The following is a 118,076-nucleotide window of genomic DNA, read 5'->3' as shown; positions in this document are numbered from 1 at the left end:
GTGACTGGAAAAATAGCTTCGATTTACATTGTGTAAAATATCACCACTAGATGTGCGGTCATCTGAAATCTGTTTTCTTACCCCTCCCATTTCAAGTGCATAATCGTAGCTATGGTGGTTTCTGTTAGTGTAGGATATCAATCTTCTGTTTACCTCAGCTATCAGTATGTGTCAGTGTTTATTTACTCTGGAGGAGACTGTCAAACTTAGTTAAAAGAGTCCAAAACAAGTCGAAGAGTTAATAAGGCTCTGACAAATTCTTGTCCGCTTGCTGAGGATATCCTGAACTTTTCTTATGGTAAGCGCTGCTGTTTTTCCTGCCCTTAGCCTCTGTTAGCTGCTGTTAGTCAGCAAAATTGGTATGGCCCAGATCTGGCCCACACAATGTGCTTACACATGGCCCGCATACCGCAAAGAATGACGGCCCTTTGGTGGCCCAGATCTGGTTTGCCAATGGTGGGCCACACATGGGCCAGCACAAGGCCAGTTGCAGACACACTGGTGGTCCTTTGCTGGCCCATGTGTGGATTATCTCTGGCAAACCTGGTCTGGGCCACCAAAGGGCCGTCATTCTTTGCAGTATGTGGGCCACGTGTAAGTTGTGTGCAGCCACGGGCCAGTTGCAGACACACATGACAAAACTCTGTTTAGACAGTGAATGGACTGATTCTTATATAGTGTTTTTCAACTCTACCAGATTACTCAAAGTGCTCTATACAACATGCCACAGTCACCCAATCACACACTTTCTCTTAACTGAGTGCTTTCTAACTACATTCATACTCACACTCTTGACATGCAGACTGGATAAGCCAGGGATCAAACCACTAACCTTCCAATCAATAGGTGACCTGCTCTACCGCCTGAGCTACGGCCACCCACTGGCAAAGATGAGTAAACCCTCACTAGGTTTTGGATATAGTGTAAACTCACAAACCCGTCAAACCTGCATTTGAAACGTTGGCTACCATAGCAGTATAGTATTGCAACATGGCATTTGGGTCTTCTAACTAAAATAGGAAAATAGGAACATAAATAGTGCATCATTGCCAGACCTGGCCTACATCTGGTTGACATACACTCTGCCATAACACCGGTCAGTCAGAAGTGCCAGCTTGATGCCGGATCCCGCCAGACCTGTTTTCTATGGGCCTGGGCCACATAAACCAAACCACAATCGAGCCAGATGTGGCATGCCATCACATAGACAGTGCCATCTATGCCAGGCCTGGCCCATATCAGGATGACATACGTCTTATCATGCCAGAAGTCAGCCAGCAGTGCTGGCTTGATACCAGATCCGGGCCAGACCTGCTTGCTATGTTGGCATTAGTGAAACTTCATTTATAGTGAACCTAACATTGTTGGGCTCAGACAATTTGCAAATAAACTTGTATAAGATGGGAGAATATGATGAAATTGTTTATCAGAGGGAGCATGAGATATTTTTTTGGACACTCAAGCCTAACATTATAATGTTAGCTTAAATCCCTCTGCTGTTGATCTTAAGCTAGCTCACTGTCAGCTATCAGACAGGAGGTTGCATGTCAAATCTGCTGACAAGAAGTAACTGTTACAATATTGGGACCAAATGAGCATGTTTATGCATGTTTTTGTGTGTCGGTGCCATGATTTCAGTTCAGGACATGAGGGTTAACTTGAGTAGGAAAAGGATGATATTTTCTCCAGATGTGCATCACGTTTTCTTTTTCCTTCGCGTTTTCGCTTCTTTGGTGAAGGGGAACCCTTGTCAGATGATAAAAGACAGGTATGATGCTTCATATCTTGAGTTTGAATTACAGTTTGCCACTAAATCACATAACCAGAGTAGTTGGAATGTATTGATGACTACTGCCATTAGACAGCTATCTCTACAGATGCACATGCAAGCGATCCTTTCAATCATCAACCTGGTAATTAAAACTGTACCTATTATAGAAGGGACAAACAGAAGCTACAAAACATTTAGTATGCTACAAAAAAGCAGCAGCAAACGCAACATATGTTCAGCACTAAGTTGCAATGATGATCCTCCTTCTTTTTTTCAAATTTATTCATGTAGTGGACTTCACTTGTACTAACCCCTTGTACTAAACTTGACAAACATGCACGCAAACAACAGAATGTACCATTCCAAACATGTTGGAACAGACAAAGTTTGTTCTGAGTGAAAACCCTAAGGGCTTTGTCCTTGCCAGAGCATCTCTCAACCCCCATCTTCTATCCCAACATCCTTCATCCTTCTGATGAAACCCTGGGGAAGGTTCAATTTTAGGGACTAAACTCCAGCTTTGCCCCTAAAGACTGTCTCTCTCCCTTTGCTCTGTTTTGCTTGGTTTAGGCCAATTTACTGCTTGCAGTTATACTATTACCACTGTCAAGCCACCATATTCCCACAAGAGCGAGAGAATATTCCCACAGTACAGTCCTGATGTGCAGCTTACACCAACACTGAAACCTAGTAAAACAACACTGAGGAGGACCTCTACGAGCTTTGCCAACAGGCCTTATTGACAAGTTAAGACCATTAACTTTATTCGCTTGTTGACACTGTTTTGCCGCGATGCCCCATCATCAGTCAGTCTTGAGTGCTTTGGATGAATCCCAGTCAGACCTGAATCATGAAGCTGGAGGCAGATCTGGGAAACAGCGACCACAGTTCAGTCCACACACAGACAGTGGCCAAAAAAACTCTGTCTCCTCTCTGTCCAAAGCTGTCAATGTGACTGTGGCACTCCTGTCCGTGATTGATGACCGTGGCTCTGCATATTTCTGAAGCTGACACGTGCTGCCTCTGTTGGCCGGGAGTCCTCTCTGTTCTATTTTGTTTACATTATTCGTCTTATTTCTCTGACCAGCACAGCTGTCGAGTGCATATGGAAGGGGTTTTTTTTTTCCATGCCCTCAGTTGTCCAGGTATGTGTAACGAAATCTTGAGTTCTGTTTTGAAAACCCTGGGAGTTCCAGTCGTTTTCACATTTGAGGTTTTTCTTTAAGCTCCCCCACCCCCGCCTTCCCTCTCACCCACTTGTACTCCCATAGAATTGTCCACCCAAAGCTTCTAACTGCTTAATTTGTAGCACTTCCAAAAAGTAAAACAAACATAGGTTTTAAAAAAAAAACAGTGGGCACCACCCAGCATCTTGACCACTTTATGTAATGAAGTAAAAAGGCCTGTGTGTGTGCCTACATTATTAGCGTTTTTAAAATCGGGCATTTTCAGCTTACCTTTTACGTTGGCATCAGAGAGAAAAAAGTTACTGACTTTCCAATTTCTTCATGTTTTATTCTCAAAACATGAGCTTTCGGTTTGATCCTATGAAAAAATGACCAATCATGTAGGTGGTTGTTTAAAACACATAACTGTTGCACTTGTTTCATGATACAGTCTTGCAGGTTAGTCACTCAAACTTAACTAGTTATTTCATCTTTTGCATAACCCTAAACTGAAGCAGCTGATGCTGAAATCAGACAAAGATCAGGTATAAATGTTAGGTTCTTTAAACAGAAAAAAAGTTAATCGAGTTAACAAAATCAGACCCACATACGAGTGTGTGGATCCAACATGCTTTCAGACCGCACAAAATGTCCCAGATTGCACATTTTCAATGCTTTACAAACAGATGCAAAGTATCTTGCCTATGAGTGAATTTGACAGCAAGAAAGAAACTAACCATGAATTCCTTATACGTCTACATGCATACAGTAACAAGGTCAGTAAAAAGGTTGAAGCAGTAGAGTACAGAAACCAAGTAACCGTCTCCTGATCCTTAAAATGTGATCTGTGCATTGTGGCACAGCAACATTGGTGCGTGCAGCTCCACATGTGTCACCACACAGAATAAATTAACAGCTGTAACTTCTCTTAAACACCTGCAATAACAATCCAGCGTGTAGCAGGTTAGCTAGCTTCTCTGCTCTCCCTCTCTTTCTTTGCATTGTCATTTGATCCAGCCTCTGCCCTACGTAAAATTCTCAGAGCTACAGAAGAGGTTTGGAAAGCAAAGCAGAGAGGCCGGTCTCTTCTGAGTCTGGATACAACCGTAAGTAAAGATGAAAGAATAATGAAAGATTGATGTGGCCAAAATGTGTTTCCCTTGGACGTTAATTTAGAAAGCAGGACATACTCTCCACTGAGTCTGTATCAAGTCTTTTTTTAGACCACAGTTGGAACTGAAATACACACAGAGTTGCCAGTGAGGCTGGGTGGCTAAAATAAATATGCTGATATTACTAAGCAGTCACATTTAAAACAACGAGTCTTCCAAAGGCGTCGCTTTAGTTGTTTCCCATATCGTCACTTGAGGGCAGACCCAACGAAACTTGAACTAATTTATTTAGAGGAGCCTGGAGCTTTTCTTTCACTGATGTCATCAGTCATCTTTGCCGCAAATACAGAAAACAAGTAACTTAATCGCAATTGCAAACACCACTACCTGGGTGAGTCAAATTAGGCTGAATGCCAGCGAGTAGCTGTAAAAGGTTTAACGGTTAAAATTTCAAGATTTCCAGAGTAACGTGATACACGATAAACTTCCACACAGAACAAATAATCTCTTCTGGAAAACAGATCACAAAAAAAAAAAGAAAAAAAGTTGGGAAAGCCTTGAAAACCATATCAGCTCAACACAAATGCAAACAGTTTTAACAAAGGACAACAGGTGTCATTGAAGTGTAACTGTCCACCAGAGACATATTCAGCAAACGAGGCTTGGCAGCTTGTACCTGCTCTCATGCAACATACAGTAACTTGACTCACCTTTTGTTTGCTGCAGTAGTTTATTTAATCTGAGGTTATAGTGCTTTTCATGAAGTGTTGACACGAGTTTGTCATCTGTTACCTCTTTTGGCTCATTCCCTAATCTCACGACTAATCCCAAACCCTGTCAGGGAATCCACCGTGTCGTGTCTGACAATGTATGTGTGTGCTTGTTTCCAAATAAAGCAGAGCGAGCAGCTGGGATCCAAACATCACAACAGAAGCTGACGACATGGTGAAGTGAACAATTAATCTCCAAACGCTGTGAACGCGACTGACAAATGCGGAACACTTTATCTTGGCAGGATCTTCTCGTGCGGTTCAAGGTAATGCTATTTTTAATCATCGGCACACAGAGCGCTTCATTCTTCACCGTATGTTCCAGGATGAGACTGGGTCTTTAATTAACAGATTAGCATTGATATGAGATGTCATTCTGAATACAGACTCACCTGATCTGATCTATGCAAACTCAGCTTCTTCTGCTGAAGTATCCTCCTCTTCTATCCCCTGGCTTTAAAATGCAAATCTCTGATGTCAGCACATTTCCTCGCAGACTGCCTCACAGGTATGACTCTGAATACCCTCTGCCCTCTCCCAAACCTGCTGGAAAACAAAAGACACACACAAAACCCATTTTGCAATCTGTCATCAAGGGCTGGGAAGCAGGAAAAATACGCATGAGACAGAAATTGATTTCATGTGTTTCTCCATCTCCTCTCGCAGTCTGACTGGCACTCACTGTCGCTTCCTATTAATCAGACGCGGTGCAGAAAAAGGTCGACAGCAGAGCAGACATGCTGAGGACCGTAGAACAAAGCTTTTCAGATTAGTATGTTGAAAGATCAAACTGTCAAATGAGATCAGGGTGACATGTTTTGAACGAGGTGAAAGGCAGAGCCCGCTCTTTATACACATATAAGGAAATATGAACTTCTCAGGAAAAGAAGGCAAGCGCCATGAAACATATTTCAGAGACCTTGAGACAATATTGTATGAGCAAAATTACAGTGAGCCACAGCTGGGTGCTGAAGTGAAACAGCGAAGTTCCCTCACGATGGAAACAGGTGACTCGTACTGTGTTTCTGGGTGGTCTCGGCTGACCTGTATTTTCTTAATAAACCAGTAAGTTAGGGTGTAATTATAGGCTGTCGAGCTGCCAGCGTGTCAGACTTGTATGTGTGGGTGAAAGTGCTGACAGTGTCATATCAGCTGTGTGAACTTACATGTGAACCATATACACACAAAAATGGAGAAAATATTTGCATAACTGTAATTTTTTTGTTTTAGTATCATCTTTTTTTCCACCCACGCAGACTCACACAGCTGTCTTTTATTTGCCAGGATCCAGCAGCAAATGGTGATACATTGTGAACTTTAACACACAGATTCTTGACATTCTTTATGGGTGTGAGTTACTCTCCAACTCAAACTGGCGTTTGGCTTCAGGACGCTTTTCTTTCCGGACAGCAGGTCACTGTCGCAGAAGGAGTTCAAGCAATCCTTTCCCACATATACAGGCTATTATTGACCTCTCTACATGCAGGAAGTCCATTTTTCACAGTCTTGCACAGGTTCAGCTCCCTGACTGAACACCACTTGAAACAAGGACTCCAGGTTTGGAGCTGCATCAGCATATTTTGCTGTGTATGACGGGTCTTGCAGTGGCACGCTCAATGTTGCTTAATGTAAAAGGAATGCTAATTAAACGATGCAACAAGCCAACTCAGGGCTGAAACCAAGATGCAAAGATATAAAAATGTATTCATGAGCTACTATATGTTTATATTGCTGAAATGCACTATGCAAGTAGGCTGAAATATTTTTTATGCAGGAAAATATGTAGAAGTATCAATCACAAGATGACCTTCCATAATGCCACTGAGCTCTCAGACCGCATCCATCCTGAAAGAGTATTACATGTTTTTATACACTCACCGGACACTTTATTAGGTACACCTCCCTTTTGTCTTGAGAACTGCTAAAATTCTTTGCATCATAGATTCAAGATGTTGCTGGAAACATTCATCAGAGATTTTGGTCCATATTGACATGACAGAATCACACAGTTGCTGCAGATTTGTTAGTTGCACGTGCAAGACGTGAATCTCCTGTTCCATCCAAAAGGCACTCTATTAGATTGAGATCTGGTGACGATGGAGAGATTTGAGTACAGTGAAGTCATTGTCGTGTTCAAGAAACCAGTTTGAGATGATTTGAGCTTGATGACATGGCACATTATCCTGCTGGAAGCATCCATCAGAAGATGAGTACACTGTGGTAATAAAAGGATGGGCATGGTCAGCATCTGCTCAAGTAAATTGTGGGTTTTATATTGTTCTCAGTTGGTACTGAGGGCACCACCTCAGTGAGTGACACCCAGAGTGGTTTCTGCTGCTGTAGCCCAACTGCTTAAAGGTTTGATGTTTTGTGCATTCAGAGATGATCTTCTGCAAACCTTGGTTGTAACGAGTGGTTATTTCAACTCTTGCTATCCTATCAGCTTGCTCCAGTTTGAACATTCTCCTCTTACCTGTGGCATGAACAAGGTACTTTTGCACAGAGAACTGACACTCACTATTTTCTTTTTTGTGGAACATTCTCTGTAAACCCTAGTGATGGGAAAATCCCACTAGATCTGCAGTTTCTGAAACACTTAGACCAGCCAGTCTGGCACTAACAGCCATGCATGGTCAAACTCGCTTAAATCACCGTTCTTCCCCATTCTGATGCTCAGCTTGCAGGTTGCCTTGACCTGCAGCTCAGTGCATTTAAGCACACACACAGTGCCTAAATGCACTGAACAAAGTGCGTAGAGAACAAACTGTTATCTATTAACGAACAGTTGAACAGGTGTACCTAACAAAGCGGCTGCTGAATGTAAACCGGATAAAGATAAATCATACTGGGAGGTAAAAATTGTACTTCACAGTTAAAAAGGAATGTGGAAAAGGGGTCCTCTTGTCTCATCAGTCAGACCATGGCTATCTTCACACCTTCATTTTTACTAACCACCTGTAAGGTTTTGTGACTGTGTCTTTCACAGTTGTGATACAGACAAACAACTGCCAAAGAACTCAGACTACAGCTGTGGCTACAGCAGGTTACACAAAGACAGAATCAAAGGGTGAAAATAACATGACATACACTTGTTTGAATTGGATTTGATGAATTCTTCTGGTATTCATTTATACTTACATTTGGCATTTTTGGATTTCTGTGTCTATTTCCTTGTTTCAGCATCGTCTTAACGTTACCATAATTAAATTTCTTTCTTTTTTTTTTGTTTGTCTTATTTTTATGAGAAGGTACATTCATAAATACAGTGCTCTAGTAATTTACTCAGGTGTGTTTCTGAGAGTGTCTAAAATTTACTACACTATATCAGATGTTGATCTTCATTTCAGTTAGACAGGTCAGTAGAGGGAGTCTGAGCCTGACCCAAAACTTGAGTGGAGAAAACAGGATTCTATTATAGTCAGAGCGGTTTATTTTACATAGCCTATCAACAGGCCGAGTTCCCATTTAACAAAAGAGCTCGGTTTTACAGTCAGTCATGTGCATATAAACAGATACTATGTCATTCCATTTATAAGAAATGTTCTCAGGCACATGGATAGAGAGTGCATGAGAGTTTGACTCACCATCCAAACCCAGGGCATCAGAAAGCATCCTGTCACCGTGCCCAGCCAGAGCTTCAGCACTTGTCCTTCTCTGGAAGAAATAAAAGTGGAAATACTGGAAGAAGCTCATATGTCTGTCATAAAACTGCAGACTAAATTTCAAACTCAGGTCAGCTCTTTTTTTTTTAATACAATCCTATTTTTCTCCAGTAATATGAACTTACAGGCAACCTCCCATCATCTTCATTAGTCTTTCATCAGCAACCCTACATAAAACGATGAGTGGGTCATTTGTACTTATGTGTTTGTGAATTAGCATTAATTGTCAAAGTCCCAGGGGAATCTAAGCTAACTGAAACAAGATCGACTATTTCAGATTGGAACATGTAACCTGTGCTTCCAGGTTAATTATATCCAGAGAGGAGTAATAGGAAAAATCTACAAATGGTAATGACGACAGAAACTTATCATTTAAAATAAAGAATTTAACTAAGGCAGGATAAGATTTCTGAGAGAAAAGCTTCCCAGGTGCCACCTATGTTAAATACTGTTCCTGTTTCAAAGAGAAGCTTAGTATGGAGATTTTAGGATGGGAAGACAGACAATAGCGGACAAAATATGAGTGAATGAATGGCAGATGGAAAAGCCATACCTGTGGAAAATTCTTGATGTGAGATGCTCTTCCTTCAGGGAGTGCACACAGAGGAGAAGAAGCTAAAAGAAATGATGAAAACATATAAAGTCCTGGCAGCTGGAAAAGGCATTGAGCAAAGCCTGTCTGTAACTGGATCTCTGAAAGTTTGTATCTCGATATACTCCATTTGTCTCTGTGCTCATGTTACATGAGTGTGAGGTGATGAGCTAAAGTCTTCATTATTGCTTTTCTTCTGCAGTCCTGACAAAACTTTATAGGTAAAAACTTCTCCCTCCTCCCACATATTCGGTCATTACCTGTGCGGTCCTCAAATACTGCTCCTATTAAGCTTGTTAATATGCGGCAGTGATCTCTGCCTGGATTGGCTGTCCTTGCTTCCTGTAATTATAAGGGAGGAAACTTGAGGTGAAAGGTCGCAGCTTGCTAAGTTTAGCCCTGTGGACAAATCCAGACATAGGCCAGTATCTAACCACAGTGATTAGGAGTGTTTGTGCATTTATGTGCACCACACACGTAAATATGATGCTATTTGATTTAAAATTCTGATTTGTCTAAAGCCACATATCCATCACTTGTGATTCCTCATCATTGCTACACATTTCCACCCGTGAAGGTTTCAATCAACCAGATGAAGAAATCTATTGGTTAATTACTCTTAGTCAACACTGCAGTCCATACAGAGCTCTGTGGGAACTCCACCTGACATTTTTCACAGACAGGGCAGCCCTCATGCTGCTGCATAACAGGCCTAACAAGTAGAATATACACACACTGTGTTAGTCATCAGTGCCAGAGAGTCCACCACACTGAAACACTTGTAGCAGGAGTCTGCGGTAGACCACAAAGGGCTGCCTTGCCAGCCACCCTCACTTGACATGCCATCATGCCTAAGGACAGGCGTGACTCCTGCCAGGGGCAGAGCCAGGGCAAGAACCGGGTGGTGGGCGGTGGTTTGATCACTCTCAGTGAGTTTAATATTACCAATAAACACTCACTCTGTTGTGCCTCAAAGAGCCTCTCTGTCTTGTAGAGAGTTAGAGGGGCTGCTGTGTTCCAAGACTACACCACAGGCCTGAATGAGGTGTATTGCTCCCACCGGGCTCAGAGATAGTCGTGTAAACATGAGACGATGTCATAGACAGTTTACTTTGTGTCATCCGTTCAGTGGTCAAGTATTTCCATCAACCCTATGCCACTGAACTCTCACAGAGAGAACAGCCCCCCACATACAAGCTCCTGAATAATCAGGCCCCATCATGTCTTAAAGACCTCATGGTACCATATCATCCCAACACAGCACTTCACTCTCAGATTTGCTGGCTTAATTGTGGTTCATGGTATATTTAAAATTAGAATGGGAGGCACAGCCTTCAGGTTTCAGGGCCCTTTTCTCTGGAACCAGCTCTTAGTTTGGATTCAGGAGACAGCCACTCTCATTACTCTACTCTCAAGGCTAGGCTTAAAACTTTCCTTTTTAATAAAGCTTATAGTTAGGGCTGGATCAAGTGCCCCTGAATCATCCTTTAGTTATGCTGCAATAGGTATAGGCTTCTGGGGGATTCCCATGAGTATTTCTTCTTTACTCATTAGGTCTTTATACACCACTCTGCATTTAATCATTAGTGATTATTTATCTCTGACTCTCTTCCACAGCTCGTCATTTGTCCTGTCTTCCTCCCCTCAGCTACAGATGGACGCCCCTCCCTGAGCCTAGTTCTGCCTGAGGTTTCTTCCTGTTGAAAGGGAGTTTTTTCTTCCCACTGTCGCCAAGTGCTTGCTCATAGCTGGTTATCTGATTGAAGGGTCTTTACATTACAATATCAAGCACCTTGAGGCAACTGTCGTTGTGATTTCGTGGCATATAAGTAAAATTGCATTGAACTGTTAATACCTTCAATCTACCTCTAGTCATAGAGGCAGTGTAAATCTACGTATTTTATTCCCCTTGCATTATCTACATCCCAGCTGATCAATAAGTACAACAGTGGCAAATCAAATCAGTCACAGTGATTACATTATTACATAGACTTTGATTATATCATATGATCTTTATCAGCTGATGGAGTTGACCCAATTTGATTTTGATATGTAATCAGTTTAATAAGTCAGATTAAGCACCAATAATATATTATAAGTGAACTACTGGGCTAACCTTATCTGGTGATGAAGATGACCGTCATAATCAATGCAATGAAAACAACTTTGAATATCTTTCGCAAAATTGGCCAAATTGTCGAATTTAACAGGGGAGACCTTGATAACAACTTTACTCAGTGGATTAAAACAGCTGTCTCTTATCATAACGCAACTCCGAGGCCATTGTCCATCTGATCAGGCATCAAAGATGTACCGCCGCGATCAATTTAAGCATCATCAGCACCGTCACAGACTCCACCAATAACGCTGTCCGGCGTCGCGCAGATCGCCCGCAGCTGCTGCCACTAAATAACCCCCCTCGTAGGGAGCCAAATAAGCATTTCGGCTGAATTCATTTGAACAGCAGCACGGAAAACAAATCACGGACCCCTCCGGGTTTCACTGACGAAAGTCTGGACATCCACTGCACGAGTACTTTCCAGTGCAGCTGAAACTGCGCTCCCACAGAGACAACAAAAGTATACTTACCGTCTCTTCTTAAAGCTGCACAATAAAATCCCAGCCGGTCCTGATTTCAGATCTACTCTGGTCTCTTATTTGTGCCCATGCGCCTCTACGTCTGGAGTTTTCCAAGTGTAGGCTACCGATAGTTTTTGGAGGCTGCTTAAATCTCGTGTCCCACAGCTCCCACCTCTGACGTCTTGGAGAATGGCAATAACCTGAGCTCCTGCAGTTATTTGAATATCTCTCACACTTTTTAGCCTATAGCAGTTACAAGACAGAAGACCAAGTATAGTTTCTTTAATTCTTATACAGACATTTGTAAGCTACTTAAATTTCTTACTGAAGTTTAAGTGCATGGTGCCCGTCTGCCTGCCTCTTAAGCTTCCCCTCATAATAATAGTTATAGCAGACACATATCAAGCAGTGATACATCACACACTCGTCTCAATGCTTTCTGTCCATCTAACGTCTCATAAACAGAGCATAAACAACAACAGTTTTGATCTAGCGTCCGGTGCAAAAGAATTGAATAACATGGTTTTGAAATGATGCATGGCAGCCAATGTTGGACTGTTTTATTTCAATGAATGCATAGGTGTACAAAACAAACAAACCAAAACCTGACAGCAGAACTCCACTTTTGAAAATATATTTTAAAATTGTTTTTTGGTAACCTGAAAATCCCACAAAACTGTGATTGAATGGTTTAGCACAAAATAGGAAAAATAAAATGTGTTTTAATGCCAGGAGCTGGTTCAATACCACTGGAAGCATGCTCATTCAAACATTTAACTACTGAAGTATAGACTTTACAACATGAACAGAAACAGCTGGATGTCCCTACTTTATTCACTTGACATTAGCAAGTTTTTTCAAAATACTCCTGGATGCATCAATAATAAAATGAACGCACAATATATAAATTGCACATTTTAATAGGTTACTGCCTGGTTTTTTCATTTCACTGTGATAACTAAACAGCACATCATTTAAAGATTTTACTAAAAAATTACTATTAATAATATTTCCCATTGTTTTGCCAGACTGAGTGATCCCTGTCTAAAATATACTTTGTTTTTATTATTATTTAAAGTTAAATAAGCTTAATTTTTAAACCCTGTAAACTAATTTTTTCTCATCTTCAGCACACCACCACCACCACCACACGGGTATTAAAAATGCATCGGTGTAGATACGGAACTGACAAAGAAGTCAACAGTGCACTGAATTTACTCTTGCATATTCTATTAAAAGTTATGTGACATAACTAATGATAATAGCTAATACCAATACTAGAGCACAGAATGAAGCTTACAGTGGAATCTCTGACCAAATATTATTATTATTAAAGAATGCCAGTAATCCAGTTTATTTATTTTTGTTTAAATCAAGAACATATTTAACATTTGCTTGAAATATAACTTGCTGCAAACTGATGCCCCCTCTCTCTCTTATGTATATTCACAGAAGGTCAGCTCAGATGTTGACGGTGTGGGCGTGTTTCTTGCACAAAGGTTTGTCTTTCTTGGAGAAGAATGCCTGACCCTCCAGGTTAGTAGAGCACACCTGTAGAGAGAAACAAACATAATATAGTTGGTTTACTTAATGCGACATTGGCAGTATTTACTTATGTGGATTTCCAGCTCTTGTTGCACAGAGAATTAATCTCCTGAACATACCGTGCACACAAAACAGGTGTCGTGCCAGGTGAATCCTAGAGCCTCCAAGAACTTGTCCCCTGCCTCAATGGGGAAGTCGCAGCCATGACAGTTGGTCCCAAACAGGTTGTAGTAGTCTGAGTGAACAGCAAATGTTAGTCTGTTTGAACGAGACATTGTCTTTATTTTCTTTACAAAACATCGCTTAACCTTTTTCACAGTATGGCTGTCCGTCCTCCATGTGAAACGTGTTGCCTCTGATTGGGAGGTGGCAGGCCGAGCAGACGAAACAGGACACGTGCCAGGTCTGTTTCAGGGCATTCATGATCTCCTGTGGAGAAAAGATATCAAATTAAACACTTTTGAATCATTTTTGTATTTATCACGACAAAATGAATTAAAATAAAGTGACTATTTCAGTGTTAGCAGATGGATAGCAGCTCCTGCTATAAACACATGATTGTACACAGTTAACAATATTAAGGAAAGTTAGCTACAGCTTACATATGTATATGTGCTACAATCATATTACAGCTCTTTTTTTGAATATATGTCAACACACAGTATGTGCTGTATATTTTTAAATGTGCAATCACACACACTTCAGTGGATTTGATCAGTGTTTGCTTCATTTCCTGGAATAGAGTGGAGGGTAATATGAGTTTCTAGTTAAAGCGGACAAAGACACTTTAACCCACCCCCAGAATCTTCTGCTGGCAGCGGGCGCAGGTGGGAGCAAAGAACTGCTCATAGCACTGCACACAGTACACCTTGTTCCCCTCCTCTACAAATCCATGGTCTGCCAGGGAGGAGCGGCAGTGAGCGCAGTTGAACTCCTCAGGGTGCCATGCCATACCCATGGCCACAAGGAATGGTCCCCTGGTGGGATTGAGCACAGATCATAAACATAAGCAAAGCACCACTTGAGGAGTTTTACATAAACATTCTGCATAATAAGCTGTAGGCTGTACAGACCTTTAGACTTATTTAAATGTAAATGTAGCTGATGAAGAATGTTTTACTGTTCCAAAGCTCCTTTGCCGAATGCAGTTTTTCTGACGTACCTGATGATATTGTTGCACTTGCAGCACATTGGGGTCCGCGTACCAGCTGGGATGTGCTCAGCACGCTGTACCAGAGAGTTGAGGTCCTCAGGATGTGGCCGCGGGGTGGGGCGGTCTGGTCCTTTTGGAGCAGGATTGGTGATTTTGCCAAATGAAGGAAGTGCTCCACCCTTAGGAAAACCTAAATGAGAAAAAGCTATGGGTCAGATGACTGAAGAAAACGAAAAGAAAAAAGATAAAGTCCTGGTTTATGTTTCAAAATGAAAGTGAACAAACAACTAGTAGTTACTAGATGCAGTTAACAGAAAAGAAGAGGTTAGGGGTGTGTGTGGTCGGATGAGGAATGGGAATTTTTTAATGACTTCAGTGCCTGAACCATGGCAGATCAGGCTTGGACAGAGCCACCCAACTGTGATTTTCCTACTGAGGCAAACAAATTCCAAGACACCTGGAAAAACAGAACGGTTTTTAACAGAAACTGATTCTTACTGGAAGAGATTTTTAGGTCTTTAAACACAAAGAACAGTGAGACTTTTAAAGCTGGGGAAAATATTTTCCTTTTAGGCAGCAGCTCTTTCACCTCAGTCTGTTTTTGTGGCTGTGATTTTATCTCTGCCCTCCTCACAGCTTTAGAAAACAGGCATAGAAAAGCTTTTAATCCAAACACAATGAAAAATGATTCTGATGTGATGATGATGATGTGCAGAAATTTAAATTGTGAAAATGATAAATTTAACTTATAAACACTGTAAATCTGAATGATGCATGGCACATTCCACATACTCGGCCCCCTTTCACAGATATGTGCTTGTTTACTTGAACTCAGGCACTTGTTAATCTGATAAATAACAGTCAACAAAGACCTCACTGTGTCGCCTCCTGCTCTCTCTCCCTCTGAGGAACCTTTCAGCAGATGTTTTTAAAGGCTTCCAGGGAAATACTTTTGGATGCACAGTGCATCTGTTCATGTGCGACAGCATGCTTTTATCATACAGCTGGATTGATAATAATGATCACAGGCTGATTCCTTTCAACAAAAAGAAAATTTGCATTACTTCCTAAAGTTTTCATGCCAGGGTTTTCTGTATTTAAAGAGCAGAATAAAACCTCTAAAACCTATAAAACATCACTTTCACAATCTATTTGGCTAAGGGGATCTTAGGAAAAGCCAATAATCTAAGCACATTAACTGAATAACTCTGGCTGTTATGGATCTCATAATCTTAAATAGCTTGGTGTCAGATAAGATGAATGGGTGCTGCCATCTGTAGGCTAGAAGCAACAACTACATCACGTGATCTATGTTCAAGGCAGAAGCAGAACCGTGTAAGTGGCTGTAAACAACAGAAGTAGGAAGAGAAAGGGGAGGATTTCTGTACAGGATGTTACTCTACCTGATGGAGCTCCAGGCTGATAGGGGGCTTTGTTCTGGGCTGCAGGACTTTTAAATGAGGAAGCAGGGACAACCTTGCCATTTGTGGGTGCCACTGCAGGTTTGGAGTATGTTTTCGCTGCAGGTGAGGTGTGCACAGTGGGATTGGTTTTCTCAACAGACTCACTAAAAACAGATATACATATGTCATAATTCAGCAACACACAAACACACGCACGCATGTGTGCACGGTAATTTCTCCATGACTTCAGAGGACATTACATTGACTTTTTGATGCAGTATAAACCCATAACTACTACTTGTTTGGCCCTAACCTATAGTTAGACCTGAACCATGTTTTCACCTTAAGCTTTAATGACTAGCAGTATGATGAGTCACTGGCTCACATTTGCATAATCAACCGTCTTCTTTGACCTGAAAATGAATGTGTGTACGGAACCATTTTAACCACGTCTACCTTGATGTAAGAAAACTTGCAACCGTTGGAGAGACAGTGACAGACGGCAAGGGATCCCAGTTAGCGATCACTCGGCAGACCAGCTTTGCTCCAACAGGTTAACAATTTGTACATCTGGATTATTTTTCAGCCAGATCACATTGAATCTTATCAAACAACTAGGTCTATGTGTTACAACAGACTTGAGGTTTTATGTTTATCTGTAGTTTTGATCATAATCCAATGTGTTTTCTCTGTCTTATGCTGTCTGTAATGTGTTACCGTTTGAATGACCAGTAACTCATAAAAAACAATCCAAGTAAAACTACACCGAGAAGTTCTTCTAGTGACAAGCATCATGAAGAATAGTTAACTGTTTCAAACTGGATGCCATTTTGAATAATGTAATGCAATACAGTTCTGCAGAAAACAAAACATCCTTACTGCTTCCATAGGAATTAAGAGGCTGCGTAGCTACTTCCAAATGATTGAGTGTGAGCAGCATAAGTTTTGTCATTTTACTGGTTTGGAGCATTTAGCATTTGTGTTGTGCTTAAACTAATGCCCTACAAGGTGCAGAATTGTGGAGTTTTTATTACATGACTGGAAATTTTAATTTAAATTCTTCATGTACAGAAAATTCTTTCACATCACACACATTCAAAAACTGGAAATTTCTTACTGGCAAAGTGCCTTTTTCCATCACAGAAGAATAAAAGAAGAAAAGAGTGGAAAAAGATCAAGAGCAATACAGAAAGAAGTTTATTGAGGTAAAATCATACAAGGTGGACAAATATCACTTAGGTTAGTATAGAAAATACAAGAAAAAGACACAGAAAATGCTCAGAATGATACGGAATAAGATTAAGAGTGGAGGCTCAGATGTGAACAACTCACTACAGAAACGCATACTATACACTACAGAATCGTGCTGTGCTTCATGTTCAGTCAAACACATGTACTTCCATGCATGAATCATTTACATATTTAAATTACATGTCACCAGAAAAAAAATATACTTTAAAACTATTTTTGCAACATAGTGTGTTTTCGTGTTACTTTAGAATTGGACATTTTAAAAGAGTTTGCCAAATGAAAGGTGCAACTATGCTGCTGCGCAAAGGCCGACAATGTAAATTTAATCAAAAATCAAAATTAAATAAAGCATTAAGCAAAACAAACCCTTTTCTACTACACATTTAGCACTCGTGCTGAAACGCCATGATGCCAGTCTCTCAGCTTGTTGTACTTGTGTCCTATAACTTCTGGGTCCAACTTGTTCAATCTGATTTGCCCCGCGAGAAAGGATTAAAGAAAAGAAGAGAACAGGGAAAGGTTGAAAGGTTAAGTTAAGTAAAGATAACACATGCAAGCAAGGAAGCAAAGGCATGAATTAAGGAAGTATAGAAAACCTACTCTTTATAAACTTTTATTAATTAAACAAAGCAGATGTGTAATAGTCACTTCTCCCTTAAGAAAAGTTCTCTGAATTAAATGTCACTAACAGAAGGAGAGCAAGAATCTCTTCTTGGCAGAGGTGCTTTTACCCACGTACCATTTAACAACCCACAACGCGCAGAGTGAATGACACACTGGTTGGTTGGGGTTCTGGTACAGCGGGCAGACTGTGTTTACTGCGGATTAACTCAACTTCAACATGAGAAAAGCCGTAGAAATCACGGCCTACGCTAAGCCAGTGGCTGTCTCCACTCACCCATCTTCCCCCCCAAGAGCTTTGAAACTGGCTTCTCCAAATTAAGAATAATTCGAGCGTTAAGATCAGGAAATCAGTGCTTTACTTTAAATCACAGGCTCGTCCGTATGCTTATACAATTATTCTGAGGGCCAATTCTGAATCCAAAACCTCTGTGATCAAGAACTTCTTATAACAGTACAACTGCCAAAGCAGATGCATTTCTTCCTGCAAAAGTACTCAAAACGCAGACACCCAGACAGTGAGAAAAATGAAACCAGACAGAGGGGGGGGGGGGGGGGGGGGGGAGGACCCTCAAACATACACCAAATAAGATTACAGCACTTACTTCTTTCCACTGTTGTCTGGGGTTTGTTCTGCAACAGAAAATAACCAAAAACACCAATGAAAATGAAGCTGAATGTGGATTAAATAGTCAGTGAACATATATGAAGACACATGCTTTTATAATTTAGGGGCTGTGGACATAAAGTTTATCAGCTTCTGAAGGAAGGCAAGGCCAGGTTTTACGCTCAGCTTTCTAAAGGTTGTAGCTTTACCTCTACTCGAACCTATTTTAGGCTCATTTTGTGATAAGACTTCCTGAACTATTCTCCAGTTGCTCAGCTGCAGACACACCACACACAACAAATCACATGTGTTTCACACCAGTCTGGTAAGTGTGCCTGACAAAATTAGAGGGAAAAGACATCTGATCTTACTTCACTGAAGTGAGCCACTGTAAATGTCATCATGCATCTGAAGTGATCCACAAACACTTGCACGCACTACCCTTAGAGCTGGAGGAAAAGCCCAAACCACAGCCTGCTCATGTAACATCAAATGTCACTTACAGTCAAAACTGTAATATGAAATAATAAATCAATCATATGGTGATGAAAGCTTTTTTCTATTATTTGAGGAAGCTGCAAAATCACTATAATCTACACCAGCAATAGAAGTCCGAGTATAAAAATGCTGTTATTTGAAATATTATACTAGAAGTTAGCTTGAAAGAAAGTATAAATATACTATATAATATAAATATAATACAATTAATTAAATTGCAATTACAAGCAGTGGTTTAGAAACTGGAATTTAACACTGAACTGATCCTTACAGTATTTCCTGGTTCCTAAAATAATGTCCGGCTAGTTTCAGCATTTTATTTTGGTACACACCGTTCTCAGTGCCAGTCATCTGGGCCAGGATACGGAAGGAGCGTGACTGGGAGGTGCCTGTTCGTGGGTGCCAGTCCTCTGTGTCCTCAATCAGACGCTTCTTGCTGGCATCACTTAGTGGGGATGAATGATTCTCAGGCTGCACAGCGGCTTTCCTTTATAATTAAACAAATAAGAAGAAATCATATTAAGGACGTGGTAAACTTTTGTGCTTTAAACATGCATCAAGGAGGATAATCTCTGCCCGACATAACACAAATAATGAATTTAGTACAAGTTCGAATATTTAACACAGTCAAACCATTTTAAATGCACACTTGAGGTGTAACACTCTTGCCATCACGGCAACCAACACACACGCTGTGCACACATGTGCAAAAAGCTCAGTACTGAGTCAGTATCAATAGAAGGTGCAGCTTGTAGATGCAGGTTTCACACTGTGACCTAAAAGCTATTTGATTTTTACCTCCGAGGTCTAGCTGGAGGTGAAGTTCTGCAGGCGAGCAATGAGAATGTACAGAGGAGAAAAGGAACAAGGACAGAAATGATCTGAAAGTTAAAGCACTGCCCAGATTTTTCTACATTTCACTATTGGAGTAAAAGTCAGCCAGTGAATAAAATCTATGAAACGTCCTTAAAAACTCTGCTTAATGTCTAATGCTTGATGACACGAGTTAAGAGAAGCCAAAAACAGTTTAATTCAACACACGGGCTGCATGTTAACAGCAGGAAGTGACTGAGAAACGACAATGACCACAATTCACCACAAGATGGGAGTGATGTGCTCTCGAATTAAGGGCTCGTCTTTTCCACCCAAACTAATTTTACCGCACTCTGGAATACAATAAGTGTAGTGTTCGAGTACTGGTCTAAGCTTTGGGTCGATTGAATGTCAAAAGCCCAAGTTTATGTAAGCTGCTCCACTATGTGTTTGTTTCAAGAGAGAGGAGACACGGTGCGATCAAAAAGCACACAAAACAGGCTATTCTCAACCAAAACACAATACACTGGCTGTGATTTGATTGGCCTTGAATAAACACAGTAGCAGATGGAGCCAGACAGATGCAGAGCTGAGTGACTTAAGAGGCCCAGTGTGATGACAGGCCAGACTTCACTGGGTGTAAACACGGTATTAACCAGCACAGAGCCTGATGCTACTAAAAAAATAATAATTAACAGTATGAAGTGACCTCCTGGCTGGGTGTCGTGTGGGGGTTAGAATCAGAGATTGGTTATTTACAGGGTTTCACAGTTCCTTGGACCTTGAAATAAGCAAGTATGGTAATTTAATGAATAGAAACATAAGGTTTGTGAGGATTAGGTCAAAGAGGTGCAAGCAGCATGCCTTCGGTAATCATAAAGTAGAGAGATGTAAAGGCTATAATCACATTCCACATGGTTAGAAAGCTACTTTATCATTCACTGCACTAACTTGGTATCTGTCTCTTCTTCCTCCTGTGGGTAAAGAAAGGGTATATGGAAAATAATTGAAGCCCATAAGGAACATAAATAGACCAGTCGGAAAGAACAAGTATAGTTCAAAACACCCTTCTGAGAGAATGTGCATTGAGGAAACCACAACAAGAAGACATGCAGGTTAACACACACACACACACACACACACACACACACCTTCTAGAGGCCAACAGTCCAAGATTGCAGGCAAAGAAAAGACTGACGAGATGGTAAAGAAAGCAGTTTTACATGTAAAGGATTTTGTACTTCAGTATCATGGCCCTCAATGTGTGTTATTTTCCATAGTTTATATACTAAAAAATAAATTCACCAATGTATGCACTCTGGTAACATAAATCACATCGCTATGACATATTTTTTCACTTGACAGAAAAAAATAATGAGTGGTAAACGTAGATCAGGCTACTGTAGCCCGGCTACTGATCCAAAAACCTGCTGATGAAGACCAATCCAGCCAAACTGCTTCCTCTGTGGTCTTTAGAAGTACATAGCTGCAAGGATTTAAGCTAATTAAAAACAAATGTTGATGCAAGTACTGCAATTTAGATAGAGTATCTGTTCGACAGCTGTAAAGTGTAAACGAGCTCCGCTGCCAGTGAGGTAAGAGCGGAAAATCAGATTAAGATATTTCATATTCATTCAAGGCAATATTTTAGGAAATTTGAGACACTACGATGTCTGTGGTTTACTGAAGCACATATTGTGTTTATATTTGTAAATAATAGTTTCCACCTTTAGTTCCTTTTAGATTGATAAATGGTACATACCCATTAACATGCTCTGACACTCCCTGGCTCTCCAAAAGACCTCGCCTCTGTCCGACAGCCACCTCACAAGCATTGGCATTGGAGTAAAGGTTAATAGGTGTGTTATAGACAGAGGGCTGTGGGACGTTAGGATGGGAGGAGGTGGTTGTCATTCTGGCAGGAGAGGAGGAGTTGGATGAGGAGGAAGAGGTGGATGAGGACGTGAAGGTGGAGCGACCAGGGCTGGGTTTGGGAACTGAACTGGCTGGAGCAGAGTCTGTGGCAGCTTGGCTCGACCTGAGCGGAAACGGAGGTTGCGGCAGTTGGGAAGGGGCAGCTGGTGTAAAAGCAGATGACTCAGAGGGTATAGAAGCGACTTTAGGAGCAGCTGGTGAGGAGGAAGCCCCACTGCTGCTGCCGCCAAATGGACGAGCGGTCTTGTTGTATGCAGGAGTGGCCTGACTTATTGGCTTGGTGTATGTGGTGCTTGGGGAAGGGTGAGTGATTGGAACGGGCTTAATGATTTCTTGAGGTTCATCCTGCATGAAAGTGAAGACAAACAACATGCACAAACAAGTTCACAACAAAACATCCCATGCATGTACTCTGAAACAGCATTCCCAACAGCACAGCACAACATGTAAATAAACTGTTTTCACACACTTTGTTTGTGTCATATAGGTTAAAAATGGTGCTCTGGGCCATTGGACATGCCAAACCAAAACTGTGGATCAACATAATCTCAGAAGGGCACAGCGAGGATGCTTACTTGCATGTAAACCTATACTATTTCATAAATAAATAGAGATGAAAATAGCTTAAGCTAATCTATTTTATATAGCAAATATTTTCCTTCATACCTTGGGTACTCCATCTTTAGAAGGGGCAGCAGAGGGCCTGAAAAGACAGAAAGAAGATTATTTAATCAGTGCTCATTAAACATCTTTTCAGCATCATTTTGCAATTGACTTGGTTTCACTAGACCTACTAAATGTGTAATAGAAAAACATGGTTCAAGTCGGGGCTTAATTTGTTTGTGGACAATTAATAGGTTTCATTATGAGCTGCCGAACACCGGTCTTATGTTTCACGTCTCTGTCTTTTTCCAAAGGCCCTATTCTCAGACCTGTTCTTAGGATTAGAGAGGATTTCCTAAGAATTTCTGGAGAAGGTGTAAAAGCATAATCAATATCAATTTCAACAAAGGCCACGGTGGGAAAAGAGAATCACTTCAAAGGACAGACATATGCACTTTATCCACATGCTTCAATTTAATGCAAAATGCACATCCGGTATAGACATCTCATGTACAACTCTCAACCATAAAGTTCACTAAAAATAGCGCGATTTACAAGCATGAATATGACCGCTACTGAATATTTACAAGCTGAATATGACCCTCCAAGGTGCTCAGGAACTTTTACTCGTGCACCATAGAGAGCATCCTGGCGGGAAACATCTTAACCTGGTTCGGGAACAGCACCATGCAGGACAGACGAGCTCTACAGAGGGTTGTGCGGTCAGCTGAGCGCACCATCCGCTCCGAGCTCCCTGACCTGCACTCAATCTACAGCAGGCGGTGCTGGACCAAGGCCAGGAAGATCGTGAAGGACCTCAGCCATCCCAACAACAGACTGTTCTCTCTGCTGAGGTCAGGAAAGCGATTCCGCTCCCTGAAGACCAACACAGAGAGACTGAGGAGGAGCTTCTTCCCGCAGGCGATACGGTCTCTCAATCACACCACCACACAGTACTGACCCACACATACAGTTCTTACACACACACTGGACATTCTGGACATTGTTTTCACTTCATCACTTAAATCACTTTAAGCATATTTGCACTGCACAAGACATAATGTGGATTGCACAACACTGGACATTATATTCTTCATTTCCGGTTAATACTTTTACAGCTGCTGTTATTGTGTATATATTTATTTATATTTCTTCATACATTCTTATATAGTTCTACAGTATATTGTGTATTTTGTTGTACAGTTATTTTATTTTCAACTTTAATTTATATATTTTATCTTATTCTTTCCCAGTTAAATTTACCCTTCATTCTAATTTGTGTTGTACAGTTATTTCATTTTTAACCTTAATTTATATTTTATTCCTTCCTAGTTAAATTTACCCTTTTTAATTTTTCATATTTATTTCCTATCTTATTCATAGCCTTTTCCTTTTTTGTTTTCTTTAGGTCACGAGCAGTTGTCCAAGCATTTCACTACATATCGTACTGTGTATGACTGTGTACGTGACAAATAAAATTTGAATTTGATTACTGCTAAACCCTAATTTAGAGTTTCTCTATGTAGAGCCTATTATGCAGCCTACGCACGTGGCTGACGCCAGTGCAAACATTTATCCCTCTAACAGACTGTGTTGATGTGGTGTGTTGTTACATTTCTAAGGAAGTGCACATCAGATTACGTCATGTTTCAGCACACGGTTTGAGAACAGTTTGCGGTTACAGTGTACCTGCTGAATAGAGTTAATGCAGAGAAACAAATAAACCATAACATGGGGAATTTAATTAAACAAAGGCTTACACAGAATTTTATACAGGCCTAAATGTAGAAACTTAATGGCTGCATGGAAAATTTAATTTAAAAAAAGTTTTGTAATTTACTGCCCAAGCTGTAAACTCTTCAAAACCCAAACGATATTCTTTAAAAACAAAGATCACTTTGCACCAATTCAGAGTAAAGGTATTAATGATAATAATCACAATGTGTGATAACATAATGTCTTTGGCACCTAAACATGCTTTTTATGTATTCAAATAGATACAAAGAAATAGCAGCCTGGAGGAGGAAATATTCAACACAGTGATTAACAACAAATATATATCATGTGTAAGTGAAGCAACAAGCAAAACCTGCAGTATGTGTGAACTCACTGTAATTTAAAGCATGTTTTCTTCTGCAGCCTGCTGTTGAAGTGTGGGATAGATTTGATTTGTACTTCTGACCAAAGCAGCTGCCATAATTTTAGCTGCTGTGGGAGAAGAGAGTAATCTCTTTTTCTCAAGATGTTTAGGAAAACATTGAAATCTGCATCATGTATGTACAAATATCATAACCAGCACAGTTCTTAGCGTCAAACAAAACTAACCAATTGTAAGCCCTTGTTAGGTAAATTTAAGGCTTTTAAAAGTGGACCCTACTAAGCTCTTTTCTTTACGCATATACATTTTTAGAGTCTACATCAATAACCTTGCATGTTTTACAATTCACAATAGTCTTTACTGATCTTATGCTGAGCCTTGCTGCAGCCCTTCAGCTCATTCTCTGTCTGAAAGAAACTGTTTTATGCATCTTTCTATTACTTTCTTGTGATTGGCTGTCCCTCATAAACCAGAGATGTACGGCTGCGATCATCATATGAGGGATATATGCTCTCACTGACATCATACAAAGACTCTTAGAGCAGTCTAAAGTGATTACTTGTACATATCCTTCTTAATTTCATAATTTGATGCTTGGCTATCTTGAGCCACCACCACTGTAACAGCATATATAAATAATGACAAGCACAAAACACGCTTAGTGATCTCTTAAGATTCAAATACAGACAGAGGCATTCGTTAACAATGTGTCCTATATTTGGTCTGAACATGAATGTGCCTCTTATGCCTCATTAAGATAAAACAAAAAAGACAGACAGTGAGTCAGCAAGGCTGGTTCCGGACCAGGAGCTATGGTATGTCCTCTGGCTCGCTTCCTTTCGCTGCCATCCCTTATAAGGAAAATAGTCAACAAATTCACGCATTTCCTTTCTGACTGTGCTGAAGTGCAATAACTGAGCCAAAACCAGGTTATTAAAGAGCCCCACCCTTCAACCAGATGTTGATGTCATCTGTGCCCTTACTTGCATTGACGGTTTTCCACTTAACAGTTAATATACAGTATGCTTATTTTCCAGTGTACTATTCCATTGCACCATTAGGCTATAGTTGCTTATGAAGGAAACACCACACTGTGCCAAGGAAAACAGCAAAAGGTCTAAAGATCAAACAGCACAGTCCATGAAAAACAGAAACCAGCCTAAAATGAGGCAGCATGTATCCGATATCAGTGTCGCAGACTGGGGCAGCTGGGCGGATTCACTCTGTCAGCCTTTTCCCAGAGCAAACTGAACAAACACTTGACAGGGTGGTCCCGTGAACATCTGGTCCGCTCAGCCCCTCTGCTATCCTAGCTGGACCTGCTTTTGTTCTCCTACGACAAAGAGACAGACACTGCGTAACACAACGGGCCCACAAGTGTGTATTTAAGGTTCAAAGTCCAGCTGTATGTGTTGGTTAAGCTCAGTTTAACTAGATATTCAGACCTAAGAGTGTCAAGGGTATCGTGACAACTATCTGTGTTCTACTTTTCATTATGAAGCTGGTTTCTGTTGAGAAGTATTCTCTCATTATAATTTATGGAAACTAACTATTATTTTATATATTATATAAGATTACTGGACTGTTTTCCTTCTGTATCAAAGCACCACTACTTGTATTACTGTATATACTCATGAAGACATAGTTCCACCTTTAGTATTTGTCTAATCGTGTGTCACAGGCAAAGATTTACGTGTTATGTGCACAAAATTCTAGATTATGCACCAAATGAAATGATGAATAATAAATATTACATCTGGTTGACTTCTAAATTAGATACCAAAAAGATTTCTTCAGAGGAAAAAAAGCAGAGCATGGTTTTCATCAACATAGAGTTCTCAGTGTGCCCACTCTGTCACACACCAACACACCCACAGATCCAGAACACGAGAATGAGGAGGCAACAGGAGGAATCAGCCTGAGGGCAAAGCAATGTGACGTATTTCCACTCTGCCTGCGTCTCTTTGAGGGCCAAGAGAAACAGTCTGGCATATGGCATTTGACTGAATGATGGAGAGACACAGCTTTCTCAACACAGACATGTGCCTTACCAGCCTGCAGACCCGCATACCCACTTTTTGATGGAGAGGAAAAACTGCTCACATAGGAGTGGCCGTTAATTTTCCCCATACGCGTTTCACATGCATTTTCTGATGTTGGAAAGAATCTATAGCAACATCTGTCTGATTAAAGCTCAGATATGACACATGGGAAGATAGGGCTGAGGATAATTCATGCATAGAAAAGGTTACATTATTCCAAAACCTCTGCTGAACGAAGTCTGCCCTGTTATGTTTAACTTGTGCAAAACTGTTGGAACTTTGTAGCTGATGTGGAAATCACAATGTGTTTTGTCAGACATGGAAGAAAGAAGATGAACAAAAACAAAAAGTGAAAGAAAACAACTAAGTTCAACAGATATGAGACATTAGGGGATGTGGTGGAAAAAATTTTTTTTTTGTATTTGTGTTTTTATGCAGCCAGCTTATCCGGTCAATGGCAAAACTCGGCATGTGTTTGGCACAATGCTTTTCCTGTCTGTCCATGCGCCCTCCCCCTTCATATTTCAATATGAATGCGCATCTCTGAAGAGGAAATAGTGAATGTTACAACAGACAAGAGTGGGGACGGAGGTTTAAATAGGTGACACACACATGCTGCTCACTGAGGTAAAGCTTATCAGCATGTAACTAGTCAGTTGCGTGGATACTAACTAACATAGTAATCTCCTGTCTCTGCACGTCCGGTGTGTGTATATTTGCCGAGCCAGAACCCTGCGCTCTTGTCCGTATCAGCTGTCACGTGTGTTAGATTGATAGAGGACATTCATACCATTCGCACGTGCATCACTCTGAATATTACAGCTCCTCCACACGTGAAAGTGATACTCACTGATCGCGTGCGCTTGTCTTGGCAAGAAAATTGCAATATGCAAAAAAAGTGAACTACAGCATCATAACAAGATATTCAGATTTCAGTTTGATTATATTCAGCAAACCCAAGTCACATCCAGACCAGGTTGATTTATGCTGGAAAATGAATTTTCCTTAAGGATGAATCACTGAACCCACAACAGAATAAACAGATTCTAGTTAATGTATTTTTTGAAAGCAGTGTCCAAGCAATTTAATAAACCCTCATCCTTTCTTACGTTTCTTCCAACCACCACACCACATCTGACTAAGCCAGCAGTAAGTGAGGGCTTTGGACTGCATTGGATTGTTCTGTATCTCCCTGTGATATAAACAGCGTAAGACAGGTTGGGTGTACATTGGCTATATATAGATGTGTCTGCAGACAGACTCCAGAGCAGCCTAGCAGGTGACTACTGTTTAGCTAAAAACACAGACCGCAGCTAAAGCACAGGCTGCAGATACAAATCTAATGATAGCAAAAGTGATGCCAAATTCATAGGATTCTGGTTAGAAGAGGATATTTTTGCAATTTTCTACTTTCTCCCTCCCATTTATTGGTTTCTTTTGACTTTTTGAAAACAATCAAAAGCACAATGATCGGTTCTTCTGGGCAGCAAACTTTCTGTATCGGATCATTAATATAGCAGTTGCACAATTAACACCTTTCAAAAGGATTCTCACGCTGTTAGTGTTAAATGTGGAAAAGAAAATCCAAAAAGAGTGGTTCACGGGGGCTGGCTGTGCTGATCTGTATTATCTTTGAGGTTTTGGAACCAGGTGCACCCTGCCACAAGCTTTCGGAAATGGTGTTTTATTACACCGTGCTGCATATTTCAGTGACAATAAATAAACATCAATTATCATACTTTCCTAAGACTTCTTTCCACAGCTGCCAATGTTAGCTGGTCAGCAACAAGATTTCCATGAAACTGGATAAAATTCACTCAAGCCCACTCTTCATGTTTACTCTGTGCACATCAACAAAGATGATGTGGAAGATCTCAGTCTGAAACATTTAGACAGCCAGTGTTTTGAGGTCATTAAAAATGACCATTTTCAGCAAATGCTGTCTTGTGTGTAAATGTGCATGCCAGTAAAACTAAACCATAGAAGCGACTGGATTCACCACAAAAACAGCCAAACTAAATATAATTATACTGAGTCTTCCTGGCTGTGATTCCAATTCAAAACACGAAACCGCAAAACTAAATAATATATATTCCACTCGGATTAATGACATTCTGACAATGAGCAAACAGAGATGCTTAAATTTCTTTTCTCATACTACAGTCTTGGAAAATAAAACCGGTTTTATCCATTTGCCAGAAACTCCATGACAGCTCACCCTCACCTAGTCATTTGTTATGACTTACTATATAACGCAACAACAGGATAGGAAGGGCACTTCCAAGGTTCATTTCCTTTCTGATGATAACATGTTTATCCTCACCTAGCAACAATAAAATAATATTAATGCATTGAAATCGGTGTATGTGTGGTAGAAGCAAGTCGTGCAATTTGACTTCAAATTCCTCCGGGCCCTTATGTAAATTCACTTCAGTGATCACCTATTTTTTCCACATTGGTAGCTATACAAAAAGGTTGGGACACCGTTAAGTGTAAATAAAAGAAGAATGGACAATAAATGATTTTTTACATTTCATAAACCAGTATTTTCTTCACAAAACAGAAAAGATATAAAATGTACCACTGAGAAAATGTAACAGTAAAGGTCATATACTAGTTAGGTTTGAATTTGATGGCCATATATCGGCAGAACTTTATGAAAAAGCAAAAAACTGTATACAAATTGTTGATTAAAAATCTCATTATTTATTGCACGTATAGTACATGTGGAGTTGGCAGTTTGTAAATCTGGGAAGGCGCCATCAGTACTGAAAGGTATATACAGGTTTTAGAGCATCACATGTTCCCAGACATCTTGTTCAGGGAAGGTCTTGCGTATTTCAGAAAGACAGTGCTAAACCACGTATTCCATCTATTGGCTTTATGGCTCGGCTTCGTAGGACAAGAACTTGGGTGCTGGGTGTCTGCCTGCAAACCAGACCTTTCACCAACTGAAACCAATTGAAACATCATGAAACAAAAAAATATGACAAAGACAACCCGGGACTATCAGACAAGAATGAGACAACGTTCCTTTCTCAAAACTCCAGCAACTGGTCTCCAGACCTTTAAAAGACGACGAGATGCTACACAGTGGTAAATTTGGTTGTGTCACAACATTTGTGATGGCATTAAATTCAAACTTGAAACTTAAAAATGTTACATATTCTCAGTTTAAATATGTCATTCATTTTCTGTGCTCTACTTTGAGCAAAATACAGATTCATAAGATTCATCACTGCATTCTGATATTCATTTACATCCCAACTTTTTTTGGAATTGGCGTCTTTAAACACCATCATTAGTTTGCATGCCATACCTGACAAGTGTCTTAAGACAATGTTGGGCCATTACACATTTCCAGAAAAGACACTGACAATGGTTTTAGAAGTCTGTGTTATTCTACTGGATGACTGGAATTTGGCATTTTAAATGACTGAGAGTGCTTCTAAGCAGTCAGAACATATGACCGACATCATTTTCATAGTCACTGAACCTTTCAGTAACACCTGGTGTCTTATGAAGGGAGCCATTGTCATCCTAGAAGAGACCACTCCTACCAGAATAGAAACTAAACTATTTTCTATGCAGCGTCACCGTGTCAGAGTAACTTTACCGCCATTTTCATGCAAGATTAAACGTACTTAAAGTGTCATTTTTTTAGACTTTGATATTAATGACCATAATATTCTTTCATATCAAACTCCTGATAGAAAATCAATACACATATGCCGTCTAGAAAATGCACTGTTAAATGTTGTCAGATGAATAATGCTATTTGGATGGTCACATATCTTCTATGTGAACTGTTTTTCATAGCTCACATTCTTCAGAGTGACATAATATAGGAATCTTTTAACTGCCATATTAATCATCTCTTGGTAGTCTTGTAATGTTGCTATGGCACAAACAGTCTTATCAGCAAGGATCAAAACTGTCAATCAAATCGTAGCACATAATTGGAGATTGTAAAGCTTCACACCAAGTGTCAGTTATGCACACTGGGTTTGAAGCATTTCAGAAAATAGCAACATAAAAGTACTAATCGGTTTATGTACTGTAGTATTCTTAAGAGTTTTTATACAAACCAATATAATGCACCCTGTACACTATAAATAATGTATTTAAGCACAGAGTATTTCAAATACTCTGTCACTCAACAAGATAAGTAATAAGCAGCATATGTAATGTAATGTAATATTTGCAAAGGGAAGGCTTTTGTTGTTTATTGAGTGCATTTACGTATACTCTGAAATGGCAATGTTTGATGTTTCATTGCGCATCCATTACCCGCACTAGATTACATACAGCTGCAGGACGGGGTTATTTTCAGACAGTTTTCCCACGATTAAAGCACAGAGGCTCCTTTCTCCTTTGATGTGGTGATGGAATGACAGTACAAGCAAACCAGGCTTAAGTTTTCTGTCAACAAATTTTATAGTTTGGAAAGTGTGCGTGCTTGCTTTGGCTCTCTTTGTTTATGTGACAGTAAAGTCGCTCTTCGCTGGATTCGTATGCACTGTTAGATTCACCACTTCATCTCATTCAGACAAAAGACTCGCCAATAAAAATAGTACAGAGTTTCACTATTGCTAATTTTAATCCCTCCTCTTTTTCCCTACTGTATCACAAACTGGATGCAAAAATATCTGCTGATATCTAATATATTTACCAATATCTTGATCATTACAATAAATGTACTTATCTACATTAAATTGTATTGTATATTTTAAATGCAATTCTGTGTTCAATAAGTACATTGAGATATTTACAACAATTCAAATTGATTTTAATGCTGTTCCTACACTTCTATATTAGCATAGTAGTTTCATAAAACCTGGGATTCTATTCTTTCCCTGGTCAACTCCATTCCTCTTCCAGAAGATTAACTGAATGGCTCCCATTAAGATAAACAGCAAATTTGACTGTTCAGTCAGGAAACTGATAGAGGCCACTTTTTCTCACTGATGTGGCGATATGGTTGCCAAGCATTTGGCAGAAAAGCCACATTTTTCTCTATTTATAAGTTTATTCCTCTAAACATCAGTACATTTCTACTCCAAATGTGTGTTTATGGGTGTTTTCCCCATAGAGTTAGGCTTGTTTGCTCTCAGCTATGAGAACAGAGGATGATTAACATGTGTTGTGCAGGGAAATGTGTCTATAGTGTGTCCGTCCTGCCTCAGCATGCATTCTGACTGATAACCCATTAGAAATGAAGAAGTATATGGAGGGAAAAAAGAAAGAAAATAGTTGCTCAATGTCAAAAAAAATTGAAGTTTTCAAAGATTAATGGACTCTTTTTGAACTACGTGAAAGCTGCTTTTTAAGTGATTTTTAAGCATTTCTTTTTCACCGTCATGTGTTTTGCCATGTGTGGAACGGAAACTATCAGTTTGTGGATCATATTGTTTTCATCTGTTTCTTTTGTTAGCTTATGAGACAAATCAATAAAAATATTGGTAAAAAAAAGCAAACAAAACAAACACTAACACCACACTTTTATATCCTCGTGGGTCTCAGAATTTTATACTTTCCTAATGAAATTAGTGGAAAAACAGTTGATGAACTCAGCATGATGAGATACAAAGCTGGATGCCTCCTGCAGATTTGGTGCCACACGTTACACCAGCCAGAAAAAAACAAAACAAAACATCTGTAGACTATTGTTTACAAACTTTTCTGTAATGAACCAGCCATAAAACAATACTTTTATTACTGATTATTATTTATTTAGGTATATTATTTTATGTTTATACCAATGCATTCAAGGTCAAGTTAGTCTATAAAATGATTTATTATATGCTATAGTTGACTATAAATAAGGCTTTTACATGATTAAAATAAAAAATATAAAATATTATGCCAATAAAACCAGTTTCCACTGATTTTACTGCAGCTCAATGCAAAAACACTGAACTGTTTTAATTAGCACAGCAAGACTTCATCTGCTTTAAATAATAAAAATGTCTAATTAAATAAAGCACAAATAAAGTAAAGTTCTAAAAATCAAGCTGCTTCTTGCAGTTGTCAGCCTTTCTGTCCTACAAAAAGTACCTTAAAATATTTACTATAACTTTTGTCAAAATACTTTTAATTTGCTTCAATACACACAAGTAGGAAAAATCACTTCATAGTGCTTTTGAAGCTGTGTTAAACCAGCTATAACAGCATATTAATAAAAATCTAAATGTTGACAGGAGTCCCAGGGAAGTCTGTCTAGTCACATAAGTAAGTGAAATTCATAGGTTGTCCTGAAGAAGTCCCAAGATGTGTGAGTGATGTGATTTTCATGCAGTTACCTCTGTAGAGTGAGGCTGAGATTGCCTGTGCAGGCCTTAATCTTGTTCTGGGCCTCGAGGTGATTCATGCTGTCTGTGGAAATCCCATTAATTGACAGAATGATGTCTCCAACACTCATCTTGGCTTTGGTGGCCTTGCCTCCATCAGTCAGCTGCAAAGACGCAGAAAAAAAAAATACCAGTAAGAAAAGTATGATCATTATGCACTCAAATTAATGCTATTCACATAGCATTTAAGTTTAAACAACTCTGCGAAAGAATGTTAACCAGTAATTATGATGCATGTATACTGTGCTCATTTTTTCCCCTTGTAATCACTAACTATTGTGAATTCCTTTCCACTTCCTGTCTTATGTAACCGTTGTCAGATAAGATAGTCATCTTATTCTCCTCACAGCATCAACATCACAACATCAGCGAGAGGACTCTAAATCTACCCAAAACCATCTGCCCATAAAAAAGCCAAAACTTTCCCACAAAGATGACTCACATGACCAAATGACAAATGACCACAAATCAAAACCATATGGTTTGAAAGTTTTCATTTTAATCATTAAAAAAAATAATAATAATAAAAAAAAAATTAAAAAATAAAAATAAAAATAAGAGTCCCCGCCTGGTCAGGCAGGGACTTCCAGAAGCATTCCTGGAGCCCCTCCAGGCTTTTTTTCTCCCTTTTGCGTAATTTGTTATTGTGATGGTAAAAGGTGCTGATGCACAGATTGTGTTCTCTCTTGTAGAAGTTAATTTTATTTGGTTCCACTTCTTGGCTTGATTCAACCTTCCATTCATTAAAATTGTGGGTGCATCACACAATCCGCGTGTTTACCTGCTGTGTAACACAGCTACTGCTGTTTATGTAGTATCCACTTATTTTTATTTAAATTGAGTTTTATTAGGTTTTCTATCCCTTGCTATCATGCTGGACTTTTTTGGAATCAACATTGAAAAAAAAAAAAAAAAAAAAAAACATGATGATGACGACATGACTGGTGCGGTGACTGATCAGTGATTAGAAGGGCGAGTACACTTCATCAATCACTCAGCACACTCTTAACACACTCAAAACCTGTACAGCCATGTTTAGGCAGAAAAGGGATTCTGCGTACTCATCCTGTGCTGGCCTTGCTAAGGTCTCTTAATGTTGTGAAAGAGCAAAACTCAGAAAGTGTCAGCACATGCAAGCGAAGAGGGTGTGAAGCCTGAGGAAGGGATTTTGTCGATCGATTCAGTGGATTATTGAATGAAATGTACCAGCTTTGTACATAAAACTCCGTATTAACCTATAAAATTTACATGTATCCAAATGCACGTGTTTTTCATCTCTCAACATCAAGTTATCTTTTAAGTTAATCATTTTAAAGCTGATTTAAAAGGGAAAAAGACAAACAAGGTGTTTACTTTCACCACTGCTAGATAATACCTTTAGGTTATCAGTAACACTAAAAGCAGCCAGTTGAACGTAATGAAAGTGCCATTGTGTGAGCTCTCATAGTAACAAAAGGAGGGGGAAACAGTGGGAAAGAGGGGGGCAGAAAGAATGAGGAAATGACAACAGTGGTTTGAATTGACCGACACATTTCTCTGGAGCTGTGCATTCCTCATGTTTCCCACTAGTTCAATAGCAGGAAGTGTCAAATGCCCAGCTTAGATGGATCTACCCATACCAGCGTCCAGGAAAAACTATAGCGCTGTCACATGCGAAGTACGACTAACAAAAGGCAGAGCGCTCACTACACTAGCCACAACACAATCATAGCTTCAACTGACTCAATGTATGACACAGACCAGACTACGTAAATGATGGCAGGTGTGCCTCTGAGTCTCCCGTGACACATTTACTTTCAGCAAAGTAACTTGTAGCTCTTCGGGGCAATAAAAGTGATGTAAGCACTGTTCAGAGATTACTGACATCTGCCAGCTATGTCTAAATCTGCTGCACAGCTCCGGAGGCCAACAGCAAAGAGCTGCTGAGGGGTTGTGAATGCACACAACCGTGAGACATTGCTCTCCACTAAACAGAGTCTCTTTTTTCCTGTGCCTGTGAGTGTCAGGCAGAGAGAAAGGGTGGAAAACAAGATCGGAAGTTCTCTCCTTGTAAGGATGCGATTGCTACTGCTCTTTACATGGAAAGCTCTCAGAAATGCAGCACCTCAAGACAAGAAGAAACAGGCTCTTGTAATATTCTGAGAAAAAGAAATGCGTTGTCGGATGGGCTTTAGTCTGTAGAGAGCAGAGAGATAACCTTCACTCAAACACCGTCTTTCCCATGTGGCCACGAAACAAATAGGCGTCACAGTAAGAATCCCTGGCATGTGTGGTCTATAAATATAAATGGAGAGGCCTGAGACACTCGTGATGGAACGGAGATAAGTAATGAACAGGAACTTTGGCTGTGCTTCTCCAGTTCTCTCAAAAGATCAACATGTTTTAGCAAAGTGTTACGCCAAATCCAATTATCCAGGCCATATTACATAATGTGTGGAATCAAAAACCTCTTTTCAAATGTTGCTATAAAATCATCCAAAAGGGTTTCACACAGCATAACTTGGAGTAAAAAAAATCTGAAAAATTTGGTGCTTTCCAAGTTAATGACATCTTTTTCCAACTTTGTTTACATGAATGGGATTCCAGCCGCATAATGGTGTGACTGTGGCGCTACAGCGGTCCTCCCACACTGGTGATTTTACTGCTGTGGAGTTACTGATAATAACTGGTTGTTCCACACTACAACTAAACATGTATTAACTCCAGCACTACTACATCCTGCCTGCAGTTAAATTCACCAATACATGGCAGATTTGTGCAGGGATCGCCAAATTCATTCCTGGTACAAAAAGCATTTTAAGAACTCTATATTCAAACAAACCAAAACCAAAAAAGGACACCTACGAAACCTCACAAGTGGAACAGAAGTCAAGAAAAAGTAACACTGTTTCCAAAATGTCCATTGCTTCCATGTGTCTTCATCTATTGTAAAGTCATAATCAAATAGAGACACAAAGAAAAAAGGGAAAAAGTTTCTTTTAAAAGATTGAGTGCACATTTAATTGTTCACAATTATTAATGTATCCTTAATATAGTGATATGCAAACAAAGACAAAGAAAACACATTTATAAGATTTATTTTGGTGGGGGAAAAAAAAAAAAAAAAAAAAGAGATTCTGTTTTTACAGCTAAATTTATGACACATGCGTTCCCTCTCTGGAGTCTGTTGGTGCCAAATGTCTTAATACTCTTGGATTCTTTACTAAACTCAATGCTGTATTTTTATACCACTGATTTATGATTTCATTGTTACACCACCTTTTTTTTTTTCTTAAGTTCAGGCAAAACTCTTCCTAGAAGAAGAGGAAGGCACTTCTTCTGTCAATAATAAATTGAATAAACTGGGTGTGTTTATGATAATACAACGCATTTAAGATCACACTCCAATTTTATGGGGTTAGCAATCATCCCCCTGGCTGGTCAGTGTCTAGTTTCCTGGCTTTAAGGAAATTATGGAGTAAGGAAGAAGGTTGCGGTCATTTTTCATCTGGGAAGTCATGTTGGAGGAAGTGTCTTGTGGTAAGAGCTGGCAGGCTTGCGAGATGAATGTCACGTCTCTATAGGATAGTGTAAGATAGAGTACCTTATATGGAAAAGACCAGACCTAAAATTATACCATCACAAACGCACATGATGAAGCAAACTGACCTCCTCTTACTGGTACTTACTATTAAAGTGGCCTTAGACGAGCATGCTTTCAAACTCCTGTGTTATTCTTTCCTGCAAATAATACAGTGTGTCGACCTCCTTCTGTAGATTTGGGAACACCAAATAGAAAACCTTAAAGAGCCTAAATACATGTTTGAGATTTTATTTGAAAAGATGCCAAAAATACAATACAGCCCTAAGGTTAACAGTCCATAGGAGTGATAGAAAACAATTCCACATAAAATTTTTTTACTTTTAAAGCTCCCCAAAAGGTAAATATTTACAGCACAGTCTCTTCTATTTGACAGCACAGTGTGCAGCAACCTGCTGAACTAACACGTACAGTACAGCTCATTGTCAAGACGTCATCTTTAATAAGATGGCACACCTGCAACACCTTGCACAAACTGTTCAAACAGTAAAGCGGAAGAGTATGCATCATTGGAGAGGAAGCATACATTGGGAGGGGACCACATTGTAGCTACTCTTTCTCCTTTAAGCCAAACATCCCAATTAAGGGCACTTGAACAGAGGTAGAAAGCGGTTGTCATGGTTTGACCCCGGTCTCGCTCTGCATCAGTCTGGCTGCTAGAAAGCACGAGATGCCAAGCAGACCTACAAGGAGGTCTTAGTCAAATCGCCATGGCAACGCAAACAAAACACACAAAGCAGTACCAACCCTGCACTGAATACTGAATGCTCTCCAGTCAGGTCAAAAACAAACCCGGCTGACTAACACTGCTGAGCCAGATGATATGAAAAGGCTTTTAGACATGGTGAGGATTAAGCCAAGTGCCCGTTTCTACCTTTATCTATGATTTGTGCAACTCTTACATGAATTAATAAAAAGGGGATTTTTTTGGACTTTTATTGAACTAAGTGGCACGGTCATTTTCAGTTTTTACCTACTGCTCTGCTACATTAACGCATTAATGGCAGAATTGGCAAAAAAATAAAATTAAAATTAAAAATGTGTAGTCACCTAACATTTCAATACATTTATTGCATATGTGCTTATTCTAGTTCATGGAAACTGGCAAGTCAAATCAAAGAAGTAGATTTACTTTTAAATATACTTTATCCAAAAAAGTGTGAGTGATCTAAATCAAAATCAAGTGACAGCTTAGTTATCCTTTATAGCTTTGCCATGTAACGTTAGGGAGACTGGAAGCAGATGCTCGCAATACAACTCAAGACAGACACCGGAGAGATCAAACACATACTACAAATAACGGTTTCCAACAAACCCATATGTAACCTGAACAGGCACATATTGAAAGACTGTTTAAACCAGAATTAAGACCTTGCAGTTATATGTATATATGTGGGGACCAAAGACTCGTGTCACCCATTAAGTATCCAAATAAATGTGAAATATGGTCACAATCTGCTTCTCTGTTGCTGAATCATAACATTGAGTAATGGCAGGAAATGTGGTTTTGCATGAGCTATAATACCACAGTGCAAGTTAAGCTTGGACTTTTTAAAACGTTACCAGTTTACTGTTCAGCATTTTAGTGTATAAAAGTTTCAAGGACGGCCAAGAAAAATGGTTTGACTGCGAAATTCTGATTTAACTTCAAGTTCAAGTAGAAACTAGTTCCAAATATGAAGAAATTCCCCCAAGGCATTATAGAGATTTCACATTCACTGGAATAGGACTGACAGAAAACACAACAGCATATAGCACATAATGTTAAAAGAACTTTGTAGCATTTAGGTTCATGTATTTATCATGAAACTGAGCGATATTGGGTAGATTTAATTGCTTTCTACATTTTAGTTTCTATGTAATAAAGCTCAAGAGATTTTATACAAAGAAAAAATGCAAAACAATGTTTAGTGCTTTGCAACAAAGGCCACAAGCTATCGGTCTCAATGGTTTCCTGAAATGCTTGCTTTTATGTTTTCTGGGCCTGGGCTGAGCCATAAATTATGGCTTATAGTCAGACAGCAAGAATATCCTTTATCCAAAGAGCTTAACAAGATTCAAATACTGTGTAGCAATAACAAAAAAAAAAACAATTCTCCTGGTTGCATACTATGCAACCAGGAGAATTGTTTTTTTTCCTGTTACTTGGACTTCAACAGTTGCTGTAAATATGCCATGACAAGTTCACATGAACATTTTGAGAACAATATCTAAAGTTGATCCTTATGTGGCCAAAAATAATACAACACCCTCAAATAAGTGTCTTTTCTGAACCACCTGCATTTTAGTTGAGAAATGTTTCTTCTTTTGACTCCAGAGAAAACATTTTAAGCAGCTCTTTGTCACTGGAGCTTATGCTCACCATTTCACAATGTTTTATAGAGGTGTGACAAGTATGATGCAGTTAAACTGCAGTTTTGGTTAGCCTTTGAAACACTGGATTTTTAAAGTGGCTAAGAAAAATGTTTGTGAAGAGGAATGTTTGGCGAGTGAAGAACATGTTTAAAGTTAAATTAAAGAGCGCAGTGAAGGGTGCTGGAAACCAAAAATATTCACAATACTTGCAAAAAGAGCAATAGTTTCACAGTTTCTTACTGAAGACTCAAAACACGAACGTTCATATATTACTCGATGGGGAGTTTTCTATTAATACATGAACAGTATTATCGTACCATAAGAAAACTTCCCCTCCCTAACGTGAATGCACAAACTGTAAAATGTACCTACTGTGTTGTTGAAGTTTTTGCCCAGATATACTACGCCATCAGATTCTGCTCCTTTCAGTGTCAAAGTAGCATTACCATAACAAAAACATAAATGTGATATGCCAGTGGTGCTTGACAATACACGTACTCTTGGCTGGGGTGGAAACGCTCAAAGTAAACACAGGGCCAAAATGAGTTTCTATTATTTTCCCTTAAAGCATCACAACCCACTAAAACAACAATAACAAAAAACATGCAAAACAAGAGGAGGAAGTGAGGGGTCAGGGGGGAAAGAAAGGAAAAAGGGAAAAAAAAAAAAATCATTGTGGTGACCCTCAAATGACCCAGCAAGCAGGCATGATAGATGCAGACATGCGTAACAGAATTACAGTACTGTGCAAAAGTCTTGAGTCAACCTTCCTGTTTTTTTATATTCTGTTAGGAAAATGAGAAATAAGTGCAGCAATGTATTGAAACACACATAAACATACATGAATATACAATAAGAGGCAAAAATTTGAGATTGTTCTAATAAGCTTGAAAGTCATATATTCTTCAACACAGCCTGAACTCACTTAGTCAAGCTTCCTTGTCATGTCTTTAAGTAGTCTTCAGGAATAGCTCTCCAGGCTTCTTGAAGGACATTCAAAGCTCTTCTTTGGATATTGGCTGCCTTACGTTCCGTTCTCTGTCAGGATGATCCCACACTGAGGAAGCCAGTCAATGACTGATAGTGTTCCACTGTGTGTTTGTCTATCCAGGTGTGCTTTCACTGCACTGGTAGTGTGTTTGGGATCCTTGTCGTGCTGAAGAATGAAGCCATTGCCAATCAAATGTTTTCCAGATGGTATTACACTGTGGATCAAAATGTGTACTTCCACTGTGTTTTACAGATGGCTGTAGACACTAACTGTTGTACCTCTCTCCAGATCTCTTCGTATATACACCGATGATCTGCATGCTAGCAATAAAGTACCCAAAGATACAATTTAAAATGCACTGCCAAGTTGCCTGTTATATGTAGACACAAGATTAATTCACTCCTCACTCCATAGGTCAGTGTTAAGTGGTTCAACAAATTGGGAAAAAACCCCAAATATTCCTGTAAAAATGTTTAGATACAAGGACTGAGTTGAAAATGGGTGAAAAAGCAGCCAATGTCCAAAGGAAACCTTTGAAAAACCTTCAGAAAGCCTGAAGAACTATTGATCAAGACTACTTTGAAAAAAAAAATACAAAAAAGTCTGGGTCCTTGGAAGCAAAGAATAAAGCAACACATTTAGACTGTAATGATATAATTGCACTTTTCTTCTGTCTTTTAAAGATTCAAAAGCCTGTGAAGATATGCCTAAAAAGTGAACAAACACAGACTGCCATGGATGGAGAAACAGAGACACGCACACAAGTAATATGCACAACTGGATCCCTGCTCCATAAATCAGCCATACAGTATTAAGTGATCCACTCTTCACAGTGCGCAGCCTTGTTGGAAGGTTACGTAAACAATTACACATCCACTCACTTAAATTTTTCTAACACCTGAGGTGCACATCAATCCTGCCTTTTTTAAAAAACAGAAAATGTTCATGTAGAGCATATATCTTTTCAACACTCATTCAAAGAGCAAAATTTCAAAAAGGCATCAGAACAACAGGCTGCTGTGTTCTTGTGACCACCCTCATTTTCTTTGTATAATCTTTGAATTATGTGCATATGGTAAACATATGTAAAGTGATTACATCATTATTCCACAGCAATCTCATCCATTCAAGCAAAAATACATGCACGCTATAATGTGATGTCAACAAAGTAAGTCTCACTCCAAATTAAGTCTGTTTAACATTGTGGATCTGTAATGAACCTTAAAATGAGCTCAAGGTCAACGCAATTTTCTCATCACTCATCTAATGAAGGAACTGAAGTAATGATTAAACTGTTGGCAGATGTTTCAACATATGTACTGCCTACCAACTTAACAGTGACCTTTACTAACCTGGAAACTGAGCTGATAGCTCTGACAATTTTACGGATGGCATACCGCTCTACTACCGTACACACAATCATTTATAGGCAGTGCCATTTGTGACCACAAGATTCTGACTAAGATAATCAAAGAAGAGGATTAAGCTTATTCCTGGTGCCTTAAAAATAACAAAAAAAGAATCTAAGCCATTCACTGGTCATGTGGTGGGACAAAAATGTGTCACAGGAATGACACTAAGGGTACATTCACACTGCAGGTCTTAATGCTCAATTCCGATTTTTGGATCAAATCCGTTTTTTTGTCTGCTTGTTCACACTACAAATAAAATGCGACAGCAAACGTGCTCTAGTGTGAATGTTCACGTTTCTCCAACGTTGTCTTCCCAACAGTTTCACTGACATCTACGCTGGATGGTCAGGAAGCGTTCACGATGTCTTATCGGGCGCTTCTCCGGCGGATAGACAGAAAAATGCTATTGTGTGGATGCGTTTTGTACTATAAGATGTGATGACAAGAAGGTTTGCTGACAACAACGCCGTTATGTCCTGCATGCCGTTATTATCATAGCTGCAAAACCTAAAAATAGACGGGGAAGCTATGCTGGCCTTTTAAATGCTCTCAGAGTTACATTGTCAAACACAGAAGAAAAGTAATTTCTCTCCTCACATGATATTCAAAGTTCTGTAACTGATCCTGCCACTAACAAATAAACAAAGTGACTGACCTTTGTCATAGAGTTGAGATTACAGTTTCAAAACAGGATATAGTGGGAACTAAATGATACTGCCCACAGAAGCACAGCTGCACTCAAAACACAGAGGACAAGTTGCTTCCTTATCATCCTACTTTACAACAGCAAAGGCTACTATAATAAAGACAACTCAGATGTCCTTGGGAAGAAATAGATTCTGACTTTGCAAACAGTGAGCTGCACTGAAGGCTTCCTTTAATTTTTGCAGCAACCACAGCAATTTGCACACAATCCTCTCACACTGTGTACCTAAACAGTATGTCTGTGTGTAGGCTGAGGCCCAGACCTCATAAACAATCATACTTTTTAAACAGCGGGCCATCCATCAGCCAGCTCAGGACTTGAAAGGATACGGCCACTCAACTTCTGAATTTATGTGACTTCAAGTCCTAAATAGTTATTACAGATCCATTGTGGCTTTCTAGAGTTTCACTCAGTTAAGACATTTGAAGACAGGTTCTTATGTGTCCACAGCAGACGGTCAGCAAAGGTCAGCACACTTAGCACTATCGCTCATCAGCCGTTAACACCTATACGCCGCGTCCCCCAAATCTTTCCAGAGCAACCACGTGAGGTTCAAGGGACTTTTTCCAATTGACAAATGTTGTGAAAATAATGTCCCGTCACATTATTTTCACAATAGCCATGACCTTGCTGTGACGCATGTAAAGGTCATTGGAGATAGAGTGACAGGGGCATGAAGTGTTAACAAAAGTGTCTAAATGCAGCACTGAGTGTCACATATGAGACAAATGACACACACACTTTTGTCAGTGACAAGGCAAATGGCATAATAGGAATGACCAGCATTCCTCTGAAGTGACTGTCATGAAGTGAAGCATGCATAACTTGTGTGTGTGTGTGTGTGTGTGTGTGTGTGTGTGTGTGTGTGTGTGTGTCCGTCCCACTCACCCGTGAGATGGTGAGGGGCAGACAGAAGTCCTTCCCTCCCTGCAGTCTGAAGCCCCAAGGGGCGGGGCCATCCAGGGTGACATTGTAGTTGGTGTTCATGATGTACCTAGAAACAGAACAACACATACCAATCTCAAATCAATATTCTGAAGCTTCACTTTGGGGCTATTATGTTATTTATAATCACACTTTCGTCTACACATGATCCAACAAAGAAGCATTTTTATAAATGCACCACTCTTTTTCTAATAGAAAGACTGGTCAAATTTTTCATTCCTGGGGTTTAGGGCTGTAAGGATCGACAGATGAGGGATGAAATACCCCATCTGCATTCACATCTTGCTAAAAACTTGTTTTAATCCCAAGTGTGGTGTGTAACAGAATGAGTGTACTAAGCCTGCGAAGGGAGTTAATAAAAGGCATACCCTGCACTGTCAGAGACTTGTTAGACATCAGCTTCAATTCACTGGCAACAGTTTGATTTTCTTTTTTGCACCGCCATCCTTTTTGGCTAAATGAGACACAACCTACATCACCGTTTGGGCCAAATGTGCTATTTTATGTGAATTTTGTACATGGAAATTAGTAAGAAAGTAGGACTTAATTGAGCAAAACTTACTTGGTGCAAGTAATGTAGTTGACGCACTATTAAGTTTCACTGGTTTAAGCCCTGCCTGTCATGCATTCCTTTTCCCCTAAAAGACTGAAGCGGCAAACATTTATTGGAAGTGAGACTGAGGTTAAATCCAGTGACATGTTACGATTTAGCGCTTCATAAAATTCATTAGACTGATTTTTGAGGAAACTGGAATGTTTGCAAAATATGCTTTTCTAGCGTGTGTGTGTGTGTGTGTGTGTGTGTGTGTGTGTGTGAGACAAAATCACTGCAACTCTGTCAACAGCAGTGAATCTGTCACTGTGCCTGTCAGATCGGGCAAGTCTGAAAAACCACAAATCATGTAAGAAACATTTAATCTCTACCCGAGCCAACAGGCTGACACAAAAACTATGGCATTAAAGCCTAGCCCACAACCATTATATGTCACACACTGTATGTTTTAATTACAAGAAAATGAAATATGGAAGCACATTTTTTAGCAAATAACTTCAAAAACATCTAAACCCAAAAAGCTACGGTTTTCTAACCAACTAAGGGTCTGACATGAGATCCGTAACCATTCTTTGTACTTGAATAACTTTCTCTTTTATTACTGGTTTTCATGGAGAAGATTTCCCTTTAAGGACATAACCTGGCAGCTGAAACACATCAGAGAATGTAACTCGTACTGTGTACAATTTCATTGCCTGGTGTGAAAAAGAGGCATAAAAAAATATATATTCTCACATTTTTTGCATTTTTTCCCCAATGGGTATTTCATGAATAATAATGCCTTGTCATCCCAGAGCTATGCCTTTTTGGTGTCATAATTCATGCTACCATTACAAGTTCCCTAAGGGCCAAAGCAGCACCTGTTAGAACCCGTCACCTGGTTAGTTGTACTAGACATAAATCAGATCAGAGTGTTGGCCTGCGCACATCATCTCATCATCACGCCCAGAGGGGAACGAGCCCTTAAAAGAAGAGGACACAAAAGACCTTTGGGAGGGGTGGGAGCCTTAAAATCATGTGTGAAAGTGATATGGAGAAGGTGAACACCTGAATAGCACAAAGCACACACACAGCAGTAGTGTGCAGTATTTAGGACAGGTAAGGCAAGCTGTCACAAAACCTCCATGAGGTAAACAGGGTGACTTGAAAGAAAAAACGGCATTTTAACCTCTTTTAACGCCATTCTAAATGTAATTTTTCTTCTAAAATATATGACTGGGTTGTGTTTTTACAAAACATTAGGCTACATTTTTACATGACAATGAAAAACATTGACTGTCAACTTGGTGAACTTATTAAAACACACTCGTAGTCATTGCTGTAGTGGCAACTGTGAGAAATTAAAGGTACGTGAATTGAGTTTTACTATATCTATCTATCTATCTATCTATCTATCTATATACATACTTACTTTTTGGGTATGTGGCCATAGCTCTGTTATTTGTAGAACATAATATTATCACGCCAAACTAATCAACAGGAAAAATATGCAAGTCTATATTAAGACTCAAACTGATTGAAAACAGCTGTCTGCCTGCTCAGGGTGACCTAAGGCTGAGTTGTGAGCCAGGAAGTGTATTTTTGGCTAAAATGAAAAATCCCTTCCTAAATATAAACTCCATAAACTGCATTCACCCAATTCAGTTTGTCAAAGTACAGCATCACATGAGAAACATATTTGATAAATATTCTAATAAATCATTCTTTCAGCACAAATACAAATGTTTGTCTTATTCTTTAACAATTTATTGTAACGCAGCAGAGCTACACAAACCAACAGAGCTCCAAAAACAAGCACATGAAAGCGTCTAGCTTCCTAACCTCAAAATAAGGAACTCAACCACACCTTTGACACTGCCAGAAGCTTTGTTTACTATCCCACTTGAGTTCACTTCGCTAAACCTCCAACGCTGACAAAGAAATCATTTTATGGATAGTGACAGGACACAACAAACAAATACCGTCTGTGCTACGGGAAGATCTTTGACCCAGAAAATGATGTCTTGGCAACACACATGCACACACGCAGGCCTGAAGTTTCTCAGTCGTTTAACTTATTCATTCAGTGTGAGTTTTCAGGAGTCTCAAGAAAGCAAAAATACTGCAAAACTGGTTCACGCTGACTGAAGTCACATTACCTAATATGGAGAGAACAAACATTACGCTCATCTCATGTTGCTGCTTGTTTTGCAGTCTGCAGTGATATCATGCATAGACATGAGCAGACACACCTTTTAATGTCTTCATAGAAAAGCAATTGAGTTAGGCATGAGAAAGTATTAACAAGACTAACGTCAAACCTTCTCTAAACTGGTTAGGGGACAAATTTGAGCCTTTTTTTTTTTTATCGTTCAAGTTCCTATCACAATGCTGCTTTCGGTCTGATAAACATTTCAGCACAATCACGCTATCAAGTTATGGCTCAGGCAATTGAATGTACTTAGATGTCATTTAACTTCCTGGATCTTAACCACACAGTCTGAACTCAAAAGTTCCTGGATTTACATTAAACAGTAAAACTTGTATGTTACTGCACATGTGGCCTCACAAAACCTGTGAGCCAAATCACACTTTGACTTACATTTAGATCTATATGTAACTCCAAACAACAGTTCCTGCTTGTAGCAAGATTTAAAAAGAAAAAAAAAACATGGCACAGGCTTCAAAATGAAAATTCCATTCATGGTAGGAAAGCAGTCTCAGTTACGAATCACACACATTGAATGTAAATAGCATTCACAAACTGCTTTCCCAGCATGTCAAACTACAGCTGTGTCAAGTCTGGTTTCCTACATGTGATCTCCAGGTAACGCGGTCTGAAGAAGGAAACTTTAAACGGTCTGCACGTCAAACGCTTGTCCTGTGCAGTTACTGCAAGATATGTTGACTCACTTAATTTGAGTATGTTTGCATTGTCACACCCAGGCAATGGTGATCACATGAAATTGTTCATACTCAAATGATTGCATTTTGCATAAATAAATGACAATGTCAAAATTAAAAGCTACTTCTTATCAAACATGCAACATTCTAGCCTGCTTTTCAACATGCACCCTTTTAATTTAGCGTGCTGCCTCACAGTGCGCGATGAGTGCACTAGTAGTAACAGCTACGGTTGTTTGCACCCATGTGTCCCCTCTGAAGGAGGTAAGAGAAGCGAAATGAAGCCGAACCAAAAGTCTCTTAGCAGCTCTCAGACACAATAAAGCACATGTTTAATATAATGGTGAATATTTCCACATGGACTTTTAGCCTGCTTGAAACCGTTCTCACGCAAACTGGGTAAAACAAATGCGTTACTCCGTTTGCAGGACTGAAAATTTAAATACGGTTATTCTTCTTGGAAATGCTTTGTAACGGAAACATGAAGCTGTAAAATAGCGAGCGTAACTTTCTCTGAATTGTTACTAGGAAAACTGGCGAGATGTGCCGCGCAGAACTCACCTTGCTGTGTGGAGCCGGGTTTGGTGGTGAGAGAGAAGCAGCAGTGTGTTTAGTCCCTTCTCAGTTTTGAACAACTGGACTGAGCGGAACTGAAACTTCCGCGTTAAAGCCAAACCTATGTGGCTACCGGGTAGGAGGGCTTTAGCGCGCCAGGCGGTTCACTGGGGCGACGCGGCTGCCTGCAGGCGTGGGCTTGTTTAGTGCTGGGGCAGTGCAGGTGAGTGGTGGTGAATAAAAAGCACAGTGGATGAGACTGCAAGTGCACACTTGATAACTGGTGGTATGCGATACTGCAAAACTCGGTGCTGATACCAAGTAAATACAGGGCCGGTGTCACCAATACTATTACCAATACCGTAAAAAAGCAGCTTATGTAGTGCGTCATGATTTATGACATGAATCGTCACAAGTTCTGAACACATTTTAATGACCACGACTTAAGATAAGAGGCTTTTCAGGGGTTTTTCTTTTTATGTATTTTGAAATGTTTCTTTTTTTTCTCCCTGGAATGTAAACGTGTCTGTCTCTAAAGCACTTTGGCTCAACTTCTGTTGTTTAAGTGGCTATAAATAAATTAGATAGAACAGTCAACACAAAAAGTTTTGGACTTTTCAGTGAGCTACATACTGAACTTCCTAGAAACTTCCTAGAAGCTAAGTATCGATCCTAAGTAAGTATTGATCCTGTCCTATACCAGTACCAACGCTGGTATTGACACGATATTTAGATCAAATCCTCCACCTCTGCAGTTACAACAGAGTTCAAACTCGTGAAAGAGCCTACTACAACCACAAAAACCCCAAACTGTTCCATCTTCACAGTTTTTTTGTTTGTTTGTTTTGTTTTTAGTAGAGATGGACCGATCCGATATTACGTATCGGTATCGGTCCGATACTGACCTAAATTACTGGATCGGATATCAGAGAAAAATAAAAAATGTAATCCGATCCATTAAATATCACGAAAGCACCTCACAAAACTTGCAACACGCCGTAACTCACCTCAGAACGTATGCATCACGTGATAGAGCAGCTGTGGCATGCAGGACCTGTCGGTGGTCTGGATAGCATGTGGAGCTTCGCTAGCAACCTGGCATTTCATCTCCGACAAAGTTATCCCCGAGAGAAGTAAAGCAAGTGTGTAAGTCCATCTCTGAATGTTTGTAAAGCATTCCCACGTTAAGCTTAACAAGCGACTGCCTCTCGCTCTCCAGCTGCTACTTCAATCGTGAAACTGCTTAAATCAGCTGATCAGCTTTTCTGTCGCGAGTCTGTCTCTCGTTTGTTTTTGGTCCACTTTGCGCCAGAAAGAGGAAACTAAGCTTGATAAGCTGTTGTTAGAATTTATTTAATATTACTTTCTACACCAGGATCTTTTTCTACGTAGCTGACGGCTGGTAACTGTGCAGGGGCGGATCTAGCAAAGTTTAGCCAGGGGGGCCGATAGGGCATGAACAGGGAAAAGGGGGCACAAAGACATACTTTTCTTTCTTATTCTCATTTAAAATGTCTAGCTTTTAATAAATAATTATCTGACACCCAAAGTTTTAATTTGATGTAAAATGAATAGAAGTCCATTACTGTATATAGTGACTATTAAGTCTAATATATATACCCTAGTAAGCTATAGTACTTTTTACTTTGGGAAGGTACCATCTGTGCAGTCTGCAATCTATTTAATATTTCTTGAAAAATAATTGATTTCTGTGCATTTTTTTTCACACTGCATCAAATTAAGGTTGATTACGTCGATTAAGCATCATGAGGTGGCACGTGAGGGGTGGTTCCTTATTTTTTATTTATTTAATTTTGTTGTTGCTGGGAGTTGGAACCCTATTAGTTAGGTTGCTTAATATTTACGCTAAGTACTCTTTAAAATACCAGAATAGGGAGGATGGTGTAGGTCTAAGTTTATTAGATTGATCAGTATTGCTGAACTATGAAATATTTTTTTTGTATACAGGTATAACAGAATAGCTTTAGTGTAGTTGTTGTTTTAAACTTGAGTATGAACTTGCAGACTTGCAAAATGCAGCAAGATATTTTAAAAAACAGTTTTGTTGATTAAAAAACACTATATCGGATTCATATCGGTATCGGCAGATATCCAAATTTATGATATCGGTATCGGTATCGGACATAAAAAAGTGGTATCGTGCCATCTCTAGTTTTTAGTCACTTTTGACAAATAGACAGTATCTAGCTTGTGTTGTATGAAAGCTTAAAAAATGAATTCTTTTTTTTTTTTTTAAAGGACCCAAAATAATAGTATCACTTAAATTTGTGTCCATAGCTTCTTAAATTGGTTCATTTACAACCTGTTAACATTTTGCCTGATGTAACGGTCTAATTAACAATAATTTTACCTCTGTGGTGGATTTAGTCACAAGTGAATGCTATCAAAATATCAATAGTATCGATACCAGATTGATATTGACAGAATCAATACTTTGTTTCTGTCATTTAAATTCAGTAATGTGTGTAGCCCGTTGAATTGTGTTAAATTAATTTTCTTTTTAGGAATGAAAAAGAAGGACCTCAAACTTTCACTTCGTGAAATGTCTTTTTGTGTTTACCGTTATGTCTATTTTATGTATAGCCTGTAACACACTTAAACAAAAGAAGTTGATCCAAAGTGTTTTGGAGACAGATACATTTACATTACAGAGAAAAAAAATACATGAAAAGCTAAAAGGTGTGTTTTGTTGTGTTAACTAATTATTGTGTAATATTAAAAAATGATCATTAAAATGTGTTCAGGAATTGCAAATGAACAGTGAGTCATGTCACAAGTCATGACAAGCTCCCCTATAAACTGCCTTTGTATCTGTATCAGTATTGGTATCAGCAATACTGCCCCTGTATTTACTTGGTATTAGATTAATGCCAAACTTTGCAGTATCGCACAGCAGTAGATTTAGGCCTGCAGCAAAAATGAAGAAGTTAAAATAGTCTCACTGGCATTTTTGAGCCAAGGAAAGTTAGTCATTCAGCAGTAGCTGATTGTCAGTGGTTACTGGAAGGTATGAGGCTGATACTTTTGCATGATCTTATGAAAGAAATATTTAAGCATCTGACAGGGCACTGACTTCCCCTGTTGCATCACTGAGCGATGTCATCATGTTTTCCACTAACGTGTGGCGTACCAGTGTGCAGGTCAGACATGCTGTAATACATTTTGAATTATCAGCGGAGACATCACTGATCCCTGCTTTGCATTTGTGGTGGGAATTTAAAAAAAAAACTGCATTAATGTTTAAAATTTAAAATACATGTAAAATACATGTAAAATATTCACAGAGGAAGCCCACACAAATTCCTTTGTGTGAGTTTAAGGCCTCTTTTTGCATTGATTTGGATTGTATAACCAATAAAGCCTTTTCTCATTTATAAATTAGATTTTTGTTATCATGTGGCTGCTGTAATATGGCAGTGATTTAGGTTTTAGTGTTAGTGTGCCCTCTAGTGGTCAGAAAAATGCTTCACATCCACAGGCACTGTGGACTTTGACTGAAGATACCACGTGATTTATGCCCTCAGGGTAGAAATCTATTTCAGAGGGTGCAATGTCATTTGAAAATGAAAGCAGAAGGGATTTGCCTAGACCTATACTTGTTTGTTACTTAAAGGCCCTTAAGCAGTTAGTATCAGTATACCCAGAGCTAAAGTTTCAGACAGGACAGAAGTGTGCCAGTATTTTATTTTGTTATCCACAATGATCCGATTACTGTTTCACAAGCCTACAGTATGCATGTCTATCATTGTATGTGTCTCACGTTTTTAGCACAAATAAAAATTACCTATTGTCTTAATCTTACTTTTGATAAGCATGAAACAGATTACAATATGATTTAGATTGCAGTATTTTATTTTTATACTGTAATATTTGGTTAGATACACATCTATGTTACCATTTCTAGAGGCAAAGCTTTGATCTTCACATCCTGTGAAACTGCATGTCATCTCATGCTTGGATTTTAGGGTAGGAGTTTAAGGATAACACACAGCTGATGACATCACAGGAAAAAAAATCACACAAAACGCAATAATTACAAAACCACTCATTTATTTACTGACACAAACCTGTTAGGGAGATAAGTTTGAGACAGTAGTCCAGTAATGTAATAAATGTAGGATGTAGCCTTTATTTCCCAGCATCCTGGTGAAAGGGCAGGTGATACCTTTATCCAGTGTATTTTGTAATCAGTCATTTTTGTGGCAGTGTGAATTTTTTGAACACCGGGGCGCTAACTGTTACATTTCTTCACGTCAGCCATATCTGGGAGGATTAAAAGGTCTAGTGTACTGCGCCGCTATATCTTTAACTGTAATTGAATGAATCAGGGAGTTGTTACTTTTTTCAGCTGGAGGAAGCAGAAAACTGTTAAAAGTAATTACCTTTCTACCTGCTCTGAATGTCTGCTTCCTCTCGCTCTCATGCATTATATGCAAAAGTGTCGACTGTTATATGCAAAAAGAAAAAGAAAAATTCTTCAGTAATAAATCGCTTTAAAGTAAAATAGTAGAACTGATTTATTTTGGATGTATTTTTGCTTTAGATTAAAATAAAGATACTGAAAATCATTTGCAAAAGAGCATATGGAAACCTTTATTTATGGCAGCAAATACACACATAAGTATGTGAACAAAGACTCGATGCATGTTAGTGATTGTGACAGTTCTATGCCCGAGAACACGTATTGACAAAACGGTGCGTTTGTTGTGTCTTTTGCACATAAATTCACATACTTTGACTTGCACAATGCTTCATAATAAAAATAGTTCCCAAAATACTTCCAGTGAATAAAAGCGGTACAAAAACATTTTGATCTGACTGTGATCCAAGTTGGATCAGAATGCTTTCTGTTTCAGATAAATGTTGAGTTGCAGACTAACCATGTCACTGTCTTCCCAGTCTTAGGCTGTAAAAATCCTAATCTGCGGGATCACAAAAACTTAGAGCACGTGTCAACAAATACAAAATGTATTCTTGTTATTCAGTGTCTTTAATGCAATCAAATCAGTTCATCGATGAGCAACACTCGTTATAAACAAATATATTTAACCTTCTAAATAATACAATATAGAACAGACTTTTACATGAAATACAGCAGTGATCATATTTTACTGAGGCATATAAATACATGTAGCCTTAGTTATAATGTAAACAAATGGATACAATTAGCGTCCTCATTCAGTGCTGTTTTAAAAAGAGAATTCTCAGCGTCCTTACAACAAGACGATAATAAACAAGTCCTCGGACACACACACACACATACACGCGCACACACAAACACACACACGCAGACAAAGAAGATCCTTAACTATGCACCTATCCAGCGTTTTCCCAGTTTGAATACAATACCAGCACAGTGGCTTTGGATATCTACTGATGCCAAATATACCAAATATCTGATGCTGATGTTAAATTGACAAGCTGTATTACTCACTCTGAGAAAGAGATTGAGAAATATTATTACATTTTTTATTAAAATGATATATCCTGGCTCTAAATGTAATGTAATGCATATATTAACAGCTTATTAAATGGCAATGGGAAACAAAGTAAGTTTTTTTGTTTTGTTTGTTTGTTTGTTTTTACATATATGGTCTTGTCTTATTTTAGCTTAGTGTGAGAGGCATTGTTATATGCTGCTGTTATTCAGAGTTGCACAAGGTTCTCATTTTCTTGCTCTAACTGTGCACTTGTGTGTCAGTTGTGGAGTGGAGCTGGCAAGAGGCTGAGATAATATTAAGTGACTGAGCCTGCAATGAAAGCTACCCAACGAGTGTTACATTGAATATAATGTGAAAGCAAGAGACAGAGAGACGCCAACAGGGAAAGCAACGATGTCAAAGACCTACAATTGTGGTATTTCACTTGACCACATTTTGTCAAGAAATAGTGCAAACATACAAAGAAAACATGTTGCTGCAACCGCTAGCAACCTCTGGCCTGCTATTGAGTAGTGGCATGGTTATGGCAGTACAACACTGAATCAAATCAAATCAAATCAAATCAATTGAATCGTGCCACTTATTTCTGCTCCAGCTTTTTGAATCGTGATCGGACAAATATCTGATCCAAGCACTGGATTGGTGCATCTCTTTAACATTTAACAAGCTAGTGTTTTTGAAAGAAATCTTCGCACATTAATTAACTGAACATGGTTGCAAAATTGTGACTGTAATTTAACTGTAAAATGTCTTTGGTGCTCTGCAACTTTGTTATTGGAAAATAGCCAGAATACAACCATTTGGCACCCATTTTAGTTGGTGTCCACTGTTGCAAAAAAACGCATCACATACAAGTTGTGCTCATCAGCACAGACTTGATTGCAGCACGTTGGCGATCTGTTTGCATTTATAAATGACACGGCAGTTATTTGCAAACCTTGACGATTGCAGTCAATTCAAGTCAGACCACAGTTGTTTGGAGACAGGTTCCTCCTACAATGTGACCTGTGTAATCGCCTTGTGGTCAAAACTGGTTGCCCAGAGGTTAAGACTGTTAAGCACTCAACCTCTGGTTGACTAGTTAGTGACTGTAACTACTTGCAATTGTTTCTTTGCTTTGCAGTTACTGGGTAACTGTTGAGTTTTGCAAGTTAGTTGCAAGAAGGTTGACATCCTATTTTTATGCTAGTGTTGCTGAACCATAAGTCAATTCACAGTTCTCTCCGTCTGCTTTGTGTAACTCCATTTATTTTTCTCAAAACAGCCTTCCTCCAAACATCAGTCTTTGAAATTGAATGTGAAGATTACACTGGATTTTTCTTGCTCGACATTTATCCAAAGTGTGGCTGGATGAGGACTTCATATTTTTTGTGCTTTTTTTTCTTCTTGTCTAAACTCATATCATACCCATCTTTACATTTCTTTGGCTGATTCCAGATTGTCCGTATTCCTCTTCCTTCCAATATGCAATAGAAGTCTTTTAACTGACTCAGTCAATAGATTGTGATCACAACTGTTCACTGAACCTTGCTCTGAGAATTAAAATGAAATATAAATGTAAGTGTTTTGTGGGAAAGACATGTTTTATCTTCAAAGCGTTTGACTTGCCAGTAATATGAATTGGAAATCAACAGTTCAAATGATTAGGGCCTACCTTAGCTGTTCCTGGCTTCGGCTTTTCTTTCTTTTTGTGTGTTTAGTCAATGACTGACACTCTCTATCCCTCAGAGTTCCAAGGGAATAGCTGGATCCCAAAGTATGACTCTGATCAATAGGATTCAGCTCCACATCATTCCAAACATGCTACAAGACACGTATGTATATCAAGATAAGAATTTACATCTGCATATTTACAACATGCAACTGCTCTTATGGTAAAACTACTACAACTACTGACATATCTAACTAAACCCACGTTATATGAATGGGATGGTAATTGTATACTGCTGTAAACAGTTAACATGCTCAGGATTTTTCTCACTTTCAAAGACTAGTGCAGCATCCAGTACTCACCGTGTCAGTTGTTGTAATGGAGGAAACTATGTGCAGCTTGGAGTCTGATGACTGTCTACTCAGCACGGAGTCCCTTAAGGAGGATTCGCTGAGCGATACTGATATGCAGTCTTTCCTGCGAGCATGGGCTAGGAAGTGCAAGCAAGGTACTTTTTCTGCAAGGGTGATCCTGTTGAAAAAAAAAACATGATCTTTTAACAAATTGTGCCATTACATTTCAGGATTAGTTTGTCAGTTAATTAGATGATCACAGTTACCTGTATTTTGAGTGAATTATGGCATAGATTACAGGATTGTATATGGCTGATGACTTGGCTATAACAGCTGGGACGGCTTTGGAATAAGGGCTGAGAATGCCTCCATATCTGATGGACAGAGATGAAACATGATAAGAGATGATCATACTTATACTGTAGCTTGAAATGCTTTAAGTAAGGGTGTTCTACTACCTGCAACTCCCTGCAAACCAGGGTCTACCAAGCTATTTTTACATATCATAGCATTAAGTGCTAACGTATCATATTTACCCAGCCCATGCTATGAGGGTGACACATGCATAGGGGGACCAAGAAAGCACAAACACTATGATGACCACAAAAGCAATCTTGGCTAGCTTCCATTCAGTTTTGATGGAGTGCTGTTGGATCAGTGTTGACTTTCTCACTTGATTGCCCAACTGCTCCACATCTCTATAAGAAGACAAAGAATTTTGTGGTCAGTAACAAATTATAAGACTTTAGAGGGTGAAATGAAGGCCAGAGGTGTGGGTAAGGGGATCTTTAAAAGCAGCACATACAGCGATCTACTGGGAAACTGGGATCTCACTTTGACATTTACCACCTTTTTAAACATCATTGCACATGCATACACTTAGTTTAATTTGAAGTCCCAAACTGACCAGGTGCATGTGAGCATTTACAGTGTGCACCGACCCTATGATCTGAATTATGTTGATGGCCGCAAATCTCCTTTTAAATTATGCTGAAGCAGGCATGTGCTGGAATGCTTTACAGCCCAGGCAGGCAAAGGGAAAGGTTATTAGTTAGATGTCTCACGAGCTTGCAGTAGAACTGCACTAATTGTCCTATAGAACAAATTGACTATGTACAGAAACATTGAGATGCATGATCCTGCCCTGATGACCTCAGACTTAAAAACTTGAGTTTAGTCCACTAAAAACTGATGCTTGGTCCCTGGGTTGTATCCAAAAACCCGACTTTCATCACTTCTTGCAGTACCCGCCATAAAGGTGAGTACTGTTTATTGGAAAAGGTATTTTTTTCCCCTTTTTTTTACTGGCTTACATGCAAGCGGCCAGAATGGGACTTCCAGCAAACATGTATTAAAATGACTTCCTAAAAACAATATTAAATTATGCATATTCAGAAAAAAAGTAATATTTATAATATTGAATATTATAAATCTATTTATCTAGATGTACCTGCTTGCTTGGCGAATTGCTAGGAACATGCAGAGGTAACAGTAGGATATAATGCCAAGAGGGATGAAGAATACGAAGCAGCACAACATCAAAGTGTAACTTTTATTGGCTGGAGTGGAGGTCACATAGTCCCATGTGCACGAGGTCATCAGACCTTCTGGTATATATGAACCTTAAGAGAAAAAAAAGTATGATAAGGTAGACGCTTACTTAAAAATTGGTAAGGAGGGAAAAATTAAGTCACTTACTCCATCCTAAGAGTGGTGCGAGGCTCCAGGCTAATGAATATAGCCACATGAGGGCAATAATGAGGTAAGTGCGTCTCGCGGAGGTCCATTGTAATGCCTGCAGAGGTTTGGTGATAACAACATAGCGGTCTATAGAGATGGCCAGAAGGTTTATCATTGAGGCGATTCCAAATAAAGCACCACAGAAGGCATATATTTTACATCCTGCAGGGGGAAAGGAAAAAAGTACGCATTTATTTATTTATTTATTTTTGTTCTCTGTTAGACTGGTGAACACATCTCCACTAAACACTGTTCCACCATCAACAGATTCTAACTAAAAAAAGGTGCTATATAAAGTAAGAAAGCGCATACTTTATTTATCCATTGGTTGGGAAATGTCTTCGTTACAGCAGTTAAAATTAAGTTATAGTATGTAGCTCAATAAGAGATTTCAATATGATTACAATATGAACAACGTTTACGTAGAAATATGTGTAAAGGATAAAGATATTTAATATTAAATGTAAATTATTTATACAGTCATAGTAAAATGACAAGCACAACTCTAAGGTTTTACATATCAGGACATAATAAATACAATCTGGTCCTTATCATTAGGTAGATACAACCTCATATAAGCTGCAAGGACATCATTTATTTAATAAGAAACTGAGCCAAAATGCAGAACTGAAACAGAAAATGCAGTGTGTGAAATACTAAGCACATCCTTGTTGCTTCGATATGAACTAAAAGGGAAAGTATCAGCCAGGCACTGTTAATCACATGAACTTGATTAGCTGCTCATCAGCTAATGTGAGCACCTCTATAAAACCACAAGTTTGTGATAATTTGCTGGTCTGCAGCATTCAGGTTTCCCACAATCTTCCCAGAACCCGACATTGCCCCAAGGTTAGGCCATGCAATGCTTGCAGAATTCGCAAATATCTCATGAACTACATTTCTAACTATGTAGGCCTCAGTTAGAACATTAAATGTTAAAGTTCATGACAATACAATTAGAAAAAGACTGAACAAGCGAGACTTATTCGGAAGGATTGCCAGTACAAGCCTCCTGGTTTCGAGTCTGTGTGTCTTCCCCTGTTGAATCTGAACAAACCGCAAGACTTGTGGAACAATGTCCTTTGGAGAGACACGACCAAAGTGTTTGGTCACAATGATCAGTAAAAGCTAAACACAGCAAATTAGCATAATCCTCATACCAGCTGTGGTGGTGGAGAAGTGATGATTTTGGCTCGTTTTGCAGCCACAGGACCTGGGAACCTTGCACTCACTGAGCCAACCACGAACTCCTCTGTTAACCAAAGTGTTCTAGAGTCAAGTATGAAGCTAAAGCTTGGCAGAAATTGTGTCATGCCGACAATGATCCCGAGCACATCAGCAAATGATTAAATGTACAGCAGCATGCCTAAAAAAGAATCAAGGAGTTCCCATGACCCAGTCAAAGCCCAGACCTCAGTCTGCCTGAAATGCTGTGGTGGGACCTTAAGAGAGCTGCACATAAACAAATGCCCAGAAACCTCAGTGAACTAAAGCAACATTGTAAAGAAGAGTGGGCCAAAATTCCTCCAGAAAGATATACAGAAAAACACTGATACTGAAAACTACTACTTTAAGTTATTGTTGGTTGCATGAGCTACTGAGTCACGGGGATATCATAGCCTTTCACACACTGCTTCTTCATGTCGGCTCACATTTTGTTGTCAGGTTCTATTTATCTCATTCTAAGACCTGATATAATTATTTGTATTATCCTCTGATATGCAAAACCTTGGATGTAGGAAAATACCTGTTTCTCCAAAAATCCAACCCTTGTAAAGGGAATTGACAAAGAAGATGGGTGATTGTGTAATTGCCATGAGGAAGTCACTGACTGCCAGGTTAATGATGAAGAAGTTGGGGGGCGTCCGCAGCTTCTTGTTGCTGAAACACATTAAAAGCGATTAGTATCCCACAAACCAGTTTTACTGTCACACTACTCTTCATTGTAACATGACCAGCAGGGACATTATTACTCCACCACAGTGCTCATTGTGTGTTCATCATGAGAGCTTTTGTTTGCCCTGGAGTTGTTTGTAGACATGGTCAATTCAGTGTTCATCCAATAGTTTGTATGTTATAGTCCCACTCAACAAAGGAATTACAAAGTACTAATAACACCAAATAACAGTGTCAAATACATTTTAGATGAAATGCTAGCACAACTTCAATAACAATTGATTTTTTTAATGACTACCTTGTTACAGCCTAAGGACTAAATCAATCAGTTACCACATGTAAGTATTCGTTAAAAGTCACTTGCATTATTATTATTAATACATTTTATTGTTAACTACATTACATGTTAATAGGATGTAATTATATTTTATTTTATCTGTCATAACTAGAGATGCACCAGTTACAATTTTGCCTGATTCAGAAGTTTGACTTTATAAAACTAAGAATATGCAAACAAAAACAAACTTTTCTTCAATGGAAAATATTATTTTCGCTTTTGTCATTAGAATTTCAACCACTTGTATATATTTCAGAGGTTTTCCACATGATTTTTGTGATTTTTGACTATAAGTAAGTAAAATTTATACATTAAAAAACTTCTCCACAGCTTCTTTATTTCAAGTAAAATACAACAATTGTAATGGACTATATGCTACATGTTATCTAGTGCTTAAATGATAGCTGTAGCTGCACAGTAATCACAAAATCAAAACCTGACAAGCATGTCTTTGGACGGGTTCAAATCTAGAACTTGCTTTAAGGTTACTAAAGCGCCACTGTGCTGCCCAGATATTTGTTATACTGGCTAACTCATAACTCATCTAACAACACTTTAATCTCGATGTCTTTTTTTCACTGCAACCTGCATCCACAGATATATTTTTTAATGCTCACACACCCACACACATAAAGATGGACGTATCAGAGGGTACTTCAGGCTCAGTATCTGGCCTGAGTGAACTTCAAAACAGGGATGCTAGAACTGGAGATTGAAGATGCTTGAGAAAATTTGCACACTGTGGCCTTGTCCTCCTGTGGATCCACCGCCTCCAGGAGGGTCTGTAGGGTTCTGGTGCAATGAGCATATTTAAAAGTAGAATGGCAGGAAGCGCCTTCAGTTTTCTGGCCCATCTTCTGTTGAACCAGCTCCCACATTACTTTTAAGATTAGGCTTCAAACTTTCCTTTTTGACAAAGTTTATAGTTAGGGCTGGATCAGGTGACACTGAATCCTCCCTTAGTTATGCTGCAATAGATTTAGGCTGCTGGGGGATTCCCATCATTGTTGGGGTTTGTCTATATTATTTTAGGGTCTTTGCTTTACAATATTAAGCACCTTGATGTGACTGTTGTTGGAAATTGAGGCTACATAAATAAAAGTGAATTGAATAGAACTGAATTCTAACAGATTGGTACAGTCTACATCTGCAGTAATGCGAATGCTGTACTGGGCAGCTGTGGTCAAGAGAAATCTGAAAGCAAAGACTTAAATATACCAGTTGATCTACAATCCCACCCTGATATACGTAATTGACAGAAATGACCTTCCTCTGCCTGGCCTCTCCCTTACAGACAGGATGAGGAGCTTGGTCAGTCAGCCAGGGCTCAGAATAGAGCCACCTCAAATGGCTCACTGAAATTATTTGAAATGTTATGAGCATCATCAAATCCGAATGAATAGCAGAAAATTCATCCGTCCATCACATTTTTTGTGTAACCACAATTTAAAAACACTCAGGGTGCCGTGTGAAAAGTAAATAAGACACATATTTTATAGAACACAAAAAAATGTATCAAATATTAAAATATTCCAAACTTATTTTCAGGTCCGCAAAGATGCAGCTCTAAAAGATAAGCATATTTGTTCCCATGATCATTTCCATGTGTAGGGTGGCTTACCAGTAAAAGGCATACATGACCAAGGCGTTCCCGGTAACTCCCACTGTTCCAATCACAGAAACAACGAAAGCAAAGATGTAGTGAACGTGGTCCTGGACCTCCACCAGCTGATAGAAGCCACGCTCCACGTCCATTTCTGTGACTTCAACCACACAGACGTCAGCATCAGTGGATCTTTGTGCACGACGTTTTTTTTTCAGACATACACACAATATTCAGCTTTGAGCTGCTTAACTCCCCAACAAAAAATATTATGATCAACAACTATAATACTGCATGAGAGGCTGAAAACAGACTGCAAGACTGCAACACTTTACTTAGTTACTGTTTCTGTTCACTGCATTTGATTTTTGTGGATTAAATTGTCCACATACTTTTACAAATTGAGCTTAGAGTTTGATCAGGCCATGAAATCATCCTCAGCCTCAGTTCTTCATGTCAGCTGATCCCAATGGCAGCCCACGTCCATCTCACATGCTGTTTAGGCTGCTCAAAACTATTGCGCATCTCCAGCCAGCTTCGTGACTCACCTCAGACCCTGCTCTTCCTTTCATGCCGAGTCTTATTTAGTCAACACGACAACACGATCTGTCATCTGCCTGCTTTGTTATATGCTGCTGCTCTTGGTTTTCCACATACTATAATTCTTCTGACTATAATGGTCCTGAATGATTTCGAGTGACTGTTTTATGTCAATTAAAAAATAATAGTCAACTTGAATCCCTTTTTAATTTCTTTTAAAATTAGATCCCTCATTTTAAAAACACTGCAGTAAACTGTGATGGTAAATTCAGTTTTTCAGTCTAGTTCAGTTTTATTTATAAAGCACCAAATCACAACAACAGTGGCCTCTAGACACTTTATATTGTAAGGTAAAGATCACTGCAATAATTGCTGAACATCAGTGTATGTGCAAGTTGATTTTGTAAACAGCAGGTGTTAGCATATAGCTTAAAGCTACACTGATTTGGGGGTAGCTTTAAATGTTTTCACAATTCCTGTTCATAGCTGTCGTTTCTTACATTTAGCACGCAGTAGGGAGTAGTTAGCACCAGCTGCATTCCCACTGAAAACTGTTTAGGAGAGGACACCGTTGTGTTGTGACACTGGGTAAAACCAGTGCACTAGGAAGTATCTAGATTAAAAACTCTATAATCTAGCTGCTTTGGAGATTTCCTTTCCCGCTTGCATCTTTGTTAGTTAATCTATAGAAAAGCTCAGAGCTGAAAGCACATTTGAAAACTACTTTAGAGAGCATGTCTGTACACTTTTAATCTTATGGGTATATCATGGGGCCATGTGTATTACCAACAATGCTGCTCAAAAAACAAACAAAAAAAATAGTGAGGGGAGCTTTTCTTTCTCAGGGTTACTGAGCAGATGTATACAAGTTTATAGAAGGATCTGAGGTTGACATCATTGGATGGGGTAAGAAATCAGACACTAAAAATTTACATCTGGCATCTCGCTTTATTTTGTTCAGGTTGCTCTGATTTTGTTTTCTTTGTACATTCTGAAACTTTTTAATCCTCTTTAAATTTCTTAATTTCTTTGATTTAAGATTTAATGTCAGGAGAAATTGACCATTAGCTCAGGGTCTCCTCAGTGTTGGGACGCACACGCTTCCCTATGCAGTGGAATAAGAACTCATGTCTGTTAATATATATGCACCACAAAAATCTTCTATACAGTTCAGGGCTTTCATAAATCTGGTCATTCTCAAGACACATATTTCAAAATTGATGTCTCTTTGGGAGCTGAGGTTTATGGAAGCATAACAGCATTTTGTTTAAATGTCAAATTATAGTTTTTTCTGTAAATAAGAAATGTTTATTACACAGATGGCATAGATGAAGTCCAGGAATTTCTGATTAAACAGGGTTATGTTTTGTTAATATGTTGGAGTTAATACCATGTAATATTAACTACATCTTCAGAATAAGAAGAAGTTAGCTACCAGTAAATCTGACACTTTACTGCATTAATAATTTGATTGTTTAAGAACAAGAACAATGAGTCTGACTCATTGAAAATTAAGCTAAGTGATAGCACGATATTTAATCAGTCACAGCTGTGCTGAGTCTTATTGATATTGCATAAATTGTCTTTGCAATGTTTTTTTTTTTTGCACACCTTTTAAAATCCACTAAATGTGTTTATGTTTTTGAAATGATGGAGCTGAATTTTCTTTTGTGCTATTAACCATGATCATACACATAGACATGCCACAGAGTGGGTGGAGTACACATAGACATGCCACAGAGTGGGTGGAGTACACATAGACATTCACTGTACGAAACCAACATGTTGATCTCTTGCTATCCTCTCAGCAAAGCCTTTGTGCGTCACAGGAACTTAAAATGACCACTTACTTCCCCACATTAGGCATCAAAGCATTGTTTCATATGAAAGGCTCAAGTCACATAAATTGCATTCACATCTAATCAATGTCACTGCTGAACTTGCATTGTCTGCTTCACGTAGTGCTCCTTGCTGACATGGTATGCATCTGTCCTAATTCAATTACTGCTCATAAGTATTTATTTAAATCCTAAATAAGAGTCTCCCTGTAATAACAGTAATAATTTCTTTAAATAAACTTCAGAGGAGTTTGCTCCATACTACTCATGCAAAACTTGCTAAATTAACAGAACATTACTTTACCGTTTTCTCCAGAAAGCCCCTTTGTTCTGCGGCAGTGAAGCTGCACAGCGTATAATAGTGAACCCCCCCCCCAAATCCAAATGCAGGCTTCTGCTGCTGCCAGTGCTGGATAGAAGATGAGAATACTCAGAAGGGCAGAAAGCAAGCAAGCAACGCACTGACCCAACCTCCCCAGCAAGCTTCCCATCACACACAGCTCTCTTATGGCAAAACACATCGATCAAGCTGGTGTGTGATGCGTGCATGAGGGTGTCCATGTGCAGCTGTTCATGTGGCCGGCGCGGTCAAGTCAAGACATTACACGTGACAGATTTTTGTGTCTTTTCCAAATTTTGTTTTCCTCTTATGCACATTAATAACTGCATGTCTGATACCCATTGCTGGAGCACAACATCTAAAGCTGCTTTCAGAGGAAGTGAGGAAATGACACACCCCAGCTCTCTGCTGCATCCCATTGGGTGCTTTGAGAATTAGGGAGAGACAGATTGGGGTTTTTGAAAAGCAGCAGACCATTTACAAAGTGTCATACATGTTTCCTGCTCATCCTTGTGTAAAGAGAAAATGCTCAGGTAAAAGCCTCTCAGTGTTTACCTCATGCTGCCAATTGTAGCCCATCCTCGTCTATACCCCCTTTTCTTCTCTGTTGAGACTCAGTATGGTTACATTCTAGCCAGAGGAGGCTAAGCCTTTCACACTTCTGGGTCACTGCACTTCCTAGCGAAACCTAGCAATATGTGCCAATTTCCAACCACTTAGCCTCACTAATAATAACCCCTGACATAATACCTCAGGGAGGCAGATGTTAGTTGTTTCATGCACTTTTGTTGGGGTTTTTTGTTATTTATTTATTTGTTTTGGGGGCATTCTTTGGCGTTTTTTCCATGATTTTCTAGGTCAAACGATACAGTTGTGATGACCAGCTGATTCACTGGAAATGCTTTTAGCGTCTTGGGTACAAGGCTTCACTGTTCTCAGCATGTAGATGAGACAAAGAAAGCTTTCAGCAATTCTGTTCTGTTAATCAGAAAGGAAAACATTAATGTTTCCAAGAGATGGTTTTCCAGGAGGGCAACTTAGTGTAAACATTCAGTCCGTCGAAGCAAACACAACCTCATTGTTAACTGGAAAGTTTTAAGGTGATTTTTGTCCAGAGCATGAGCACAACTATTTTAAGCTGGGAGACTCTAATGTGCTGCCATATTGTCCGACTTCTCTATGGCACAAGGAAGACGCTGCACTTTGTGAGTAGCAGATGTGTTGATCACTAACACTGTTTAGACCAGGAGGATAGTATTATACATAAGTAAGTGCCTTGGTTTACCAACACCAACACATACTTACACTGTAAAATTCTGCCTGTGAACTGTGGATGTAAGAGTCCAACTGAGGTCAAGGGTTGGAAATTAGCAATAGCTGTAAACTGTCCGTATTGGAAGTAGTAGTAGTTAAACTGCATTGTTGATATTAAATAATAATAAATAAATAAATAAAAACCCAAAAAATAACAAAGCACTTGTCAAAGTCATTCTAGAAGAGCTGATGAAATAGCTGTTGTTTGCCACTTTTGCCTCTGGTCACCCTGCCACAACTATCAAACATCTAATTACTGTCAAAGCAGTCTGTCACCTACGTCACCCCGTCTAACGTGCGAAAAAGACAAGCACGTCCGGCACTGTACACTTCAATGAGGTAGCTTGTACTTGAGATTTAATGTGCCCGAGATAAGCGGTAGAATGAAATTCAAGATGTGCGTGTAAGAGGTCTCCTTAAATAGGTCTAAAAAAGATATTAAATGAAGTACTCACTTAATAACAATGAACCGTTTAGTTGTATGGCACTTATAAAAATCAGAATCACAAAAATCAAAGTAAACCTATGAAAATAGACCATGCAGGATCCAAATGGAATGTTAAAACTAGAATGAGCTACAATGTGATTGTAACAAATAGGTTAAAGTTAACATGAAAATCAAAATTTTTAAATAATAAGATGAAGTTAAGCTAATAATGTCAAAATGTTTAATCAAACTAGCTTCTCAGTCTTGAGAACATTGCCTTAAATTTATTGCTATAAAAGTCTTAAGTTCTCCTGCTTATAAATGCTTTTAAAAGGTGCACTCTGTGGTGTCTGTTCACAGTACTTTTTCAATGTTGCCTTTATGGCTGGCAGTTGTTGCAGGATTGCTTGAACTATTGTTACTGCATTAGATTTTCTACCAGGCTGAATTTTAGCTGAATTTTATTTTATTTTTTTCACTCTGTGTAGTCAGCTTTGCCCATTAACTGTTGCTTTGAACAAGTATCTTTCTTTAGTATTCAGTAACACTAACAAGTATTGACATGTACTTTGACATGTATGAATCTGAATTAGGGAGTTGTTATCTAGATGTAATGTGTTCTCCCACTGGGAACCCATAACGTAACACTTGTCAGAGTTACTCCAGATTTGGATAAGCTCTGTAGTTGTCATGGTCCTGCGACCATGACTCAGTGACTTTATGTTTATGTTCTTTATTGTTATTACTTTCATTATTATTCATGGCTGTTTTGGGATGGTTTGTGTTTGGGATTTTAGACACTGGGTTCTGGGTTTGTGCTCCCTCTGTTGGTCCCTGGTGTTAGTGTTCCCCTGTCTCGTCAGGTTAATCAGGTCCAGCTGTTTCCCCCACCTGTGTGTGATTTCCCAGTGTCTCTTTGTGTACTTATAGTGTGTGATTTCCTCTGCTCCTGGTCGCGTCGTCTGTGTTCATCCTCTGTGTTACCCTGCGTACTCTGCATTTCTCCGTGAATCCCCTGCGTGCTCTCCCTGCTGTTCTCCCTTCATGTTCAGGTTTGCCACTCCCTTTGTGTAGTTTCTCCCAGTTTAGTTCATCCTTAGTTCTGTTTGCCATCTCCACTTTATGTTCAGTATTGTCAATAAATCACCTTCACATCTGAGTAAGTGCTGCATCTGAGTCCTCCTTTCCACTCTTCACACGGCCTCTGCCCCGGACCGTGACAGTACGACGCGACCACAACATGGACCCAGCAGCGCTTAACCCGTCCAAGGAGCTACGGGAGAATCTAATCGATGCCACACAGGAGCTTATTGACCTGTGGCTGGAAAACCCGGGCCTATAGAGAGGCGGCTACAGCGTCTGGTGACCGGTCTCCCATGGCTTCTAGGCTCGCTATGTCCGTGGGAGCGGGAGTTTCTCCTTTTGGACCTTGGACTACACCCCCCGTCTGCATTCACTTTTGAGCAGCCCGATGCGGTGAGTCAGCGGGATGCATTGCTTTCCCCAGTTTCCGGGACTTTGTTTTCTGGGGCTATTCAGAGCGGGATGGGAGACTGTATGGATCGCTTACCTACCTTCGTGGTAACGGATCCTTCCCAAGTGGGCGTGTACAAACCCGCTGCAAAACTGGCAGACTGTGTCTCTGCCACTCCTTCTGAGCCAGGACTTCATTGCCATTCTCCGGCTCAGTTCTGTGTCCAGCCACAAGCTTCCCAGTCTGTAGCTCAACCATTAGCCTCCCTTAAGCCACAATTTTCACACTGTTTTTCCACCGCTGTTTCTGAGCAGGGAGACAAACTGTTTCACTACGGATCTGTTCCTCAAAAGCTGGCTACATTAGAGACTATTGCTCACTCCGGGGCTTCCCCAGAGGCTGGGTTTCTGCCCTCAGCTTACTCTGGACCCCTGGAGGCCAAGATGCCAGCTGTGAACTGCACCGGGCTGTCACTGCCTGAGCAGGGTCAGTGCTCTGCGCAGCTGCAGCCCTCCTTATGTGTGCCGGAGGCCCACGTGCCTACTGGTTTTGTTTCATATGTGCCAGAGGCCCACGTGCCTACTGGTTTTGTTTCATGTGTGCCAGAGGCCCACGTGCCTACTGGTTTTGTTTCATGTGTGCCAGAGGCCCACGTGCCTACTGGTTTTGTTTCATATGTGCCAGAGGCCCCGGTGCCCACTGGTTTTGTTTCATGTGTGCCAGAGGCCCACGTGCCTACTGGTTTTGTTTCATGTGTGCCGGGGGCCCCGGTGCCCACTGGTTCTGCGGCTGTTTTCGCTGGGGGGCCCGAGGAGCCCGTCCAGCCTCCTGCTTCGCCTGCTGGGGGGCCCGAGGAGCCCGTCCGGCCACCTGTGGCTGCTTCTCCACCTGTGGCTGCAGCGCCGCCTCCTGCAGTATCATCACCTGCAGCGCTACCACCTGCTACTGCCACGCCTCAGTCTGAAGCTTCAGCCTCGCCTGGTTCTGGTCCAGCTTCATCCTCACCTGGCCCAGCTTCAGCTTCAGCTTCAGCTTCAGCCTCGTCTGGTCCAGCTTCGGCTACAGCTTCATCCTCGCCTGGCCCAGCTTCAGCTACAGCGTCAGCTTCGCCTGGCCCAGCTTCGGCTACAGCTTCTTCATCGCCTGGTCCGGCTTCATCCTCGCCTGGCCCGGTTTCATCCACGCCTGGTCCGGCTTCATCCACGCCTGGCCCGGTTCCATCCTCGCCTGATTCTGGTCCAGCTTCATCCTCACCTTTCCCAGCTTCAGCTACAGCGTCAGCTTCGCCTAGCCCAGCTTCAGCTACAGCTTCGTCCTCGCCCGGCCCGGCTTCAGCTACAGCTTCTTCATCGCCTGGCCCGGTTTCATCCACGCCTGGCCCGGTTTCATCCACGCCTGGCCCGGTTTCATCTCCAGCTTCATCCACGCCTGGTCCGGCTTCGGCTTCTGCTTCAGCATCGCCTGGTCCAGCCTCCGTGTCTGCATCCTCGTCTGGTCCAGCCTCCGTGTCTGCATCATCGTCTGGTCCAGCCTCCGTGTCTGCATCATCATCTCCGCCTGCTGCGGTCCCGGCTTCCGTGCCCTCAGCCTCGCCTGGCCCAGCCTCGTTTGGGTCTGGAGCTAAACGGCCGTTTTCTGGACCGCTGGCTAGGCTACTGGCCAGGCGCCGTCACCTGAGCGGCCGCCGTTGCCTTCCGCACGGCCGGTCCCCGGACCCTCTTCGCCTGAGCGGCCGCCGTTGCCTTCCGCACGGCCGGCCCCCGGACCCTCTTCGCCTGAGCGGCCGCCGTTGCCTTCCGCACGGCCGGCCTCCTGAACCTTTTGTGCGCCTCCACGGCCTTCTTCGTGGCCGGCCTCCTGAAATGTCCCATCCTGGCCTCCTGTGTTATCGGGCCCCTGGCCGGCCACCTGAACTGTGTTTTGGACTCTGCTCCCCTGTGAGTTGTTTTTTTTTGTGAACATTTGTTTGGGACTCTGGGGCCTCCGTCTTTGGTCTTGGCCCGGTCCCTCCGTCCTGGGCCCCCTGCCGCCCGCCCGGATCTGGTGGTGTGTTTCTGTGGCTGTCGGGGGCCAGCCCTTGAGGGGGGGGGGGTACTGTCATGGTCCTGCGACCATGACTCAGTGACTTTATGTTTATGTTCTTTATTGTTATTACTTTCATTATTATTCATGGCTGTTTTGGGATGGTTTGTGTTTGGGATTTTAGACACTGGGTTCTGGGTTTGTGCTCCCTCTGTTGGTCCCTGGTGTTAGTGTTCCCCTGTCTCGTCAGGTTAATCAGGTCCAGCTGTTTCCCCCACCTGTGTGTGATTTCCCAGTGTCTCTTTGTGTACTTATAGTGTGTGATTTCCTCTGCTCCTGGTCGCGTCGTCTGTGTTCATCATCTGTGTTACCCTGCGTACTCTGCATTTCTCCGTGAATCCCCTGCGTGCTCTCCCTGCTGTTCTCCCTTCATGTTCAGGTTTGCCACTCCCTTTGTGTAGTTTCTCCCAGTTTAGTTCATCCTTAGTTCTGTTTGCCATCTCCACTTTATGTTCAGTATTGTCAATAAATCACCTTCACATCTGAGTAAGTGCTGCATCTGAGTCCTCCTTTCCACTCTTCACACAGCCGCTGCCCCGGACCGTGACAGTAGTCCTGTTGTTAAGAACTCATAGGAATGAGATGTTATTAATAAACCCAGTGGCACAAAGGACTCTTTAATGAGCTGCAATGAGAAATCAATAAATTGTAGGTATTGATTGTTTTACCTAATGTCATTTGCAGTGAAGACCATGCAGCTCATGAGAACACAATGATGTATTTATAGATATTTTATAGCACGCTTTTAGATTGTCTATACAAGAGAGCATGTGGATAAAAAAGCATGGACACATATGGTACTAATAATTTTAAAATCAGTTCTGCTGTAGTTAGAATAATATGTTTTGTTCAGAAGGGGCTGTTTGCATTGGACTTCTTTACATAGCAGGTTGCCAACAACATACAGTAAGCAATTAATTCTATTAATGGGGTAAACATTATCATAGAGGACGCCAGACACTATGTGGGGAATGCCATGTCTCGATGAGGTATTATCAAGATCGCATTAATAGTTTAATGTAATATGTTGTAGACATTTTATCTGAAACTACTAGAAACACAGAAGATATGTAAGGTGCTAAAATTAAAGTTTTCATTGGTCAGCGTTTGGGAATGCACAGAGGTTCTCTGGGAGGTCAACAGTCTCTAGGCCTGTGTGAACGGGGCTTTAACTTTCTGCTTCCCTGCTGTGATGCATTTGCTCCATATCCTCTTTCTCTTCCTGTTAGCTGATGGTCACAGTCTAGATAATACAAAGCCTCCCATGTCGCTCCTGATGCCTGCTTCATCCATTGGTATTAGAACTTTTTGCAACAATTACTGGAATTGATTTCGAAGATGGTCTATTTCAGGAGAGAATTATATGTTTCTTTGCTTACTAGAACACTTTTTACCAGATAATGCAGCGCTGCGATGTGTCTGCATCAAATATATATATATATATATATATATATATATATATATATATATATATATATATATATATATATATATATATAGATAGATAGGTGAGACGATTTTTGAAACTAACTGCAAATTAAGCACACAATATTTAATATCTGTATTTTACCATTTTGATAAGACATATTTCAGTACTCCAAAACACTTTTATTAGACAGCCAACATGCTTACAAGTAGTAAATCCAGGTTAGTGGATCATAATTAAACATAACTCTGTGGCAAACGCAGAGTTCAGCAGGCCATCAAGGAAGAAGTGACGTGCATTTCTGCAGTGTAAAGATTCACAAATGATTTTCTCCTTAATCTACAGTCACACAAAGCACCAGGAAAATCTTTGGTGATGTTCTCAGATGATTCTGACGCTTATCACCCAGTTCCTCGTGATGTCCTCCACACCATCAACCCTCTGTCCTCCTCACAGTTTCTTCCTCAGCTTGCCTTTCTTATGGCCACCCCTTCCAAAACCTGACTTTTTAACTTCTCCGAGCCACTTTTTGTTCTTGGAGCGGAGCTTCCTCATCCCTCCGCCCTGCAGGAACTGGTGCTTCTGCTTTTTCTTGCGCTGCTTCATGATCTGATCCTTTGTTTTCAGCTCCGAGCGTGCTTTGTGGTCACCGGAGCTCTGTACGTTTGGACCTCGTCGGCCACGGCCACGACCTGGGAGAAGCACGACACAACAAAGAGGTTGGAGGTTATAGCTCGCAAGGCTGGAAGAGGGACTTGAAGTATTTACCTTTAGAGTTGAGTTAAAACATGGTGGCTGATGGTCTATATTTAACAGGCAGACATGTTTGTGCTATTCATTTTGATGCCTTCCTACCTCTTGCTGGCTTCCTGCCTCCTCCGCCTGTTTCTCCATCTGATCCAGATCCTGTATCATCAATCTTGTATTTTTTCTTCCACTCCTCATAACTGACATGTTGTCAAGTGATACAACATCTTCACAGTACAGCTTAATATTGTCATAGGAGTAGAGAAGAGAGTCATTGAGAGCAGCACACAGAGAAGCTTTTTGTTGGAAGGATACAAGTTCTTCCTGTTCTTCTTGTTACTGATAACCTGACCGCTGTCTGTTTTGATCTTCTTCTTCTGGTCTTCTTTTCCCGTTTCTCTCACAAAACGCTTCCTCTTACGGTCCCTAAAAAAAGAAGGGGGAAAAAAGACTTTAAATTATAGTTTGAAATGACCATTTGGTGGATACTGAGTCAAACATAGGGAAATTTGTACCATTTCATCATTTTCTTCTGCTGGTTAAGGCGATCGCCTTCATCTCCCATGAGATCAAGGACAGCTGAAGAGGCCTGCTGTTCAAAAGCACTATCCTCTCCACCAAGACTCAACCTGTTGACGCATAACACAGGACAAAACAGCATAAAACACAAAGCCATTCACATTTTTAAAAGAAACAGATGCAACAGTTTAATGCCTCACCCTCTCTCAGAGTCAAAGTCTTTAGGTCTGTAAGGGATATAATACTCTTCATCTTTGCCTGACTGCCTCTTTTTCTTGGTCTTTGGTCGCTCTTCGCCATCTTCCTGCTGACCTCTTCTTTTACCACCTACCACCTCTGAAAACACCCCCTGGTGGAAATAGAAAGAATTACATGGCACAAAGTGACAGCATGATACAGAGATCCTACTATCTTCCTCTTCTAGTTTGTATACAACATCATCTACATCAAAACTGCACTTTATTTTGCTTCTTCTTCATCAGACAGCACAAACAACTTTCTCATTTTGACTCAAATATTGGTTTTGAATGAAAATGATGAAACAATCCTGGGTGTTTATTCAACTTGTGAGCAGGTTTTCTAATCCACCGTACGATTATTATTGACACTAGTACATGTTCGTGCTGCTGGCAAACTAATACACTCAAGAACATATAGCAAAGCAAAGAAGTGAAAAGTAGGTCTTGCCTACATAAATAAACATAAGACAGTTGTGAAACTTTGACATAGTAACATCTGCAGTAATATTTACACCTGTGATGAGATCTCACAAGCATTAGCCTTATTTTGAAACCAAGATTGTTTACACAGAGTTTGTAATTGCAGAGAAATGCTCCATTTATTTTGGTCATTTCATTTTTGAGCAGGAAGTTCACCTTTTTTGTTATAGCCTTTAGATGAATAGAGTTTTCCAATTAAATACATATTCTTTAAATAATGTTCCCTCTTATAAAAAGTAGGATAATTTTAAAAAAAAATTTAAAAAATGTATTATACCTCTATTACTTAGAAAAAAACCCTGTTTTTTTCTGTTGTCTGTTATATAACGTTAGTGATGCTCGTTTCAATTCATTTCTTAATCAGCTAAACAGGTCAGTTAAGAAACAGTCAAATATTAAGTTAAATTTGAAAACGGTTTAAAAAAAAATATCCCCATTCCAAAATGTCACATGACAATCTCATTGGCTCACGGAGTTATGATGTCACTACACTTTGATCCTTTGAAGTTTGTCCTTAAACAGGGGTGACACACAGCAGTTTTTTAGTTCGTGTCTTCGCAGCATTTGTGTTTGCAGCCTTCACGCGTTCACCACAGAAACTTTTGGAAACCTTTTCAGAGTTGTCGTGTACAACCTTCAACATGTATCCAACAAGACACCAACCAAGGCAAAAAGATTACGCCGCTTCTCCTTCCTGTCGTGGCCGGCCAATTTCCCCAAATGACCTCTTAGCCGTCCAAAGGGCATTACATGACAGTAAGAAGGAAAACTACCATCTCCAGAATAAAATTCAACAGATTGAAGAAGAGAAACTTCAACTGGAGGAGAAGTGTAGACAGATGGAAGCGCAAAATAAGAACCTGGAAGAAAGACAAAAACGCCAGCCCAACATAAATATTATTAATGAGGGTTGGGGAATCAAGTTTGGACAAGCCCGAGAGCAGATTGTCTTCCTAATTAAGGAAAACAAGCAAAAGAGCGTGGAACTAAAGGAGATGTCCAACCAGCTTAAAGACAGCAAAGCTACTGTTGAGAAGACAGAATGGGATCTCCAATATATGGACCAAATGAATCGGCTGCTCCAAACAAACTTCGATGAAGCTGTGAAAAAAAATAAAGAAATCCTCCAACAGAAGGAAGAACAGGAGAAAAGGCAAAGAGACATGGAGCACAAACTCAAAGTCACGGAGGAAAAATACAGAATGCTGAAAGAGAAGGTGGATGATACTCTGCGCCAAAACAAAGACCTTCTTCACGAGAAAAAGCAACTAGAAGGGGAAAAAGAAAAACTGGACAAACAATGCTCGCACATGCAGAAAAGGATGGAGCAAATGGCGAGAAACAACTCCGAGCTCACTAAGGGGATATTGTTGGAATACAACAACTTGAAGCGCAAACACACTGAAATGCAGGCGCAAAAGCAAGAACAAGACAACATACATGACGACCTGCAGCGTACGCTCCAAGATATCCACAAAAGAAATGAGGAGCTACAAGACATGTACAAAGAAGTACAACAAAGAAACGCAGACATGCACAAGGACAAGATAATGCAGGAGGAAACATCCAAAGAGCTCAGGGAAAAGCTTGAAGAAAAACAAGCAACGTTGGAAGAGGTGGAGAAAACGTGCAAGAAGCTTGAGAAACAAAACAAAGAAACCATCGATGAGTTGAGAACCCTCATCCTGGAAAAAAAAGCTCTTGTAGAAAACTGCATGAAAAAGAAGAACAAACGCTTCCGCTGGCCCTGGAGGAGGAACTCTACTGCTTCCTCAGCAGGTGTAGCCTCGTCTTGCTCCACCTCTGTTCACCTCCCCAACCAGTCCCGGCAGTTGACTGTCCCCTCCTGAGCCTGGTTCTGCCGGAGGTTTCTGCCCGTTTAAAGGCAGTTTTTCCTCCCCACTGTCGCCTAGTGTGTGCTCAGAGGGGATTGTTGGGGTTTTCTCTCCTCTACCTTGTTTCATTATTTACTTAACTTTTTGTGCTTACTTCATTTGACCTTGTTTCATTATTTACTTAACTTTTTGTGCTTGCTTCATTTTACCTTGTTTCATTATTTACTTGTTAACGTTTTGTTCTTACTTCATTTTACCTTGTTTCTTTATTTACTTGTTAACGTTTTGTTCTTACTTCATTTTACCTTGTTTCATTATTTACTTGTTAACGTTTTGTTCTTACTTCATTTTACCTTGTTTCATTATTTACTTGTTAACGTTTTGTTCTTACTTCATTTTACCTTGTTTCATTATTTACTTGTTGACGTTTTGTTCTTACTTCATTTTACCTTGTTTCATTATTTACTTGTTAACGTTTTGTTCTTACTTCATTTTACCTTGTTTCATTATTTACTTGTTAACGTTTTGTTCTTACTTCATTTTACCTTGTTTCATTATTTACTTGTTTAACTTTTTCTTTTTCAACTTATTCATAAAACAATAAACCAATTGAATTTATCCTTTGAGTATTTTTCATCTTTTCATCTATAACTTTTTCAAACATTCATATCTGTCGTTTATCTTCTTCTTGAAACCTCATAAATGGTGAAGGAAAAATCCTGGAACATGGTTTGAAACACTGAAATTGTTTCAGCTGAAACCGGCAAAGTCATGTATGTGTGTGTGTGTGTGTGTGTGTGTGTGTGTGTGTGTGTGTGTGTGTGTGTGTGTGTGTTACTCTGTACATGAAACAACTTTGTAGAAAACCATTTTCCTGTCGAAACATTAGCAAACACAAACAAAGTGTTATTAACAAACGAATTACTAATATCCCTCTCTATGATAGTGATTTATTTTCTTACGGGATTAAAACTGTAAATTTTACCAAACTAAAGAAAGTAATACAAAGTAATAAAACTTTTTATCATTTAGTTAAGATCCAACATCCATTCTTTTCATAGTTGGTTGCTACCACCAGAGGGCGACATGGAGTACTTTTACCCATGTAGAGAAACATAAACGCTCATATATTACACACGCACCAACATTTTACTGTCTATTACTACATCAGTCTGTTTACATTAAACTGATATTGATAAATAAACTCACAAATATAGCTTCATGAATTTGGTAACGTCCTGTAAGTCATATCGTCAAATGCTTTTGTTCTAAAATAAAAAGGCTGTTGAAATAATGATTGGTGTGGTTTTTACAGGTGAATGAGCAGCAGAATAACTACAGAGAATCTGTGAATACATGAATGACCTTTTGTAATATGCCTTTAGCCTATTAGTGCCCTGAAAGAGTGGAGATTTTACCTATTTTAGCAAAATGATCTACAAACTGTATGGGTGAATATAGGAGCTTGTTAACAGGTTAGCATGTCCAACTAACAGACAGGAAAATGAGCTATGTATTTTTTAGATATCATGTTATCAGCTGACCACTGAAAGCTCTTTCTGCATATATCTTCTACACGTTCTGTCTCTTGTCACGTGTGTGTTTATATTTAAATCATGTATGTTGATTATTTAAATATGCTTTTTCATTCATTTTTAAAAAATGTCAACAGCTGTCGTTTACAGATTCATTCTTTACTATATGCTATATATATATATGAACATGAACAAAACTGAAAACACTGGGTCACCGACCCAGGAACCCTGACAATATGTATTTTACCTGGTTAATGTGTGTGGCGGGGCGTGGTCTGCAGCGCCGCTGCAGGGGAGGCGGACGCACCTGAGCGGCACCCGCGATCACGCCTCGGCGCCTTAACGTCTGTGCTCTCTATGCTGTTGTGTTGGTATGTGTCGGGCTGTGAGCTTTAACACCGGCTGTATGCATACAGCAACCGTGTGTGAAAAGTGGTCAATAAAGAGAAGCTGTAAAGCGTGTTCATGGAAACATCGTTGGGTCTGCCGTGATATGTTTACAATGGGACTTCTGCTCCTGAATCTCTGCGCACAGCGTCTGCAAATCGGAGCTGTATGAAGTCACTTTCATCTTTACGCAGGACTGTAAGCTGTCATCTGTGAGGCGTGAGCGGTGTTTGTTTTTAACATAGTTCACGGTGGAGCTGCTGACATAATGTGGATCCGAAGATTGATAATTAGCCTACCTGGGGTTGAAAGTCTCGATAAATGCACGGCGTTTCGGCGGGTATATCGGCTTCCGCAAGTGTGACGCTTATTTTGAGCGTTCAAAAACTAATAGAATATAATTTTATATTTATATTTCATTTCAATATCACAGTAATCTTCCAATTTAGAACTACAAGTTAAAAAAGAACTAACACAAATAAAATACACTTCAGCTAATTACTTAAAAAAATAATTTATTTTCCCAAACCACGCAGAGCCGCACTAAAAGGACTAAAGAGCCGCAGGTTGCTGACCCCTGCACTAACCTATTCAGCTGCTTGTGAATGCAAATATCTAATCAGCCAATCACATGCCAGAAAAAAAAAAGGGTGATTTAAGTGACTTTGAAGGCAGCATTGCTGTTGGTGACAGATGGGCTGTTTTACGTTTTTCAGACACTCCTGATCTTCTCAAATTTTCTCAGGAATTTACAGAGAACAGTCCAAACTGAAAAGCGAAATAAACATTTCCCTGGGTAAAAATGCCTTGTTGATTGCAGAAGTCAGAGGGGCGTGGCCATGCTGAAGGCAAGAGGAATTCTAAGCCAGTTTCTCAACCCAGCCCATCTGATATCAGTAACCACAACACATTCAAAGTCAATTAAAAGTCGCCTTTCTTGCCCGTTCCGATGCTCGCTTTCAACTTTGAAATGAGACCACTTGGACAACAGTAATGATAAATAATTGCAAATAGAGCACGTTTACAGAATTTAATGTCATTTTTATAGAGCACCTCTTATTTTAAGAAAAGATGGGCGAGACGATTTTTGAAACTAACTGCAAATTAAGCACACAATATTTAATATCTGTATTTTACCATTTTGATAAGACATATTTCAGTACTCCAAAACACTTTTATTAGACTGCCAACATGCTTACAAGTAGTAAATCCAGGTTAGTGGATCATAATTAAACATCACTCTGTGGCAAACGCAGAGTTCAGCAGGCCATCAAGGAAGAAGTGACGTGCATTTCTGCAGTGTAAAGATGCACAAATGATTTTCTCCTTAATCTACAGTCACACAAAGCGCCAGGAAAATCTTTGGTGATGATCTCAGATGATTCTGACGCTTATCACCCAGTTCCTCGTGATGTCCTCCACACCATCAACCCTCTGTCCTCCTCCCAGTTTCTTCCTCAGCTTGCCTTTCTTATGGCCACCCCTTCCAAAACCTGACTTTTTAACTTATCCGAGCCACTTTTTGTTCTTGGAGCGGAGCTTCCTCATCCCCCCGCCCTGCAGGAACTGGTGCTTCTGCTTTTTCTTGCGCTGCTTCATGATCTGATCCTTTGTTTTCAGCTCCGAGCGTGCTTTGTGGTCACCGGAGCTCTGTACGTTTGGACCTCGTCGGCCACGGCCACGACCTGTGAGAGGCACGACACAACAAAGAGGTTGGAGGTTATAGCTCGCAAGGCTGGAAGAGGGACTTGAAGTATTTACCTTTAGAGTTGAGTTAAAACATGGTGGCTGATGTTCTATATTTAACAGGCAGACATGTTTGTGCTATTCATTTTGATGCCTTCCTACCTCTTGCTGGCTTCCTGCCTCCTCCGCCTGTTTCTCCATCTGATCCAGATCCTGTATCATCAATCTTGTATTTTTTCCTTCACTCCTCATAACTGACATGTTGTCAAGTGATACAACATCTTCACAGTACAGCTTAATATTGTCATAGGAGTAGAGAAGAGGGTCATTGAGAGCAGCACACAGAGAAGCTTTTTGTTGGAAGGATACAAGTTCTTCCTGTTCTTCTTGTTACTGATAACCTGACCGCTGTCTGTTTTGATCTTCTTCTTCTGGTCTTCTTTTCCCGTTTCTCTCACAAAACGCTTCCTCTTACGGTCCCTAAAAAAAGAAGGGGGAAAAAAGACTTTAAATTATAGTTTGAAATGACCATTTGGTGGATACTGAGTCAAACATAGGGAAATTTGTACCATTTCATCATTTTCTTCTGCTGGTTAAGGCGATCGCCTTCATCTCCCATGAGATCAAGGACAGCTGAAGAGGCCTGCTGTTCAAAAGCACTGCCCTCTCCACCGAGACTCAACCTGTCGACGCATAACACAGGACAAAACAGCATAAAACACAAAGCCATTCACATTTTTTAAAGAAACAGATGCAACAGTTTAATGCCTCACCCTCTCTCAGAGTCAAAGTCTTTAGGTCTGTAAGGGATATAATACTCTTCATCTTTGCCTGACTGCCTCTTTTTCTTGGTCTTTGGTCGCTCTTCGCCATCTTCCTGCTGACCTCTTCTTTTACCACCTACCACTTCTGAAAACACCCCCTGGTGGAAATAGAAAGAATTACATGGTACAAAGTGACAAAGCATGATACAGAGATCCTACTATCTTCCTCTTCTAGTTTGTATACAACATCATCTACATCAAAACTGCACTTTATTTTGCTTCTTCTTCATCAGACAGCACAAACAACTTTCTCATTTTGACTCAAATATTGGTTTTGAATGAAAATGATGAAACAATCCTGGGTGTTTATTCAACTTGTGAGCAGGTTTTCTAATCCACCGTACTATTATTATTGACACTAGTACATGTTCGTGCTGCTGGCAAACTAATACACTCAAGAACATATAGCAAAGCAAAAAAGTGAAAAGTAGGTCTTGCCTACATAAATAAACATAAGACAGTTGTGAGACTTTGACATAGTAACATCTGCAGTAATATTTACACCTGTGATGACATCTCACCAGCATTAGCCTTATTTTGAAACCAAGATTGTTTACACAGAGTTTGTAATTGCAGAGAAATGCTCCATTTATTTTGGTCATTTCATTTTTGAGCAGGAAGCTCACCTTTCTTGTTATAGCCTTTAGACGAATAGAGAGTTTTGCAATTAAATACATATTCTTTAAATAATGTTCCCTCTTATAAAAAGTAGGATAATTTAAAAAAAAATTTTAAAAAATGTATTATACCTCTATTACTTAGAAAAAAACCTGTTTTTTTTCTGTTGTCTGTTATATAACGTTAGTGATGCTCGTTTCAATTCATTTCTTAATCAGCTAAACAGGTCAGTTAAGAAACAGTCAAATATTAAGTTACATTTGAAAACGGTTTAAAAAAAAATATCCCCATTCCAAAATGTCACATGACAATCTCATTGGCTCACGGAGTTATGATGTCACTACACGATCCTTTGAAGTTTTTCCTTAAACAGGGGTGACACACAGCAGTTTTTTAGTTCGTGTCTTCGCAGCATTTGTGTTTGCAGCCTTCACACGTTCACCACAGAAACTTTTGGAAACCTTTTCAGAGTTGTCGTGTACAACCTTCAACATGTATCCAACAAGACACCAACCAAGGCAAAAAGATTACGCCGCTTCTCCTTCCTGTCGTGGCCGGCCAATTTCCCCAAATGACCTCTTAGCCGTCCAAAGGGCATTACATGACAGTAAGAAGGAAAACTACCACCTCCAGAATAAAATTCAACAGATTGAAGAAGAGAAACTTCAACTGGAGGAGAAGTGTAGACAGATGGAAGCGCAAAATAAGAACCTGGAAGAAAGACAAAAACGCCAGCCCGACATAAATATTATTAATGAGGGTTGGGGAATCAAGTTTGGACAAGCCCGAGAGCAGATTGTCTTCCTAATTAAGGAAAACAAGCAAAAGAGCGTGGAACTAAAGGAGATGTCCAACCAGCTTAAAGACAGCAAAGCTACTGTTGAGAAGACAGAATGGGATCTCCAATATATGGACCAAATGAATCGGCTGCTCCAAACAAACTTCGATGAAGCTGTGAAAAAAAATGAAGAAATCCTCCAACAGAAGGAAGAACAGGAGAAAAGGCAAAGAGACATGGAGCACAAACTCAAAGTCACGGAGGAAAAATACAGAATGCTGAAAGAGAAGGTGGATGATACTCTGCGCCAAAATAAAGACCACCTTCACGAGAAAAAGCAACTAGAAGGGGAAAAAGAAAAACTGGACAAACAATGCTCGCACATGCAGAAAAGGATGGAGCAAATGGCGAGAAACAACTCCGAGCTCACTAAGGGGATATTGTTGGAATACAACAACTTGAAGCGCAAACACACTGAAATGCAGGCGCAAAAGCAAGAACAAGACAACATACATGACGACCTGCAGCGTACGCTCCAAGATATCCACAAAAGAAATGAGGAGCTACAAGACATGTACAAAGAAGTACAACAAAGAAACGCAGACATGCACAAGGACAAGATAATGCAGGAGGAAACATCCAAAGAGCTCAGGGAAAAGCTTGAAGAAAAACAAGCAACCTTGGAAGAGGTGGAGAAAACGTGCAAGAAGCTTGAGAAACAAAACAAAGAAACCATCGATGAGTTGAGAACCCTCATCCTGGAAAAAAAAGCTCTTGTAGAAAACTGCATGAAAAAGAAGAACAAACGCTTCCGCTGGCCCTGGAGGAGGAACTCTACTGCTTCCTCAGCAGGTGTAGCCTCGTCTTGCTCCACCTCTGTTCACCTCCCCAACCAGTCCCGGCAGTTGACTGTCCCCTCCTGAGCCTGGTTCTGCCGGAGGTTTCTGCCCGTTTAAAGGCAGTTTTTCCTCCCCACTGTCGCCTAGTGCGTGCTCAGAGGGGATTGTTGGGGTTTTCTCTCCTCTACCTTGTTTCATTATTTACTTAACTTTTTGTTCTTACTTCATTTTACCTTGTTTCATTATTTACTTAACTTTTTGTGCTTACTTCATTTTACCTTGTTTCATTATTTACTTAACTTTTTGTGCTTGCTTCATTTTACCTTGTTTCATTATTTACTTGTTAACGTTTTGTTCTTACTTCATTTTACCTTGTTTCATTATTTACTTGTTGACGTTTTGTTCTTACTTCATTTTACCTTGTTTCATTATTTACTTGTTGACGTTTTGTTCTTACTTCATTTTACCTTGTTTCATTATTTACTTGTTTAACTTTTTCTTTTTCAACTTATTCATAAAACAATAAACCAATTGAATTTATCCTTTGAGTATTTTTCATCTTTTCATCTATAACTTTTTCAAACATTCATATCTGTCGTTTATCTTCTTCTTGAAACCTCATAAATGGTGAAGGAAAAATCCTGGAACATGGTTTGAAACACTGAAATTGTTTCAGCTGAAACCGGCAAAGTCATACGTGTGTGTGTGTGTGTGTGTGTGTGTTACTCTGTACATGAAACAACTTTGTAGAAAACCATTTTCCTGTCGAAACATTAGCAAACACAAACAAAGTGTTATTAACAAACGAATTACTAATATCCCTCTCTATGATAGTGATTTATTTTCTTACGGGATTAAAACTGTAAATTTTACCAAACTAAAGAAAGTAATATGTAACCCAGATCATTGTTTGAGTATGGGATTTCTGATTATTTGTGGTCACTGAACGCACCACTGTGCCGTGCGCATAGCCACTCTCTAGTCCAGCTACAGAGTTTTTCCTTCCGTTCGTCCGATGAGGCGCATGCTGCTCTCGTGCCCTCTACGAGCTGGAAATTCGGGTACAGTAGACATTTGAGTCGCTGTAAATAGTTTTAAAAACCTTTATATGTGAAGCTAATGATTTAATATGTTGTTAGGAAAAAGTCTTGTAGCAGTTACAAACGTGAAGCGGAGCTGAGTCCGACAGCATTCGCCATTACACGAACTCCTCTGGTGAGTTAGCGTGCAGCTCATGTTCGTATGAAATGTTTTGTGCCTTATACTGCAGCGAGGTATCAAATCTACCGCTGTCATGTTGTTAAGAAAGAGGCTAAATATTGTATAACGTGTGTTATTGGCTGACTGTTAGCAAGCTAGCCGTTAAGTGAGCCTAGCTAATGTCCTGAAATGGCGGCCGACACGAGGTCAGTTACAGTGTTATTATGTTATGCCTAAGAGAACAGCATTAATAAGCATTGTTAACAGCATTTGTGTTCTGTTATATTTTTATTTTGACAAACCTGTATTATTATGATGGTAAGTCTGTTAAATAAGCCATTAGTGACATGGACACTGAGTCAGTGGTACTGAGACTTATGAACATTTCAGTTAATTCTTCTGCACACTTGTGTGTAGGCTGGTTTGTTTGCCCTTTTGGTGCCCTGGATCCTACTGGATGAACTGCCTTGTGGAAGTCCTCATCTGATGACTCTGCCGAACCGTCCTGGCAAATAGATGGTCGTTGCTGGATGCTATTATTGGATGCTACACCGTTCCAACAGAGCGGTAGGAACAATTCAAAGGGCCCCAACGATGCGCTTTATTTTTCCCTGAGCTCAGGTGATTTTCTTTTGGCCAAAGGACCTTAAAGGATACATATTTGATTTTATTTATTTATTTATTTTATTTTTCTTATGACACTGAGTGGAAAGACACTACAAAAGAAGTGTTTATTATTTAAAATTGTGTCTAATAAATGTGTTTATGTTAAGTAAGTGTGGTGTCCATTGTGTGCTGGAAGCCTTATTGTTCCTGTGGTGGAGCAGCTACTACCAATCTCCTTTACGAAACTAGCTTCTGACAGGATATAGATATTTGGGATACATTTGATTTCTTGTAACCTATTTTTAGAGAAACTGTGATTCTGGGTTAAACATCGGGGTGAAATTGATGACACCGACACCTAGTGAACTGCCCAAGGTCAACAGTCCTGATTTCCACGCATTAAAGGTTTGGCGTAAGTACAGATTGCGTTACAAGTGGCGAGCCAGCCAGGAGATTGGTGAAAAGTAGCACCTTGACTTTCCAGCTCACAACATCTACCTCTTTTCCTTGACCCTATTGTGTTGGACATGGATCTTTGCAGACGTTTTGATGTAGATGGCCAGTGCTCACTTTTTGTGACTGGCATTGAAGGGATTTACACAGATGATGACATTGCTAGTGTTTTTTCAGTAAATGGTAAAGTTTCTCGGATAGTTCGAATTCCAGATGAATCAAACCAGCCAGAGGGTAGAGTCCTGATACAATATTTGTCCGATCAAGCCATTTCCAAGATCAACCCCCAGATCTTAGGCGACTTGCCGAGCCCCAAGGATCCTGCTATCGGTTGGTCTGTCAAAACCATTCGAGATGTTGCTCAGGAAGAGGTAGGCAAGGAGTTAGCTCGTAGATATTTAGAAGAACTGAAGGCTGTTGGAGATAGTGGTAAAGCAGGTTTCTTGAGTGTTATTCAGAGTGAGGTCAAAGAAGTTCGACATAACTCTGAGATTCCTGACACACGGCCACACACAGCTCAGGATGGTGACACATCCCTCCATGACATTGTAGCTAGTGATCATGATGAACCTAATCACTACACACAGACCCACAATGCACCTGATAGTGCTGTGGTGAACCCTGTTAATATCGACCGCAGTCTCCTTAACCCACCTCAGATTCAAAAAGTTGTCGTTGAGCACGTTATCAGAAATGACTCAACAGCCCCGTGGTCTACACAAACCAGACTGCGCACCTTTTCTGGCCGTGCTCCTAGGCCCAATGGTGAGGTAGACTATGAAACATGGCGCACACAAGTGGACCTTCTTGTCAGTGATTGCTCTCTTAGTGATGTGCAAAAGGTTAGGAAAATACTTGAAAGTTTGCTAAGTCCAGCAGCCGATGTTGTTAAGTTGCTTGGTGTGAGTTCACCACCCAGGGCTTATGTTAGGCAGCTCGATTCCGCTTTCAGTGTTGTAGAGGACGGAGAAGAGTTATTTGCAACCTTTCTCAGCTCCAACCAGAATAGCGGAGAAAAGCCCTCAGCATATTTGAACAGACTCCATAGCCTCCTTACTCGAGCTATTTCTAGAGGGGGAGTCTCTGTCGAAAGTTTGAGCGAACACCTACTCAGACAGTTTATTAGAGGCTGCTGGGACCAGAGTCTCATTATAGCTCTCCAACTAGAAAACAAAAAGAACAGTCCACCAACATTCCCAGATCTACTCCTTATGTTGAGGACCGAGGAAGGTCGTAGATCTGCAAAGCTAGACAGGATGAAAAAACATCTGGGTGCTACAAAAGCAGCTGTACATGCCCACTCCATTTTTGATGTACCCTCCTATGATGATGAGCCCGTTCCGACACAGACTGCAAAGCAGAGCGAAGCATCTAAGCTTGAGAGGAGAGTGGATGAGCTTTCAAAGCAGGTAGAGAAACTGAGTCAAAGGTCCAAGAATTCTCCTTTTGACAGTGAGCTTAGTGCAGCGTTAAAACAGAGGCAAGAAGAAACTGTTAAACTTGAAAGCAAAATAGATGAGTTGTCTAAACAACTCAGAGAGCTCACTCAGAACCAAAAATGTCCTAAAGAGAATAATAGTGGCAAAGACTTCCTTGCGGCAAGAAATAGCAGTGCCAGGAGACCAGTTAAGGTTCCCTCTATGCCAAAAGCATGGTTCTGCTTTAGATGTGGTGAAGATAACCACATTGCCGCTCGATGCCCAAATGAACCCAACCAGGCACTAGTCCGCCAGAAGAATGCTGAGTTAAAGGAAAAGCAAGGAAGGTTCCAAGCCCAACAGGTTACTGAGCCTTTTGCTTTAAACTTGTAGCGGCTCCTGCTGTGGGACGTCCAGGAGCTGAGACCAGCATTAGTCCCGCCTCAAGTGATCAAAGAATTGGTGTTCAGAGCAAAATAAAGACCCAGACAACGGTTCAAGATTTCAGTTCCCAATCCCGCTTGCCACCCGGTCTGATAGGTCCTCGTTGTTCAGCTTCTGTTTTGGTTGAGGGTGTGCAATGCAACTCTATCATGGATAGTGGTTCACAAGTCACTACAATCTCCGAATCATTTCACAAGGATAAGCTGGCACATCTCCCCATTCAGCCCATTCAAGCATTGCTTGAGATTGAGGGTGCAGGTGGACAGCACGTTCCCTACCTTGGTTATGTTGAGACCCACGTCACTTTTCCTCAAAACATTACAGGCAAAGAGGAAGAATTGGTTGTTTTGGCTCTTGTTGTGCCTGAGTGCCATTTTAACAGCAGAATACCAGTTTTGATTGGTACCAATGCACTGTTAAGACTCCATGATAAGTTATCTGAACGTGACGGTCCAGATTTCCTTCACAGACTGTGTTCCAGAGATGTAGCACTGGTTCTCCAGCACTTGGCTAAACAAATGGATGATTGCCACATACACCCAGTGAGGTTGCACGGGAAAGTACCAGTCACCATCCCTGCCAACCACAAGTGCTGTTTAATGGGCGATGTTAGGCTGAGAAAGAACACTCCTAACGTAAGTTTCGTCCTTGAACCAAATGAACACGACAAGTTACCTGGTGGTTTATTTCTTGAAACTGCTTTGATAGACATCCCTTACAAAGCTAAGAGTAAGGTTCCAGTCGTCTTGCAGAACTTGAGTGGGCATAGTATTGTATTGCAACCAGGAAGTACAGTTGCCCAGGTATGTGTAGCCCAGCACATTTCACCCCTGGTGCCTGTTTCAAATGCTTCTTCTCATGACAAGTTTGATGGAGAGAAGCTTAAGTTTAATCTTGATGAGTCACCCATCTCTGAAGAATGGAAAGAGCGCATCACCACCAAGCTCAAGTCTATTTCAGAAGTGTTTGCGGTTGATGATCTGTCTTATGGTCACACCACTGTGGTAAAACACCACATTCGGCTGAACGATGACACGCCGTTTAAGGAACGGTCGAGGCCCATCCATCCAAGTGACAGAGAAGCTGTCAAGCAACACCTCAAAGAACTGCTTAATGCAGGGGTTATTAGGGAGTCAGAGAGCCCCTACGCATCTCCAATAGTAGTTGTGCGTAAAAAGGATGGTTCAATCAGGTTGTGCGTTGATTACCGCAAGTTGAACGCACGGACCATTAGGGATGCTTATGCCCTCCCAAACATTGAGGAGACCTTCACGGCCCTTAGTGGTGCCAAGTGGTTCTCGGTCATGGACCTCAAATCAGGCTATTATCAGGTTGAGATGGCCGAGGAAGATAAAGCTAAAACTGCTTTTGTCTGTCCTCTTGGGTTTTATGAGTTTAATCGCCTGCCTCAGGGCGTTACAAATGCCCCAAGTACGTTTCAACGACTGATGGAGAAGTGTGTTGGGGATTTGAACTTGAGTGAGGTACTTGTGTTTTTGGATGATCTGATTGTGTTTTCAGACACCCTGGAGGAACATGAGGTGAGACTCATGAGGGTGCTGAACCGGTTGAGGGACTTTGGGTTGAAGCTGTCCCCAGAAAAATGTCATTTCTTTAGGCCCTCGGTGAAGTACCTTGGCCATGTGGTTGATGCCCAAGGAGTTCACACAGATCCTGATAAGATCTCAGCTTTGAAAACATGGCCTCGTCCTACAAACAAGAGAGAGTTAAAATGTTTCCTAGGCTTTGCCGGTTATTACCGGAGATTCATTGATGGATACTCAAAGATCGCAAAGCCTTTAAATAGTCTCACGGCTGGTTACTACTCACCCAAAAAGAGGGGTAAAGTGTATCTTGGAGAACATTTCAAACAACCATCAAACATTAACTTACCTTTTGGAGAGGAGTGGACACCTGAATGTGAAAATGCGTTTAAGACTTTGATTGAGAGACTGACATCGGCACCTGTCCTTGCTTTTGCCAACCCACAGCTACCATATGTCCTGCACACTGATGCCAGTCGTGAAGGCTTGGGTGCAGCGCTCTACCAAGAGCAGGACGGGAAGCTGAGAGCTATGGCTTATGCAAGCAGAGGACTTTCCAAAAGTGAGAGAAACTATCCCACTCACAAGCTTGAATTTCTAGCTTTGAAGTGGGCAGTTTGTGAGAAGTTTAACAGCTACCTTTATGGCGCTAACTTCACCATTGTGACGGATAACAATCCTCTCACGTATGTACTGACATCTGCAAAGTTAGATGCTGCTGGTCATCGCTGGTTAGCTGCGCTGTCTACTTATCAGTTCACCGTTAAGTACAGGGCCGGTCATGCCAATCGCGATGCAGATGGGCTGTCCCGACGACCACAAGCTCCTCCTTTTGAAGATGAGGATTTCATCAAAGAAAGGGAGAGAGTTGATGACATGAAAAACCGTCTTCTAGAGGTGAGCGACGAGATGAGTCACGAGGTGGTATCTGCCTTATGTCAACGCCATCTTGTGGTGTCAAAGATCGAGCACTGTTCAAATCTAGAACAACCTTTGGCTGTAGAGTCTCTTGCTGTTGATCCCTCAACAGTTGCGGATGTATTTGGAGAAGACACATTACCATCTATGACAAGCTCTGACTGGTATAAAGCTCAGAGGGATGACCCGGTTGTCTCACGTGTCATTACCTTCGTTGAAAGAGCTCAAAAGCCCAGCTTCAGAGAAACAAACCTTGAAGTTCCTGATGTTAGGCTCCTTCTCAAGGAGTGGAGAAGACTCGAAATGAGAGATGGAGTATTGTACAGGAAATGGACAAATAGAGACAACACTGTATGGCAGTTAGTCCTACCTGAACAGTTCAGAGGGAAAGCGTTGCGTGGAGTGCATGATGAAGTTGGTCATCTTGGTTTTGAACGAGCACTGCATCTTGCCCGTTCCAGATTCTATTGGCCAATGATGACAAAGTCTGTAGAAGAGAAGTGCAGACAGTGTCCACGCTGTGTCAGGAGGAAAGCAGTGCCTCAGAAGGCAGCGCCTCTTGAAAATATTATAGCAACTTACCCGCTTGAACTCGTCTGTATGGACTATTTGTCAGTTGAGCCAGACAACAGAGACACCCGGAACATATTAGTTATCACTGACCATTTTACAAAGTTTGCTGTGGCAGTGCCAACTAAAGATCAGAAGTCCAGGACCATTGCAAAAGCTCTGTGGGAGAACTTCATAGTTCATTATGGGTTTCCCAGTCGTCTACTCAGTGATCAGGGTAGAGACTTTGAATCTCACACAATCAAAGAGCTATGTGCTTTGATAGGAGCAGACAAAATCCGCACTACACCTTATCATCCTCGCGGAAACCCGGTGGAAAGGTTTAACCGGACGCTTCTTGATATGTTGGGTACGTTGGAAGAGGAAGACAAATCTCACTGGAGGGACTTTGTTAAACCCTTAGTTCATGCGTATAACTGCACGAGGAACGACACAACTGGTTTCTCTCCTTATGAACTGATGTTTGGCAGACAACCCCGACTACCCATTGATTTAGTCTTAGGTATCCAACCTGAAAATGCCAACCATAAGTCTCATTCAGAGTATGTGAACAACCTTCGTCAACGTCTGGAGGAGAGCTACACTCTAGCTGCAAAAAACTCCCAGAAGATCGGAGAAAGGAATAAAGTTAGGTTTGACAAGAGGATTAGAGTGGCCGAGCTCTGTGCAGGTGACAGGGTTTTGGTTAGGAACATGAGTATCAGAGGTAAACACAAAATCTCAGACAGGTGGGAACAGAAAGTACATGTTGTGGTTAAACGAATCAATGATGGCCCTGTCTATGTTGTGGAACCCGAGTTGGGAGACGGACCAAAACGCACCTTACACAGGGATCTCCTTCTACCGTGTGGGTTCTTACCTGTGGAAGAAATAGCAGGGAGCAGATCTCATGGGTCCTCTAAAGGGAAGAAACTGAGAAACAAAGCCGAAAGAGAAGTACAATCTTCTGATGACCCTGATGGTCAGGAAGATGAGGTATACAGTGATGAGGACGAAGTGTATCCAGCTTTTGTGGTTCCAGAAATAATAACCAGAGGTCCTTTTATCCAGACTGAAAGGCAGGTTATCACACCTCAGCTGTCCACTGGGGATGTGCATTCTAGTTTGCCCCGTGCAGAGCCACAAGACGAGTCACACGCACGAGAAACACCCAGTCATGTTTCTGAACCTGAGCCTTTGTTACACTCAGAAAGCAATGAGGTGACCACATCTCCCATTCCATCTGATGAAGGTCCAGGTTGGGTTGTTATTGACATTCCTGAACAAACAGAACCTGTTGAAATGAATCAAGAAAGCAGCGACACTGCTGAGCGGAGTTTAGAGCCAGAGACAGTAGAGTTGCGGCGTTCTGGGAGAGAGAGACGCCAACCTCGTAAACTAACTTATGATGAGTTAGGTGAGCCTTTAATTTTGGCTCTCAGTTCCTTTTTGTCAGAGTTTCGCAATTGTATTCTCTCAGAGCACTTTCCTTCACACACCTGTTAAGTCAAGTGTGCATGCAGAGACTCATGCACTTTAGAGGGGGAGAGTGTAACCCAGATCATTGTTTGAGTATGGGATTTCTGATTATTTGTGGTCACTGAACGCACCACTGTGCCGTGCGCATAGCCACTCTCTAGTCCAGCTACAGAGTTTTTCCTTCCGTTCGTCCGATGAGGCGCATGCTGCTCTCGTGCCCTCTACGAGCTGGAAATTCGGGTACAGTAGACATTTGAGTCGCTGTAAATAGTTTTAAAAACCTTTATATGTGAAGCTAATGATTTAATATGTTGTTAGGAAAAAGTCTTGTAGCAGTTACAAACGTGAAGCGGAGCTGAGTCCGACAGCATTCGCCATTACACGAACTCCTCTGGTGAGTTAGCGTGCAGCTCATGTTCGTATGAAATGTTTTGTGCCTTATACTGCAGCGAGGTATCAAATCTACCGCTGTCATGTTGTTAAGAAAGAGGCTAAATATTGTATAACGTGTGTTATTGGCTGACTGTTAGCAAGCTAGCCGTTAAGTGAGCCTAGCTAATGTCCTGAAATGGCGGCCGACACGAGGTCAGTTACAGTGTTATTATGTTATGCCTAAGAGAACAGCATTAATAAGCATTGTTAACAGCATTTGTGTTCTGTTATATTTTTATTTTGACAAACCTGTATTATTATGATGGTAAGTCTGTTAAATAAGCCATTAGTGACATGGACACTGAGTCAGTGGTACTGAGACTTATGAACATTTCAGTTAATTCTTCTGCACACTTGTGTGTAGGCTGGTTTGTTTGCCCTTTTGGTGCCCTGGATCCTACTGGATGAACTGCCTTGTGGAAGTCCTCATCTGATGACTCTGCCGAACCGTCCTGGCAAATAGATGGTCGTTGCTGGATGCTATTATTGGATGCTACACCGTTCCAACAGAGCGGTAGGAACAATTCAAAGGGCCCCAACGATGCGCTTTATTTTTCCCTGAGCTCAGGTGATTTTCTTTTGGCCAAAGGACCTTAAAGGATACATATTTGATTTTATTTATTTATTTATTTTATTTTTCTTATGACACTGAGTGGAAAGACACTACAAAAGAAGTGTTTATTATTTAAAATTGTGTCTAATAAATGTGTTTATGTTAAGTAAGTGTGGTGTCCATTGTGTGCTGGAAGCCTTATTGTTCCTGTGGTGGAGCAGCTACTACCAATCTCCTTTACGAAACTAGCTTCTGACAGGATATAGATATTTGGGATACATTTGATTTCTTGTAACCTATTTTTAGAGAAACTGTGATTCTGGGTTAAACATCGGGGTGAAATTGATGACACCGACACCTAGTGAACTGCCCAAGGTCAACAGTCCTGATTTCCACGCATTAAAGGTTTGGCGTAAGTACAGATTGCGTTACAAATACAAAGTAATAAAACTTTTTATCATTTAGTTAAGATCCAACATCCATTCTTTTCATAGTTGGTTGCTACCACCAGAGGGCGACATGGAGTACTTTTACCCATGTAGAGAAACATAAACGCTCATATATTACACACGCACCAACATTTTACTGTCTATTACTACATCAGTCTGTTTACATTAAACTGATATTGATAAATAAACTCACAAATATAGCTTCATGAATTTGGTAACGTCCTGTAAGTCATATCGTCAAATGCTTTTGTTCCAAAATAAAAAGGCTGTTGAAATAATGATTGGTGTGGTTTTTACAGGTGAATGAGCAGCAGAATAACTACAGAGAATCTGTGAATACATGAATGACCTTTTGTAATATGCCTTTAGCCTATTAGTGCCCTGAAAGAGTGGAGATTTTACCTATTTTAGCAAAATGATCTACAAACTGTATGGGTGAATATAGGAGCTTGTTAACAGGTTAGCATGTCCAACTAACAGACAGGAAAATGAGCTATGTATTTTTTAGATATCATGTTATCAGCTGACCACTGAAAGCTCTTTCTGCATATATCTTCTACACGTTCTGTCTCTTGTCACGTGTGTGTTTATATTTAAATCATGTATGTTGATTATTTAAATATGCTTTTTCATTCATTTTTAAAAAATGTCAACAGCTGTCGTTTACAGATTCATTCTTTACTATATGCTATATATATATATGAACATGAACAAAACTGAAAACACTGGGTCACCGACCCAGGAACCCTGACAATATGTATTTTACCTGGTTAATGTGTGTGGCGGGGCGTGGTCTGCAGCGCCGCTGCAGGGGAGGCGGACGCACCTGAGCGGCACCCGCGATCACGCCTCGGCGCCTTAACGTCTGTGCTCTCTATGCTGTTGTGTTGGTATGTGTCGGGCTGTGAGCTTTAACACCGGCTGTATGCATACAGCAACCGTGTGTGAAAAGTGGTCAATAAAGAGAAGCTGTAAAGCGTGTTCATGGAAACATCGTTGGGTCTGCCGTGATATGTTTACAATGGGACTTCTGCTCCTGAATCTCTGCGCACAGCGTCTGCAAATCGGAGCTGTATGAAGTCACTTTCATCTTTACGCAGGACTGTAAGCTGTCATCTGTGAGGCGTGAGCGGTGTTTGTTTTTAACATAGTTCACGGTGGAGCTGCTGACATAATGTGGATCCGAAGATTGATAATTAGCCTACCTGGGGTTGAAAGTCTCGATAAATGCACGGCGTTTCGGCGGGTATATCGGCTTCCGCAAGTGTGACGCTTATTTTGAGCGTTCAAAAACTAATAGAATATAATTTTATATTTATATTTCATTTCAATATCACAGTAATCTTCCAATTTAGAACTACAAGTTAAAAAAGAACTAACACAAATAAAATACACTTCAGCTAATTACTTAAAAAAATAATTTATTTTCCCAAACCACGCAGAGCCGCACTAAAAGGACTAAAGAGCCGCAGGTTGCTGACCCCTGCACTAACCTATTCAGCTGCTTGTGAATGCAAATATCTAATCAGCCAATCACATGCCAGAAAAAAAAAAGGGTGATTTAAGTGACTTTGAAGGCAGCATTGCTGTTGGTGACAGATGGGCTGTTTTACGTTTTTCAGACACTCCTGATCTTCTCAAATTTTCTCAGGAATTTACAGAGAACAGTCCAAACTGAAAAGCGAAATAAACATTTCCCTGGGTAAAAATGCCTTGTTGATTGCAGAAGTCAGAGGGGCGTGGCCATGCTGAAGGCAAGAGGAATTCTAAGCCAGTTTCTCAACCCAGCCCATCTGATATCAGTAACCACAACACATTCAAAGTCAATTAAAAGTCGCCTTTCTTGCCCGTTCCGATGCTCGCTTTCAACTTTGAAATGAGACCACTTGGACAACAGTAATGATAAATAATTGCAAATAGAGCACGTTTACAGAATTTAATGTCATTTTTATAGAGCACCTCTTATTTTAAGAAAAGATGGGCGAGACGATTTTTGAAACTAACTGCAAATTAAGCACACAATATTTAATATCTGTATTTTACCATTTTGATAAGACATATTTCAGTACTCCAAAACACTTTTATTAGACTGCCAACATGCTTACAAGTAGTAAATCCAGGTTAGTGGATCATAATTAAACATAACTCTGTGGCAAACGCAGAGTTCAGCAGGCCATCAAGGAAGAAGTGACGTGCATTTCTGCAGTGTAAAGATTCACAAATGATTTTCTCCTTAATCTACAGTCACACAAAGCGCCAGGAAAATCTTTGGTGATGTTCTCAGATGATTCTGACGCTTATCACCCAGTTCCTCGTGATGTCCTCCACACCATCAACCCTCTGTCCTCCTCCCAGTTTCTTCCTCAGCTTGCCTTTCTTATGGCCACCCCTTCCAAAACCTGACTTTTTAACTTCTCCGAGCCACTTTTTGTTCTTGGAGCGGAGCTTCCTCATCCCCCCGCCCTGCAGGAACTGGTGCTTCTGCTTTTTCTTGCGCTGCTTCATGATCTGATCCTTTGTTTTCAGCTCCGAGCGTGCTTTGTGGTCACCGGAGCTCTGTACGTTTGGACCTCGTCGGCCACGGCCACGACCTGGGAGAGGCACGACACAACAAAGAGGTTGGAGGTTATAGCTCGCAAGGCTGGAAGAGGGACTTGAAGTATTTACCTTTAGAGTTGAGTTAAAACATGGTGGCTGATGGTCTATATTTAACATGTTTGTGCTATTCATTTTGATGCCTTCCTACCTCTTGCTGGCTTCCTGCCTCCTCCGCCTGTTTCTCCATCTGATCCAGATCCTGTATCATCAATCTTGTATTTTTTCCTTCACTCCTCATAACTGACATGTTGTCAAGTGATACAACATCTTCACAGTACAGCTTAATATTGTCATAGGAGTAGAGAAGAGGGTCATTGAGAGCAGCACACAGAGAAGCTTTTTGTTGGAAGGATACAAGTTCTTCCTGTTCTTCTTGTTACTGATAACCTGACCGCTGTCTGTTTTGATCTTCTTCTTCTGGTCTTCTTTTCCCGTTTCTCTCACAAAACGCTTCCTCTTACGGTCCCTAAAAAAAGAAGGGGGAAAAAAGACTTTAAATTATAGTTTGAAATGACCATTTGGTGGATACTGAGTCAAACATAGGGAAATTTGTACCATTTCATCATTTTCTTCTGCTGGTTAAGGCGATCGCCTTCATCTCCCATGAGATCAAGGACAGCTGAAGAGGCCTGCTGTTCAAAAGCACTGCCCTCTCCACCGAGACTCAACCTGTCGACGCATAATACAGGACAAAACAGCATAAAACACAAAGCCATTCACATTTTTTAAAGAAACAGATGCAACAGTTTAATGCCTCACCCTCTCTCAGAGTCAAAGTCTTTAGGTCTGTAAGGGATATAATACTCTTCATCTTTGCCTGACTGCCTCTTTTTCTTGGTCTTTGGTCGCTCTTCGCCATCTTCCTGCTGACCTCTTCTTTTACCACCTACCACTTCTGAAAACACCCCCTGGTGGAAATAGAAAGAATTACATGGTACAAAGTGACAAAGCATGATACAGAGATCCTACTATCTTCCTCTTCTAGTTTGTATACAACATCATCTACATCAAAACTGCACTTTATTTTGCTTCTTCTTCATCAGACAGCACAAACAACTTTCTCATTTTGACTCAAATATTGGTTTTGAATGAAAATGATGAAACAATCCTGGGTGTTTATTCAACTTGTGAGCAGGTTTTCTAATCCACCGTACTATTATTATTGACACTAGTACATGTTCGTGCTGCTGGCAAACTAATACACTCAAGAACATATAGCAAAGCAAAAAAGTGAAAAGTAGGTCTTGCCTACATAAATAAACATAAGACAGTTGTGAAACTTTGACATAGTAACATCTGCAGTAATATTTACACCTGTGATGACATCTCACCAGCATTAGCCTTATTTTGAAACCAAGATTGTTTACACAGACTTTGTAATTGCAGAGAAATGCTCCATTTATTTTGGTCATTTCATTTTTGAGCAGGAAGCTCACCTTTCTTGTTATAGCCTTTAGACGAATAGAGAGTTTTCCAATTAAATACATATTCTTTAAATAATGTTCCCTCTTATAAAAAGTAGGATAATTTAAAAAAAAATTTTAAAAAATGTATTATACCTCTATTACTTAGAAAAAAACCTGTTTTTTTTCTGTTGTCTGTTATATAACGTTAGTGATGCTCGTTTCAATTCATTTCTTAATCAGCTAAACAGGTCAGTTAAGAAACAGTCAAATATTAAGTTACATTTGAAAACGGTTTAAAAAAAAAATCCCCATTCCAAAATGTCACATGACAATCTCATTGGCTCACGGAGTTATGATGTCACTACACGATCCTTTGAAGTTTTTCCTTAAACAGGGGTGACACACAGCAGTTTTTTAGTTCGTGTCTTCGCAGCATTTGTGTTTGCAGCCTTCACACGTTCACCACAGAAACTTTTGGAAACCTTTTCAGAGTTGTCGTGTACAACCTTCAACATGTATCCAACAAGACACCAACCAAGGCAAAAAGATTACGCCGCTTCTCCTTCCTGTCGTGGCCGGCCAATTTCCCCAAATGACCTCTTAGCCGTCCAAAGGGCATTACATGACAGTAAGAAGGAAAACTACCACCTCCAGAATAAAATTCAACAGATTGAAGAAGAGAAACTTCAACTGGAGGAGAAGTGTAGACAGATGGAAGCGCAAAATAAGAACCTGGAAGAAAGACAAAAACGCCAGCCCGACATAAATATTATTAATGAGGGTTGGGGAATCAAGTTTGGACAAGCCCGAGAGCAGATTGTCTTCCTAATTAAGGAAAACAAGCAAAAGAGCGTGGAACTAAAGGAGATGTCCAACCAGCTTAAAGACAGCAAAGCTACTGTTGAGAAGACAGAATGGGATCTCCAATATATGGACCAAATGAATCGGCTGCTCCAAACAAACTTCGATGAAGCTGTGAAAAAAAATAAAGAAATCCTCCAACAGAAGGAAGAACAGGAGAAAAGGCAAAGAGACATGGAGCACAAACTCAAAGTCACGGAGGAAAAATACAGAATGCTGAAAGAGAAGGTGGATGATACTCTGCGCCAAAATAAAGACCACCTTCACGAGAAAAAGCAACTAGAAGGGGAAAAAGAAAAACTGGACAAACAATGCTCGCACATGCAGAAAAGGATGGAGCAAATGGCGAGAAACAACTCCGAGCTCACTAAGGGGATATTGTTGGAATACAACAACTTGAAGCGCAAACACACTGAAATGCAGGCGCAAAAGCAAGAACAAGACAACATACATGACGACCTGCAGCGTACGCTCCAAGATATCCACAAAAGAAATGAGGAGCTACAAGACATGTACAAAGAAGTACAACAAAGAAACGCAGACATGCACAAGGACAAGATAATGCAGGAGGAAACATCCAAAGAGCTCAGGGAAAAGCTTGAAGAAAAACAAGCAACGTTGGAAGAGGTGGAGAAAACGTGCAAGAAGCTTGAGAAACAAAACAAAGAAACCATCGATGAGTTGAGAACCCTCATCCTGGAAAAAAAAGCTCTTGTAGAAAACTGCATGAAAAAGAAGAACAAACGCTTCCGCTGGCCCTGGAGGAGGAACTCTACTGCTTCCTCAGCAGGTGTAGCCTCGTCTTGCTCCACCTCTGTTCACCTCCCCAACCAGTCCCGGCAGTTGACTGTCCCCTCCTGAGCCTGGTTCTGCCGGAGGTTTCTGCCCGTTTAAAGGCAGTTTTTCCTCCCCACTGTCGCCTAGTGCGTGCTCAGAGGGGATTGTTGGGGTTTTCTCTCCTCTACCTTGTTTCATTATTTACTTAACTTTTTGTTCTTACTTCATTTTACCTTGTTTCATTATTTACTTAACTTTTTGTGCTTGCTTCATTTTACCTTGTTTCATTATTTACTTGTTAACGTTTTGTTCTTACTTCATTTTACCTTGTTTCATTATTTACTTGTTAACGTTTTGTTCTTACTTCATTTTACCTTGTTTCATTATTTACTTGTTAACGTTTTGTTCTTACTTCATTTTACCTTGTTTCATTATTTACTTGTTGACGTTTTGTTCTTACTTCATTTTACCTTGTTTCATTATTTACTTGTTGACGTTTTGTTCTTACTTCATTTTACCTTGTTTCATTATTTACTTGTTAACGTTTTGTTCTTACTTCATTTTACCTTGTTTCATTATTTACTTGTTGACGTTTTGTTCTTACTTCATTTTACCTTGTTTCATTATTTACTTGTTTAACTTTTTCTTTTTCAACTTATTCATAAAACAATAAACCAATTGAATTTATCCTTTGAGTATTTTTCATCTTTTCATCTATAACTTTTTCAAACATTCATATCTGTCGTTTATCTTCTTCTTGAAACCTCATAAATGGTGAAGGAAAAATCCTGGAACATGGTTTGAAACACTGAAATTGTTTCAGCTGAAACCGGCAAAGTCATGTATGTGTGTGTGTGTGTGTGTGTGTGTGTGTGTGTGTGTGTGTGTGTGTGTGTGTGTGTGTGTGTGTGTGTGTGTGTGTTACTCTGTACATGAAACAACTTTGTAGAAAACCATTTTCCTGTCGAAACATTAGCAAACACAAACAAAGTGTTATTAACAAACGAATTACTAATATCCCTCTCTATGATAGTGATTTATTTTCTTACGGGATTAAAACTGTAAATTTTACCAAACTAAAGAAAGTAATACAAAGTAATAAAACTTTTTATCATTTAGTTAAGATCCAACATCCATTCTTTTCATAGTTGGTTGCTACCACCAGAGGGCGACATGGAGTACTTTTACCCATGTAGAGAAACATAAACGCTCATATATTACACACGCACCAACATTTTACTGTCTATTACTACATCAGTCTGTTTACATTAAACTGATATTGATAAATAAACTCACAAATATAGCTTCATGAATTTGGTAACGTCCTGTAAGTCATATCGTCAAATGCTTTTGTTCCAAAATAAAAAGGCTGTTGAAATAATGATTGGTGTGGTTTTTACAGGTGAATGAGCAGCAGAATAACTACAGAGAATCTGTGAATACATGAATGACCTTTTGTAATATGCCTTTAGCCTATTAGTGCCCTGAAAGAGTGGAGATTTTACCTATTTTAGCAAAATGATCTACAAACTGTATGGGTGAATATAGGAGCTTGTTAACAGGTTAGCATGTCCAACTAACAGACAGGAAAATGAGCTATGTATTTTTTAGATATCATGTTATCAGCTGACCACTGAAAGCTCTTTCTGCATATATCTTCTACACGTTCTGTCTCTTGTCACGTGTGTGTTTATATTTAAATCATGTATGTTGATTATTTAAATATGCTTTTTCATTCATTTTTAAAAAATGTCAACAGCTGTCGTTTACAGATTCATTCTTTACTATATGCTATATATATATATGAACATGAACAAAACTGAAAACACTGGGTCACCGACCCAGGAACCCTGACAATATGTATTTTACCTGGTTAATGTGTGTGGCGGGGCGTGGTCTGCAGCGCCGCTGCAGGGGAGGCGGACGCACCTGAGCGGCACCCGCGATCACGCCTCGGCGCCTTAACGTCTGTGCTCTCTATGCTGTTGTGTTGGTATGTGTCGGGCTGTGAGCTTTAACACCGGCTGTATGCATACAGCAACCGTGTGTGAAAAGTGGTCAATAAAGAGAAGCTGTAAAGCGTGTTCATGGAAACATCGTTGGGTCTGCCGTGATATGTTTACAATGGGACTTCTGCTCCTGAATCTCTGCGCACAGCGTCTGCAAATCGGAGCTGTATGAAGTCACTTTCATCTTTACGCAGGACTGTAAGCTGTCATCTGTGAGGCGTGAGCGGTGTTTGTTTTTAACATAGTTCACGGTGGAGCTGCTGACATAATGTGGATCCGAAGATTGATAATTAGCCTACCTGGGGTTGAAAGTCTCGATAAATGCACGGCGTTTCGGCGGGTATATCGGCTTCCGCAAGTGTGACGCTTATTTTGAGCGTTCAAAAACTAATAGAATATAATTTTATATTTATATTTCATTTCAATATCACAGTAATCTTCCAATTTAGAACTACAAGTTAAAAAAGAACTAACACAAATAAAATACACTTCAGCTAATTACTTAAAAAAATAATTTATTTTCCCAAACCACGCAGAGCCGCACTAAAAGGACTAAAGAGCCGCAGGTTGCTGACCCCTGCACTAACCTATTCAGCTGCTTGTGAATGCAAATATCTAATCAGCCAATCACATGCCAGAAAAAAAAAAGGGTGATTTAAGTGACTTTGAAGGCAGCATTGCTGTTGGTGACAGATGGGCTGTTTTACGTTTTTCAGACACTCCTGATCTTCTCAAATTTTCTCAGGAATTTACAGAGAACAGTCCAAACTGAAAAGCGAAATAAACATTTCCCTGGGTAAAAATGCCTTGTTGATTGCAGAAGTCAGAGGGGCGTGGCCATGCTGAAGGCAAGAGGAATTCTAAGCCAGTTTCTCAACCCAGCCCATCTGATATCAGTAACCACAACACATTCAAAGTCAATTAAAAGTCGCCTTTCTTGCCCGTTCCGATGCTCGCTTTCAACTTTGAAATGAGACCACTTGGACAACAGTAATGATAAATAATTGCAAATAGAGCACGTTTACAGAATTTAATGTCATTTTTATAGAGCACCTCTTATTTTAAGAAAAGATGGGCGAGACGATTTTTGAAACTAACTGCAAATTAAGCACACAATATTTAATATCTGTATTTTACCATTTTGATAAGACATATTTCAGTACTCCAAAACACTTTTATTAGACTGCCAACATGCTTACAAGTAGTAAATCCAGGTTAGTGGATCATAATTAAACATAACTCTGTGGCAAACGCAGAGTTCAGCAGGCCATCAAGGAAGAAGTGACGTGCATTTCTGCAGTGTAAAGATTCACAAATGATTTTCTCCTTAATCTACAGTCACACAAAGCGCCAGGAAAATCTTTGGTGATGTTCTCAGATGATTCTGACGCTTATCACCCAGTTCCTCGTGATGTCCTCCACACCATCAACCCTCTGTCCTCCTCCCAGTTTCTTCCTCAGCTTGCCTTTCTTATGGCCACCCCTTCCAAAACCTGACTTTTTAACTTCTCCGAGCCACTTTTTGTTCTTGGAGCGGAGCTTCCTCATCCCCCCGCCCTGCAGGAACTGGTGCTTCTGCTTTTTCTTGCGCTGCTTCATGATCTGATCCTTTGTTTTCAGCTCCGAGCGTGCTTTGTGGTCACCGGAGCTCTGTACGTTTGGACCTCGTCGGCCACGGCCACGACCTGGGAGAGGCACGACACAACAAAGAGGTTGGAGGTTATAGCTCGCAAGGCTGGAAGAGGGACTTGAAGTATTTACCTTTAGAGTTGAGTTAAAACATGGTGGCTGATGGTCTATATTTAACATGTTTGTGCTATTCATTTTGATGCCTTCCTACCTCTTGCTGGCTTCCTGCCTCCTCCGCCTGTTTCTCCATCTGATCCAGATCCTGTATCATCAATCTTGTATTTTTTCCTTCACTCCTCATAACTGACATGTTGTCAAGTGATACAACATCTTCACAGTACAGCTTAATATTGTCATAGGAGTAGAGAAGAGGGTCATTGAGAGCAGCACACAGAGAAGCTTTTTGTTGGAAGGATACAAGTTCTTCCTGTTCTTCTTGTTACTGATAACCTGACCGCTGTCTGTTTTGATCTTCTTCTTCTGGTCTTCTTTTCCCGTTTCTCTCACAAAACGCTTCCTCTTACGGTCCCTAAAAAAAGAAGGGGGAAAAAAGACTTTAAATTATAGTTTGAAATGACCATTTGGTGGATACTGAGTCAAACATAGGGAAATTTGTACCATTTCATCATTTTCTTCTGCTGGTTAAGGCGATCGCCTTCATCTCCCATGAGATCAAGGACAGCTGAAGAGGCCTGCTGTTCAAAAGCACTGCCCTCTCCACCGAGACTCAACCTGTCGACGCATAATACAGGACAAAACAGCATAAAACACAAAGCCATTCACATTTTTTAAAGAAACAGATGCAACAGTTTAATGCCTCACCCTCTCTCAGAGTCAAAGTCTTTAGGTCTGTAAGGGATATAATACTCTTCATCTTTGCCTGACTGCCTCTTTTTCTTGGTCTTTGGTCGCTCTTCGCCATCTTCCTGCTGACCTCTTCTTTTACCACCTACCACTTCTGAAAACACCCCCTGGTGGAAATAGAAAGAATTACATGGTACAAAGTGACAAAGCATGATACAGAGATCCTACTATCTTCCTCTTCTAGTTTGTATACAACATCATCTACATCAAAACTGCACTTTATTTTGCTTCTTCTTCATCAGACAGCACAAACAACTTTCTCATTTTGACTCAAATATTGGTTTTGAATGAAAATGATGAAACAATCCTGGGTGTTTATTCAACTTGTGAGCAGGTTTTCTAATCCACCGTACTATTATTATTGACACTAGTACATGTTCGTGCTGCTGGCAAACTAATACACTCAAGAACATATAGCAAAGCAAAAAAGTGAAAAGTAGGTCTTGCCTACATAAATAAACATAAGACAGTTGTGAAACTTTGACATAGTAACATCTGCAGTAATATTTACACCTGTGATGACATCTCACCAGCATTAGCCTTATTTTGAAACCAAGATTGTTTACACAGACTTTGTAATTGCAGAGAAATGCTCCATTTATTTTGGTCATTTCATTTTTGAGCAGGAAGCTCACCTTTCTTGTTATAGCCTTTAGACGAATAGAGAGTTTTCCAATTAAATACATATTCTTTAAATAATGTTCCCTCTTATAAAAAGTAGGATAATTTAAAAAAAAATTTTAAAAAATGTATTATACCTCTATTACTTAGAAAAAAACCTGTTTTTTTTCTGTTGTCTGTTATATAACGTTAGTGATGCTCGTTTCAATTCATTTCTTAATCAGCTAAACAGGTCAGTTAAGAAACAGTCAAATATTAAGTTACATTTGAAAACGGTTTAAAAAAAAATATCCCCATTCCAAAATGTCACATGACAATCTCATTGGCTCACGGAGTTATGATGTCACTACACTTTGATCCTTTGAAGTTTTTCCTTAAACAGGGGTGACACACAGCAGTTTTTTAGTTCGTGTCTTCGCAGCATTTGTGTTTGCAGCCTTCACACGTTCACCACAGAAACTTTTGGAAACCTTTTCAGAGTTGTCGTGTACAACCTTCAACATGTATCCAACAAGACACCAACCAAGGCAAAAAGATTACGCCGCTTCTCCTTCCTGTCGTGGCCGGCCAATTTCCCCAAATGACCTCTTAGCCGTCCAAAGGGCATTACATGACAGTAAGAAGGAAAACTACCACCTCCAGAATAAAATTCAACAGATTGAAGAAGAGAAACTTCAACTGGAGGAGAAGTGTAGACAGATGGAAGCGCAAAATAAGAACCTGGAAGAAAGACAAAAACGCCAGCCCGACATAAATATTATTAATGAGGGTTGGGGAATCAAGTTTGGACAAGCCCGAGAGCAGATTGTCTTCCTAATTAAGGAAAACAAGCAAAAGAGCGTGGAACTAAAGGAGATGTCCAACCAGCTTAAAGACAGCAAAGCTACTGTTGAGAAGACAGAATGGGATCTCCAATATATGGACCAAATGAATCGGCTGCTCCAAACAAACTTCGATGAAGCTGTGAAAAAAAATGAAGAAATCCTCCAACAGAAGGAAGAACAGGAGAAAAGGCAAAGAGACATGGAGCACAAACTCAAAGTCACGGAGGAAAAATACAGAATGCTGAAAGAGAAGGTGGATGATACTCTGCGCCAAAATAAAGACCACCTTCACGAGAAAAAGCAACTAGAAGGGGAAAAAGAAAAACTGGACAAACAATGCTCGCACATGCAGAAAAGGATGGAGCAAATGGCGAGAAACAACTCCGAGCTCACTAAGGGGATATTGTTGGAATACAACAACTTGAAGCGCAAACACACTGAAATGCAGGCGCAAAAGCAAGAACAAGACAACATACATGACGACCTGCAGCGTACGCTCCAAGATATCCACAAAAGAAATGAGGAGCTACAAGACATGTACAAAGAAGTACAACAAAGAAACGCAGACATGCACAAGGACAAGATAATGCAGGAGGAAACATCCAAAGAGCTCAGGGAAAAGCTTGAAGAAAAACAAGCAACGTTGGAAGAGGTGGAGAAAACGTGCAAGAAGCTTGAGAAACAAAACAAAGAAACCATCGATGAGTTGAGAACCCTCATCCTGGAAAAAAAAGCTCTTGTAGAAAACTGCATGAAAAAGAAGAACAAACGCTTCCGCTGGCCCTGGAGGAGGAACTCTACTGCTTCCTCAGCAGGTGTAGCCTCGTCTTGCTCCACCTCTGTTCACCTCCCCAACCAGTCCCGGCAGTTGACTGTCCCCTCCTGAGCCTGGTTCTGCCGGAGGTTTCTGCCCGTTTAAAGGCAGTTTTTCCTCCCCACTGTCGCCTAGTGCGTGCTCAGAGGGGATTGTTGGGGTTTTCTCTCCTCTACCTTGTTTCATTATTTACTTAACTTTTTGTGCTTACTTCATTTTACCTTGTTTCATTATTTACTTGTTAACGTTTTGTTCTTACTTCATTTTACCTTGTTTCATTATTTACTTGTTAACGTTTTGTTCTTACTTCATTTTACCTTGTTTCATTATTTACTTGTTGACGTTTTGTTCTTACTTCATTTTACCTTGTTTCATTATTTACTTGTTGACGTTTTGTTCTTACTTCATTTTACCTTGTTTCATTATTTACTTGTTAACGTTTTGTTCTTACTTCATTTTACCTTGTTTCATTATTTACTTGTTGACGTTTTGTTCTTACTTCATTTTACCTTGTTTCATTATTTACTTGTTTAACTTTTTCTTTTTCAACTTATTCATAAAACAATAAACCAATTGAATTTATCCTTTGAGTATTTTTCATCTTTTCATCTATAACTTTTTCAAACATTCATATCTGTCGTTTATCTTCTTCTTGAAACCTCATAAATGGTGAAGGAAAAATCCTGGAACATGGTTTGAAACACTGAAATTGTTTCAGCTGAAACCGGCAAAGTCATACGTGTGTGTGTGTGTGTGTGTGTGTGTGTGTGTGTGTGTGTGTGTGTGTGTGTTACTCTGTACATGAAACAACTTTGTAGAAAACCATTTTCCTGTCGAAACATTAGCAAACACAAACAAAGTGTTATTAACAAACGAATTACTAATATCCCTCTCTATGATAGTGATTTATTTTCTTACGGGATTAAAACTGTAAATTTTACCAAACTAAAGAAAGTAATACAAAGTAATAAAACTTTTTATCATTTAGTTAAGATCCAACATCCATTCTTTTCATAGTTGGTTGCTACCACCAGAGGGCGACATGGAGTACTTTTACCCATGTAGAGAAACATAAACGCTCATATATTACACACGCACCAACATTTTACTGTCTATTACTACATCAGTCTGTTTACATTAAACTGATATTGATAAATAAACTCACAAATATAGCTTCATGAATTTGGTAACGTCCTGTAAGTCATATCGTCAAATGCTTTTGTTCCAAAATAAAAAGGCTGTTGAAATAATGATTGGTGTGGTTTTTACAGGTGAATGAGCAGCAGAATAACTACAGAGAATCTGTGAATACATGAATGACCTTTTGTAATATGCCTTTAGCCTATTAGTGCCCTGAAAGAGTGGAGATTTTACCTATTTTAGCAAAATGATCTACAAACTGTATGGGTGAATATAGGAGCTTGTTAACAGGTTAGCATGTCCAACTAACAGACAGGAAAATGAGCTATGTATTTTTTAGATATCATGTTATCAGCTGACCACTGAAAGCTCTTTCTGCATATATCTTCTACACGTTCTGTCTCTTGTCACGTGTGTGTTTATATTTAAATCATGTATGTTGATTATTTAAATATGCTTTTTCATTCATTTTTAAAAAATGTCAACAGCTGTCGTTTACAGATTCATTCTTTACTATATGCTATATATATATATATGAACATGAACAAAACTGAAAACACTGGGTCACCGACCCAGGAACCCTGACAATATGTATTTTACCTGGTTAATGTGTGTGGCGGGGCGTGGTCTGCAGCGCCGCTGCAGGGGAGGCGGACGCACCTGAGCGGCACCCGCGATCACGCCTCGGCGCCTTAACGTCTGTGCTCTCTATGCTGTTGTGTTGGTATGTGTCGGGCTGTGAGCTTTAACACCGGCTGTATGCATACAGCAACCGTGTGTGAAAAGTGGTCAATAAAGAGAAGCTGTAAAGCGTGTTCATGGAAACATCGTTGGGTCTGCCGTGATATGTTTACAATGGGACTTCTGCTCCTGAATCTCTGCGCACAGCGTCTGCAAATCGGAGCTGTATGAAGTCACTTTCATCTTTACGCAGGACTGTAAGCTGTCATCTGTGAGGCGTGAGCGGTGTTTGTTTTTAACATAGTTCACGGTGGAGCTGCTGACATAATGTGGATCCGAAGATTGATAATTAGCCTACCTGGGGTTGAAAGTCTCGATAAATGCACGGCGTTTCGGCGGGTATATCGGCTTCCGCAAGTGTGACGCTTATTTTGAGCGTTCAAAAACTAATAGAATATAATTTTATATTTATATTTCATTTCAATATCACAGTAATCTTCCAATTTAGAACTACAAGTTAAAAAAGAACTAACACAAATAAAATACACTTCAGCTAATTACTTAAAAAAATAATTTATTTTCCCAAACCACGCAGAGCCGCACTAAAAGGACTAAAGAGCCGCAGGTTGCTGACCCCTGCACTAACCTATTCAGCTGCTTGTGAATGCAAATATCTAATCAGCCAATCACATGCCAGAAAAAAAAAAGGGTGATTTAAGTGACTTTGAAGGCAGCATTGCTGTTGGTGACAGATGGGCTGTTTTACGTTTTTCAGACACTCCTGATCTTCTCAAATTTTCTCAGGAATTTACAGAGAACAGTCCAAACTGAAAAGCGAAATAAACATTTCCCTGGGTAAAAATGCCTTGTTGATTGCAGAAGTCAGAGGGGCGTGGCCATGCTGAAGGCAAGAGGAATTCTAAGCCAGTTTCTCAACCCAGCCCATCTGATATCAGTAACCACAACACATTCAAAGTCAATTAAAAGTCGCCTTTCTTGCCCGTTCCGATGCTCGCTTTCAACTTTGAAATGAGACCACTTGGACAACAGTAATGATAAATAATTGCAAATAGAGCACGTTTACAGAATTTAATGTCATTTTTATAGAGCACCTCTTATTTTAAGAAAAGATGGGCGAGACGATTTTTGAAACTAACTGCAAATTAAGCACACAATATTTAATATCTGTATTTTACCATTTTGATAAGACATATTTCAGTACTCCAAAACACTTTTATTAGACTGCCAACATGCTTACAAGTAGTAAATCCAGGTTAGTGGATCATAATTAAACATCACTCTGTGGCAAACGCAGAGTTCAGCAGGCCATCAAGGAAGAAGTGACGTGCATTTCTGCAGTGTAGAGATGCACAAATGATTTTCTCCTTAATCTACAGTCACACAAAGCGCCAGGAAAATCTTTGGTGATGATCTCAGATGATTCTGACGCTTATCACCCAGTTCCTCGTGATGTCCTCCACACCATCAACCCTCTGTCCTCCTCCCAGTTTCTTCCTCAGCTTGCCTTTCTTATGGCCACCCCTTCCAAAACCTGACTTTTTAACTTATCCGAGCCACTTTTTGTTCTTGGAGCGGAGCTTCCTCATCCCCCCGCCCTGCAGGAACTGGTGCTTCTGCTTTTTCTTGCGCTGCTTCATGATCTGATCCTTTGTTTTCAGCTCCGAGCGTGCTTTGTGGTCACCGGAGCTCTGTACGTTTGGACCTCGTCGGCCACGGCCACGACCTGTGAGAGGCACGACACAACAAAGAGGTTGGAGGTTATAGCTCGCAAGGCTGGAAGAGGGACTTGAAGTATTTACCTTTAGAGTTGAGTTAAAACATGGTGGCTGATGTTCTATATTTAACAGGCAGACATGTTTGTGCTATTCATTTTGATGCCTTCCTACCTCTTGCTGGCTTCCTGCCTCCTCCGCCTGTTTCTCCATCTGATCCAGATCCTGTATCATCAATCTTGTATTTTTTCCTTCACTCCTCATAACTGACATGTTGTCAAGTGATACAACATCTTCACAGTACAGCTTAATATTGTCATAGGAGTAGAGAAGAGGGTCATTGAGAGCAGCACACAGAGAAGCTTTTTGTTGGAAGGATACAAGTTCTTCCTGTTCTTCTTGTTACTGATAACCTGACCGCTGTCTGTTTTGATCTTCTTCTTCTGGTCTTCTTTTCCCGTTTCTCTCACAAAACGCTTCCTCTTACGGTCCCTAAAAAAAGAAGGGGGAAAAAAGACTTTAAATTATAGTTTGAAATGACCATTTGGTGGATACTGAGTCAAACATAGGGAAATTTGTACCATTTCATCATTTTCTTCTGCTGGTTAAGGCGATCGCCTTCATCTCCCATGAGATCAAGGACAGCTGAAGAGGCCTGCTGTTCAAAAGCACTGCCCTCTCCACCGAGACTCAACCTGTCGACGCATAATACAGGACAAAACAGCATAAAACACAAAGCCATTCACATTTTTTAAAGAAACAGATGCAACAGTTTAATGCCTCACCCTCTCTCAGAGTCAAAGTCTTTAGGTCTGTAAGGGATATAATACTCTTCATCTTTGCCTGACTGCCTCTTTTTCTTGGTCTTTGGTCGCTCTTCGCCATCTTCCTGCTGACCTCTTCTTTTACCACCTACCACTTCTGAAAACACCCCCTGGTGGAAATAGAAAGAATTACATGGTACAAAGTGACAAAGCATGATACAGAGATCCTACTATCTTCCTCTTCTAGTTTGTATACAACATCATCTACATCAAAACTGCACTTTATTTTGCTTCTTCTTCATCAGACAGCACAAACAACTTTCTCATTTTGACTCAAATATTGGTTTTGAATGAAAATGATGAAACAATCCTGGGTGTTTATTCAACTTGTGAGCAGGTTTTCTAATCCACCGTACTATTATTATTGACACTAGTACATGTTCGTGCTGCTGGCAAACTAATACACTCAAGAACATATAGCAAAGCAAAAAAGTGAAAAGTAGGTCTTGCCTACATAAATAAACATAAGACAGTTGTGAGACTTTGACATAGTAACATCTGCAGTAATATTTACACCTGTGATGACATCTCACCAGCATTAGCCTTATTTTGAAACCAAGATTGTTTACACAGACTTTGTAATTGCAGAGAAATGCTCCATTTATTTTGGTCATTTCATTTTTGAGCAGGAAGCTCACCTTTCTTGTTATAGCCTTTAGACGAATAGAGAGTTTTGCAATTAAATACATATTCTTTAAATAATGTTCCCTCTTATAAAAAGTAGGATAATTTAAAAAAAAATTTTAAAAAATGTATTATACCTCTATTACTTAGAAAAAAACCTGTTTTTTTTCTGTTGTCTGTTATATAACGTTAGTGATGCTCGTTTCAATTCATTTCTTAATCAGCTAAACAGGTCAGTTAAGAAACAGTCAAATATTAAGTTACATTTGAAAACGGTTTAAAAAAAAATATCCCCATTCCAAAATGTCACATGACAATCTCATTGGCTCACGGAGTTATGATGTCACTACACGATCCTTTGAAGTTTTTCCTTAAACAGGGGTGACACACAGCAGTTTTTTAGTTCGTGTCTTCGCAGCATTTGTGTTTGCAGCCTTCACACGTTCACCACAGAAACTTTTGGAAACCTTTTCAGAGTTGTCGTGTACAACCTTCAACATGTATCCAACAAGACACCAACCAAGGCAAAAAGATTACGCCGCTTCTCCTTCCTGTCGTGGCCGGCCAATTTCCCCAAATGACCTCTTAGCCGTCCAAAGGGCATTACATGACAGTAAGAAGGAAAACTACCACCTCCAGAATAAAATTCAACAGATTGAAGAAGAGAAACTTCAACTGGAGGAGAAGTGTAGACAGATGGAAGCGCAAAATAAGAACCTGGAAGAAAGACAAAAACGCCAGCCCGACATAAATATTATTAATGAGGGTTGGGGAATCAAGTTTGGACAAGCCCGAGAGCAGATTGTCTTCCTAATTAAGGAAAACAAGCAAAAGAGCGTGGAACTAAAGGAGATGTCCAACCAGCTTAAAGACAGCAAAGCTACTGTTGAGAAGACAGAATGGGATCTCCAATATATGGACCAAATGAATCGGCTGCTCCAAACAAACTTCGATGAAGCTGTGAAAAAAAATGAAGAAATCCTCCAACAGAAGGAAGAACAGGAGAAAAGGCAAAAAGACATGGAGCACAAACTCAAAGTCACGGAGGAAAAATACAGAATGCTGAAAGAGAAGGTGGATGATACTCTGCGCCAAAATAAAGACCACCTTCACGAGAAAAAGCAACTAGAAGGGGAAAAAGAAAAACTGGACAAACAATGCTCGCACATGCAGAAAAGGATGGAGCAAATGGCGAGAAACAACTCCGAGCTCACTAAGGGGATATTGTTGGAATACAACAACTTGAAGCGCAAACACACTGAAATGCAGGCGCAAAAGCAAGAACAAGACAACATACATGACGACCTGCAGCGTACGCTCCAAGATATCCACAAAAGAAATGAGGAGCTACAAGACATGTACAAAGAAGTACAACAAAGAAACGCAGACATGCACAAGGACAAGATAATGCAGGAGGAAACATCCAAAGAGCTCAGGGAAAAGCTTGAAGAAAAACAAGCAACCTTGGAAGAGGTGGAGAAAACGTGCAAGAAGCTTGAGAAACAAAACAAAGAAACCATCGATGAGTTGAGAACCCTCATCCTGGAAAAAAAAGCTCTTGTAGAAAACTGCATGAAAAAGAAGAACAAACGCTTCCGCTGGCCCTGGAGGAGGAACTCTACTGCTTCCTCAGCAGGTGTAGCCTCGTCTTGCTCCACCTCTGTTCACCTCCCCAACCAGTCCCGGCAGTTGACTGTCCCCTCCTGAGCCTGGTTCTGCCGGAGGTTTCTGCCCGTTTAAAGGCAGTTTTTCCTCCCCACTGTCGCCTAGTGCGTGCTCAGAGGGGATTGTTGGGGTTTTCTCTCCTCTACCTTGTTTCATTATTTACTTAACTTTTTGTTCTTACTTCATTTTACCTTGTTTCATTATTTACTTAACTTTTTGTGCTTACTTCATTTTACCTTGTTTCATTATTTACTTAACTTTTTGTGCTTGCTTCATTTTACCTTGTTTCATTATTTACTTGTTAACGTTTTGTTCTTACTTCATTTTACCTTGTTTCATTATTTACTTGTTAACGTTTTGTTCTTACTTCATTTTACCTTGTTTCATTATTTACTTGTTGACGTTTTGTTCTTACTTCATTTTACCTTGTTTCATTATTTACTTGTTGACGTTTTGTTCTTACTTCATTTTACCTTGTTTCATTATTTACTTGTTTAACTTTTTCTTTTTCAACTTATTCATAAAACAATAAACCAATTGAATTTATCCTTTGAGTATTTTTCATCTTTTCATCTATAACTTTTTCAAACATTCATATCTGTCGTTTATCTTCTTCTTGAAACCTCATAAATGGTGAAGGAAAAATCCTGGAACATGGTTTGAAACACTGAAATTGTTTCAGCTGAAACCGGCAAAGTCATACGTGTGTGTGTGTGTGTGTGTGTGTGTGTGTTACTCTGTACATGAAACAACTTTGTAGAAAACCATTTTCCTGTCGAAACATTAGCAAACACAAACAAAGTGTTATTAACAAACGAATTACTAATATCCCTCTCTATGATAGTGATTTATTTTCTTACGGGATTAAAACTGTAAATTTTACCAAACTAAAGAAAGTAATACAAAGTAATAAAACTTTTTATCATTTAGTTAAGATCCAACATCCATTCTTTTCATAGTTGGTTGCTACCACCAGAGGGCGACATGGAGTACTTTTACCCATGTAGAGAAACATAAACGCTCATATATTACACACGCACCAACATTTTACTGTCTATTACTACATCAGTCTGTTTACATTAAACTGATATTGATAAATAAACTCACAAATATAGCTTCATGAATTTGGTAACGTCCTGTAAGTCATATCGTCAAATGCTTTTGTTCCAAAATAAAAAGGCTGTTGAAATAATGATTGGTGTGGTTTTTACAGGTGAATGAGCAGCAGAATAACTACAGAGAATCTGTGAATACATGAATGACCTTTTGTAATATGCCTTTAGCCTATTAGTGCCCTGAAAGAGTGGAGATTTTACCTATTTTAGCAAAATGATCTACAAACTGTATGGGTGAATATAGGAGCTTGTTAACAGGTTAGCATGTCCAACTAACAGACAGGAAAATGAGCTATGTATTTTTTAGATATCATGTTATCAGCTGACCACTGAAAGCTCTTTCTGCATATATCTTCTACACGTTCTGTCTCTTGTCACGTGTGTGTTTATATTTAAATCATGTATGTTGATTATTTAAATATGCTTTTTCATTCATTTTTAAAAAATGTCAACAGCTGTCGTTTACAGATTCATTCTTTACTATATGCTATATATATATATGAACATGAACAAAACTGAAAACACTGGGTCACCGACCCAGGAACCCTGACAATATGTATTTTACCTGGTTAATGTGTGTGGCGGGGCGTGGTCTGCAGCGCCGCTGCAGGGGAGGCGGACGCACCTGAGCGGCACCCGCGATCACGCCTCGGCGCCTTAACGTCTGTGCTCTCTATGCTGTTGTGTTGGTATGTGTCGGGCTGTGAGCTTTAACACCGGCTGTATGCATACAGCAACCGTGTGTGAAAAGTGGTCAATAAAGAGAAGCTGTAAAGCGTGTTCATGGAAACATCGTTGGGTCTGCCGTGATATGTTTACAATGGGACTTCTGCTCCTGAATCTCTGCGCACAGCGTCTGCAAATCGGAGCTGTATGAAGTCACTTTCATCTTTACGCAGGACTGTAAGCTGTCATCTGTGAGGCGTGAACGGTGTTTGTTTTTAACATAGTTCACGGTGGAGCTGCTGACATAATGTGGATCCGAAGATTGATAATTAGCCTACCTGGGGTTGAAAGTCTCGATAAATGCACGGCGTTTCGGCGGGTATATCGGCTTCCGCAAGTGTGACGCTTATTTTGAGCGTTCAAAAACTAATAGAATATAATTTTATATTTATATTTCATTTCAATATCACAGTAATCTTCCAATTTAGAACTACAAGTTAAAAAAGAACTAACACAAATAAAATACACTTCAGCTAATTACTTAAAAAAATAATTTATTTTCCCAAACCACGCAGAGCCGCACTAAAAGGACTAAAGAGCCGCAGGTTGCTGACCCCTGCACTAACCTATTCAGCTGCTTGTGAATGCAAATATCTAATCAGCCAATCACATGCCAGAAAAAAAAAGGGTGATTTAAGTGACTTTGAAGGCAGCATTGCTGTTGGTGACAGATGGGCTGTTTTACGTTTTTCAGACACTCCTGATCTTCTCAAATTTTCTCAGGAATTTACAGAGAACAGTCCAAACTGAAAAGCGAAATAAACATTTCCCTGGGTAAAAATGCCTTGTTGATTGCAGAAGTCAGAGGGGCGTGGCCATGCTGAAGGCAAGAGGAATTCTAAGCCAGTTTCTCAACCCAGCCCATCTGATATCAGTAACCACAACACATTCAAAGTCAATTAAAAGTCGCCTTTCTTGCCCGTTCCGATGCTCGCTTTCAACTTTGAAATGAGACCACTTGGACAACAGTAATGATAAATAATTGCAAATAGAGCACGTTTACAGAATTTAATGTCATTTTTATAGAGCACCTCTTATTTTAAGAAAAGATGGGCGAGACGATTTTTGAAACTAACTGCAAATTAAGCACACAATATTTAATATCTGTATTTTACCATTTTGATAAGACATATTTCAGTACTCCAAAACACTTTTATTAGACTGCCAACATGCTTACAAGTAGTAAATCCAGGTTAGTGGATCATAATTAAACATAACTCTGTGGCAAACGCAGAGTTCAGCAGGCCATCAAGGAAGAAGTGACGTGCATTTCTGCAGTGTAAAGATTCACAAATGATTTTCTCCTTAATCTACAGTCACACAAAGCGCCAGGAAAATCTTTGGTGATGTTCTCAGATGATTCTGACGCTTATCACCCAGTTCCTCGTGATGTCCTCCACACCATCAACCCTCTGTCCTCCTCCCAGTTTCTTCCTCAGCTTGCCTTTCTTATGGCCACCCCTTCCAAAACCTGACTTTTTAACTTCTCCGAGCCACTTTTTGTTCTTGGAGCGGAGCTTCCTCATCCCCCCGCCCTGCAGGAACTGGTGCTTCTGCTTTTTCTTGCGCTGCTTCATGATCTGATCCTTTGTTTTCAGCTCCGAGCGTGCTTTGTGGTCACCGGAGCTCTGTACGTTTGGACCTCGTCGGCCACGGCCACGACCTGGGAGAGGCACGACACAACAAAGAGGTTGGAGGTTATAGCTCGCAAGGCTGGAAGAGGGACTTGAAGTATTTACCTTTAGAGTTGAGTTAAAACATGGTGGCTGATGGTCTATATTTAACATGTTTGTGCTATTCATTTTGATGCCTTCCTACCTCTTGCTGGCTTCCTGCCTCCTCCGCCTGTTTCTCCATCTGATCCAGATCCTGTATCATCAATCTTGTATTTTTTCCTTCACTCCTCATAACTGACATGTTGTCAAGTGATACAACATCTTCACAGTACAGCTTAATATTGTCATAGGAGTAGAGAAGAGGGTCATTGAGAGCAGCACACAGAGAAGCTTTTTGTTGGAAGGATACAAGTTCTTCCTGTTCTTCTTGTTACTGATAACCTGACCGCTGTCTGTTTTGATCTTCTTCTTCTGGTCTTCTTTTCCCGTTTCTCTCACAAAACGCTTCCTCTTACGGTCCCTAAAAAAAGAAGGGGGAAAAAAGACTTTAAATTATAGTTTGAAATGACCATTTGGTGGATACTGAGTCAAACATAGGGAAATTTGTACCATTTCATCATTTTCTTCTGCTGGTTAAGGCGATCGCCTTCATCTCCCATGAGATCAAGGACAGCTGAAGAGGCCTGCTGTTCAAAAGCACTGCCCTCTCCACCGAGACTCAACCTGTCGACGCATAATACAGGACAAAACAGCATAAAACACAAAGCCATTCACATTTTTTAAAGAAACAGATGCAACAGTTTAATGCCTCACCCTCTCTCAGAGTCAAAGTCTTTAGGTCTGTAAGGGATATAATACTCTTCATCTTTGCCTGACTGCCTCTTTTTCTTGGTCTTTGGTCGCTCTTCGCCATCTTCCTGCTGACCTCTTCTTTTACCACCTACCACCTCTGAAAACACTCCCTGGTGGAAATAGAAAGAATTACATGGTACAAAGTGACAAAGCATGATACAGAGATCCTACTATCTTCCTCTTCTAGTTTGTATACAACATCATCTACATCAAAACTGCACTTTATTTTGCTTCTTCTTCATCAGACAGCACAAACAACTTTCTCATTTTGACTCAAATATTGGTTTTGAATGAAAATGATGAAACAATCCTGGGTGTTTATTCAACTTGTGAGCAGGTTTTCTAATCCACCGTACTATTATTATTGACACTAGTACATGTTCGTGCTGCTGGCAAACTAATACACTCAAGAACATATAGCAAAGCAAAAAAGTGAAAAGTAGGTCTTGCCTACATAAATAAACATAAGACAGTTGTGAAACTTTGACATAGTAACATCTGCAGTAATATTTACACCTGTGATGACATCTCACCAGCATTAGCCTTATTTTGAAACCAAGATTGTTTACACAGACTTTGTAATTGCAGAGAAATGCTCCATTTATTTTGGTCATTTCATTTTTGAGCAGGAAGCTCACCTTTCTTGTTATAGCCTTTAGACGAATAGAGAGTTTTCCAATTAAATACATATTCTTTAAATAATGTTCCCTCTTATAAAAAGTAGGATAATTTAAAAAAAATTTTTAAAAAATGTATTATACCTCTATTACTTAGAAAAAAAACTGTTTTTTTCTAAGTAAAAAAAACTGTTTTTTTTCTGTTGTCTGTTATATAACGTTAGTGATGCTCGTTTCAATTCATTTCTTAATCAGCTAAACAGGTCAGTTAAGAAACAGTCAAATATTAAGTTACATTTGAAAACGGTTTAAAAAAAAATATCCCCATTCCAAAATGTCACATGACAATCTCATTGGCTCACGGAGTTATGATGTCACTACACGATCCTTTGAAGTTTTTCCTTAAACAGGGGTGACACACAGCAGTTTTTTAGTTCGTGTCTTCGCAGCATTTGTGTTTGCAGCCTTCACACGTTCACCACAGAAACTTTTGGAAACCTTTTCAGAGTTGTCGTGTACAACCTTCAACATGTATCCAACAAGACACCAACCAAGGCAAAAAGATTACGCCGCTTCTCCTTCCTGTCGTGGCCGGCCAATTTCCCCAAATGACCTCTTAGCCGTCCAAAGGGCATTACATGACAGTAAGAAGGAAAACTACCACCTCCAGAATAAAATTCAACAGATTGAAGAAGAGAAACTTCAACTGGAGGAGAAGTGTAGACAGATGGAAGCGCAAAATAAGAACCTGGAAGAAAGACAAAAACGCCAGCCCGACATAAATATTATTAATGAGGGTTGGGGAATCAAGTTTGGACAAGCCCGAGAGCAGATTGTCTTCCTAATTAAGGAAAACAAGCAAAAGAGCGTGGAACTAAAGGAGATGTCCAACCAGCTTAAAGACAGCAAAGCTACTGTTGAGAAGACAGAATGGGATCTCCAATATATGGACCAAATGAATCGGCTGCTCCAAACAAACTTCGATGAAGCTGTGAAAAAAAATGAAGAAATCCTCCAACAGAAGGAAGAACAGGAGAAAAGGCAAAGAGACATGGAGCACAAACTCAAAGTCACGGAGGAAAAATACAGAATGCTGAAAGAGAAGGTGGATGATACTCTGCGCCAAAATAAAGACCACCTTCACGAGAAAAAGCAACTAGAAGGGGAAAAAGAAAAACTGGACAAACAATGCTCGCACATGCAGAAAAGGATGGAGCAAATGGCGAGAAACAACTCCGAGCTCACTAAGGGGATATTGTTGGAATACAACAACTTGAAGCGCAAACACACTGAAATGCAGGCGCAAAAGCAAGAACAAGACAACATACATGACGACCTGCAGCGTACGCTCCAAGATATCCACAAAAGAAATGAGGAGCTACAAGACATGTACAAAGAAGTACAACAAAGAAACGCAGACATGCACAAGGACAAGATAATGCAGGAGGAAACATCCAAAGAGCTCAGGGAAAAGCTTGAAGAAAAACAAGCAACGTTGGAAGAGGTGGAGAAAACGTGCAAGAAGCTTGAGAAACAAAACAAAGAAACCATCGATGAGTTGAGAACCCTCATCCTGGAAAAAAAAGCTCTTGTAGAAAACTGCATGAAAAAGAAGAACAAACGCTTCCGCTGGCCCTGGAGGAGGAACTCTACTGCTTCCTCAGCAGGTGTAGCCTCGTCTTGCTCCACCTCTGTTCACCTCCCCAACCAGTCCCGGCAGTTGACTGTCCCCTCCTGAGCCTGGTTCTGCCGGAGGTTTCTGCCCGTTTAAAGGCAGTTTTTCCTCCCCACTGTCGCCTAGTGCGTGCTCAGAGGGGATTGTTGGGGTTTTCTCTCCTCTACCTTGTTTCATTATTTACTTAACTTTTTGTTCTTACTTCATTTTACCTTGTTTCATTATTTACTTAACTTTTTGTGCTTGCTTCATTTTACCTTGTTTCATTATTTACTTGTTAACGTTTCGTTCTTACTTCATTTTACCTTGTTTCATTATTTACTTGTTAACGTTTTGTTCTTACTTCATTTTACCTTGTTTCATTATTTACTTGTTGACGTTTTGTTCTTACTTCATTTTACCTTGTTTCATTATTTACTTGTTGACGTTTTGTTCTTACTTCATTTTACCTTGTTTCATTATTTACTTGTTTAACTTTTTCTTTTTCAACTTATTCATAAAACAATAAACCAATTGAATTTATCCTTTGAGTATTTTTCATCTTTTCATCTATAACTTTTTCAAACATTCATATCTGTCGTTTATCTTCTTCTTGAAACCTCATAAATGGTGAAGGAAAAATCCTGGAACATGGTTTGAAACACTGAAATTGTTTCAGCTGAAACCGGCAAAGTCATACGTGTGTGTGTGTGTGTGTGTGTGTGTGTGTGTGTGTGTGTGTGTGTGTTACTCTGTACATGAAACAACTTTGTAGAAAACCATTTTCCTGTCGAAACATTAGCAAACACAAACAAAGTGTTATTAACAAACGAATTACTAATATCCCTCTCTATGATAGTGATTTATTTTCTTACGGGATTAAAACTGTAAATTTTACCAAACTAAAGAAAGTAATACAAAGTAATAAAACTTTTTATCATTTAGTTAAGATCCAACATCCATTCTTTTCATAGTTGGTTGCTACCACCAGAGGGCGACATGGAGTACTTTTACCCATGTAGAGAAACATAAACGCTCATATATTACACACGCACCAACATTTTACTGTCTATTACTACATCAGTCTGTTTACATTAAACTGATATTGATAAATAAACTCACAAATATAGCTTCATGAATTTGGTAACGTCCTGTAAGTCATATCGTCAAATGCTTTTGTTCCAAAATAAAAAGGCTGTTGAAATAATGATTGGTGTGGTTTTTACAGGTGAATGAGCAGCAGAATAACTACAGAGAATCTGTGAATACATGAATGACCTTTTGTAATATGCCTTTAGCCTATTAGTGCCCTGAAAGAGTGGAGATTTTACCTATTTTAGCAAAATGATCTACAAACTGTATGGGTGAATATAGGAGCTTGTTAACAGGTTAGCATGTCCAACTAACAGACAGGAAAATGAGCTATGTATTTTTTAGATATCATGTTATCAGCTGACCACTGAAAGCTCTTTCTGCATATATCTTCTACACGTTCTGTCTCTTGTCACGTGTGTGTTTATATTTAAATCATGTATGTTGATTATTTAAATATGCTTTTTCATTCATTTTTAAAAAATGTCAACAGCTGTCGTTTACATATTCATTCTTTACTATATGCTATATATATATATGAACATGAACAAAACTGAAAACACTGGGTCACCGACCCAGGAACCCTGACAATATGTATTTTACCTGGTTAATGTGTGTGGCGGGGCGTGGTCTGCAGCGCCGCTGCAGGGGAGGCGGACGCACCTGAGCGGCACCCGCGATCACGCCTCGGCGCCTTAACGTCTGTGCTCTCTATGCTGTTGTGTTGGTATGTGTCGGGCTGTGAGCTTTAACACCGGCTGTATGCATACAGCAACCGTGTGTGAAAAGTGGTCAATAAAGAGAAGCTGTAAAGCGTGTTCATGGAAACATCGTTGGGTCTGCCGTGATATGTTTACAATGGGACTTCTGCTCCTGAATCTCTGCGCACAGCGTCTGCAAATCGGAGCTGTATGAAGTCACTTTCATCTTTACGCAGGACTGTAAGCTGTCATCTGTGAGGCGTGAGCGGTGTTTGTTTTTAACATAGTTCACGGTGGAGCTGCTGACATAATGTGGATCCGAAGATTGATAATTAGCCTACCTGGGGTTGAAAGTCTCGATAAATGCACGGCGTTTCGGCGGGTATATCGGCTTCCGCAAGTGTGACGCTTATTTTGAGCGTTCAAAAACTAATAGAATATAATTTTATATTTATATTTCATTTCAATATCACAGTAATCTTCCAATTTAGAACTACAAGTTAAAAAAGAACTAACACAAATAAAATACACTTCAGCTAATTACTTAAAAAAATAATTTATTTTCCCAAACCACGCAGAGCCGCACTAAAAGGACTAAAGAGCCGCAGGTTGCTGACCCCTGCACTAACCTATTCAGCTGCTTGTGAATGCAAATATCTAATCAGCCAATCACATGCCAGAAAAAAAAAAGGGTGATTTAAGTGACTTTGAAGGCAGCATTGCTGTTGGTGACAGATGGGCTGTTTTACGTTTTTCAGACACTCCTGATCTTCTCAAATTTTCTCAGGAATTTACAGAGAACAGTCCAAACTGAAAAGCGAAATAAACATTTCCCTGGGTAAAAATGCCTTGTTGATTGCAGAAGTCAGAGGGGCGTGGCCATGCTGAAGGCAAGAGGAATTCTAAGCCAGTTTCTCAACCCAGCCCATCTGATATCAGTAACCACAACACATTCAAAGTCAATTAAAAGTCGCCTTTCTTGCCCGTTCCGATGCTCGCTTTCAACTTTGAAATGAGACCACTTGGACAACAGTAATGATAAATAATTGCAAATAGAGCACGTTTA

At 40.0% G+C, this 118,076-nt stretch overlaps 7 protein-coding genes and 1 long non-coding RNA gene across 8 annotated transcripts; 1 reads left to right on the top strand and 7 right to left on the bottom strand.

The window, feature by feature from the left end:
• Window positions 1–12,998: 12,998 nt before the first annotated feature.
• LOC146629007 (PDZ and LIM domain protein 5-like) lies at window positions 12,999–46,631 on the bottom strand. The gene is made up of 13 exons (XM_085359773.1): window positions 46,559–46,631; window positions 42,505–42,610; window positions 32,525–32,676; window positions 22,146–22,182; window positions 21,307–21,824; window positions 19,064–19,218; window positions 18,232–18,259; window positions 15,755–15,918; window positions 14,361–14,541; window positions 13,995–14,175; window positions 13,507–13,627; window positions 13,318–13,433; window positions 12,999–13,204 (listed from the first exon to the last, which is right to left on the bottom strand). Exons 2-13 carry the CDS (start codon window positions 42,601–42,603, stop codon window positions 13,115–13,117), a joined length of 1,842 nt encoding a protein of 613 aa, XP_085215899.1. The 5' UTR covers window positions 42,604–42,610; window positions 46,559–46,631; the 3' UTR covers window positions 12,999–13,114.
• Window positions 46,632–53,521: 6,890 nt separating this feature from the next.
• On the bottom strand, window positions 53,522–59,746 carry LOC146629006 (melanopsin-B-like). The gene is made up of 9 exons (XM_085358269.1): window positions 59,613–59,746; window positions 57,506–57,639; window positions 55,717–55,920; window positions 55,469–55,640; window positions 54,555–54,716; window positions 54,285–54,392; window positions 54,028–54,196; window positions 53,669–53,817; window positions 53,522–53,546 (listed from the first exon to the last, which is right to left on the bottom strand). The coding sequence occupies exons 1-9, from the start codon at window positions 59,744–59,746 to the stop codon at window positions 53,522–53,524; spliced, it is 1,257 nt and encodes a 418-aa protein (XP_085214395.1).
• Window positions 59,747–76,283: 16,537 nt separating this feature from the next.
• Window positions 76,284–77,964, bottom strand: LOC146629005 (ATP-dependent RNA helicase DDX54-like). Its single transcript, XM_085357104.1, has 5 exons — window positions 77,914–77,964; window positions 77,237–77,385; window positions 77,033–77,146; window positions 76,723–76,943; window positions 76,284–76,462 (listed from the first exon to the last, which is right to left on the bottom strand). The coding sequence occupies exons 1-5, from the start codon at window positions 77,962–77,964 to the stop codon at window positions 76,284–76,286; spliced, it is 714 nt and encodes a 237-aa protein (XP_085213230.1).
• Window positions 77,965–80,424: 2,460 nt separating this feature from the next.
• LOC146629004 (uncharacterized) lies at window positions 80,425–81,373 on the top strand. Its single transcript, XR_014906350.1, has 3 exons — window positions 80,425–80,583; window positions 80,662–80,737; window positions 81,140–81,373. It is a non-coding gene; the product is annotated as an uncharacterized LOC146629004 (long non-coding RNA).
• Window positions 81,374–91,100: 9,727 nt separating this feature from the next.
• LOC146629003 (ATP-dependent RNA helicase DDX54-like) lies at window positions 91,101–93,652 on the bottom strand. The gene is made up of 5 exons (XM_085357103.1): window positions 93,602–93,652; window positions 92,925–93,073; window positions 92,721–92,834; window positions 92,409–92,631; window positions 91,101–91,145 (listed from the first exon to the last, which is right to left on the bottom strand). Exons 1-5 carry the CDS (start codon window positions 93,650–93,652, stop codon window positions 91,101–91,103), a joined length of 582 nt encoding a protein of 193 aa, XP_085213229.1.
• A 4,940-nt stretch (window positions 93,653–98,592) lies between these two features.
• Window positions 98,593–100,397, bottom strand: LOC146629002 (ATP-dependent RNA helicase DDX54-like). The gene is made up of 5 exons (XM_085357101.1): window positions 100,347–100,397; window positions 99,670–99,818; window positions 99,466–99,579; window positions 99,156–99,376; window positions 98,593–98,903 (listed from the first exon to the last, which is right to left on the bottom strand). The coding sequence occupies exons 1-5, from the start codon at window positions 100,395–100,397 to the stop codon at window positions 98,593–98,595; spliced, it is 846 nt and encodes a 281-aa protein (XP_085213227.1).
• A 4,959-nt stretch (window positions 100,398–105,356) lies between these two features.
• LOC146629001 (ATP-dependent RNA helicase DDX54-like) lies at window positions 105,357–107,037 on the bottom strand. The gene is made up of 5 exons (XM_085357100.1): window positions 106,987–107,037; window positions 106,310–106,458; window positions 106,106–106,219; window positions 105,796–106,016; window positions 105,357–105,535 (listed from the first exon to the last, which is right to left on the bottom strand). The coding sequence occupies exons 1-5, from the start codon at window positions 107,035–107,037 to the stop codon at window positions 105,357–105,359; spliced, it is 714 nt and encodes a 237-aa protein (XP_085213226.1).
• A 4,793-nt stretch (window positions 107,038–111,830) lies between these two features.
• On the bottom strand, window positions 111,831–113,635 carry LOC146629000 (ATP-dependent RNA helicase DDX54-like). The gene is made up of 5 exons (XM_085357099.1): window positions 113,585–113,635; window positions 112,908–113,056; window positions 112,704–112,817; window positions 112,394–112,614; window positions 111,831–112,141 (listed from the first exon to the last, which is right to left on the bottom strand). The coding sequence occupies exons 1-5, from the start codon at window positions 113,633–113,635 to the stop codon at window positions 111,831–111,833; spliced, it is 846 nt and encodes a 281-aa protein (XP_085213225.1).
• Window positions 113,636–118,076: the final 4,441 nt, after the last annotated feature.

Source organism: Diplotaxodon limnothrissa, linkage group LG7, assembly GCF_057381915.1.
Source record: "Diplotaxodon limnothrissa isolate DT_005_m linkage group LG7, D_limnothrissa_male_GT1.1, whole genome shotgun sequence".
Taxonomy (NCBI): Eukaryota; Metazoa; Chordata; class Actinopteri; order Cichliformes; family Cichlidae; genus Diplotaxodon; species Diplotaxodon limnothrissa.
This window is presented reverse-complemented; position numbering and strand designations above follow the sequence as displayed.

What these genes read in the sequence shown, in the direction of transcription:
- LOC146629007 (XM_085359773.1), bottom strand. Translation starts at nt 42,603, where the DNA reads ATGAACACCAACTACAATGTCACCCTGGATGGCCCCGCCCCTTGGGGC. An exon ending in GTGTCAGAGCATGTTAATGG is followed by an intron (nt 19,219 to 21,306) that starts GTATGTACCATT and finishes TTAATTATAAAG; the next exon opens with GAAAGCCGCTGTGCAGCCTG. An exon ending in ACACCTGTTTTGTGTGCACG is followed by an intron (nt 13,205 to 13,317) that starts GTATGTTCAGGA and finishes TTCTCTCTACAG; the next exon opens with GTGTGCTCTACTAACCTGGA.
- LOC146629006 (XM_085358269.1), bottom strand. Translation starts at nt 59,746, where the DNA reads ATGGACGTGGAGCGTGGCTTCTATCAGCTGGTGGAGGTCCAGGACCAC. An exon ending in TTGGATTTTTGGAGAAACAG is followed by an intron (nt 55,921 to 57,505) that starts GTATTTTCCTAC and finishes TTCCCCCTGCAG; the next exon opens with GATGTAAAATATATGCCTTC. An exon ending in CCATTACAACAACTGACACG is followed by an intron (nt 53,818 to 54,027) that starts GTGAGTACTGGA and finishes CGTGTCTTGTAG; the next exon opens with CATGTTTGGAATGATGTGGA.
- LOC146629005 (XM_085357104.1), bottom strand. Translation starts at nt 77,964, where the DNA reads ATGTATTTAATTGCAAAACTCTCTATTCGTCTAAAGGCTATAACAAGA. An exon ending in GACTTTGACTCTGAGAGAGG is followed by an intron (nt 77,147 to 77,236) that starts GTGAGGCATTAA and finishes ATGCGTCGACAG; the next exon opens with GTTGAGTCTCGGTGGAGAGG. An exon ending in CAGAAGAAAATGATGAAATG is followed by an intron (nt 76,944 to 77,032) that starts GTACAAATTTCC and finishes TTCTTTTTTTAG; the next exon opens with GGACCGTAAGAGGAAGCGTT.
- LOC146629003 (XM_085357103.1), bottom strand. Translation starts at nt 93,652, where the DNA reads ATGTATTTAATTGGAAAACTCTCTATTCGTCTAAAGGCTATAACAAGA. An exon ending in TAAAGGCTATAACAAGAAAG is followed by an intron (nt 93,074 to 93,601) that starts GTGAGCTTCCTG and finishes TATTTCCACCAG; the next exon opens with GGGGTGTTTTCAGAAGTGGT. An exon ending in CAGAAGAAAATGATGAAATG is followed by an intron (nt 92,632 to 92,720) that starts GTACAAATTTCC and finishes TTCTTTTTTTAG; the next exon opens with GGACCGTAAGAGGAAGCGTT.
- LOC146629002 (XM_085357101.1), bottom strand. Translation starts at nt 100,397, where the DNA reads ATGTATTTAATTGGAAAACTCTCTATTCGTCTAAAGGCTATAACAAGA. An exon ending in TAAAGGCTATAACAAGAAAG is followed by an intron (nt 99,819 to 100,346) that starts GTGAGCTTCCTG and finishes TATTTCCACCAG; the next exon opens with GGGGTGTTTTCAGAAGTGGT. An exon ending in GACTTTGACTCTGAGAGAGG is followed by an intron (nt 99,580 to 99,669) that starts GTGAGGCATTAA and finishes ATGCGTCGACAG; the next exon opens with GTTGAGTCTCGGTGGAGAGG.
- LOC146629001 (XM_085357100.1), bottom strand. Translation starts at nt 107,037, where the DNA reads ATGTATTTAATTGCAAAACTCTCTATTCGTCTAAAGGCTATAACAAGA. An exon ending in TAAAGGCTATAACAAGAAAG is followed by an intron (nt 106,459 to 106,986) that starts GTGAGCTTCCTG and finishes TATTTCCACCAG; the next exon opens with GGGGTGTTTTCAGAAGTGGT. An exon ending in GACTTTGACTCTGAGAGAGG is followed by an intron (nt 106,220 to 106,309) that starts GTGAGGCATTAA and finishes ATGCGTCGACAG; the next exon opens with GTTGAGTCTCGGTGGAGAGG.
- LOC146629000 (XM_085357099.1), bottom strand. Translation starts at nt 113,635, where the DNA reads ATGTATTTAATTGGAAAACTCTCTATTCGTCTAAAGGCTATAACAAGA. An exon ending in GACTTTGACTCTGAGAGAGG is followed by an intron (nt 112,818 to 112,907) that starts GTGAGGCATTAA and finishes ATGCGTCGACAG; the next exon opens with GTTGAGTCTCGGTGGAGAGG. An exon ending in CAGAAGAAAATGATGAAATG is followed by an intron (nt 112,615 to 112,703) that starts GTACAAATTTCC and finishes TTCTTTTTTTAG; the next exon opens with GGACCGTAAGAGGAAGCGTT.